The sequence below is a fragment of the Lissotriton helveticus genome, chromosome 6 (assembly GCF_964261635.1).
Source record: "Lissotriton helveticus chromosome 6, aLisHel1.1, whole genome shotgun sequence".
In the NCBI taxonomy this organism is placed as follows: Eukaryota; Metazoa; Chordata; class Amphibia; order Caudata; family Salamandridae; genus Lissotriton; species Lissotriton helveticus.
In genome coordinates, this window is record NC_136067.1 from 2,111,630,646 (window position 1) to 2,111,774,824 (window position 144,179).

General features: G+C 46.8%; 1 long non-coding RNA gene across 1 annotated transcript; it reads left to right on the plus strand.

Moving 5' to 3' along the window:
* The first annotated feature begins 14,878 nt into the window (after positions 1–14,878).
* LOC144764080 (uncharacterized) lies at positions 14,879–81,343 on the plus strand. The gene is made up of 2 exons (XR_013596308.1): positions 14,879–14,971; positions 76,372–81,343. It is a non-coding gene; the product is annotated as an uncharacterized LOC144764080 (long non-coding RNA).
* Positions 81,344–144,179: the final 62,836 nt, after the last annotated feature.

The window sequence follows — 144,179 nt, forward strand, 5'->3', positions numbered from 1 at the left end:
ACTTTGTCCACATCCAGAATCAGTCAGGGCCATCACTTGGTGTCCGTCTATTCTCACCGGACACCTGTACGGGGGAGGAGCAGCTTCGTTGGTGAGACATACATAGTTCCGAACATATCCAATGTCCATGGGTTCCTCCTTCTGCGGGCATGGGCGGGCTATATGTCCGTACCCACCACAATGGTAGCACTGAGGCCCTGGATGGAACGGTCGATGGAGTACTGGATAATGTACCAATGGAACGGGATCGGGCTTCTTGGGTAAGGAAGGTCTTTGGGGCCGGAGGTGACTACCAGGTGGTGCCCGGGAAGGGTGTTCCTCCTTACTTCTGTTGAAGTCTTGTGCCCTGCTGTAGGCGCTGGCTATCTTGACGGCACTCTCTAGCGTTAGACGGGCGTGCTGTCGTGCCCATTTTTGAGTAGCCGGGTGAATAGAGGCTAAGAACTGCTCTAGGTAGATCTTCGAGAGGATATCCTCCTTCGTGGCCGTTGTAGGCTTCAGCCACCGATTTGTTAAGTCCTGAATACGTAACGACAAAGCCCGGGATGTCTCCTGGGGTCCTTCCCGTACTTGTCTTAGACGAACCCTGTATGCTTCGTCGTCTATCCCCAGACGCTCCAGGATGCATGTTTTCTTGTCCTGATAAGGGGTTTGCCCCTGTACGTTTGCCTGTTGATAGGCTGCTTGTAGTTCCCCGGTTAACAGCGGACCCAGATAATGGCCCCAACGATTTGCAGGCCAGGCGGCAGCTTGGGCTAGGCGTTCAAAGTTCGTAAAAAAGAAATCAGGGTCTTCGCCCGGCACGTACTTCTGCAAAACGACGGAGGGCAGCGAGGTGACCGGTCTCTGTTGTCCCATGACATCGGTGAGACGTCCGATGGCTTGATCCTGAGCTGTGCCCTGACCCTTTAGGACGTTGTGTAGCTGTCCGCGATCATCCTCAGCTGTCTTCAGGAACTGCTCCATCATTTTTCCTAGGACCTCTTGGCTTTCCGCCAGTTTCTTAACAGCCTCCTCCATGCCTCCGGATAATCCCACTTCTGACACCAAGTGTGGGGAGGGGGTTCAGGCGGACCGGAATAACAGGCGAGGAGGCCGGATGAAGTGTGCAATGATTCACAGTATTTATTGTCTTGGACACAAAAGGTACGAAATATAAGGAGCAAAGGTCGTTAGGGTGGTTTGAAGTCTTCCCCCCGGAGTGACGTCATCGGAAGGAGTTCCCGGCAGGATGAGGGTGCTCTGGTCCTGTGTTGTCCCCTGGTGTCTTTCGGAGGTATGAAAGAGAGAGAAAGTACAGGGCAGTTAGTCCTTGAGCTTCGGACGGTTGAAGCTCCGCCACCGACACCGGGGATGTGTATGACCGGAAAAGGACTGTGAGGGTAGGCGGAGGGGAGGTCTGTGAGGGAGAGAATCAGAAAAGGGGGAGGGAAGAGGGTGATACTGTGAGGACGGGCACAGGGGTCTTTCTACAGCGAACGGTGCAATTATATACAGTGAGGCGGTGATAACTCAGGTGCTTTAATATTTACACTATCTACAACTACATACAGAGGGGACACGGAGACGCTGTACTCACGTGCCCCGCCGTAACTCTCCTGTGAGTTACGGCCGCTCTCCAGCCACCTCCTGAGGACTCCACCAGTCTTCAGACCAGACGTCGTCTTCCTCGTCCTCGCCACGAATCTTCTCCTTGCCTTCGCTCTCGGTCTCAGGTTCTTCACTTGCTTCCTCCTGCCACGGGTCTGCTGCTCGGAACGTCTTCTCTTCCTGTTTGCCGTCTTTTCTGTCTTCCAGGGATGAGCTTCCGGGGTCAAGGGGTACTGCTTCCGGTCCTGCGCACTCCGTCACTGGTTCCTGCAGAGGGAGAGAGAGGGGAGGAGTCCGGGATGACAGGGACGCGCCATGGCTAGGTTCGTGTCCTAAGGATGTTGGGCTGGCACGCCGCCCTGCCGAGGTAAGGGCCGCTTCCTTTCTACAGTTCCCAAATCACAGCTTCACCCATCCTCTCCTCTGCCGAAGACCTTCCTGACCTCTACAACAAAATGGAAAAACTTGTCAAGACAGTCGCCCCCTAAAACTCAAGAAACCAAGAAGCATCCCCTCCAGATCTTGGTTCAACACAGAACTTAACAAGGAGAGGCGACAACTCCAATTAGTCAAAAGCAATTGGAGACAGCACCCCTCGCTAACCAATCACTCGATCCTATGGGCTGAATTCCTAAAATACAAACAAAACATCTTCATTAGGGGTAAGGGAACTTTACGCAGTTATACTATGTGGAATTCAGCGCAGTTGCATAAAAACACCATGGAATTCTGCTCCACTGTAGGTCTCGCAGAGGCCCTGCTACATGGATTAAAGAAGGTTTTCATGCCTGTGTTCCCACCCTTACTTCGTCCCTCTTGCTGCTCCTGGGTGTGTGATCTCCTCCCGCTGTGGCAGCCCCTAGACGGCCCTTGCTGTTCTTTCCCTACCATAGCCTGAGCCTCGGAGGTCACATGTCTCTCGCAGCGCAACAATGAGTGAGGGAGGGACTGGCCTCGTGCAGCCACGAGTGAGGGACTAGCCTGGCGCAGCCACGAGGGAGGGACTGGCCTCGTGCAGCCGGTCCTCTGACCACCAGCCCTGTCCGGTCTCCCTGCAGCGGCAGCTCGTCTCGATGCCTCCCTCAGCAGGCCTGGGTGAAAAAAGTGCCATGCCCCATCAAAACAAACACAAACTGCAAGCATACTCTCTAAATAAAGATCATAACAAGCCCAGTCCTTCACAAAATGAATGTAGATTACAAAATTAAGCATGGTCATATGCAAATGACTCACTCTGACAAACCGTGTTTGTATTGTAATGCCTGGGAAACAGCCATAGTGTGATGTTTTGGGCTGGCGCAAGTAAACTCTGTTCCGCTACGCAGGAGGCGGAGTTTTTCTCTGAACTCCATGTTTCCAGTAGAGCGCAAAATAAAAAATCTTTGCGTGGTCTGTCAGTGGAGTGGAGTTCACCACCTATTCCTAACCTTCAGAGAAAAAGCTTTGTTTTTCTGAGACCAACTTGACCGGTCTAGAAACAGACTCAAAGACCTCTTCAACATCAACAAACAAAAAATCTCCTCTCTCCACTAACACTCAACTAATGACTGCTACAAGCTCCAAAGAATTCTTAAAATATTTCTCTAATAAAATCTCTAACATCAAGCCCTCCTTTGAGCCTCCCAACCCTTTACCCTGCACCAAGGCTGCCCCCTTCACACAAAGGCCTAACCAAAGCCCTACATTCAAAGCGCATCTGTCCCCCTCTCAGCAGCGCAGTCCACCAACGCCAACCCCTTCCAATTGGAAAATGACGCAACCTGGACCGAATTCAACCTTATCCCAGAAGAAGAAACCCCGGAGTTACTCGCTAGCATAAGGCCGTACTCGCACATCTCCGACCGCTTCCCTGCGACACTGGTTTAAAACACTCAGCAACATCATCCCTCCTATTTGGACTAAAATCAGAAACTCCCCCCTATCGAGCAGCTCCATGCCGCCCCCCCTCAAACTCCGCCAAGTCACCCTCCTCATCAATAAAACAGACGGGGACCAGAGCGACCTTAATAACTACAGCACTATAACTAACCTCCTTCTCCTTGCTAATGTCATTGAAAAATGTGGACTTGCACAACTCAACAGCCACATAGAAAAATACAATCTGCACGACAGCTTCCAATCGGGAGTCAGGAAAGGCTGCAGTACAGAGACTGTGATATTGAACATCATAGACAACCTACAACAATACCCAAATGATGGCCAGGCCTGCCTTCTAGTCCTCCCGGACCTATCGGCTGCCTTTGACACTGTCAGCCATGACACCCTCAAACATCCTCGCACAGTGTGCAGGCATCAATGGAACGATCCTTAAAGGGTTCACATCTTTTCTTGCGCCAGCGCTTACAGATAATCAAACTTAACAACTCGACTTCAAAAGAAACACCAGTCCCACAGGAGTCCTCCAAGGGTCAATCCAGCCCTATGCAACCTCTATACAGAACAATGATCCTGAAACAAGCCAAAATTGCATATCATCTCTATGCCGATGACACCCAACTCTACCTAAAAATCTTGTCATTTAAAGACATCCAGCACGTAATTAGCGCCCTTACCACAGTTCAGTCCTAGCTGACAACCAACCACCTTAAACTCATCCACAACAAAACTGAACTCCTTTTCATCAAACCCAAAGAAAACTCCTTCCCCGTAGATCTCTGGCCCGACAATTTCGCTGCATTTAACTGAAAACTATCAAACTCCAATTATGTGAAATCCCTGGGGATTACACTTGACCGTCATCTGAGCATGAAGGAGCTTATAAATGCCTCAGCCACAAAGTACCTCTTGGATGCTAAAATCCCTATAAAAACTCAAACACGTCATCCCCTCAGTAGACCTAAAGACTGTGGTGCAATCCTTCATCCTCCCCAAGTTAGACTACGGCAGCGCAACGACCATGGGTACCCCCAAAACAGTATAAAAAAAAGAGAGGGGTGGGGGCCTAGGAGCTAATTAAGATCCAGTGTCCATGCTCCTAATATCCACGTTTAAACCAACAAAAAGACACTGTTCTTATGGCGGGGTGCAAAAAGTCACCACGCGCCTTAAAAAATAGGGGAGTAAAGAAAGAGAAAAAAAAAATGAAAAATCCTAGGTCAGACAAGGGCCCACTAATGAGATGGAAGAACACTCTTTGTTCTCTGATGCCCTCACACACTCCAAAGAGTGTGATGCTTTATCATCGGGCGTTTGCTCCTCATCGGGCCGGCGCTGAAATGCCTTACAGGTCCCCCGAAGGGTCACTTTATCGGAGATCTTTTCGAGGACTGCCAGATAGTGCATGCGGGTGTGCGGGGTGTGGGTCTTAAATAGAGGGTGAAAAAAGTGTGTGCAATATTAGTGAAAGGTAATACAAGGGTCATCATGCAGCAGATGTTTATGAGATGTACCCTTGATATACTAAAACGGGTAAATATAGTATTAGCTCAAAGGCACATTATGCCCAAGTGTCGTGCAGCATAGGGCAACATGTTTCGTGCCTTCGTCGCCAAAAACGGTCATTGGCGCTTCTTCAGGACCAAGATAGTTAAAAATAGTGAAGTGCACGTGGAAAAACAATACAAATCCCCTCAAAATTAATCAGGGCGGAACAGTAAACTGTAAAACCTTAATGTGGCTACAGCTGAATGGCGGGAGCCGCTCCTGATCAGGACCTAGGAGGAGATTAGACAAGATAGACCACAAATATGTGCATTAGTACAACTTAATGCAACATTGTGTGCCCCTAATGTGTGCACATCAATTACACAAAAAAGAGAGAAAGACAGGTTCACGAAACATATAACTGAATCAATCAATCACACTAAGAAAAGCGGGAGAGATGGCCCTGTGTGGTGTACCTTGGTATCTACTGGGGGCCACAGACATGTGAACGCCATCACAAAAGGTCATTGCATGTCCAGTCTCTAACCGGGAGCTATCCACATGTGGCGTAGAAGCCAAAGGTCGTGAGACCAGAAAGGTGGTTCTCGTAGGCAGCTACTCAGCTGTGTGGTGGAACTAGTAGGTACTCCTAGGTCATAGGGTCCCGGGAATAAGAAACCCGGTATCTCCAAAGCCCACACTCCCCCGTCACATAATAAATGCTGTATGCTGATATCAAAACCCCCAGGTGTCTCATGATACAACCCTGCACTCACGGTACCTGATATTCAGGGTATCCAAACCTCGCACTGCAACTGGGAACACTCCACTGACTAGGAGAGATGGACGCCCACATACTACAGGGCTGAAAAAACAATAAAATACAGCCAAGAAGAAACAGGCAAACACAGGAAGCAAGCTTGAGCATGAGCGATTTATGCTCAATTTTCTAGTTCCTTCCCTCACATTCTACTTGCAATTTTGTCCGGGTGCTCGCTCTTATACACCTACCCCGTCCATGCACCTGTCAGTAGTAAACTCGATTGGGCAGGGCAGGGTTCAAAATATAGTGGCGGAGTGGGAGAATGGGCGGTAACCCTTTCCGGGAAGTTATCTGGAGCTGACACTCTGTGCGCATGCGCTGGTAACGTTCTATGATGTGCGTGCATTAACAGGGAAAACTGCTCTCCAGAGCCTGCGTGAAGGCACACTGATTATACGACGGCTCATGACAGCAATTCCTGGATTAATGCCGATTATGCATACATCGGCACTTGTTAAACATGCCGGCATAAGAGCCTCTAATAATCAGGTGCACAGTTTCAGTACTCTGCATAAACATGGACGTACCGCTCAATGCGATACCACTGGTATTATGTAAAGAGGAATCATGTTTTTTTTTAAAAGACAGCTACAAGTCAAAGGTCCATATATGACAAAGGTAGAAGGTGTGTGGCTGGTGTCAAATTGCACTATGCCTGTTCAGAAATTCAATCCTGTCCAAGGGACAACAGGGGAGGAATCAGGGGGATGCCATGATTGATTGATTGATTGATTGGGGAGGGAGGGAGCGTACAGAATCCAATCGCCCACAAGTCCTGTCCCATTTACCTCACTATCCAACACCAAACGGGTCCTATTAGAACTAGGTCCTCTTAACATAACACTAGTGCCAATGTATGCATACTCTGCATTAATCTAGGAATTGCCATCACAAGTCGTTGTATAATCAGTGTGCCTTCATGCAGGCTCTGGAGACCAGGCCAGCAAAGTGAAGCGAGGCGATGCAGGGTGCGGTGTGAGCAGCGGCTCGGTGACGATCATGCAGACGGCGTCTGTGAGACCAAGGCTTGCGAAGCAGGGTGAGACGGTGCTCGATGCGGTGCCTTCAGGACACAAGGCCAGCGACGGAGTCGGTTGACAGTCGGTCACGGTTCCCTCTTCTCTGTGGCAACTAAAACAACGGTTCCAGGAGCGGTACCCAGAGGTTGTTGAAGTCTTTGCAGTCTCTGAGACTTCTTAACAGGAGGCCAGCTCGGTTTCAGGTCCATGGGGATACTCAGCCCAAGTAGAGAAAGTTCAGTCCAGTCCTTTCACTGCCCAAGGCAGAAGCAAAAGCTTCAGGTCAACCCAACAAAGCAACAACACAGCAAAGGGGCAGTACACCTCCTGGCAGCTCTTCCAGCTCTTCTTCTTGGCAGGTTCCTTGATTCCAGCATGTTCTAAAATCTTGGGGTCTGGTCCCCAATATTTATACCAGCAATTCTTTTGTCCTCTGAAGGCCGAGGGGCCTGGACCTAGTTCAAACCAGTTTGGGGTGCATTCTGCCAGGGTGCACCTTCTTCCTTTGTCAGTGTGGGCCAGGGTCCTCAGACTCACCACAGGAGGTGGAGCCAGCATTGTAGGAGGCAAGCCCAGCCCTATTCAGACCCAGGTGCTACTCCTCCCACCCATCTATGTGTAGATGTGCCTATTCAGCCCTGTGCTGACTAACCCGGTCTCCTGAAGTTTCCCCCAGCCCCGGTCATTCACAAACCAGACAGACAATACACAAGCTAGCAGAGGCAGGCTGGATGGTTAGGTCACAAAATACCTACTTTCTAAAAGTGGTATTTTCAAACACAGAATGTTAAAACTAACTTCACTAAAAGATGTATTTTATCATTCTGAGTTAAGGCATACTAAACTCTAATTTCTACCATGTTCCCTGGGTCAGTTAGGATCATAGGATGTAACTATCAAACTGACCACTTTGGCCTATGGAGAACAGGTAGCCTTGCAATAGTGAAAAACGAAGTAGGCTGTAATTCACTATCAGGAAATGCCACACATACCTGGGCATGTCCTAACATTCAAATACAATGCACCCTGCCAATGAGGGTACGTTAGGGACGACTCACATGTAGAAAAGGGAAGGTTTAGGTAGCTGCAAGTGTGTGCACTTGCCAAGTCGACATGGCAGCCTCAGGCTGCGCGAAGGCTCTGCAGTGGCAGGCCAGAGTTATACTTTTCGGCTGTTTGCGTGGGTGGCACAATCCAGTGCTGCAGCCCACCAACAGCATTTGATTTATAGGCCATGGCACTCGCAGTGCACTTTGCTAGGGACTGACACATAAATCAAATAGGCCAATCAGGGAAACACCAATCCATAACACAGTTTACAAAGAGAGCATATGCACTTTAGCATTGATTAGCAGTGGTAAAGTGCCCAGAGTCCTAAAACCAACACAAACAGGTCAAGAAAAAATAGGAGGAAAAAGCAAAAAGTTTAGGGATCACCCTGCAAAAAGGGCCATTTCCAACAACACCTGATATCTTCGGGTCGAGTTCGAGCTATATTTTTAAAAAAGCATAAAAAAACTCCACAGGACCAAGGCGTCGACGCGTCCCACCCCCGGGGAAGTCAGAGTCCGCCATGAGCCGTGCATCTCAATCCCACTCCACCAAGCGCTCAGTGCCGCAGCCTACAACCTCTGAGCGCTACAAAACCCCACCTTCTATCACTACATTGAGTCTGTATCCACTAGGGTGACCAACCGTCCGTAAATTTCACGGACAGTCCGTAATTTCGGCCGTCTGTCCGTTGTCCGTGAAGGATTCTTTAACGGACGCCATTTGTCCGTAATTTTGACCGGGCACCGGTCCTACCTCCATAAAGCCGGCGCAGCTAATTCCCTTCTTGGTTTGACATGACGCATTCAGGGCTCTTTGCATCTGAATAGATACACCTGCTCTTGAAGCTGCAGCCCCCACCCCTCACACCTCCAGCCCTTGATGAGCTGTTAAGAGGTGCTTGAAGGTGACTGAGAGGAGGCGCTGCAGGTTCAGGAGCAGGGGGCATCTATTAAGATGCAAACAGCCCTGAATGCGCCATGTCTCTGCAATTTAGAGGGGACTCACACATCCCCTTTCTGCCCAGGGCCCCAAACATCCTAGAACTGGCCCGATTAGGCAGCACGTGGTTCAAACAAACCTCGGTTCTGCAAACATGCAGTCTAAAATGTAATAAAATAAACAATGGCCCAATCATACCCACACTGATTAACAAAGTATGGATGACAATCTGTTAAATCAGTTCTCTCGGAGTATCTCCTTTAAGTACTTAACATCACAGTGGGGGATGGCAAAACAAAAATTTTGGAAAGAGTCTGTCTTCTCGTCTTGTCCTGGAGGGGATGAGGAGCCCTACCGGGAAACAACCAGCTCAGCGCATGCATTACAGCGCATGCGTTTACATCGCGTACACCTACAAGACAAGCGACGGTACGTCGCGTGCGTTGTCTGTGCATGCCATTACGTCGCATGTGCATTTAGAACGCATGCATTCACAACGGAACACAGACGAGAGGGAGACAAAGCGGGAAGAACGGCGAAACAGGTAAGGAGGTGCTGTTTTGGGGTTAGGGCGACTAGGGCTGCTTAGGAAATGGGTGCTGTTTTGGGGTGGCGTTAGGGATACTAGGGCTATTTAGAAAATGGGTGTTGTTTTGGGGTGGCATTAGGGCTACTAGGGCTACTTAGAGAATGGGTGTTGTTTTTGGGGTTGCATTAGGGCTTAGGGCTACTTTCAGTATAGGGGCTGTTTTAGGCTTTAGGGTTGAGGCCGGAGTGTAGGCTAATATTACTGTTTAGGGCTTAGGGGTTAGGGAAGGGTTAGCGTGCCGTATTGTAGGGTACAAGGCTTAAGGATTAGGGTTTAGGGTCGGGTACGTCGCGTGCATTAGGGCTTAGGGCTACTTTCAGTATAGGGGCTGTTTTAGGCTTTAGGGCTGAGGTCGGGGCGTAAATTGCTATGTAATACCATGCGGGGTGTCTGTATGCGATGTTACGGTAATTCACATGCATGCCTATACCAATGCGACATAAAGGCATGCGATGTGATTAGTCACGATGTAAGGACACATGCGGTGTGATAATTCCGATGTAAGGGCATGCGATGCAAGTGTTTCCGATGGATCGTCATACAACCGCCCTAGCCCACCCTGGAAGAGACCAAGATGATATTAGAATACTGCATGCCCACCCCTGTGCCCACCCCGGTGGATCCTGTTCCCCCTCCTGTGATAGCTACCGCCCCCCTCCCCCCCGGTGATGGCTCCTGTCCCCCCCCCCCCGCCTGTGATGGCTCCTATCCCCCTGTGGTGGATCCTGTCTCCGCCCTGGGTGGCTTCTGTCCCAGTCCTGGAATGTATCCTGCAGCGAGGGTGAAGTTCTTGATGAGCCTCGTCTCAAAAAGGCTCAGCTCAAAATTAATATTAATATGAAAAGGTGGGCGAGTGAGTAAGTGAAGGGATGGCTGGATGAATTAGTGAAAGGGTGAATGGATGAATGAAAGATTGAATACATGGATAATGAGAGGATGGATGGATAGATGAGTGAGTGGAAGGATGGAAGAGAGAAAAGGTAAATAGCTGGATGTATGGGTGGAAGGGTAGCTGGATGAGTAAAAAGGTGGATGATGAGTGAGTGGGTGGATGGATGAGTGAAATGATGGATGGATGGATTGATGAATTGATAAGTGCAAGGGTGGATGCAAAGATGGATGAGGGAGTGAAAGGTAGGGTAGATAGACAAAGGGATGAATAGATGAGTGAAGGAGTGAAAGGATAAATGGATGAGAGAAAGGATGGATGAGTGATAGGGTCAATGGATGGATTCCTGAGTGGATGAGTAGATGGATGGATGGGTTGGTGGATGGATGGAAGGAAGGGTTGTTAAGTGAAAGGGTCGATGGAGAGACAAAAGGGAGGATGGATGGATGACTGAAAGGGTGGAAGGTTGAGTGACTGGGTGGATAGATGAGTAAGTGAAAGGATGGCTGGATGGGTGAAAGGGTAAATGGATGGACGGGTAGAAGAGTGGATGGATAAGTGTACAGATGGATAGGGTGAAAGGGTGGATGGATGGATAATGGATGGATGAGTGAAAGGATGAATGAAGGGATGGATGAGTGAAATGATAGATGGAAGGATACATGACAGGGGCGGTTGGTGACATTTGAAAGTGGTGAGGCGTAAACTAATTTGCATATTGCACCGCAGCGAGCGAGCCCGAACCACCTTGCATCCATCCATACATCATTCATGCACCCATCCATCCATCCACCCTGCATCCATCCTGCATCCCTCATTCATTCATCTACCCATCCACCCATCCTGCATCCATCCTGCATCCATCATTCATTCATGCATCCACCCATCCATCCACCCACCAATTCTGCATCCATCCTGCATCCATCATTCATTCATGCATCCACCCATCCATCCTGCATCCATCATTCATTCATGCATCCACACATCCATCCATCCACCCTGCATCCATCCTGCATCCATCATTCATTCATCTACCCATCCTGCATCCATCATACATTCATGCATCCACCCATCCACCCATCTATCCATCCATCCACCAATTCTGCATCCATCATTCATTCATCCACCCATCCATCCATCCTGCATCAATCCTGCATTCATCATTCATTCATGCATCCACCCATCCATCCATCCACCAATTCTGCATCCATCCTGCATCCATCATTCATTCATGCATCCACCCAGCCATCCTGCATCCATCATTCATTCATCCACCCATCCATCCTGCATCCATCCTGCATCCATCATTCATTCATGCATCCACCCATCCATCCATCCACCAATTCTGCATCCATCCTGCATCCATCATTCATTCATGCATCCACCCATCCTGCATCCATCATTCATTCATGCATCCACACATCCATCCATCCATCCACCCATCCATCCTGCATCCATCATTCATTCATGCATCCACCCATCCACCCATCCATCATCCATCCTCATCCATTCCTGCATCCATTCATGCATCCACCCATCCATCCTGCATCATTCATTCATACATCCACCCATCCATCCATCCATCAATTCTGCATCCATCCTGCATCCATAATTCATTCATGCATCCACACATCCATCCATCATTCATTCATGCATCCACCCATCCACCCTGCATCCATCCTGCATCCCTCATTCATTCATCTACCCATCCTGCATCCATCCTGCATCCATCATTCATTCATGCATCCACCCATCCATCCACCCACCAATTCTGCATCCATCCTGCATCCATCATTCATTCATGCATCCACCCATCCATCCTGCATCCATCATTCATTCATGCATCCACACATCCATCCATCCACCCTGCATCCATCCTGCATCCATCATTCATTCATCTACCCATCCTGCATCCATCATACATTCATGCATCCACCCATCCATCCATCTATCCATCCATCCATCCACCAATTCTGCATCCATCCTGCATCCATCATTCATTCATCCACCCATCCTGCATCCATCCTGCATTCATCATTCATTCATGCATCCACCCATCCATCCATCCACCAATTCTGCATCCATCCTGCATCCATCATTCATTCATGCATCCACCCATCCTGCATCCATCATTCATTCATGCATCCACACATCCATCCATCCACCCATCCATCCTGCATCCATCATTCATTCATGCATCCACCCATCCACCCATCCATCATCCATCCTCATCCATTCCTGCATCCATTCATGCATCCACCCATCCGTCCATCCTGCATCATTCATTCATGCATCCACCCATCCATCCATCCATCCATCAATTCTGCATCCATCCTGCATCCATCATTCATTCATGCATCCACACATCCATCCATCCACCCATCCATCATTCATTCATGCATCCACCCATGTATTTATTCGACACCAATTTCACACCTTAGTCGGAACATCATTTTTATTTGTTTTTTAAAATATCTATTTATTTAACACCAAAGTAAGTCATGTATACATTTTTATGGTTCATAAGAGGCTCGAACCTGGTTTCCCAGCACCAAAGTCGGCCGCGCTAACCGTCAGGGGTTATGTACCCGGGCTATGTATTGACCAGCCAATCCTGGCGCTATATGCAGCGCCAGGATTGGCTGGGGGGGCACCATGACTCCTCGCCCAGTCGCCCTGTGTAACCCCGGGGGCTGCGGCCCGCCCCCTGGACCTCTCTCTAAGGGGGAATTCACAAGAAAACGATCTGCGCATGCGCGGGCATGTTTGTGCCCAAAAATACACTTGCGCAGCTGCAGCAGGCCCATCCTCTCCCCCCCCCCTCCCCCTGCGCACTTCGGGAAAGTCGGGTGTCTCCCGGTTTCCCGGCCGGCAGATAGCACGATTTGTTTAAATATGTGTATTGGGCTTCTAGTGACGACGCGGTAGGTCCATGGGGCTTAGTGGGGCTACGCCCCTACGCCCCAATGGACGCACCGTGCCTGATACATGATGGATAGGTTTGTAAATGGTTGAATATGTTTGCAAATGGCTGGGCTTACTTATAAACTATTGCGCGACCTCTGATGTGTCTTTAAAACGTACCTATTGTCCTGAAGTATTGTCCTGAATTTTGACCCTTTGTCCTGAATTTGTGTCCTGAATTTTGACCCTTTGTCCTGAATTTTTACACTCACCATCCTGAATTTGCGCCAAGGCCAGTTGGTCACCCTGGTATCCACACACACACTAAGAAAGGCGACAGAAGAAGGGATGCGGGGGCTGGGAGGGGGCCTTCCCACGGGGCCCACGGATGCAGGGGCTGGGAGGGGCCCTTCCCGTGGGGCCCACGGATGGCGAGCCAGCCTCACAGGTGGGGTGACCAGGCGTCCCGGATTTGCCGGGACAGTCCCGGGTTTTCACCAGCTGTCCTGGCAGATTTTTGCGATTTTGGCTCCTGCCTGTTTTAAAGGGGGTCGACTGAAACCAGTGAGACGTGAGATTGGGTGTCCTAAAGCTGTGCTAGTTAGCAGCTGTTAAAAGGAAGCAATTTAATTAACAGGTATTCTGCCTATTGGTTTTAGAAATTACATTTTATTTTTTTCTTCGTGCTTCTGTGTTCCAATGCTGTTGATAAGAGTTGTCTTTCTGGCAGCATTGTTGATGTAAAATTGAAGTCCTATTTTTGCAAAATGTCCCGGTTTTTGGTTCTCAAGATCTGGTCACCCACCCACAGGCCTTCTCTGGTGGGGGGCACCAGTCCTCGAGCTGGCACCGCCCAGGCACTGATGCATCGCTGCCCCTGTGGGGGGGGGGAGGGTATCACCCACCCACGGGCCTTCTCTGGTGGGGGGCACCAGTCCTCGAGCTGGCACCGCCCAGCGCTGATGCATCGCTGCCCCTGTGGGGGGGGAGGGGGGTATCACCCACCCACGGGCCTTCTCTGGTGGGGGGCACCAGTCCTCGAGCTGGCACCGCCCAGCGCTGATGCATCGCTGCCCCTGTGGGGGGAGGGGGGGTATCACCCACCCACGGGCCTTCTCTGGTGGGGGGCACCAGCCCTCGAGCTGGCACCGCCCAGGCACTGATGCATCTCTTCCCCTGTGGGGGGAGGGGGGTATCACCCACCCACGGGCCTTCTCTGGTGGGGGGCACCAGCCCTCGAGCTGGCACCGCACAGGCACTGATGCATCGCTGCCCCTGTGGGGGGAGGGGATGGGATCTTCTTTCATACCCCCCACCTCGCATGGCACCTCCCCCATCCCGAGCCCTCCATCTCCCTCCCCTCTGTATGAGAGGGGGCCCCCTCCTCCCCACCAGCCACAGTCCTGTGCTTAACTCTATGGCGGGGCTGACCCCAGTGTCCTGCTGGCCGTCCTTCCCCGCCTTCACGCCCCCTGCCCCCCGCCCGCTCCAGGCCGGTTCTGCTCTGGGGGGGGGGGGGTCCAGTAAGGCGCCCGGTCCAGCCACACCCCCCTCCCTTGGGGGAGGGGCGCGAACCAAGGGGCATAACAGACAGTCATTAACATCAATTATCCGTCGGGTGGGGGGGACCAGAGGGTGTTTTGGGACTGCCCCCCTCTGACCACTCCCCCTGGATGACGTACTTCTGACGTCACTGATAATGGCGGGCGATCACATACCCCCTGGATGCCAGACTCCGGCAGGCGAGTCATTTTCAGCCCGGAGTGCGGTGTGAAGTGAGCGCGCCGTGTGATCTGCGGCAGGTGAGTTGTGTGAGGTGAGCGCGCCGTGTGATCTGCGGCAGGTGAGCGGCCGTGTGATCTGCGGCAGGTGAGCGCGCCGTGTGATCTGCGGCAGGTGAGTTGTAGTGCTGTGTGAGGTGAGCGCCGTGTGATCTGCGGCAGGTGAGCTCGCCGTGTGATCTGCTGAAGGTGAGTTGTGTGAGGTGAACCGTGTGATCTGCTGCAGGTGAGTTGTGGTGCTGTGTGAGCTGAGCGCGCCGTGTGATCTGCGGCAGGTGAGCGCGCCGTGTGATCTGCGGCAGGTGAGCGCGCCGTGTGATCTGCGGCAGGTGAGTTGTGGGGGGGGCAGACACAGACACTCAGATTCTTTTCAGGGGGGGGGGGGGCTGTGCTTGTACTTCATGCAGTTTTCAGCTGCTTGTTCCAGCCGGAGTGTGATGTTTTTAGTAATAGACGCGGGTCCATAAAGACTGTTATAATTGTAGTTGAACAGACAGTCTGTACTACGGCAAGGCTTGCTTTTTTAACCCTCCTCTCCAGGGCCTTGTCTCTGATCCGGTGCTAGTAGCGCCTAGAGCCCTGTGAGTTCAGTTCAAGAGTATTATTGGACAGTAACCTTCCCAATCTCCCTCGGGTGTCTAGAAACAATTTATGTTAAAAAATATCACTGCGCAGACGGCCACTCCTGTTGGGTACTAGGGTTGAAATGGAAAAGAGGCCCCCAGAGCCCCCAAAGAGTGTGGCCCCGGGTATACCACGTGATGAAGTTAGGGGCAGTGTCCCTGGATTAAAACACATTGGTGTGTTTACATAGACCTTAGCTTAGAAATGCACGGCACCTATAGAAATACAGCGCAGTGAAAGTACAGTCAAAATAAAGGTACATTGGATTGTTCGATGTTAAATGTTTGACACCACGGCTGTAATGTTGGGGTTGGTTCATTAAGCATCAGAGCAGCGTTCATTTGATAATCAAGCGACTCGTGTGACTTTCAGAGCGCTTAACACTGTAGGTTGAGAGAGACCTGAGGGTCATGGGCGACCCTACTCCCGCTCGGAGCAACTTACTCCCACTCAGTGTACCTTACTCCCACTCGGAGCACATATGGGTGTACCCTACTCCCACTCGGAGTACATATTGGGTGTACCCTACTCCCACTCGGAGCACATATTGGGTGAACCCTACTCCCACTCTGAGCACATATTGGGTGTACCCTACTCCCGCTCGGAGCACATATTGGCGAACCCTACTCCCACGCGGAGCACATATTGGATGCACCCTACTCCCACTCAGAGTACCTTACTCCCACTCGGAGCACATATCGGTGTACCCTACTCCCACTCGGAGCACATATTGGATGCACCCTACTCCCACTCAGAGTACCTTACTCCCACTCGGAGCACATATCGGTGTACCCTACTCCCACTCGGAGCACATATTGGGTGAACCCTACTCCCACTCGGAGCACATATTGGATGTACCCTACTCCCACTCGGAGCACATATTGGGTGAACCCTACTCCCACTCGGAGCACATATTGGGTGAACCCTACTCCCACTCAGAGTACCTTACTCCCACTCCGAGCACATATCGGTGTACCCTACTCCCACTCGGAGCACATATTGGGTGAACCCTACTCCCACTCGGAGCACATATTGGATGTACCCTACTCCCACTCGGAGCACATATTGGGTGAACCCTACTCCCACTCAGAGCACATATTGGTGTACCCTACTCCCACTCGGAGCACATATTGGTGTACCCTACTCCCACTCGGAGCACATATTGGTGTACCCTACTCCCACTCGGAGCACATATCGGTGTACCCTACTCCCACTCGGAGCACATATTGGATGTACCCTACTCCCACTCGGAGCACATATTGGGTGAACCCTACTCCCACTCGGAGCACATATTGGGTGAACCCTACTCCCACTCAGAGCACATATTGGTGTACCCTACTCCCACTCGGAGCACATATCGGTGTACCCTACTCCCACTCGGAGCACATATTGGTGTACCCTACTCCCACTCGGAGCACATATCGGTGTACCCTACTCCCACTCGGAGCACATATTGGCGTACCCTACTCCCACGCGGAGCACATATTGGATGTACCCTACTCCCACTCGGAGCACATATCGGTGTACCCTACTCCCACTCGGAGCACATATTGGGTGAACCCTACTCCCACTCAGAGTACCTTACTCCCACTCGAAGCACATATTGGTGTACCCTACTCCCACTCGGAGCACATATTGGGTGAACCCTACTCCCACTCGGAGCACATATTGGATGTACCCTACTCCCACTCGGAGCACATATTGGGTGAACCCTACTCCCACTCGGAGCACATATTGGGTGAACCCTACTCCCACTCAGAGTACCTTACTCCCACTCCGAGCACATATCGGTGTACCCTACTCCCACTCGGAGCACATATTGGGTGAACCCTACTCCCACTCGGAGCACATATTGGATGTACCCTACTCCCACTCGGAGCACATATTGGGTGAACCCTACTCCCACTCAGAGCACATATTGGTGTACCCTACTCCCACTCGGAGCACATATTGGTGTACCCTACTCCCACTCGGAGCACATATTGGTGTACCCTACTCCCACTCGGAGCACATATCGGTGTACCCTACTCCCACTCGGAGCACATATTGGATGTACCCTACTCCCACTCGGAGCACATATTGGGTGAACCCTACTCCCACTCGGAGCACATATTGGGTGAACCCTACTCCCACTCAGAGCACATATTGGTGTACCCTACTCCCACTCGGAGCACATATTGGGTGAACCCTACTCCCACTCTGAGCACATATTGGTGTACCCTACTCCCACTCGGAGCACATATTGGATGTACCCTACTCCCACTCAGAGCACATATTGGGTGAACCCTACTCCCACTCAGAGCACATATTGGTGTACCCTACTCCCACTCGGAGCACATATTGGTGTACCCTACTCCCACTCGGAGCACATATCGGTGTACCCTACTCCCACTCGGAGCACATATTGGATGTACCCTACTCCCACTCGGAGCACATATTGGGTGAACCCTACTCCCACTCGGAGCACATATTGGGTGAACCCTACTCCCACTCAGAGCACATATTGGTGTACCCTACTCCCACTCGGAGCACATATTGGGTGAACCCTACTCCCACTCTGAGCACATATCGGTGTACCCTATTCCCACTCTGAGCACATATTGGGTGAACCCTACTCCCACTCGGGGCACATATTGGGTGTACCCTACTCCCACTCGGAGCACATATTGGATGTACCCTACTCCCACTCGGAGCACATATTGGGTGAACCCTACTCCCACTCTGAGCACATATCGGTGTACCCTACTCCCACTCGGAGCACATATCGGTGTACCCTACTCCCACTCGGAGCACATATTGGGTGAACCCTACTCCCACTCGGAGCACATATCGGTGTACCCTACTCCCACTCGGAGCACATATTGGATGTACCCTATTCCCACTCGGAGCACATATTGGTGTACCCTTTTCCCACTCTGAGCACATATTGGTGTACCCTACTCCCACTCGGAGCACATATCGGTGTACCCTACTCCCACTCGGAGCACATATTGGGTGAACCCTACTCCCACTCGGAGCACATATCGGTGTACCCTACTCCCACTCGGAGCACATATTGGATGTACCCTACTCCCACTCGGAGCACATATTGGGTGAACCCTACTCCCACTCGGAGCACATATTGGGTGAACCCTACTCCCACTCAGAGCACATATTGGTGTACCCTACTCCCACTCGGAGCACATATTGGTGTACCCTACTCCCACTCGGAGCACATATTGGTGTACCCTACTCCCACTCGGAGCACATATTGGTGTACCCTACTCCCACTCAGTGCGCACATTGGGGTACCCTTCTCCCACTCGGAGCACATATCTGTGTACCTTACTCCCACTCGGAGCACATATTGGTGTACCCTGCTCCCACTCGGAGCACATATTGGTGTACCCTACTCCCACTCGGAGCACATATCGGTGTACCCTACTCCCACTCGGAGCACATATTGGGTGTACCCTACTCCCACTCGGAGCACATATTGGGTGTACCCTACTCCCACTCGGAGCACATATTGGATGTACCCTACTCCCACTCGGAGCACATATTGGGTGAACCCTACTCCCACTCAGAGCACATATCGGTGTACCCTACTCCCACTCGGAGCACATATCGGTGTACCCTACTCCCACTCGGAGCACATATTGGGTGTACCCTACTCCCACTCGGAGCACATATTGGGTGTACCCTACTCCCACTCGGAGCACATATTGGATGTACCCTACTCCCACTCGGAGCACATATTGGGTGAACCCTACTCCCACTCAGAGCACATATCGGTGTACCCTACTCCCACTCGGAGCACATATTGGGTGTACCCTACTCCCACTCGGAGCACATATTGGGTGTACCCTACTCCCACTCGGAGCACATATTGGATGTACCCTACTCCCACTCGGAGCACATATTGGGTGAACCCTACTCCCACTCAGAGCACATATTGGTGTACCCTACTCCCACTCGGAGCACATATTGGTGTACCCTACTCCCACTCGGAGCACATATTGGGTGAACCCTACTCCCACTCGGAGCACATATTGGTGTACCCTACTCCCACTCGGAGCACATATTGGATGAACCCTACTCCCACTCGGAGCACATATTGGATGAACCCTACTCCCACTCGGAGCACATATCCGTGTACCCTACTCCCAATCGGAGCACATATTGGATGTACCCTACTCCCACTTGCAGCACATATTGGGTGTACCCTACTCCCAATCAAAGTACATATTGGATGTACCCTACTCCCACTCGGAGTACATATTGGATGTACCCTACTCGCACATGGACCACACATTGGTGTACCCTACTCCCACATGGACCACACATCGGTGTACCCTACTCCCACTCGGAGCACATATTGGTGCACCCTACACCCACTCGGAGCACATATTTGTGTACCCTACTCCCATTCGGAGTACATATTGGATGTACCCTACTCCCACTCGGAGCACATATTGGTGTACCCTACTCCCACGCGGAGCACATATTGGTGTACCCTACTCCCACGTGGAGCACATATTGGCGTACCTTACTCCCACTCGGAGCACATATCTGTGTACCTTACTCCAACTCGGAGCACATATTGGGTGTACCCTACTCCCACTCGGAGCACATATTGGTGTACCCTACTCCCACTCAGTGCGCACATTGGGGTACCCTTCTCCCACTCGGAGCACATATCTGTGTACCTTACTCCCACTCGGAGCACATATTGGTGTACCCTGCTCCCACTCGGAGCACATATTGGTGTACCCTACTCCCACTCGGTGCGCACATTGGGGTACCCTGCTCCCACTCGGAGCACATATTGGTGTACCCTACTCCCACTCGGTGCGCACATTGGGGTACCCTGCTCCCACTCGGAGCACATATTGGTGTACCCTACTCCCACTCGGAGCACATATTGGTGTACCCTACTCCCACTCGGAGCACATATTGGTGTACCGTACTCCCACTCGAAGCACATATTGGTGTACCCTACTCCCACTCGGAGCACATATTGGGTGTACCCTACTCCCACTCGGAGCACATATTGGGTGTACCCTACTCCCACTCGGAACACATATTGGATGTACCCTACTCCCACATGGACCACACATCGGTGTACCCTACTCCCACATGGACCACACATCGGTGTACCCTACTCCCACTCGGAGCACATATTGGTGCACCCTACACCCACTCGGAACACATATTTGTGTACCCTACTCCCATTCGGAGTACATATTGGATGTACCCTACTCCCACTCGGAGCACATATTGGATGTACCCTACTCCCACTCGGAGCACATATTGGTGTATCCTACTCCCACGCGGAGCACATATTGGTGTACCCTACTCCCACGTGGAGCACATATTGGCGTACCTTACTCCCACTCGGAGCACATATCTGTGTACCTTACTCCCACTCGGAGCACATATTGGGTGTAGCCTACTCCCGCTCGGAGCACATATTGGTGTACCCTACTCCCACTCAGTGCGCACATTGGGGTACCCTGCTCCCACTCGGAGCACATATCTGTGTACCTTACTCCCACTCGGAGCACATATTGGTGTACCCTACTCCCACTCGGTGTGCACATTGGGGTACCCTGCTCCCACTCGGAGCACATATTGGTGTACCCTACTCCCACTCGGTGCGCACATTGGGGTACCCTGCTCCCACTCGGAGCACATATTGGTGTACCCTACTCCCACTCGGTGCGCACATTGGGGTACCCTGCTCCCATTCGGAGCACATATTGGTGTACCCTACTCCCACTCGGAGCACATATTGGTGTACCCTACTCCCACTCGGAGCACATATTGGTGTACCGTACTCCCACTCGAAGCACATATTGGTGTACCCTACTCCCACGTGGAGCACATATTGGCGTACCTTACTCCCACTCGGAGCACATATCTGTGTACCTTACTCCCACTCGGAGCACATATTGGGTGTACCCTACTCCCATTCGGAGCACATATTGGGTGTACCCTACTCCCACATGGACCACACATCGGTGTACCCTACTCCCACTCGGAGCACATATTGGTGCACCCTACACCCACTCGGAGCACATATTTGTGTACCCTACTCCCACTCGGAGTACATATTGGTGTACCCTACTCCCACGTGGAGCACATATTGGCGTACCTTACTCCCACTCGGAGCACATATCTGTGTACCTTACTCCCACTCGGAGCACATATTGGGTGTACCCTACTCCCATTCGGAGCACATATTGGGTGTACCCTACTCCCACTCGGAGCACATATTGGGTGTACCCTACTCTCACTCGGAGAACATATTGGTGTACCCATATTGGGTGTACCCTACTCCCACTCGGAGCACATATTGGTGTACCCTACTCCCACTTCGAGCACATATTGGTGTACCCTACTCCCACTCGGAGCACATATTGATGTACCCTACTCCCACTCGGAGCACATATTGGGTGTACCCTACTCCCACTCGGAGCACACATTGGATGTACCCTACTCCCACGTGGAGCACACATCGGTATACCCTACTCCCACTTGAAGCACACATCGGTGTACCCTACTCCCACTTGGAGCACACATCGGTGTACCTTACTCCCACTCGGAGCACATATTGGTGTACTCTACTCCCACTCGGAGCAAATATCGGTTTACCCTATTCCCACTCGGAGCACATATTGGGTGTACCCTACTCCCACTCGGAGCACATATTGGTGTACCCTACTCCCACTTGGAGCACATATTGGGTGTACCCTACTCCCACTAAGAGCACATATTGCGTGTACCCTACTCCCACTCGGAGCACATATTGGTGTACCCTACTCCCACTCGGAGCACATATTGGTGTACCCTACTCCCACTCGGAGCACATATTGGGTGTACCCTACTCCCACTAAGAGCACATTTGGGTGTACCCTACTCCCACTCGGAGCACATATTGGTGTACCCTACTCCCACTCGGAGCACATATTGGTGTACCCTACTCCCACTCGGAGCACATATTGGGTGTACCCTGCTCCCACTAAGAGCACATTTGGGATGTACCCTACTCCCACTCGGAGCACATATTGGTGTACCATACTCCCACTTGCAGCACATATTGGGTGTACCCTACCCCCCACTAAGAGCAGAGCACATATTGGATGTACCCTACTCCCACTCGGAGCACATATCGGTGTACCTAATCCCACTCAAAGTACATATTGGATGTACCCTACTCCCACTAAGAGCACATATTGGGTGTACCCTACTCCCACTAAGAGCACATATTGGATGTACCCTACTCCCACTCGGAGCACATATTGATGTACCTTACTCCCACTCAAAGTACATATTGGTGTACCCTACTCCCACTCGGAGTACATATTGGATGTACCCTATTTTCACTCAAAGTACATATTGGTGTACCCTACTCCCACTCGGAGCACACATTGGATGTACCCTACTCCCACGTGGAGCACACATCGGTATACCCTACTCCCACTTGGAGCACACATCGGTGTACCCTACTCCCACTTGGAGCACACATCGGTGTACCTTACTCCCACTCGGAGCACATATTGGTGTACCCTACTCCCACTCAGAGCAAATATCGGTTTACCCTATTCCCACTCGGAGCACATATTGGGTGTACCCTACTCCCACTCGGAGCACATATTGGTGTACCCTACTCCCACTTGGAGCACATATTGGGTGTACCCTACTCCCACTAAGAGCACATATTGCGTGTACCCTACTCCCACTCGGAGCACATATTGGTGTACCCTACTCCCACGCGGAGCACATATTGGTGTACCCTACTCCCACTCGGAGCACATATTGGGTGTACCCTACTCCCACTAAGAGCACATTTGGGTGTACCCTACTCCCACTCGGAGCACATATTGGTGTACCCTACTCCCACTCGGAGCACATATTGGTGTACCCTACTCCCACTCGGAGCACATATTGGGTGTACCCTGCTCCCACTAAGAGCACATTTGGGATGTACCCTACTCCCACTCGGAGCACATATTGGTGTACCATACTCCCACTTGCAGCACATATTGGGTGTACCCTACCCCCCACTAAGAGCAGAGCACATATTGGATGTACCCTACTCCCACTCGGAGCACATATCGGTGTACCTAATCCCACTCAAAGTACATATTGGATGTACCCTACTCCCACTAAGAGCACATATTGGGTGTACCCTACTCCCACTAAGAGCACATATTGGATGTACCCTACTCCCACTCGGAGCACATATCGATGTACCTTACTCCCACTCAAAGTACATATTGGTGTACCCTACTCCCACTCGGAGTACATATTGGATGTACCCTATTTTCACTCAAAGTACATATTGGTGTACCCTACTCCCACTCAAAGTACATATTGGATGTACCATATTCCCACTCGGAGCACATATTGGTGTACCCTACTCCCACTCAAAGTGCATATTGGATGTACCCTACTCCCACTCGGAGCACATATTCGATGTACCCTACTCCCACTCGGAGTACATATTGGATGTACCCTACTCCCACTCGGAGCACATATTGGTGTACCCTATTCCCACTCAAAGTACATATTGGTGTACCCTACACCCACTCAAAGTACATATTGGTTGTACCCTACTCCCACTCGGAGCACATATTGGATGTACCCTACTCCCACTCGGAGTACATATTGGATGTACCCTACTCCCACTTGGAGCACATATTGGATGTATCTATTCCCACTCGGAGCACATATTGGATGTACCCTACTCCTACTCAAAGTAAATATTGGTGTACCCTACTCCCACTCAAAGTACATATTGGATGTACCCTACTCCCACTCGGAGCACATATTGGATGTACCCTATTCCCACTCGGAGTACATATTGGATGTACCCTACTCCCACTCGGAGCACATATTGGTGTACCCTATTCCCACTCGGAGCACATATTGGTGTACCCTATTCCCACTCGGAGCACATATTGGTGTACCCTATTCCCACTCGGAGCACATATTGGATGTACCCTACTCCCACTCGGAGTACATATTGGATGTACCCTACTCCCACTCGGAGCACATATTGGTGTACCCTCTTCCCACTCGGAGCACATATTGGATGTACCCTACTCCCACTCGGAGCGCATATTGGATGTACCCTACTCCCACTCGGAGCACATATTGGTGTACCCTATTCCCACTCAAAGTACATATTGGTGTACCCTACTCCCACTCAAAGTACATATTGGATGTACCCTACTCCCACTCGGAGCACATATTGGATGTACCCTACTCCCACTCGGAGTACATATTGGATGTACCCTACTCGAGCGATTCACACGCCGACCGCAGGCTTCCTGACCCCTGGCTGGTACGCCGACCCGTATTCATTACTTGACCAGCTCCTGTATTGTTCCAGGTCCCTGGCCTTCAATATAACTAAAAATTACCGCGATCACGAAGTGACGCTTCATCCATCCGTCTAGAAGACTCAGTTTCTAGATGAAAAGACGACTCCCACCGGATCCTTCGGATCAGGGCTGATTATTCACCCGCCCACAGCACCTCAAACGAGACAACCTAGTCCTGAAGATGCTCCACATTGGTTAAGGACCGAAACGCCATCAACTCCACAGCGCAATCTATAGGCGCACCCCGTTGTGACTCCAATTAAATTGCGAATTGTTCAACATAAAGTCACTGATTCCTTGTCACATGTTGAGCTAGTCACTGTACATGTTTCACCTTGCTCACCCTGCGCCGTTTATCGCTGTTCACTTTTTCACTTGTGTAGCCACACATCACTTGTAAATACTGACCACCAAGTCTTATTGGTTGTCACTTGAATTTTTGAACTTTGTGCTGTATATAACTCCTGTTATATGAATTTGTCCTTTCATGACTTAAATATCAAGATACTAAAAATTAATTTTTTGACTTTACATTTTTGTGAATAAGTGTCTCCTTTTTCTGACCTATGTAATGCTTTGTGCATGCAATACAAATTGCCTTTCCATTCATACCTTTTGGGATATTGTTTTACCCTTATACTACTCTCACTCGGAGCACATATTGGATGTACCCTATTCCCACTCGGAGCACATATTGGATGTACCCTACTCCCACTCGGAGCACATATTGGATGTACCCTACTCCCACTCGGAGCACATATTGGTGTACCCCACCCCCACTAAGAGCACATATTGGGTGTACCCTACTCCCACTAAGAGCACATATTGGGTGTAGCCTACTCCCACTAAGAGCACATATTGGATGTACCCTAATCCCACTCGGAGCACATATCGGTGTACCTTACTCCCACTCAAAGTACATATTGGATGTACCCTACTCCCACTCGGAGCACATATTGGGTGTACCCTACTCCCATTAAGAGCACATATTGGGTGTACCCTACTCCCATTAAGAGCACATATTGGGTGTACCCTACTCCCACTAAGAGCACATATTGGATGTACCCTACTCCCACTCAGAGCACATATCGGTGTACCTTACTCCCACTCAAAGTACATATTGGATGTACCCTACTCCCACTTGGAGTACATATTGGGTGTACCCTACTCCCACTAAGAGCACATATTGGGTGTACCCTACTCCCACTAAGAGCGCATATTGGGTGTACCCTACTCCCACTAAGAGCACATCTTGGATGTACCCTATTCCCACTCAAAGTACATATTGGTGTACCCTACTCTCACTCAAAGTACATATTGGATGTACCCTACTCCCACTCGGAGCACATATTGGATGTACCCTACTCCCACTCGGAGCACATATTGGATGTACCCTACTCCCACTCGGAGTACATATTGGATGTACCCTACTCCCACTCTGAGCACATATTGGTGTACCCTATTCCCACTCGGAGCACATATTGGATGTACCCTACTCCCACTCGGAGCACATATTGGTGTACCCTATTCCCACTCGGAGCACATATTGGTGTACCCTATTCCCACTCGGAGCACATATTGGATGTACCCTACTCCCACTCGGAGTACATATTGGATGTAACCTACTCCCACTCGGAGCACATATTGGATGTACCCTACTCCCACTCGGAGTAAATATTGGATGTACCCTAGTCCCACTCGGAGCACATATTGGTGTACCCTATTCCCACTCGGAGCACATATTGGATGTACCCTACTCGGAGTACATATTGAATGTACCCTACTCCCACTCGGAGCACATATTGGTGTACCCCACTCCCACTCGGAGTACATATTGGTGTATCCTACTCCCACTTGCAGCACATATTGGGTGTACCCTACTCCCACTCGGAGCACATATTGGTGTACCCTACTCCCACTCAGTGCGCACATTGGGGTACCCTTCTCCCACTCGGAGCACATATCTGTGTACCTTACTCCCACTCGGAGCACATATTGGTGTACCCTGCTCCCACTCGGAGCACATATTGGTGTACCCTACTCCCACTCGGTGCGCACATTGGGGTACCCTGCTCCCACTCGGAGCACATATTGGTGTACCCTACTCCCACTCGGTGCGCACATTGGGGTACCCTGCTCCCACTCGGAGCACATATTGGTGTACCCTACTCCCACTCGGAGCACATATTGGTGTACCCTACTCCCACTCGGAGCACATATTGGTGTACCGTACTCCCACTCGAAGCACATATTGGTGTACCCTACTCCCACTCGGAGCACATATTGGGTGTACCCTACTCCCACTCGGAGCACATATTGGGTGTACCCTACTCCCACTCGGAACACATATTGGATGTACCCTACTCCCACATGGACCACACATCGGTGTACCCTACTCCCACATGGACCACACATCGGTGTACCCTACTCCCACTCGGAGCACATATTGGTGCACCCTACACCCACTCGGAACACATATTTGTGTACCCTACTCCCATTCGGAGTACATATTGGATGTACCCTACTCCCACTCGGAGCACATATTGGATGTACCCTACTCCCACTCGGAGCACATATTGGTGTATCCTACTCCCACGCGGAGCACATATTGGTGTACCCTACTCCCACGTGGAGCACATATTGGCGTACCTTACTCCCACTCGGAGCACATATCTGTGTACCTTACTCCCACTCGGAGCACATATTGGGTGTAGCCTACTCCCGCTCGGAGCACATATTGGTGTACCCTACTCCCACTCAGTGCGCACATTGGGGTACCCTGCTCCCACTCGGAGCACATATCTGTGTACCTTACTCCCACTCGGAGCACATATTGGTGTACCCTACTCCCACTCGGTGTGCACATTGGGGTACCCTGCTCCCACTCGGAGCACATATTGGTGTACCCTACTCCCACTCGGTGCGCACATTGGGGTACCCTGCTCCCACTCGGAGCACATATTGGTGTACCCTACTCCCACTCGGTGCGCACATTGGGGTACCCTGCTCCCATTCGGAGCACATATTGGTGTACCCTACTCCCACTCGGAGCACATATTGGTGTACCCTACTCCCACTCGGAGCACATATTGGTGTACCGTACTCCCACTCGAAGCACATATTGGTGTACCCTACTCCCACGTGGAGCACATATTGGCGTACCTTACTCCCACTCGGAGCACATATCTGTGTACCTTACTCCCACTCGGAGCACATATTGGGTGTACCCTACTCCCATTCGGAGCACATATTGGGTGTACCCTACTCCCACATGGACCACACATCGGTGTACCCTACTCCCACTCGGAGCACATATTGGTGCACCCTACACCCACTCGGAGCACATATTTGTGTACCCTACTCCCACTCGGAGTACATATTGGTGTACCCTACTCCCACGTGGAGCACATATTGGCGTACCTTACTCCCACTCGGAGCACATATCTGTGTACCTTACTCCCACTCGGAGCACATATTGGGTGTACCCTACTCCCATTCGGAGCACATATTGGGTGTACCCTACTCCCACTCGGAGCACATATTGGGTGTACCCTACTCTCACTCGGAGAACATATTGGTGTACCCATATTGGGTGTACCCTACTCCCACTCGGAGCACATATTGGTGTACCCTACTCCCACTTCGAGCACATATTGGTGTACCCTACTCCCACTCGGAGCACATATTGATGTACCCTACTCCCACTCGGAGCACATATTGGGTGTACCCTACTCCCACTCGGAGCACACATTGGATGTACCCTACTCCCACGTGGAGCACACATCGGTATACCCTACTCCCACTTGAAGCACACATCGGTGTACCCTACTCCCACTTGGAGCACACATCGGTGTACCTTACTCCCACTCGGAGCACATATTGGTGTACTCTACTCCCACTCGGAGCAAATATCGGTTTACCCTATTCCCACTCGGAGCACATATTGGGTGTACCCTACTCCCACTCGGAGCACATATTGGTGTACCCTACTCCCACTTGGAGCACATATTGGGTGTACCCTACTCCCACTAAGAGCACATATTGCGTGTACCCTACTCCCACTCGGAGCACATATTGGTGTACCCTACTCCCACTCGGAGCACATATTGGTGTACCCTACTCCCACTCGGAGCACATATTGGGTGTACCCTACTCCCACTAAGAGCACATTTGGGTGTACCCTACTCCCACTCGGAGCACATATTGGTGTACCCTACTCCCACTCGGAGCACATATTGGTGTACCCTACTCCCACTCGGAGCACATATTGGGTGTACCCTGCTCCCACTAAGAGCACATTTGGGATGTACCCTACTCCCACTCGGAGCACATATTGGTGTACCATACTCCCACTTGCAGCACATATTGGGTGTACCCTACCCCCCACTAAGAGCAGAGCACATATTGGATGTACCCTACTCCCACTCGGAGCACATATCGGTGTACCTAATCCCACTCAAAGTACATATTGGATGTACCCTACTCCCACTAAGAGCACATATTGGGTGTACCCTACTCCCACTAAGAGCACATATTGGATGTACCCTACTCCCACTCGGAGCACATATTGATGTACCTTACTCCCACTCAAAGTACATATTGGTGTACCCTACTCCCACTCGGAGTACATATTGGATGTACCCTATTTTCACTCAAAGTACATATTGGTGTACCCTACTCCCACTCGGAGCACACATTGGATGTACCCTACTCCCACGTGGAGCACACATCGGTATACCCTACTCCCACTTGGAGCACACATCGGTGTACCCTACTCCCACTTGGAGCACACATCGGTGTACCTTACTCCCACTCGGAGCACATATTGGTGTACCCTACTCCCACTCAGAGCAAATATCGGTTTACCCTATTCCCACTCGGAGCACATATTGGGTGTACCCTACTCCCACTCGGAGCACATATTGGTGTACCCTACTCCCACTTGGAGCACATATTGGGTGTACCCTACTCCCACTAAGAGCACATATTGCGTGTACCCTACTCCCACTCGGAGCACATATTGGTGTACCCTACTCCCACGCGGAGCACATATTGGTGTACCCTACTCCCACTCGGAGCACATATTGGGTGTACCCTACTCCCACTAAGAGCACATTTGGGTGTACCCTACTCCCACTCGGAGCACATATTGGTGTACCCTACTCCCACTCGGAGCACATATTGGTGTACCCTACTCCCACTCGGAGCACATATTGGGTGTACCCTGCTCCCACTAAGAGCACATTTGGGATGTACCCTACTCCCACTCGGAGCACATATTGGTGTACCATACTCCCACTTGCAGCACATATTGGGTGTACCCTACCCCCCACTAAGAGCAGAGCACATATTGGATGTACCCTACTCCCACTCGGAGCACATATCGGTGTACCTAATCCCACTCAAAGTACATATTGGATGTACCCTACTCCCACTAAGAGCACATATTGGGTGTACCCTACTCCCACTAAGAGCACATATTGGATGTACCCTACTCCCACTCGGAGCACATATCGATGTACCTTACTCCCACTCAAAGTACATATTGGTGTACCCTACTCCCACTCGGAGTACATATTGGATGTACCCTATTTTCACTCAAAGTACATATTGGTGTACCCTACTCCCACTCAAAGTACATATTGGATGTACCATATTCCCACTCGGAGCACATATTGGTGTACCCTACTCCCACTCAAAGTGCATATTGGATGTACCCTACTCCCACTCGGAGCACATATTCGATGTACCCTACTCCCACTCGGAGTACATATTGGATGTACCCTACTCCCACTCGGAGCACATATTGGTGTACCCTATTCCCACTCAAAGTACATATTGGTGTACCCTACACCCACTCAAAGTACATATTGGTTGTACCCTACTCCCACTCGGAGCACATATTGGATGTACCCTACTCCCACTCGGAGTACATATTGGATGTACCCTACTCCCACTTGGAGCACATATTGGATGTATCTATTCCCACTCGGAGCACATATTGGATGTACCCTACTCCTACTCAAAGTAAATATTGGTGTACCCTACTCCCACTCAAAGTACATATTGGATGTACCCTACTCCCACTCGGAGCACATATTGGATGTACCCTATTCCCACTCGGAGTACATATTGGATGTACCCTACTCCCACTCGGAGCACATATTGGTGTACCCTATTCCCACTCGGAGCACATATTGGTGTACCCTATTCCCACTCGGAGCACATATTGGTGTACCCTATTCCCACTCGGAGCACATATTGGATGTACCCTACTCCCACTCGGAGTACATATTGGATGTACCCTACTCCCACTCGGAGCACATATTGGTGTACCCTCTTCCCACTCGGAGCACATATTGGATGTACCCTACTCCCACTCGGAGCGCATATTGGATGTACCCTACTCCCACTCGGAGCACATATTGGTGTACCCTATTCCCACTCAAAGTACATATTGGTGTACCCTACTCCCACTCAAAGTACATATTGGATGTACCCTACTCCCACTCGGAGCACATATTGGATGTACCCTACTCCCACTCGGAGTACATATTGGATGTACCCTACTCGAGCGATTCACACGCCGACCGCAGGCTTCCTGACCCCTGGCTGGTACGCCGACCCGTATTCATTACTTGACCAGCTCCTGTATTGTTCCAGGTCCCTGGCCTTCAATATAACTAAAAATTACCGCGATCACGAAGTGACGCTTCATCCATCCGTCTAGAAGACTCAGTTTCTAGATGAAAAGACGACTCCCACCGGATCCTTCGGATCAGGGCTGATTATTCACCCGCCCACAGCACCTCAAACGAGACAACCTAGTCCTGAAGATGCTCCACATTGGTTAAGGACCGAAACGCCATCAACTCCACAGCGCAATCTATAGGCGCACCCCGTTGTGACTCCAATTAAATTGCGAATTGTTCAACATAAAGTCACTGATTCCTTGTCACATGTTGAGCTAGTCACTGTACATGTTTCACCTTGCTCACCCTGCGCCGTTTATCGCTGTTCACTTTTTCACTTGTGTAGCCACACATCACTTGTAAATACTGACCACCAAGTCTTATTGGTTGTCACTTGAATTTTTGAACTTTGTGCTGTATATAACTCCTGTTATATGAATTTGTCCTTTCATGACTTAAATATCAAGATACTAAAAATTAATTTTTTGACTTTACATTTTTGTGAATAAGTGTCTCCTTTTTCTGACCTATGTAATGCTTTGTGCATGCAATACAAATTGCCTTTCCATTCATACCTTTTGGGATATTGTTTTACCCTTATACTACTCTCACTCGGAGCACATATTGGATGTACCCTATTCCCACTCGGAGCACATATTGGATGTACCCTACTCCCACTCGGAGCACATATTGGATGTACCCTACTCCCACTCGGAGCACATATTGGTGTACCCCACCCCCACTAAGAGCACATATTGGGTGTACCCTACTCCCACTAAGAGCACATATTGGGTGTAGCCTACTCCCACTAAGAGCACATATTGGATGTACCCTAATCCCACTCGGAGCACATATCGGTGTACCTTACTCCCACTCAAAGTACATATTGGATGTACCCTACTCCCACTCGGAGCACATATTGGGTGTACCCTACTCCCATTAAGAGCACATATTGGGTGTACCCTACTCCCATTAAGAGCACATATTGGGTGTACCCTACTCCCACTAAGAGCACATATTGGATGTACCCTACTCCCACTCAGAGCACATATCGGTGTACCTTACTCCCACTCAAAGTACATATTGGATGTACCCTACTCCCACTTGGAGTACATATTGGGTGTACCCTACTCCCACTAAGAGCACATATTGGGTGTACCCTACTCCCACTAAGAGCGCATATTGGGTGTACCCTACTCCCACTAAGAGCACATCTTGGATGTACCCTATTCCCACTCAAAGTACATATTGGTGTACCCTACTCTCACTCAAAGTACATATTGGATGTACCCTACTCCCACTCGGAGCACATATTGGATGTACCCTACTCCCACTCGGAGCACATATTGGATGTACCCTACTCCCACTCGGAGTACATATTGGATGTACCCTACTCCCACTCTGAGCACATATTGGTGTACCCTATTCCCACTCGGAGCACATATTGGATGTACCCTACTCCCACTCGGAGCACATATTGGTGTACCCTATTCCCACTCGGAGCACATATTGGTGTACCCTATTCCCACTCGGAGCACATATTGGATGTACCCTACTCCCACTCGGAGTACATATTGGATGTAACCTACTCCCACTCGGAGCACATATTGGATGTACCCTACTCCCACTCGGAGTAAATATTGGATGTACCCTAGTCCCACTCGGAGCACATATTGGTGTACCCTATTCCCACTCGGAGCACATATTGGATGTACCCTACTCGGAGTACATATTGAATGTACCCTACTCCCACTCGGAGCACATATTGGTGTACCCCACTCCCACTCGGAGTACATATTGGTGTATCCTACTCCCACTTGCAGCACATATTGGGTGTACCCTACTCCCACTCGGAGCACATATTGGATGTACCCTACTCCCACTCGGAGCACATATTGGTGTACCCCACTCCCACTCGGAGTAAATATTGGTGTATCCTACTCCCACTTGCAGCACATATTGGGTGTACCCTACTCCCACTCGGAGCACATGTTGGATGTACCCTATTCCCACTCGGAGCACATATTGGATGTACCCTACTCCCACTCGGAGCACATATTGGATGTACCCTACTCCCACTCGGAGCACATATTGGATGTACCCTACTCCCACTCGGAGCACATATTGGTGTACCCCACCCCCACTAAGAGCACATATTGGGTGTACCCTACTCCCACTAAGAGCACATATTGGGTGTAGCCTACTCCCACTAAGAGCACGTATTGGATGTACCCTAATCCCACTCGGAGCACATATCGGTGTACCTTACTCCCACTCAAAGTACATATTGGATGTACCCTACTCCCACTCGGAGCACATATTGGGTGTACCCTACTCCCATTAAGAGCACATATTGGGTGTACCCTACTCCCATTAAGAGCACATATTGGGTGTACCCTACTCCCACTAAGAGCACATATTGGATGTACCCTACTCCCACTCAGAGCACATATCGGTGTACCTTACTCCCACTCAAAGTACATATTGGATGTACCCTACTCCCACTTGGAGTACATATTGGGTGTACCCTACTCCCACTAAGAACACATATTGGGTGTACCCTACTCCCACTAAGAGCGCATATTGGGTGTACCCTACTCCCACTAAGAGCACATCTTGGATGTACCCTATTCCCACTCAAAGTACATATTGGTGTACCCTACTCTCACTCAAAGTACATATTGGATGTACCCTACTCCCACTCGGAGCACATATTGGATGTACCCTACTCCCACTCGGAGCACATATTGGATGTACCCTACTCCCACTCGGAGTACATATTGGATGTACCCTACTCCCACTAAGAGCACATATTGGGTGTAGCCTACTCCCACTAAGAGCACATATTGGATGTACCCTACTCCCACTCGGAGCACATATTGGGTGTACCCTACTCCCATTAAGAGCACATATTGGGTGTACCCTACTCCCACTCGGAGCACATATTGGGTGTACCCTACTCCCACTCGGAACACATATTGGATGTACCCTACTCCCACATGGACCACACATTGGTGTACCCTACTCCCACATGGACCACACATCGGTGTACCCTACTCCCACTCGGAGCACATATTGGTGCACCCTACACCCACTCGGAGCACATATTTGTGTACCCTACTCCCATTCGGAGTACATATTGGATGTACCCTACTCCCACTCGGAGCACATATTGGTGTACCCTACTCCCACGCGGAGCACATATTGGTGTACCCTACTCCCACGTGGAGCACATATTGGCGTACCTTACTCCCACTCGGAGCACATATCTGTGTACCTTACTCCCACTCGGAGCACATATTGGGTGTACCCTACTCCCGCTCGGAGCACATATTGGTGTACCCTACTCCCACTCAGTGCGCACATTGGGGTACCCTGCTCCCACTCGGAGCACATATCTGTGTACCTTACTCCCACTCGGAGCACATATTGGTGTACCCTACTCCCACTCGGTGCGCACATTGGGGTACCCTGCTCCCACTCGGAGCACATATTGGTGTACCCTACTCCCACTCGGTGCGCACATTGGGGTACCCTGCTCCCACTCGGAGCACATATTGGTGTACCCTACTCCCACTCGGTGCGCACATTGGGGTACCCTGCTCCCACTCGGAGCACATATTGGTGTACCCTACTCCCACTCGGAGCACATATTGGTGTACCCTACTCCCACTCGGAGCACATAGTGGTGTACCGTACTCCCACTCGAAGCACATATTGGTGTACCCTACTCCCACTCGGAGCACATATTGGGTGTACCCTACTCCCACTCGGAACACATATTGGATGTACCCTACTCCCACATGGACCACACATCGGTGTACCCTACTCCCACATGGACCACACATCGGTGTACCCTACTCCCACTCGGAGCACATATTGGTGCACCCTACACCCACTCGGAGCACATATTTGTGTACCCTACTCCCACTCGGAGTACATATTGGTGTACCCTACTCCCACGTGGAGCACATATTGGCGTACCTTACTCCCACTCGGAGCACATATCTGTGTACCTTACTCCCACTCGGAGCACATATTGGGTGTACCCTACTCCCATTCGGAGCACATATTGGGTGTACCCTACTCCCACTCGGAGCACATATTGGGTGTGCCCTACTCTCACTCGGAGAACATATTGGAGTACCCATATTGGGTGTACCCTACTCCCACTCGGAGCACATATTGGTGTACCCTACTCCCACTTCGAGCACATATTGGTGTACCCTACTCCCACTCGGAGCACATATTGATGTACCCTACTCCCACTCGGAGCACATATTGGGTGTACCCTACTCCCACTCGGAGCACACATTGGATGTACCCTACTCCCACGTGGAGCACACATCGGTATACCCTACTCCCACTTGGAGCACACATCGGTGTACCCTACTCCCACTTGGAGCACACATCGGTGTACCTTACTCCCACTCGGAGCACATATTGGTGTACCCTACTCCCACTCGGAGCAAATATCGGTTTACCCTATTCCCACTCGGAGCACATATTGGGTGTACCCTACTCCCACTCGGAGCACATATTGGTGTACCCTACTCCCACTTGGAGCACATATTGGGTGTACCCTACTCCCACTAAGAGCACATATTGCGTGTACCCTACTCCCACTCGGAGCACATATTGGTGTACCCTACTCCCACTCGGAGCACATATTGGTGTACCCTACTCCCACTCGGAGCACATATTGGGTGTACCCTACTCCCACTAAGAGCACATTTGGGTGTACCCTACTCCCACTCGGAGCACATATTGGTGTACCCTACTCCCACTCGGAGCACATATTGGTGTACCCTACTCCCACTCGGAGCACATATCGGGTGTACCCTGCTCCCACTAAGAGCACATTTGGGATGTACCCTACTCCCACTCGGAGCACATATTGGTGTACCATACTCCCACTTGCAGCACATATTGGGTGTACCCTACCCCCCACTAAGAGCAGAGCACATATTGGATGTACCCTACTCCCACTCGGAGCACATATCGGTGTACCTAATCCCACTCAAAGTACATATTGGATGTACCCTACTCCCACTAAGAGCACATATTGGGTGTACCCTACTCCCACTAAGAGCACATATTGGATGTACCCTACTCCCACTCGGAGCACATATCGATGTACCTTACTCCCACTCAAAGTACATATTGGTGTACCCTACTCCCACTCGGAGTACATATTGGATGTACCCTATTTTCACTCAAAGTACATATTGGTGTACCCTACTCCCACTCAAAGTGCATATTGGATGTACCCTACTCCCACTCGGAGCACATATTCGATGTACCCTACTCCCACTCGGAGTACATATTGGATGTACCCTACTCCCACTCGGAGCACATATTGGTGTACCCTATTCCCACTCAAAGTACATATTGGTGTACCCTACACCCACTCAAAGTACATATTGGTTGTACCCTACTCCCACTCGGAGCACATATTGGATGTACCCTACTCCCACTCGGAGTACATATTGGATGTACCCTACTCCCACTTGGAGCACATATTGGATGTATCTATTCCCACTCGGAGCACATATTGGATGTACCCTACTCCTACTCAAAGTACATATTGGTGTACCCTACTCCCACTCAAAGTACATATTGGTGTACCCTACTCCCACTCGGAGCACATATTGGATGTACCCTATTCCCACTCGGAGCACATATTGATGTACCTTACTCCCACTCAAAGTACATATTGGTGTACCCTACTCCCACTCGGAGTACATATTGGATGTACCCTATTTTCACTCAAAGTACATATTGGTGTACCCTACTCCCACTCGGAGCACACATTGGATGTACCCTACTCCCACGTGGAGCACACATCGGTATACCCTACTCCCACTTGGAGCACACATCGGTGTACCCTACTCCCACTTGGAGCACACATCGGTGTACCTTACTCCCACTCGGAGCACATATTGGTGTACCCTACTCCCACTCAGAGCAAATATCGGTTTACCCTATTCCCACTCGGAGCACATATTGGGTGTACCCTACTCCCACTCGGAGCACATATTGGTGTACCCTACTCCCACTTGGAGCACATATTGGGTGTACCCTACTCCCACTAAGAGCACATATTGCGTGTACCCTACTCCCACTCGGAGCACATATTGGTGTACCCTACTCCCACGCGGAGCACATATTGGTGTACCCTACTCCCACTCGGAGCACATATTGGGTGTACCCTACTCCCACTAAGAGCACATTTGGGTGTACCCTACTCCCACTCGGAGCACATATTGGTGTACCCTACTCCCACTCGGAGCACATATTGGTGTACCCTACTCCCACTCGGAGCACATATTGGGTGTACCCTGCTCCCACTAAGAGCACATTTGGGATGTACCCTACTCCCACTCGGAGCACATATTGGTGTACCATACTCCCACTTGCAGCACATATTGGGTGTACCCTACCCCCCACTAAGAGCAGAGCACATATTGGATGTACCCTACTCCCACTCGGAGCACATATCGGTGTACCTAATCCCACTCAAAGTACATATTGGATGTACCCTACTCCCACTAAGAGCACATATTGGGTGTACCCTACTCCCACTAAGAGCACATATTGGATGTACCCTACTCCCACTCGGAGCACATATCGATGTACCTTACTCCCACTCAAAGTACATATTGGTGTACCCTACTCCCACTCGGAGTACATATTGGATGTACCCTATTTTCACTCAAAGTACATATTGGTGTACCCTACTCCCACTCAAAGTACATATTGGATGTACCATACTCCCACTCGGAGCACATATTGGTGTACCCTACTCCCACTCAAAGTGCATATTGGATGTACCCTACTCCCACTCGGAGCACATATTCGATGTACCCTACTCCCACTCGGAGTACATATTGGATGTACCCTACTCCCACTCGGAGCACATATTGGTGTACCCTATTCCCACTCAAAGTACATATTGGTGTACCCTACACCCACTCAAAGTACATATTGGTTGTACCCTACTCCCACTCGGAGCACATATTGGATGTACCCTACTCCCACTCGGAGTACATATTGGATGTACCCTACTCCCACTTGGAGCACATATTGGATGTATCTATTCCCACTCGGAGCACATATTGGATGTACCCTACTCCTACTCAAAGTAAATATTGGTGTACCCTACTCCCACTCAAAGTACATATTGGATGTACCCTACTCCCACTCGGAGCACATATTGGATGTACCCTATTCCCACTCGGAGTACATATTGGATGTACCCTACTCCCACTCGGAGCACATATTGGTGTACCCTATTCCCACTCGGAGCACATATTGGTGTACCCTATTCCCACTCGGAGCACATATTGGTGTACCCTATTCCCACTCGGAGCACATATTGGTGTACCCTATTCCCACTCGGAGCACATATTGGATGTACCCTACTCCCACTCGGAGTACATATTGGATGTACCCTACTCCCACTCGGAGCACATATTGGTGTACCCTCTTCCCACTCGGAGCACATATTGGATGTACCCTACTCCCACTCGGAGCGCATATTGGATGTACCCTACTCCCACTCGGAGCACATATTGGTGTACCCTATTCCCACTCAAAGTACATATTGGTGTACCCTACTCCCACTCAAAGTACATATTGGATGTACCCTACTCCCACTCGGAGCACATATTGGATGTACCCTACTCCCACTCGGAGTACATATTGGATGTACCCTACTCGAGCGATTCACACGCCGACCGCAGGCTTCCTGACCCCTGGCTGGTACGCCGACCCGTATTCATTACTTGACCAGCTCCTGTATTGTTCCAGGTCCCTGGCCTTCAATATAACTAAAAATTACCGCGATCACGAAGTGACGCTTCATCCATCCGTCTAGAAGACTCAGTTTCTAGATGAAAAGACGACTCCCACCGGATCCTTCGGATCAGGGCTGATTATTCACCCGCCCACAGCACCTCAAACGAGACAACCTAGTCCTGAAGATGCTCCACATTGGTTAAGGACCGAAACGCCATCAACTCCACAGCGCAATCTATAGGCGCACCCCGTTGTGACTCCAATTAAATTGCGAATTGTTCAACATAAAGTCACTGATTCCTTGTCACATGTTGAGCTAGTCACTGTACATGTTTCACCTTGCTCACCCTGCGCCGTTTATCGCTGTTCACTTTTTCACTTGTGTAGCCACACATCACTTGTAAATACTGACCACCAAGTCTTATTGGTTGTCACTTGAATTTTTGAACTTTGTGCTGTATATAACTCCTGTTATATGAATTTGTCCTTTCATGACTTAAATATCAAGATACTAAAAATTAATTTTTTGACTTTACATTTTTGTGAATAAGTGTCTCCTTTTTCTGACCTATGTAATGCTTTGTGCATGCAATACAAATTGCCTTTCCATTCATACCTTTTGGGATATTGTTTTACCCTTATACTACTCTCACTCGGAGCACATATTGGATGTACCCTATTCCCACTCGGAGCACATATTGGATGTACCCTACTCCCACTCGGAGCACATATTGGATGTACCCTACTCCCACTCGGAGCACATATTGGTGTACCCCACCCCCACTAAGAGCACATATTGGGTGTACCCTACTCCCACTAAGAGCACATATTGGGTGTAGCCTACTCCCACTAAGAGCACATATTGGATGTACCCTAATCCCACTCGGAGCACATATCGGTGTACCTTACTCCCACTCAAAGTACATATTGGATGTACCCTACTCCCACTCGGAGCACATATTGGGTGTACCCTACTCCCATTAAGAGCACATATTGGGTGTACCCTACTCCCATTAAGAGCACATATTGGGTGTACCCTACTCCCACTAAGAGCACATATTGGATGTACCCTACTCCCACTCAGAGCACATATCGGTGTACCTTACTCCCACTCAAAGTACATATTGGATGTACCCTACTCCCACTTGGAGTACATATTGGGTGTACCCTACTCCCACTAAGAGCACATATTGGGTGTACCCTACTCCCACTAAGAGCGCATATTGGGTGTACCCTACTCCCACTAAGAGCACATCTTGGATGTACCCTATTCCCACTCAAAGTACATATTGGTGTACCCTACTCTCACTCAAAGTACATATTGGATGTACCCTACTCCCACTCGGAGCACATATTGGATGTACCCTACTCCCACTCGGAGCACATATTGGATGTACCCTACTCCCACTCGGAGTACATATTGGATGTACCCTACTCCCACTCTGAGCACATATTGGTGTACCCTATTCCCACTCGGAGCACATATTGGATGTACCCTACTCCCACTCGGAGCACATATTGGTGTACCCTATTCCCACTCGGAGCACATATTGGTGTACCCTATTCCCACTCGGAGCACATATTGGATGTACCCTACTCCCACTCGGAGTACATATTGGATGTAACCTACTCCCACTCGGAGCACATATTGGATGTACCCTACTCCCACTCGGAGTAAATATTGGATGTACCCTAGTCCCACTCGGAGCACATATTGGTGTACCCTATTCCCACTCGGAGCACATATTGGATGTACCCTACTCGGAGTACATATTGAATGTACCCTACTCCCACTCGGAGCACATATTGGTGTACCCCACTCCCACTCGGAGTACATATTGGTGTATCCTACTCCCACTTGCAGCACATATTGGGTGTACCCTACTCCCACTCGGAGCACATATTGGATGTACCCTACTCCCACTCGGAGCACATATTGGTGTACCCCACTCCCACTCGGAGTAAATATTGGTGTATCCTACTCCCACTTGCAGCACATATTGGGTGTACCCTACTCCCACTCGGAGCACATGTTGGATGTACCCTATTCCCACTCGGAGCACATATTGGATGTACCCTACTCCCACTCGGAGCACATATTGGATGTACCCTACTCCCACTCGGAGCACATATTGGATGTACCCTACTCCCACTCGGAGCACATATTGGTGTACCCCACCCCCACTAAGAGCACATATTGGGTGTACCCTACTCCCACTAAGAGCACATATTGGGTGTAGCCTACTCCCACTAAGAGCACGTATTGGATGTACCCTAATCCCACTCGGAGCACATATCGGTGTACCTTACTCCCACTCAAAGTACATATTGGATGTACCCTACTCCCACTCGGAGCACATATTGGGTGTACCCTACTCCCATTAAGAGCACATATTGGGTGTACCCTACTCCCATTAAGAGCACATATTGGGTGTACCCTACTCCCACTAAGAGCACATATTGGATGTACCCTACTCCCACTCAGAGCACATATCGGTGTACCTTACTCCCACTCAAAGTACATATTGGATGTACCCTACTCCCACTTGGAGTACATATTGGGTGTACCCTACTCCCACTAAGAACACATATTGGGTGTACCCTACTCCCACTAAGAGCGCATATTGGGTGTACCCTACTCCCACTAAGAGCACATCTTGGATGTACCCTATTCCCACTCAAAGTACATATTGGTGTACCCTACTCTCACTCAAAGTACATATTGGATGTACCCTACTCCCACTCGGAGCACATATTGGATGTACCCTACTCCCACTCGGAGCACATATTGGATGTACCCTACTCCCACTCGGAGTACATATTGGATGTACCCTACTCCCACTAAGAGCACATATTGGGTGTAGCCTACTCCCACTAAGAGCACATATTGGATGTACCCTACTCCCACTCGGAGCACATATTGGGTGTACCCTACTCCCATTAAGAGCACATATTGGGTGTACCCTACTCCCACTCGGAGCACATATTGGGTGTACCCTACTCCCACTCGGAACACATATTGGATGTACCCTACTCCCACATGGACCACACATTGGTGTACCCTACTCCCACATGGACCACACATCGGTGTACCCTACTCCCACTCGGAGCACATATTGGTGCACCCTACACCCACTCGGAGCACATATTTGTGTACCCTACTCCCATTCGGAGTACATATTGGATGTACCCTACTCCCACTCGGAGCACATATTGGTGTACCCTACTCCCACGCGGAGCACATATTGGTGTACCCTACTCCCACGTGGAGCACATATTGGCGTACCTTACTCCCACTCGGAGCACATATCTGTGTACCTTACTCCCACTCGGAGCACATATTGGGTGTACCCTACTCCCGCTCGGAGCACATATTGGTGTACCCTACTCCCACTCAGTGCGCACATTGGGGTACCCTGCTCCCACTCGGAGCACATATCTGTGTACCTTACTCCCACTCGGAGCACATATTGGTGTACCCTACTCCCACTCGGTGCGCACATTGGGGTACCCTGCTCCCACTCGGAGCACATATTGGTGTACCCTACTCCCACTCGGTGCGCACATTGGGGTACCCTGCTCCCACTCGGAGCACATATTGGTGTACCCTACTCCCACTCGGTGCGCACATTGGGGTACCCTGCTCCCACTCGGAGCACATATTGGTGTACCCTACTCCCACTCGGAGCACATATTGGTGTACCCTACTCCCACTCGGAGCACATAGTGGTGTACCGTACTCCCACTCGAAGCACATATTGGTGTACCCTACTCCCACTCGGAGCACATATTGGGTGTACCCTACTCCCACTCGGAACACATATTGGATGTACCCTACTCCCACATGGACCACACATCGGTGTACCCTACTCCCACATGGACCACACATCGGTGTACCCTACTCTCACTCGGAGCACATATTGGTGCACCCTACACCCACTCGGAGCACATATTTGTGTACCCTACTCCCACTCGGAGTACATATTGGTGTACCCTACTCCCACGTGGAGCACATATTGGCGTACCTTACTCCCACTCGGAGCACATATCTGTGTACCTTACTCCCACTCGGAGCACATATTGGGTGTACCCTACTCCCATTCGGAGCACATATTGGGTGTACCCTACTCCCACTCGGAGCACATATTGGGTGTGCCCTACTCTCACTCGGAGAACATATTGGAGTACCCATATTGGGTGTACCCTACTCCCACTCGGAGCACATATTGGTGTACCCTACTCCCACTTCGAGCACATATTGGTGTACCCTACTCCCACTCGGAGCACATATTGATGTACCCTACTCCCACTCGGAGCACATATTGGGTGTACCCTACTCCCACTCGGAGCACACATTGGATGTACCCTACTCCCACGTGGAGCACACATCGGTATACCCTACTCCCACTTGGAGCACACATCGGTGTACCCTACTCCCACTTGGAGCACACATCGGTGTACCTTACTCCCACTCGGAGCACATATTGGTGTACCCTACTCCCACTCGGAGCAAATATCGGTTTACCCTATTCCCACTCGGAGCACATATTGGGTGTACCCTACTCCCACTCGGAGCACATATTGGTGTACCCTACTCCCACTTGGAGCACATATTGGGTGTACCCTACTCCCACTAAGAGCACATATTGCGTGTACCCTACTCCCACTCGGAGCACATATTGGTGTACCCTACTCCCACTCGGAGCACATATTGGTGTACCCTACTCCCACTCGGAGCACATATTGGGTGTACCCTACTCCCACTAAGAGCACATTTGGGTGTACCCTACTCCCACTCGGAGCACATATTGGTGTACCCTACTCCCACTCGGAGCACATATTGGTGTACCCTACTCCCACTCGGAGCACATATCGGGTGTACCCTGCTCCCACTAAGAGCACATTTGGGATGTACCCTACTCCCACTCGGAGCACATATTGGTGTACCATACTCCCACTTGCAGCACATATTGGGTGTACCCTACCCCCCACTAAGAGCAGAGCACATATTGGATGTACCCTACTCCCACTCGGAGCACATATCGGTGTACCTAATCCCACTCAAAGTACATATTGGATGTACCCTACTCCCACTAAGAGCACATATTGGGTGTACCCTACTCCCACTAAGAGCACATATTGGATGTACCCTACTCCCACTCGGAGCACATATCGATGTACCTTACTCCCACTCAAAGTACATATTGGTGTACCCTACTCCCACTCGGAGTACATATTGGATGTACCCTATTTTCACTCAAAGTACATATTGGTGTACCCTACTCCCACTCGGAGCACATATTGGATGTACCCTACTCCCACTCGGAGTACATATTGGATGTACCCTACTCCCACTCTGAGCACATATTGGTGTACCCTATTCCCACTCGGAGCACATATTGGATGTACCCTACTCCCACTCGGAGCACATATTGGTGTACCCTATTCCCACTCGGAGCACATATTGGTGTACCCTATTCCCACTCGGAGCACATATTGGATGTACCCTACTCCCACTCGGAGTACATATTGGATGTAACCTACTCCCACTCGGAGCACATATTGGATGTACCCTACTCCCACTCGGAGTAAATATTGGATGTACCCTAGTCCCACTCGGAGCACATATTGGTGTACCCTATTCCCACTCGGAGCACATATTGGATGTACCCTACTCGGAGTACATATTGAATGTACCCTACTCCCACTCGGAGCACATATTGGTGTACCCCACTCCCACTCGGAGTACATATTGGTGTATCCTACTCCCACTTGCAGCACATATTGGGTGTACCCTACTCCCACTCGGAGCACATATTGGATGTACCCTACTCCCACTCGGAGCACATATTGGTGTACCCCACTCCCACTCGGAGTAAATATTGGTGTATCCTACTCCCACTTGCAGCACATATTGGGTGTACCCTACTCCCACTCGGAGCACATGTTGGATGTACCCTATTCCCACTCGGAGCACATATTGGATGTACCCTACTCCCACTCGGAGCACATATTGGATGTACCCTACTCCCACTCGGAGCACATATTGGATGTACCCTACTCCCACTCGGAGCACATATTGGTGTACCCCACCCCCACTAAGAGCACATATTGGGTGTACCCTACTCCCACTAAGAGCACATATTGGGTGTAGCCTACTCCCACTAAGAGCACATATTGGATGTACCCTAATCCCACTCGGAGCACATATCGGTGTACCTTACTCCCACTCAAAGTACATATTGGATGTACCCTACTCCCACTCGGAGCACATATTGGGTGTACCCTACTCCCATTAAGAGCACATATTGGGTGTACCCTACTCCCATTAAGAGCACATATTGGGTGTACCCTACTCCCACTAAGAGCACATATTGGATGTACCCTACTCCCACTCAGAGCACATATCGGTGTACCTTACTCCCACTCAAAGTACATATTGGATGTACCCTACTCCCACTTGGAGTACATATTGGGTGTACCCTACTCCCACTAAGAACACATATTGGGTGTACCCTACTCCCACTAAGAGCGCATATTGGGTGTACCCTACTCCCACTAAGAGCACATCTTGGATGTACCCTATTCCCACTCAAAGTACATATTGGTGTACCCTACTCTCACTCAAAGTACATATTGGATGTACCCTACTCCCACTCGGAGCACATATTGGATGTACCCTACTCCCACTCGGAGCACATATTGGATGTACCCTACTCCCACTCGGAGTACATATTGGATGTACCCTACTCCCACTAAGAGCACATATTGGGTGTAGCCTACTCCCACTAAGAGCACATATTGGATGTACCCTAATCCCACTCGGAGCACATATCGGTGTACCTTACTCCCACTCAAAGTACATATTGGATGTACCCTACTCCCACTCGGAGCACATATCGGGTGTACCCTACTCCCATTAAGAGCACATATTGGGTGTACCCTACTCCCATTAAGATAACATATTGGGTGTACCCTACTCCCACTAAGAGCACATATTGGATGTACCCTACTCCCACTCAGAGCACATATCGGTGTACCTTACTCCCACTCAAAGTACATATTGGATGTACCCTACTCCCACTTGGAGTACATATTGGGTGTACCCTACTCCCACTAAGAGCACATATTGGGTGTACCCTACTCCCACTAAGAGCGCATATTGGGTGTACCCTACTCCCACTAAGAGCACATCTTGGATGTACCCTATTCCCACTCAAAGTACATATTGGTGTACCCTACTCTCACTCAAAGTACATATTGGATGTACCCTACTCCCACTCGGAGCACATATTGGATGTACCCTACTCCCACTCGGAGCACATATTGGATGTACCCTACTCCCACTCGGAGTACATATTGGATGTACCCTACTCCCACTCTGAGCACATATTGGTGTACCCTATTCCCACTCGGAGCACATATTGGATGTACCCTACTCCCACTCGGAGCACATATTGGTGTACCCTATTCCCACTCGGAGCACATAGTGGTGTACCCTATTCCCACTCGGAGCACATATTGGATGTACCCTACTCCCACTCGGAGTACATATTGGATGTAACCTACTCCCACTCGGAGCACATATTGGATGTACCCTACTCCCACTCAGAGTAAATATTGGATGTACCCTAGTCCCACTCGGAGCACATATTGGTGTACCCTATTCCCACTCGGAGCACATATTGGATGTACCCTACTCGGAGTACATATTGAATGTACCCTACTCCCACTCGGAGCACATATTGGTGTACCCCACTCCCACTCGGAGTACATATTGGTGTATCCTACTCCCACTTGCAGCACATATTGGGTGTACCCTACTCCCACTCGGAGCACATATTGGATGTACCCTACTCCCACTCGGAGCACATATTGGTGTACCCCACTCCCACTCGGAGTAAATATTGGTGTATCCTACTCCCACTTGCAGCACATATTGGGTGTACCCTACTCCCACTCGGAGCACATGTTGGATGTACCCTATTCCCACTCGGAGCACATATTGGATGTACCCTACTCCCACTCGGAGCACATATTGGATGTACCCTACTCCCACTCGGAGCACATATTGGATGTACCCTACTCCCACTCGGAGCACATATTGGTGTACCCCACCCCCACTAAGAGCACATATTGGGTGTACCCTACTCCCACTAAGAGCACATATTGGGTGTAGCCTACTCCCACTAAGAGCACATATTGGATGTACCCTAATCCCACTCGGAGCACATATCGGTGTACCTTACTCCCACTCAAAGTACATATTGGATGTACCCTACTCCCACTCGGAGCACATATTGGGTGTACCCTACTCCCATTAAGAGCACATATTGGGTGTACCCTACTCCCATTAAGAGCACATATTGGGTGTACCCTACTCCCACTAAGAGCACATATTGGATGTACCCTACTCCCACTCAGAGCACATATCGGTGTACCTTACTCCCACTCAAAGTACATATTGGATGTACCCTACTCCCACTTGGAGTACATATTGGGTGTACCCTACTCCCACTAAGAACACATATTGGGTGTACCCTACTCCCACTAAGAGCGCATATTGGGTGTACCCTACTCCCACTAAGAGCACATCTTGGATGTACCCTATTCCCACTCAAAGTACATATTGGTGTACCCTACTCTAACTCAAAGTACATATTGGATGTACCCTACTCCCACTCGGAGCACATATTGGATGTACCCTACTCCCACTCGGAGCACATATTGGATGTACCCTACTCCCACTAGGAGTACATATTGGATGTACCCTACTCCCACTCTGAGCACATATTGGTGTACCCTATTCCCACTCGGAGCACATATTGGATGTACCCTACTCCCACTCGGAGCACATATTGGTGTACCCTATTCCCACTCGGAGCACATATTGGTGTACCCTATTCCCACTCGGAGCACATATTGGATGTACCCTACTCCCACTCGGAGTACATATTGGATGTAACCTACTCCCACTCGGAGCACATATTGGATGTACCCTACTCCCACTCGGAGTAAATATTGGATGTACCCTAGTCCCACTCGGAGCACATATTGGTGTACCCTATTCCCACTCGGAGCACATATTGGATGTACCCTACTTGGAGTACATATTGAATGTACCCTACTCCCACTCGGAGCACATATTGGTGTACCCCACTCCCACTCGGAGTACATATTGGTGTATCCTACTCCCACTTGCAGCACATATTGGGTGTACCCTACTCCCACTCGGAGCACATATTGGATGTACCCTACTCCCACTCGGAGCACATATTGGTGTACCCCACTCCCACTCGGAGTAAATATTGGTGTATCCTACTCCCACTTGCAGCACATATTGGGTGTACCCTACTCCCACTCGGAGCACATGTTGGATGTACCCTATTCCCACTCGGAGCACATATTGGATGTACCCTACTCCCACTCGGAGCACATATTGGATGTACCCTACTCCCACTCGGAGTACATATTGGATGTACCCTACTCCCACTCGGAGTACATATTGGTGTATCCTACTCCCACTTGCAGCACATATTGGGTGTACCCTACTCCCACTCGGAGCACATATTGGATGTACCCTACTCCCACTCGGAGCACATATTGGATGTACCCTACTCCCACTCAGAGCACATATTGAATGTACCCTACTCCCACTCGGAGCACATATTGGATGTACCCTACTCCCACTCGGAGCACATATTGGATGCACCCTACTCCCACTCGGAGCACATAATGGATGTACCCTACTCCCACTCAGAGCACATATTGGATGTACCCTACTCCCACTCTGAGTACATATTGGTGTATCCTACTCCCACTTGCAGCACATATTGAGTGTACCCTACTCCCACTCGGAGTACATATTGGATATACCCTACTCCCTCTCGGAGCACATATTGGTGTACCCTATTCCCACTCGGAGCACATATTGGATGTACCCTACTCCCAAAACGGAGCACATATTGGTGTACCCTATTCCCACTCGGAGCACATATTGGATGTACCCTACTCCCACTCGGAGTACATATTGGATGTACCCTACTCCCACTCGGAGCACATATTGGTGTACCCTATTCCCACTCGGAGCACATATTGGTGTACCCTATTCCCATTTGGAGCACATATTGGATGTACCCTACTCCCACTCGGAGCACATATTGGATGTACCCTACTCCCACTCAGAGTACATATTGGATGTACCTTACTCCCACTCGGAGTACATATTGAATGTACCCTACTCCCACTCGGAGCACATATTGGTGTACCCTACTCCCACTCGGAGTACATATTGGTGTTCCCACTTGCAGCACATATTGGGTGTACCCTACTCCCACTCGGAGCACATATTGAATGTACCCTACTCCCACTCGGAGCACATATTGGATGTACCCTACTCCCACTCAGAGCACATATTGAATGTACCCTACTCCCACTCGGAGCACATATTGGATGTACCCTACTCCCACTCGGAGCACATAATGGATGTACCCTACTCCCACTCAGAGCACATATTGGTGTACCCTACTCCCACTCAGAGCACATATTGGCGTACCCTATTCCCACTCGGAGTACATATTGGTGTATCCTACTCCCACTTGCAGCACATATTGGGTGTACCCTACTCCCACTCGGAGTACATATTGGATATACCCTGCTCCCGCTCGGAGTAACTTTTTTTTTAGTTTTATATAGCGCAAACTAGACCAGAGACATCGGTATCAGCGAACTTTACATGAGCACCAGTTTTGTTACAGAAGGACATATTCATTTTTTTTTGGTAGGCATGGGGAGATTTAAGTGATATCCCAGGATCACAGGATACGGAGTGTCGTTGCCGAGACTCAAACCCAGTTCCCCAACTTCGATGTCTTCCGCCCTAGCCGTAAGGCTACATGCTCTCCCCATATTGGGTGCACCCTACTCCCACTCGGAGCCCATATTGGGTGCAACTTACTCCCACTCGGAGCGCACTTTTTTTAGAGTTTTATATAGCGCGAACTAGATCAGAGTACCCTGCTCCCACTCGGAGTACATATTGGGTGTACCCTGCTCCCACTCTGAGCACATATTGGGTGTACCCTACTACCACTCAGAACACATATTTTGATGTCAGCCTTTTTTAATGGCGTTCCCTGCACCCCAGCTATTTATTGCCTGAGTAGTGTAAATTAATTGCAGCAGTAGGTTGGCTGTGAGGACCAAGAGTGTGCTCTTGTCGGGGCTTGCATGCGTTCTCTGCTGTTTGTGTCGTTGGACGGTTGTCCATCCCCTGGCTGGTTGTGTACACACTCCATCGTCCACCACCTGTCTCTATGCTTGGGTGTGAGATGGTCTGATTGCCATGTTCTGTCAACTGTCCATGGCACGGTGATGAGCCACTGTTTTAATATTGGAGGCATCAATCAATCAGGTGTTTGTTAAGTGCAACTACTCACCTGTAAGGGTCTCAAGGCGCTGGGGGTGGAGGGGGAGGGAGGGTGCCGGTTCCAGTCCATCAAGGAGGGGGTCTGTTGAAAAGTCTGGTTTTTAGGTTTCTTGCGAAGATGCGGAGGGATGTTTTCTGTCTGAGGTGCAGCGGAAGGGCGTTCCAGGCTCTGGCCACGAGGAAGGAGGAGCGGCCTCCCGATCTGGTCTTTCTGGCATTGGGGACCACAGCGTAGGAGAGCTGGGCTGATCGTAGGGTCCTTTGGGGTGCGTGGAATTTGAGTCGGCTGTTCAGGTATGCTGGTCCGGTGTCATGGAGGACCTTCTGTGCGTGGGTGAGCATCTTGAAGGTGACTCTATCCTCGACGGGGAGCCAGTGGAGTGTGCGCAGGTGCTGGGAGATGTGGCCGTGTCTTGGCAGATTGAGGACCAGTCTTGCGGCGGAGTTCTGGATGTTTTGAAGCTTGCGGGGGAGTTTTTTGTTTATTCCGGCGTAAATTGCGTTGCTGTAGTCGAGTCTGCTGGTTTGGCATCACTTTGTGACCTTTTTAGTGAAGTCAAGTTTATTTTGAGTTTGTTTTCTTTAAGTAGGCTGTTACATCCTGCTTTTACCTCCCTCTCTGTCCTTCCTTAGTGTTTGTTCTAAGCTGCTCTGCCTGTATCTATGATGTCACCTAGAGTTCTTTTTGTGTATGTTTGTTTCTAATGTCAGTTATATCTGAGGCTGAGAAGCAGGACAGCTGCTCCCGGTGGGGCTTAATATCCGGTACATACTTACTTGGATTAATATGCTGTTTATCCTACTTTTACTCCTGTAACTATTGCCTAAGAAGTACTTGGATTAATATGCTGTTTATCCTACTTCTACTCCTGTAACTATTGCCTAAGAAGTACTTGGATTAATATGCTGTTTATCCTACTTCTACACCTGTAACTATTGCCTAAGAAGTACTTGGATTAATATGCTGTTTATCCTACTTTTACTCCTGTAACTATTGCCTAAGAAGTACTTCGATTAATATGCTGTTTATCCTACTTCTACTCCTGTAACTATTGCCTAAGAAGTACTTGGATTAATATGCTGTTTATCCTACTTCTACTCCTGTAACTATTGCCTAAGAAGTACTTCGATTAATATGCTGTTTATCCTACTTCTATTCCTGTAACTATTGCCTAAGAAGTACTTGGATTAATATGCTGTTTATCCTACTTCTACTCCTGTAACTATTGCCTAAGAAGTACTTGGATTAATATGCTGTTTATCCTACTTCTATTCCTGTAACTATTGCCTAAGAAGTACTTCGATTAATATGCTGTTTATCCTACTTCTATTCCTGTAACTATTGCCTAAGAAGTACTTCGATTAATATGCTGTTTATCCTACTTCTACTCCTGTAACTATTGCCTAAGAAGAAACCTGGAACTTGGATACAGCTACAACAGATTTACATTATTATTTTTTGGATGTTACACTGGCGACGAGGATGGGATGTAACGTAGGCCCCTCTCCCCACCCCCAGTGACAACTAGTTTATTGAAAATTTTAAATGAAACCATAGACCGTTCTGTTTATCTATAATGAAGAATCAATACTAAATGTTATTGCTAGAACGAATCATTTTAGACCAAGTTTCCTTCATTAAATATCCACCCCTTATTTAGAAGGGAAAAATTCTTCCATCTGTTTCCCGCAAGTTGTGCTGATTGAGACTAGAGTTTTAAGGTTTTGATTAACGGAATGTTGATTAAACGGGAAATCTCACCCGAATTATGAGGAATGGTCATGGCGATGAAAGCCGTATTTCATGAGTCCCAGTGAAATGTTTAATGTTTTTAGGTTGAGCCTGGGTAGCGCAGGCGCTGCTCTAGGAAGCATGCTGTATTGGAGTATGTAATTGAAGCCCCGCCCATATTTGCCATTGGCTTGTCATTGTCCTTCTTAAATATGGCTTCTGATTGGTTAACAGGTTTGTTAGTCCCTCCTTTGTCCTGCCTTGTCTTCATTTGTAACCTTCCATGGCGACTGGCTCTTTTACTTCGGTTGTTACACGTATGCTTTAATTAGAGCCTGGGAGCACTATTTTCTTAATTGGTTTTCTTCTGCCTGATGTTGCAGGCAGGACACGCTCTCTCTGTCCAGGCTTTTGTTAGGTCGAGCTAGAAAGCGTAGCTGTCTCTTGGAGACCTGCTACAATCGTCTGCGGACATAAAGTCCAACCCCTTTCTTGACATTCCTTTTCATTTGTCTGTCAGCTTCCTTCAAAAATCCCTGCTTGCTAGTGGTCAGTCCTGCCTCTTTGTCCGTCCTTTCTCTTTTCTGTTCCTCTCACAGAGCTGGGACATTGTACGGTCTCATTCCACCATGGTTCTTTATCTGTTCTTGAGGGACTATTTTCTTGCCTGGATTCCTGCTCTGTTATTGTTTGTCTGTGTTGAACTTCAGCTTCCTACCTGCTTATATTTAAATATAACGGTGTTAGGCCTATCCCCTCTCAATGCCACAGTTACATTACTGCTGCCTCCCCTGCCATGCTTCCTGCTCCGTTGCTTGAATTTCATTTAGGTTTATTTAATTTGTGGCACTTTTAGAAGTTCGCAGTCAGTTGGGCTTTGTTTTGGTAGGATAGCTTGGTTTGGGCTTCCTTCTAAGGTGGGATTGGTTTAAAAAAAAAATCCTGCCTGCCTCTGCTCACTTCTCATACACCTGTGCACTTAATATTCCTGTGCTCTCCACCCCTAACCCCTCTCACAATAGTGCTTGTGTGGGCCCCCACCACACCCTCCAATACCGATCAATGCTTATTAGTTGGTTTTTAGTGCACTTTAGGGCGTAGAACGTTTCCAGGATCATTCATAGGATGTTGAACCGAGTGCTGAGGCTCAAACACGAATCCCCAGCTCCGAAGTCTGCAGCTCTGACTGCTGAGCCACGTCCTCTCGCTCTGGGGATCCCTGCTGGAGTCGCTCTTTGTTCGCCTCAAGCCACGCATTCGCAGCAGCTCGCTCTTGGGCTTGTTGTTTCATTCCGTAGTGCTTTGCAAAAGCACCAGCTACATTACACATTTCAGTTTCATATTTTTGGTACACAGGAGATTACTTGGCAGCTCAGGACATTCCTTGTCTTTAACAGAGCTGCCGATTAATCTCCTCATGTCTACAAAAAATATGAATATGTCATTGGGTAATGTTACTGGTGCTCGCTGCTAGAGGAAATGCTCAGATTCCTTGGTAGGCTCTGTTTTTATCAGATGCTGATGTCAGCAGCACAATCAACGACCGAGATCAGATGGCTGTTAAAATGTGTTAAATATCAAACTGGAGCCATAGTTTAAAGATCTTCAAAGGGACTGGGGTGCTTGTTTCAACATGTAGGGGCTTGATGGGGGAGGGGGCAAGGGAAAGTGGAGAACACTATTGGTAATAACCGATCGGAATTATTGGCGGCACTTATCGGTCTTCTATTTTTTGTTACATTTACTATTGCAAATCTGTTATGGAGCGCCTATCACCAAGGCTCAGCACTATATATATTAGAATACAAATACACTGATAGCGTTTTATTTACATTTTTATCAAAATAGGATTTACTGTCCCACTTTAATTAATTTTCTTTTTCTTGTGTGCGTTTGCTTGAAGGGAGGGTGGGTGTAGTTTCTCTTGCCTGTCAGTTGCGTGAAGTCAGAGGGGGCCGCATGCTGTCACTGCTGCCTGGGCCTGGCGTGTAAAGATGGACTTATCTCCGTGGTGCTTCCTTTTTGGTTCATAGCTATAATGGAGTCTAAGTAACTACGTATCTCTGGAATCACCAGGGTTCATCTCTGCAGTTATTTTTCGGCTTTTATTCTCTGCGCTATTTCTTGGCCAAAGGCAACAATTGTCTCATTTTTTATGAACCTAATTGTAGCAGGGAGACGTATAGTGTGCACTCTGTCAACATGTGGACAGGCTACTCTGTGTTGCTTCTGGTCTAAATGCTGTTTTGTTTGGCTTGGTGTACGTTGTGGGAAACATGGCACGCATCTGATGCCTTGGGCAATATTTTATTAAAAATCAGGTATTAAAAGACCTGGGGTGGGGATGTCTTGTTGGAGGTTGAACGTCTGCTGTGGCGCAGTCCTGCAGCGTTACTCGGATCTATGTTTACACAGAGCTTCCAGTGATGGGTTCCCTGTCTGTCTCATGTTGCTCTGCTGGTAGCCTCCCCTCACATTCATATGTGGGTCAGAGGGGCATCTGTTCGTTGTCATGAGACTCGGGCGTCCATGGCTGGAATTCCAAGGCACGTCACTCATTCTGCCAGACTGAGATGCCGCTTGTTGACGTCATTCTCCAGCGTTTCACTCCCTCGAGGGCCTTCACTCACCTTCCACGTGACACATTCCAAACATGCTCAGAAACACAAACCTGCCCCCACTGGGTCATTTTGGGATTCCTCTTCTTTGCATAAATCAGTACATTTCAAAATCTAAGTATTTTTAGTGTGTGTGTGTTTTATTTTTTCACATACACTGGTAGCTCCTCCCAGTGTTGGTAAACACTGACAAAACAAGACACAGACCACTGTGAGGACTAGCGTGCTCTGAGGACCGATCTCCCCATGGCATTTGCATGTGTGTGTGTGCTAATTACAGCACCCTCTTAACACGTTTGTGCAATCAGCCTCTCGCTAGCAGGAAAACAAGTCTTGCAAATAAGTAGGAGCAACTATAAAAACAAGCCTTATTCTTGGAGACCTGCAGATTTATTTATTTATTTATATACTTATGTGTGTAGACTACCTGTCACATCTTCAATCGCCCCTGCTTACATTAATAATTAACAAGGTTATCACCCACTTGCTTTAACTCAAGATCTGAAGCTTCCTCTCTGAGTCCATCAGCTGTCATTATAAGGAATTCCTATCTGTGTTTTTTTCAACATGTGATTCAAGCATTCGGTGGTATGGTTTTGTTAATATGAGGCATTCATCTCTTTGGGTGCCGTACACAATTGTACCATGTAGAAGGCAGAACTACTTATTGTGGTAAAGGAATTTGCAACAGATTATAATAGAACACATTTGCGGAAGTATTTAGAAATGTGTGAATAACTTATGAATAATTTATGCTATAAACTACCCCCTGGTTTACGTTAAAAGGATATTGCAAGATAAACTCATGGAGCTCCCAGTGACTTGCAATATTCTGTTTATATATGGTAGAGATATTTTATTTATGTTACAGTTCCTGGTCATGCACTCCATCTTCTTTCCCCCAGTGCTTTTTTAAACTTTTGTGGCACCTTTTTAATGAATACTGTGAGATCTTTAGTATTAACAATCAGTTGTTTTTCACTTGTAGCCAAAATGTTATGTAGTTTAAGGATCAAAACCGTGTATATGATGTCTGGTAACGCCAAGACATATTCATGTTGTCGTATAGCAACTCAAGCGGTGCAGTAAGTAAAGGTGTTTCAATAAGTGCATCCTTATCAGCTATTGAAGAGGAATTTCCATGGGACAAAGATCTGAAGAAAGAGAGAGGGCTATGACCAGTCTCACTTTATTTAGGTGACATTGACTTTTCTGTCAAGCGACCTGGCTTTCATATTCTCTACAGTATGCTGCTGGGGCCACTGTGACGTCTCAGCTGGAATCTAATACATTATTACATTACGGTAGATCTGTTGTTTTCTTATTGCGGTTGGCCACAATTAGACGTAATAACTTATTACAATTGAGTTGTGACATGATGACTGCTGCCAGAGCCAACAGCCTAGGTGAAAGGCAGGTGAAAGAGCCCCATTGCAGGTGCAGTTTAAACAAAGAAAAGGAGAACTGCCTTTTTAGGTCGAGCTTGGTGAGTGCATGCCCTGCTCTGCGAGGCAGGCTGTATTCGAGAATAGACGTGAAGCCCTGCCCACTGTCTGCCCATATTTGTCATCGGCTTGTGTCAATGTTCTTCGTAAATGCTGACTTCTGATTCGTTAACAGGCTTGTTTGTCCCTCCTTAGTACCACCTTCTCTTCGTTTGTAACCTCCCATGAGGACTTACCCTTTTACTTCTGTTGTTACATGGTATGTCTAATTTAGTCTGTAAACACTACTTTCTTTAATGAGTTTCTCATACTGCAGGCACGACATGCTTTCCTGCAACATTCAGCCCACCATGCGCTCTTTCACTTTCCAAGCAGCCCGGGATAATGGCAGCCACTTCTTTGAAATAAACTAGGTTTCCCATTTACAAGAGTTTGAGCTATTGGTTTTTTAAATGACAATGTATTTTATTTATGTGTTAATTATCAAAACAGATAAATAAAAAGCACTGTCATTTACAATTCTAATAGCTTAAACTCTCGCGAATGCGTTACCAATTGCATTGGGTTGTACGACGGTACAACGCTGGTAAATACATTGCATGCATTTTCCTCCCAATATTTTACCGCGATTATGCATTTTCCTCGCATTCCAATACCACTCATTGGTTTTATATTTAAAAACAATGTATTTGTGGGGGGAGACCCCCAACCACCCAACTTACCTTAAATTTGTGGTATTGGTATACGATGTAAATGTATAATCACAGTAAAAAATGTGTGCTAAAAATGCGAGGCAAATGCATGCGATGTATTTACCTCGTTGTAAATGCTGTTTCCCATTGCATTGTAAAAGTTTGTTTAATTTGAGCAGCACTGCCGCTTCAGCTGGGATAACGGCAGAGTTGTGCAAACCCGATGAGCGCTAGGTGTGCAGTTTCAAGACCGAGCGTGAGTAAACATTGAATGAGTCTCGGCAGAGAGCAAAAGCAAGGAAGGAACCTTGTGAGTAAACATTGAATGAGTCTCGGCCAGAGAGCAAAAGCAAGGAAGGACCCTTGTGAGTAAACATTGAATGAGTCTCGGCCAGAAAGCTACAGCAGGGAAGGAATCTTGTGAGTAAACATTGAATGAGTCTCGGCCAGAGAGCAACAGCAGGGAAGGAACCTTGTGAGTAAACATTGAATGAGTCTCAGCCAGAGAGCTACTGCAGGGAAGGAATCTTGAGAGTAAACATTGAATGAGTCTCGGCCAGAGAGCAACAGCAGGAAAGGAACCTTGTGAGTAAACATTGAATGAGTCTCACCCAGAGAGCAACAGCAGGAAAGGAACCTTGTGAGTAAACATTGAATGAGTCTCGGCCAGAGAGCAACAGCAAGGAAGGAACCTTGTGAGTAAACTTTGAATAAGTCTCGGCAAGAAAGCAACAGCAGGGAAGGAACCTTGTGAGTAAACATTGAATGAGTCGCGGCTAAAGAGCTACAGCAAAGAAGGAACCTTGTGAGTAAACATTGAATAAGTCTCGGCAGAGAGCTACAGCAAAGAATGAACCTTGTGAGTAAACATTGAATGCGTCTCGGCCAAAGAGCTACAGAAGGGAAGGAACCTTGTGAGTAAACATTGAATGAGCCTCGGCAGAGAGCTACAGCAAAGAAGGAACCTTGTGAGTAAACATTGAATGAGTCTCGGCAGAGAGCTACAGCAAGGAAGGAACCTAGTGAGTAAACATTGAATGAGTCTCGGTCAGAGAGCTACGGCTGGGAAGGAACCTTGTGAGCAAACATTGAATGAGTCTCGGCCAGAGAGCTACAGCAGGGAAGGAACCTTGTGAGTAAACATTGAATGAGTCTCGGTCAGAGAGCAACAGCAGGGAAGGAACCTTGTGAGCAAACATTGAATGAGTCTCGGCCAGAGAGCTACAGCAAGGAAGGAACCTTGTAAGCAAACATTGAATGAGTCTCGGCCAGAGAGCTATAGCAGGGAAGGAACCTTGTGAATAAACATTGAATGAGTCTCGGCCAGAGCTACAGCATGGATTAACCTAATTGTAATGTTGGGCCTCAGGCCCGCATGATGCTCAATCACTGACACGGACAAATGGATATGTGGTGTAGTAACTGCCCCGAGCACGTGCACCCGGGCCCTTTTATTAGCGGGGTCACGTCACTCGTGACACCCGTGATGGATGGGTGTGGGGGTGCAGTGTGCCCAGCCCTCGAGGGAGTGGCTGGCATGACAACTTCCTGCGGGACACTAGAACGTGTCTCGCAGGATACTACATTCCTCCCCAACTTTACTGAGGAACAAATGAAAATGCTAGTCCAACCTGTGGGGATAAAACAAACAGTTAACTAGTTACCACAGGGTTCATCAGTCTCTAGAGTCAGGTGGCAGGACGACAGCAGACCTGGATTGGTGACTTGGCTTGCAGCAGAATCTTCTCGGCGGGCACTCGTAGTTTAACCTGAGGGCCTCAGGACATCACCGCAGGCTGGGAGACGTCCTCTGCATGCCGACAGTTCGTTGACGGTGATATGTCTTGCTGCCTTGCCTGGTTTCCACTTCGCTGACGTCCATGATGGCCCATAGTGGGTTCTAACAGTTCATTGTAGTGGGCTGCGTCATAAAGATGGATGGAGTCCTACAGGAGAGTTCACAGAGGTGTGGCTGGGCCGACTCTCCTTGTTGAACGGCTGGGCTGTGACTGGAAACCTGTCGGTGGAGCAGAGTCTCAACTCGCTCTCCCGCCTAGGGAGGCCCGTTGTCGGGGTTGCTGCAGGACTGTAGGAGGGCTGCGCTGAGGACGGCTGAGCTGGAGTGTCTGTGGCGGCTTGACACGTTGAGTGTGGGGATCCTCTCTTGCCTAGCTTGGGGCCACTGCCGACTCCATCTTGAGGCGGCGTGAGGACGGACACTCTATGCTGATCTTCACCCTTGGCATCTGCGGACAGGAGCAGGGATGCGCTTAACTTAGACTGCCGCCACTCACTGTCGTGGGCGTTGTTGTCCAGTCGTTCTTTCAGTGATTTCTTCTTGGTGGTGCGGATGAGCTGGGGTTGCTTGCGGGTGGCGTCTTTGAGGGCGGTCATGTTGTCTGTGGTCTGGTCGAGGAGCCAGGCTTTCTCGAGGGTGCGGCAGTTCTTCTTGGATTCCTTGAGTTCTTCGGTGAACCAGGAGGCCTTCTTGCTCCTGGGTCTGCTAGGAGGGTTTTTCAGTGGTGCGAGGTCGTCGGCGCAGGCGGTCAGCTACTGCGTTAAGTTGCGGGCTGCTTTGTTGGGGTCCGTTGTGCTGGCGGGTGGGTTCTGGCTGAGGCAGGTGGTGAGCTGGCCGGCGGTGATCTTGCTCCAGGTCCTGTGAGGAACCTGTTGCGGGTGGCGGTGGGTCGTGGTCCTTCTGAAGCTGAAGTGGACGCAGCTGTGGTCGGTCCAGTGAAGTCCGGTGGAGTGGCTGAAGGTGATGTGCTTGCTGGATGAGAAGACGGGGTCAAGCGTGTGGCCGGCGTAGTGGGTGGGGGTGTTGACCAGTTGCTTGGGTCCGAGGTTGGCGAGGTTGTCCAGCAGGGCGGCGGTGTTGCGGTCCTTGTTGTTCTCCAGGTGGAAGTTGAGGTTACCTAGGAGGATGTAGTCAGTGGAGCGGAGGGCGTGCGGGCTGATGAAGTCCGTGATGTCGTCACTGAATTGTGTACGTGGTCCAGGGGGCTTGTAGACGAGGGTGCCTCTGAGGGTCGTCTTTGGGTCGGTGTGTATCTGGAAGTGGAGATACTCGGCGGCGGTGAAGGTGTCGTTGGAGTCGGTTGTGATGCGGATGGTGTTCTTGTGTACGATGGCGATGCCCCCTCCGGTCTGGTTGACGCGGTCTCTCCAGATGATCTTGTATCCGTCTGGGATGGCGATGGCGGGCGCTGAGGAGGCGTTCATCCAGGTTTCCGCGAGGAAGGCGACGTCTGGTGAGGTTGTGTCGAGCAGGTTCCAAAGTTCGATGGCGTGTCTGTGGATGGAGTGGGTGTTGAGCAGGATGCACTTGAGATGGCTGTTGTTGGTGCTCGGCTTGGTGGCTGCGGTGCAGGTCCGGAGGCAGGTGAACTTGCAGGCTTGACAGGTGAAGGGTCCTAGGGTGCGTCTCGGGGTCGCTCGGTGGCAGGCTCTAGGTCGGTCGGGTATGAGTGCGATGAGGGTGGCGGCGTCGTAGGTCCGTCGGGGGCCAGGGGTCCTGGCGCTGGGCACGGTCCAGGCGCGGACGGGCGCAGACGGGCTTGCCTTTGGCGCGCTATTGGTGCACAATCGGCGTGTCCGCTGTGCGTGAACGCTGCACGTGCGCGGGGGTGACATAAGAGGGCAGCCGGGAGGAGGGTCGGCGGCGGGTGGGCCAATGGGCTGTCGGGGGGCGGGGCCGCAGGGAGGCTTCGGCGGGAAACTCTGGTGCTCTGGCGCGGGCGGGCGGCTCAGCGGCGGCTGGGTCGCCCGGGCGAAGGCAGGCAGGCAGGCAGGCAGGCAGGTGAGGCAGCAGGAGGAGCGTGGGGGCGACCAGGCCACAGGAGTGGCACAGTGGACTAGTCAAAACACTACAGGAGGTGGCATAGGTCAGTGGTAAATGATAATAAGTAAGCCCTTCCTCTACTGATGAAGGGAGCCTAGCACACACATAACACTTACTCACTCTCATGGTATCAACATATTGTACTAAAAGCTTAGAAAAATATTGGCAGAAATATAATTTACTAATGTGGTGTGATGAAAATCTAACTCAACTGGTGCATCTACGGCTAACTTAATATTCCTACCACGAGGAATCTGTACAGGTAATTTCATAACATTGACATCCCTAAAAGGTATCATATAATGCATAACTATGGCCACTATTAATCCTATAAGCATTCCAACAAATATACTACAAGCAGCTATTCTGCACCATTTCTTTATACAATTTGCCATCTGGAATTCTCAACTAGAGATCTCAACTAGACTCCTTTTTCTGTAAAGTCAATCAAAGGTCACGCTGACCTAGGCTAGGTTAGCTTTCACGTATGCTCGTCTGTTACATCTATTATTTTTGGATCTGACCAGCTGCCTATATTGTCTTTGTTTTCATTGATATCAAGATTTTCAAAATCTTCATGGATGATATATGTCCACTCAGGGCCTTTCTACTTGTTATTCTGTGCTCTGACCCTTCTACTTCTGCGGATGTGTCGTGATTGTTCGTCTTCACTCTGATCTGCTAAATCTGGCTAATTCTGTTCAGTAATTCTCTTAAACGACACAGGATTCTTTTAACAGCACGTGGTCAATTATCACCCTTTCGGACCTTCTTTGCTACTACTGCACAGGCACCCTCATCAGGTGGTCTTTTATTTTCGTTCTGTTGTGGCACGATCTTCCTGTTCTCGTCTTCAATTTCCTGATCTAACTGTCCAGGACTTTCTGCTCCTTCTTCTGCCTGGACGTTTCCCTCCTCTCTTATTAATCCCTGTTCAGATTGGTTTGACAGTGTGCTATCTTCTTCCTGAACTTGAACTCCTAATTCTAACTGGTCTTGCTCAGGGCTTGTCGAATCTGGATTATCTTCTGCATGAGGCGATCTTCTAAGGTCTAACTGTCCCTTCCCAGACTCGTGAACTAACTCGTTCACTTCGGTTTGGGTTGCTTGCTCTTTCCCTAATGGTTTCTGCACTTGCTCAGATTCCTTACCAGTCGTTCCTACTCTATTCTGAGCAGCTTCTTCTAGACCTGACTGATCCTGACTCTGTTCCTCTCTGTTTTGTACTCTTTGACTCCTGGTTCTAACAACCTCTTCAGGAAGATCTTCAAAGGGTTCCCATATGTTCTGACCTGGACTCAGTTGCGATAGTCAGCTACTTCAGGATCTAGTGGTTGCGATCCCTCAGCTGCACAACCTTCAGCTGTCTCAACCCTTTCAGCTTGTTGAGAACTCTCATCAGGAGCTGGGACCCTTTTGGTATGACTGGCATGAATCCAATTCGGCGAACCAGCACACTTCACAGCCCTTGTCGTAACTAATATGACCTGCTGAGGTATACCCCACCTGGGTGCTAGGCACGATTCTCGAGTGTGTTCTTTCACAACCTCCCAATCACTGGGGTTCAGGTCATGCGCTGGATTCAGCTGTCTGGCAACTGCGTCTTCTCCAACCTGGTGAGAGATAGAACGCCCTTGGTCAGTCAGTTCTTTGCAATAATCCAGTACTAAGTCATCAGTCATGGTCAACAACTTATTTCCTGGAACACAGGCCTGCCTCATGGCTCTCCCCATCAGGATCTCATGGGGGCTCAATCCCGTATTCTTGTCTGGGATGCTTCGGAGTCCCATGAGAACCAGGGGCAGGGAATCGGGCCATTTCAGATCAGTGGCCCTACACACTTTCCCAAGCCTGCATTTAATGGTGCCATTCAGTTGTTCTACCACTCCAGTAGCCTCTGGACGGTATGCACAGTGCAGTTTTTGCTCGACATTGAAAGCTTCAGGGATGATTTGAATGATTTTGTTATTAAAATGTTTCCCTCTGTCTGACTCAATCTTTACTGGGAAACCGAACCTCGGGAGGATTTCTCTCAATAACAGTTTTGCTATAGTGATGCTGTCATTCCTACGTGTAGGGAAAGCCTCTACCCATTTGGAAAACAGGCACACAATGACCAATACATATTTCAACCCTCTGCAGACTGGGAGCTGAATGAAATCAATCTGAAAAAGGGACTACAAGCTTTCCCTATTCTTCTTAGGGCTACTATCGTTTTCTTCCGGGATTCATTTGCTGGCATATCAAACATCTTTGACAGAGGCTCTCTGCTACAGCTCTGAAGCTTGGGTTGAACCAAACCTGTCTAAATAATCTTAACATGGCATCTCGTCCCACATGAGTGTCCCCATGATACATTCTGGCCATTTGGGACAACATGGAATCAGGCATAATTGGTCTTCCATCCACATACACCCATACATCATCATTTCCCCTCTGGTGACATCCGGTCCTTTCCCAACCTGCCCTTTCTTCTTCATCGGCTTCATCCTGTAGTTGCAGTACTTCCTCCCAGGTACCTACGCCTGCAGGTAGCATGATCTGGCAATTGCTTCCGTAATCTCCACCATCTGTATTTATGCCAAATTTATAGTGTGCACAATGCTGTGCCACTTGATCAGCATATCTGTTCCCAGCAGTCACCTTATTTCCTGACCTGTGAGCAGTGCATTTTACCACTGCCACTCGTTTCGGTAACTGTATTGGTTCTAGCAAGTCTTTTACAAATTTTCCATTTTTGATAGGGGTTCCTGAAGAAGTCACGAAATCTCTTTGCATCCAGAGCTAGCCAAAATCATGCACAACCCCGTAGCCGTACGGCTGTCAGTGTAAATTGTAATTACTTCATTTTTGGCAAGCCTGCAGGCTTTTGTAAGAGCCACCAATTCAGCTATTTGTGCAGATTTTACGCATGGTAAATAGGATGCTACGACTATCCCTTCCAATGTACAAATTGCATATGCAGCGAGTGTCCCTCCCGCTGCATCGCTCTTGCATGACCCGTCAACAAATAGGTCATTGGGTGAGTCTTCAAGAGGCTCGTCTTGAATATCAGTACGCGGTTTGGTGCACAACTCTGTATAGTCGATACAGTCATGCCCGATCTCACTGTCCTCCTTTACTTCTTCTCCCTTAACATCTGGTAATAATATCTCAGGATTGAGGATGGCGCACCTCACAATAGTCACGCTCTCAGCACCCAAGATCACTCGCTCATATTTAGTTAACCGGCTGGGTGTCAAATGCTGAGTTTTGGTACGAGTCAACAAAATTTCCACAGTATGGGGAACATGTACTTTCACAGGATGTCCCATAACAATGCCTTTACTTTGCTCAATACTTATGCAGGTGGCTGCTACCGCTTTCAGACATCCTGGCAAGGCAGCCAACACTGGATCTAAGGTGGCAGAAAAGTAGGCCACTAGCCTCCACAGGAGCCCGTGCCTTTGGGCTAACACTGAGAGTGCACACCCATTTCTTTCACAGCAAAACAACCCAAAATTCTTTGCATAATCCGGCAACCCTAGTGCAGGGGCCTCACAAAGACTCTGCCGCAGGGCCACAAATGCGTCTTTGCTTTTTTCGTCCCACTCTACAGGGTCTTTTTCTCGCTTCTTGGTCAATTGAATCAGAGGTTTTGCTACCATAGACAACCCTAAAATCCACTGCCTACAATAACCCACGACACCCAGGAACATTCTTACCTCTTTCTGGGTTCTCTGGAGTTTCATTTCTTTGATGATTTTTACTCTATCCACTGTGACCTGCCTTTTTCCTGGTCGAATTAAATGACCTATGTACTTCACCTCATCCAAACAGAACTGCAATTTTTCTGGAGATACTTTATGTCCTTTATCTGTTAGGTGATTTAACAGTGCAATTGAATCAACCACACAGTCATCTCTGTTCAACAATGCTAACAATAGGTCATCGATGTATTGCACCAACACTGAGCGTCGGGGCAACATTAATGACTCAAAACATTTCTTAAGGATCTGACTGAATATAGAAGGACTTTCAAGGTAGCCTTGTGGAATCCGATTCCACATGAACACACGATCCTCGAACTTAAATGAAAACAAATATTTGCTGTCAGGGTGCAATGGTATGGAAAAGAAAGCATGACACAAATCTATTACTGTGAACCATTTGGCTCGTGATGGTATCTGATACAGAATAACTGCTGGATTTGGAACTACTGGACAACAATGAACCACAATTTTATTAATTTTTCGCAAATCCTGTACAATTCTATATTTCCCATTTGGCTTTTTAATTACCATAATCGGTGAATTACATGGGCTGCCCATCACTTCAGCTAATATACCTTGTTCAAGCATTCTCTCAATTTCTTCCATCACTCCTGCCTTTACCTCCGGACTCATTTTGTACTGGCGTGTATTGGGGAATACCGCTCCTTCCTTTACAGTTACCTATATTGGGTCAACATCTGCTATCAATCCTACTTATTTCCCTGTAAAATCCCATACTTTAGGATTTACTGCAGTCTGTATTTCCTTAGGCAAATCACTTTGGGACATTAACGTGAACGCTCGAGCGTCTTGTTCGGCCATCAGGAATTTGTATACTCCATCTTCGTCAGGTGTCTGTATTGCAACACCATCCGGTGTGCAAAAAATGGTACAAATTATTTTACACTAAAGATCCCTACCTTGCAAATTAACGGGGCTGGAATCACAAACTACAAATGTATGCATCTGCTTAAACTTCCCTATTCTCACTTCCATTGGATCTGTGAGCGGTGTCTCAATGTATTGTTGGCTACGCCTACTACCTGGATAGTTTCACCCGAGAGGGAAAGATTTGGAATATCTGCCGATCTCACAGTGGACCTACTTGCGCCAGTATCCAAGAGGAAGGTGAGATCATTCCCCTCCACTTGATCCTCAATAAAAGGACCTGACTGATCCACTGCTAAGGAGGCACCCAGCACGCACCCCCTTTCTTTCCCTCTCAGGCCCCGTCAATCATCGAGGTCTGAGAGGAAAGTTTCCTGCAAAAGATATTGAGTCGTTAAATAATTCCTCTTACCCCCTTCTCCTTGGCGTCCGTCGTCTGCACTATGTCTGGACTGGGATGAGTGATTTTGCATAGGAGCAACTGGTAACTGATTCTGCGGTCCCCCTCCCTGCTGATTGGGGTTCCTTAACTCCTCATTCTCCGCCTGTAAATTAGAGTTCGGACCTTTATTAGTTTGCACATTCTTACACTCGTTTTGCCAATGCCCCAATTTTCCACACACATGACACTGGAACTTCTTCTTTGATTCCTCTATATTCATTTTTCCCTTAAACTTTCCTCCTCTGCCTTCCCCTGCCCTTTCCCTGTTCTTTCCTCCTATTGCTTGAGCAACAGTTGCTCTTGCTGTTCCACCAGTTTCACCTGTGCCCACATAACCTTTTTTCTCTAACTGTTTTCTCTTATTGTCGATTTCGTCTCCACAATATTTTGCATATTTGAGTATATCATCTATGGCTTTTATTTGTCAACACAACATATGCTGTTTGATCATATCTCCGATTTCAGGTTTCTATCCCGTCACAAATCAATACACAAACTGTCCCATGACTTTGCTAGTGATATTATCTATTCCACTATACTGTTTGAATACTTGCAGTAATCGTTCATAATATGCATTTACAGATTCATTTTTCTCTTGTGTAGTACGGTCAATTCTTACCCAATCAGTTTCTTTAGGGGGGGGTTTCCCCTTCAAATAGGTAACTACCTGATCGTATTTTCTCATCATGTTTGGCGATGGGGCTCCTGTTTTGGGGTCTCAGGGATACTCGTCATTTGGCCAATCTACAGTGATTTTACATTCTGTCCACAAATCCGGGGGCACTACTATTTCAAACAGTCCATCAAAGTCTTTTAATAATACCTTTGACACTTTTACAAATCGGTCTACCTGCCGGTACCATTCAACAGGATTATCTCTGAGTTTGGTGAAGTCCTTGGTAAAGGATAGTATATCCTGTCTTGTCCATGGAACATGCACATACCCACCTCTGGGTACTTCTCTCATTGGAAAAACCCCTTCTACTTTGTCTTTTTCTTGTAACACATATCTGGAAGCAGTCTTGCTTAATAATAATAATAATAATAATAAAGGGGTTTATAAAGCGCCTGGTGACGCCTCCCGGCGTATCCCCACGCTGTGGAGAAGGGTCAGAGTACAGGAAAAGGGGGAGGGGCTAAAGGGCAAATAGGTAAGTCTTTAACAGCTTTCTGAAAGTGGACTCCCTGGGCTTCCCTGGGCTTCATCCCTTTTCTTTGTCCACCTGTTCCTCTATTTTTCCAAGTCACCCCATTTCTGAAGAGTCGTCAACAATTCTTTAATCTGTAATTTCCTTCCTGATACATTCATGTGTTCCAGATCCTTTTCACTAAATTCTGCTCTGTAGGGTCGTTGCAACGCTTTAGACTTCCCAATGTCAATGTCTAATGCCAATGTCAAATCACTTAATTTTTCATGATATATTTTAACATTTCGAGTGATGCTTTTACACATAAACAACAATTTACAGACCCCCCAGGATATAGCGGCATGGATTAGCAAATTTAGCGGCACAAAAATGGAAATTTAGCGGCACAAATATGGAAATTTAGCGGCAATTTTGCGGCATTTTATTTAGCCATTTTTCCTACAACAAACAGAGATATCTTCGTTTTTTTAGTTATTTAACAACATGAAGCTATGTATGTATACTAATGTAAGCATTCCTCCATAGAAACACTCTTGATTGTGGGTTTAAGTAATTCCCTTTTCCTACAGCTTGAGGCTCGCATAAGGCTCGAGTGCCCCCTTCTACATGGGCATGTCATCAATATTTAAATATAGGTACCCACCCTCACGTGCCCGCGCTCGTCAAACCTGGCGCCTTGGAGTACAGTACTCGAGGTGCTACAAAGCAAAAATACTTTATAGCCGCGACACGTCGCACATCTTATTAAAGAATTGGAAACCTAAAATGTTGTGCATTTACTTTGGAACTGCCATTGCAGGTTGTGTGTTAATCAATGGATATTTTGCCTGTAGTTTATGTAATGTGTGGCTTAATAATAATGATTCGAACATAGAATATCTTTCTGATAGAAACAGGTTGAAAATCTGTCTGTACATCTTGTGAAGGGCAACAATTTAGTGAGTGAACAGCCAACAGAAATGGGCTCCTATCCCAATGTCCAGTAAGCTTTTGCAAATTCGGAGAGAAATGCCTCAAACTATAATTTACAATGAAAGGTCTAACTCCTTATAGGAAATACAGAAACAAAAATACGTTTGCACTCTATTTTTGAAGCACGTTTTCTTAAGATATCTACGGATGGGCTCGGGTGTCATAACTTTCCTTCTGGTCCGTTTCCGATGAAATTCGGAGTTTTCCGTGTTTTGGCTTGCCTGGAAACATGGAGCCACGTTTGCCCTCGCAGTTTCTCGTGAGCAGTGCACCCGAGCATCACGCGGGCTCTGGCCTCTCTAGGGCAGAGGCCAAGACTCGCCTCCAGGGTGGGCACACTCTCTGCCCATTCTCACACAGCGCACGGCCCAGGATATGCTCCCAGGCTCCGCGCAAAGCAAAGCCCCAGACCAGATGTGCCGAGAGCGTGGGGCCAGCCTTTATGGAATGGATTAATAAGAGTTCACAATACGTAATCTTCTTTTTTTGTACCAAGATGCTCATTTCGCACTCCTGCTGTTCCCAGGCACTGAAAATAACCACCCCTATTACGGAATGTTTACTAACATTGCACGGGTGAAAGGCCGAGTCTGTGAGTTACTCCTCCCCCCCTTTCAGAGTATAAATAACACCCATCTCAAGAGATGTGCTGAGCAGAGGGACATTAACTAAATTGGAAATCGCCCTTTCTTTCGACCCTCGGCTCCAGGGGAGAGGGCGGGGCCTCACCCCAGTCACCAGGAGGGTCTCCAGCGGGGAGCCAGATGCGGGATGGGCACTTCAAAGCCCGTCGCAGTGAGCTGCTAATGCCCCATTAAGCCCTGAAAGTTATTCTTTCGTGCTTCTGTGTCCTTCCCGCCCGCCCCAATAAACAACGTAAGTCAGGCCCCCTCAGGATATAGGCGGCTTTTGTAAAAATACCGCGATTCCTACAAAAGTGCCGATTTCGCGGGCACTTCTGTAAAAATCGCGGCATTTTTACTAAAGTGCCGATTTCGCGGCAAATCGCGAAATCGCGAAATCGCGATATCCTGGAGGGTCTGAATTTAGCATCACTATAGGTGTTTAATCGGTCTAAACCCACATTTCCTGCTATCGATTCCTCTAAATCTACTCTTAATTTATATACGTCTAGGACTTCCGGAAACTGATTTGGTCTTTCTCTTTCTGGAGACCATCTCTCTATTTCTTCAGGAGTAACGATTGATCCACTCTGAGTGCTCGAGCCAGGATCTAGCCTTACCTCTTTTCGAGTTCGAGGAATGGTTCTTCTCGGGGTTTCATCTAATTTACCCCCTATGGGCAAATCCATTAAGGATAGTATTGATTCACATTCACTCATTTGATCATCATTGACTATTGTTTCCTGTCGTATTTCAGGTACAGACGTGTTTGTTAAAACTTGTACTACAGGATTCAAAGTGGTAGGTGTGCTTAATGCTACAGGATTCGGACCAACGGATTGGTTCCCGTATAGTGGTACCACTGTCCCAATAGTTACTGGAATCGTTAAAGCTTCCGGATGAGCACCTAATTGAGTTATTTTCTGGATTAATTCTTCCTTGTTTTTACTAATGGCAGCTCTTTCCTTATCATGCAATCCTCTTTCTTCTGTTGGTTTATGCACTACTTGCGGAACTAGCGGTATAGGTAAGCTTGGTGTGGGGGCACTTGGAGAGGGATGCCGCTCCTGGTAAGGAGGCGGTCTTTTCATCAATATATCATCTAAATAATCATCCTCATGTCATACTACTCATAGGATTCAAATGATTTTTCTTTTCAGTACATTTTCCGCCAGTAAACTCCTCCCCTTCTCTCATGGGGAACATTCCTTCAACCATGGTTGCTCCTATCCAACCCTTCATTACAGTTTCTCGGTTATCCTTTGGTAAACTTGGATAAAGTTCCTTCAGACCCTTCGAGCCCTTCTTATGTATTTGATCGAGAGCCTCTAGTTCCCATTCTTCTAACGCCTAATATTGCGTCATCCTAGGTCGGGGCACAAGCTCATTCATTCTTCTTCTCAAATTATGTAATTCTTCTCTATTAAAGCAACCATGTTCTGGGAATGCTAATACTCCATCATCTTTCGTATACTCTGCCCAATTTTCTACCCATATACAAGTATGGTAACCCCTCTCAAATGCCATGTGAGATACGGGTGTTCCAGGGGGAGCGATAAGAATGCCCTCCCTCGTTCCTATCCGTTTGTCGGGTTTGAACACGTTTTTCAATTTTCCCATAAGTGTCAATTTCTTGTTCGGGCTGTACATATTTGCTACTCTCTCGCTTAAAAATCGTCTTCCTGCATATCCTAAAGGTTGTCGACTAGGATGCAAAACCTTCCTTGGAGTGTAGTAGAACGGCATATGGGTTTGGTCTATATTTGTCTAACACTCCTTCAAACACAATGCTTGATACAATCCCTGCGGTGAACCACCCTGGATTTTTCCTTTATTTATTTGCCAACCCATACTGTTGCTGTGTTTGAGCTACGTCAGTTCTACTTCCCACGGGTTTGACCCTTCCTTCACAATTTCCCTTACACGGCCGCTGGTTACTCCAATCCCAGCGCGGTCTGTCGTGATGTCAGCACTTTCCCACGACTGATTCTTTCCCTCGCGTTTCTTGCGCTTTTATTCAGAACAACATAAAAACATTTGCTACTATGTTTGATCTTCTAAACTAAAATCCGCACATACTTACGAATAGAATCTTCTTCTATTTTACTCTCCACATACTACAAATAAAACAAATTCCGTCTTATCCTTCATGCACTGCGAGCAGAACCTACGTATCGGCACTCCTACTATTCTCCTGATGCTACCCTTACTAGGTAATATAGGACCAAGATTTCGCTAGCGAGCCCTTTACTGTCATACACTCTTGATTCCCTAACTTTGTGCCTCGAGTCCTGCGTAACTCTTCAGCACTGATCAAACAAGTAACCTCAACTGCAGTGTAACTACCAGTTGCTACCTGCTTCCCATATTCCTAGGAATTTCCGGACAACATGTAACAGGTACCACATTTACATGTAACAGTTAACACATATGACACATATTTTTGGATCCTCTCCATCTCTTTTACTCACCTCAGTACGTCGCCTAAGTTTTGTTCATTTACTTACCTTACCTAGCCACTTATACCCTAACCATCCCTCGGCTACCACGCTTTACTGATGGCGCGCAAGCTTCCCCGAGCCGGACCTGACAAGCTTCACAAACACACACTCAACACACTGGGCCCCATTCACCCATCCGCACCAGTCCGGTTCGACGATCCAAATACTTACCCTTACGTTCCGGTCATATATTTCCCTTGAGGTCTTACCATACCGCAAGCCCTGGATCCTGGCGTTGAAGTGGCTGGTAGATAAGGATTTACTCACTTTTTAGTCGGTCTAATTAGCTGTCTTGAATAACCACACCTGTAGGAGGTTTGAACAATCTTTACATAAGAATTTTGCATAAGGTAAATACAAAGAGAAATATTCTCTATAAACCCTACAAAGTCACAGATTGCAATAGAAAACAGGTGCTTAAATCATTGCAGAAAATAACGCCTGAAATGAAAAGCATACCATAGCAAAGGTATAGAAGTGTGCAACATCTAATAAACCCCAGGTACCTGTGTGCTCATAATTACCTAAAAGTTTGGATAGTGACATGCAATGTCACACCGGACAGAACTCCCCTCTCTGGACCAGGAATGGAGCGGGACTCAGGATAACAACTCCGGACAGCCCACGGGACCTCGGGTGGACTCCCCACTCTGGATGGACTTCGGGACCTCGGACTCTGCTCTGCAGGCTTCTCTAACTTCGGTATCAGCTTCCTCCCCTCGACTCCTCTGGTCACTCGATCGACCCACTGGACCTCCCAACAGCAATTCTGATGGATGTGGTATCACCTGACATAGATTCAGGCTGACAGCTCTCTATCTGCTTCTCTTCCCACTGCAATTCTGACCGAAAGCATCGATGGCTACTGATGGACCAACTGAACTCTTATGACAGGACTCCGCCCTATTATATACTTTCTACACCTTGGAAACAATTCTAAATGTTTCAATACCTTGGGTTTTCAGTCTCTGATTGGATGGGGAAATGGGATGAGCACAACTCGTTAAGTCACACGAGTACCTTTCTGAACAGTTATTGTTTTACCATTCCCATTCCCTCGATGTTTCAAAGCTTTATTCCCACCCATTGTACACAAATGCAAATAACAATTTGATACAACAACATTTTGAGAAAAGCTTTTTCGTGGCAGCTTCTTCCCACAGTTCACAGTGTGGTGACCTTGGCCTCCGGAGGACTCTTAGGATGTAACATGGCGGTTTTCTCCCCCATGGGCACATGCGTGCCAACGATAGCAGCTCCAACTCATCAACCCCAACCAGTGACAAAAGCGAAACTAATAAATCAGAAAGAAACATTTGTTAACATCCAGAAATAAAGAATTATACAAATCGAAATGTTTCAACATTCCCACCAACTACTGTTGCTATCCCTATTGCGTTTGGCAATAATAACATTAAATGACACTTTAAAATCACAATTTAAGCTTGACCCGGTCCCACACTATATTAGCGGCCAAGTTAAAACACTACTGCGCAGCTGCAAAAGATTCCCACCAAGAATGTGACATCATGCATTACGCGCCTGCGCAAAAAAGGAAACCCATTAAAACAGCCATATTTAATTCACAACATAAACGACAATGTTAATCAGTGCAAGCTTCGTGGGGATAACCATAAATTCTGAATTCTTCCCACAAATTTCACTCAAATTCACACGGTTAGTGCTGTTAACTGTTACTCTGGGGGGGGGGGCTTTCTTGACCAGGGTTCCTTTCGAAACTCTGCACCATCACATATCAATAACACATGCCTTCCTAGCTAGAGCATTGTTTTTTTTTTTATAAAAATGAGTTTAATTTTGGGTATGATTATTAGCATAAAAAAGATGCCTGCTCTTCTTGTGGAAGCATCGTGATAATGCGTTCTAATTGTTTATAAATTAGGGTCACCCAACGCAGGTTGACGAGGGCCAGACTACACACCCATTCTGGTTCCCATTTTCATTACAGCAGTAAATAGGATTCAGGTGGATATTGTGAAAACCTGATATGGCTCCACCCTCAAAGGCTTTACTGACCAGGTAGGTTTACATGATGACTCCATGTCATTGAGAATGTGATTCACCAGCACTGGGTTTTTCTTTTACAATCTCCTTCCTTTGAAGCAATCCCCGCTGCCCCTTCTCCCCGGAGCACTTTCTTTGTCTCCTTCACCTAAAGCACTCTGCTTGCCTACCATTTACCTCCTCTCAGGCACCAGACTTTGCCCCCTCTCCTAGGCCCACCAGGCGCTCTATGCACCCCTACCACCTAGGGTGACCAATTATCATAGGTGTAAATTTAGGACGATGAGAGTAAAAATTCAGGACACTTCTTTGCTACCTCCTATTGGGTTCACGCAGAGATACATCACTTCGGTTTTTCCGCGGCTGTATGTGCTCACTGTATCCCTGCCTCCCTGCAATATGCTAGCTCTCACCAGTCATCTTCGCTCCCACTGTGTATCCATTGCTTGCACCCCCAGTCTCTGTGCCTTGACAGGTGTTCATCCTCCTCTTTTTACCTTATGCCTGGTTGATAACCTGTGCTTAATTGTGTGTCCCCCCCCAAATGCACCCCCTTTGGTTTATGTTTGTATCGCTGCCTTCATAACCTGTAATTCCTGTGTCTGCTTCAGCTCACATTGTCTCACTGTAGCCCTGCTCATCGTGTCTCTGCCCCCCATGCCTATGCATCCAGTGCTTCCCCAGTCTGTCTCCATTCTCATCCTACCATTACAACCTCCGGCTAGGTTTAATTAGTCTGTGCACAAACCTACTAGTTACAACCTGGAATTTTCTCTTTATTCTGCCCGTTGTGGGCCCCTAGGGATAATCGCCCAGATTTATAGCAGCCACCCAACGGGGTGTTAAAAACCAGGTAAAATTAGCACCATCATACTGCTTAACGTCATTAAATACCCACAAATAAAATAATCAGGTGACCCTTATTCTCTTGGGTTCAATATTTCCATACCCGGCATTTTCCTTTATGTAATAAAGCATTCTCGTTGTGTCTTTAATAACTGCATAGTATTCATTTGCTAAAACAAATCCAGGATTGCTTTAAACCATACGCTTGATTATAAATTGATTGTAAAACACACAATTGCCATCACATCCATCCACTACTAAACGCATAAGTAAAAAATATTTATATTTACACTAATAGCTCCAACTCTAAAAAATGCGAGACCCATTGCATTGCAAATGCTTGTTCTTTGTTGATGTTGTGCAGCATTTACAAAGCCTATATGTCTAAAAGGTGAGACTTCTGGACTTTGCCAATGTGTGTTTATTATGGTTGTAAACCTCCTGTTCCTTGTGTAGATCTGGTCAGAGCCTCATCTGTGGAGTTACACTATGTGAAGGATGCTCAGATTATTGTCCGGGTCCCATCACAGGCTCTCTGATAGTATACAGGACTCCCTTGCAACAATTAATTACATTTTCTGCAGTTATTGTGATGCTCTTTGTTGTGTGGTCCATTCACTGGAAAAGGCTCTGTTAGACCTGACAGCCATAGGGTGGTCTTTCCCTAATTATTTACCTGCCTCCCTCCATTTTCTGTGCTCGTTTTTGCTGACTTTAGGACTCTGCACCCGCTACCACTGCCAATCAGTGATAAAGTGTTGATCTCTCCCCTAAACATGGTAACATGAGCTCACACTCACTTGGCATATTTAATTTGCTTATAAGCCCCTAGTAAAGTGCACTACATGTGCCCAGAGCCTGCTAATTATTTGCTACTAGTGGGCTGCAGCACTGACCGTGCCACCCACATATGCAGCCTGAAACCATGTCTCAGGCCTGGCACTGCAGTGCTTGTGTGTGAAGTTTACTGCCACTTCGACTTGGCATTTAAAGCTACTTGCCAAGCATAAATCCCCTTTTGTTACATATAAGTCACTCCTAAGGAAGGCCCTTGGTAACCCAAAGTGCGAGACGCTATGTGAGTAAAAGGCAGAACATATACTTCTATGTTTTTTCATGTCCTGGTAGTGACAAACAGCTAAATTACTTGTTCACTGCTGTAGGGCCTACTCCCCTCATTGGCTAGAACTGGGAATTTCTTAGAATACCTTTAAGCTGTAATTCCTGATTGGAAAGGAGTAGCCGTTTCATGTTTTATATCTTTGCCATGGTAATGATAAATCCTCTTTACTGGTAAAGTCGGATTTAACATTACTATTTTAGAAAAGCTACTTTTAGAAAGTAGACTTTTCTCTGCTTGTACTTCTCTATGTTCCTTACACCCTGTCTCTAATACACGTCTGACCTAGGTGACCGACCCCTTTGTGTATTCCTTCTAGAGAGCTACAGACACTGCAAGGGTTGGGTGTGATTGTGCACTTATCTGCATCCCAATGGATTTTTCTGGGCAGATGGGAGGAAGGGGCCCACTCTTACCTTTCACAGGGTAGTAGACAGACCCCATACAAAGGAATGATAACTCCCTTTGGTAGTCTGGAGTGAGTGCTGGGATTGGAAGAGATACTGGTGCACTTCAGAACCACTCTTTGAAGTTTCCCTCACATCAAAGGCACATTTGGATGTATATGCGGAGTCTCTGGCCCCACCAAATCCGACACTTATGGATCTACACAGAACCGCTGACAAAAGACTCAACTGGATTCTTGGTTTCTCCTTGAGTCTACAGTCCGCGATAGGAGGGCGTCAAGGAAGGATCGTATTCCCTTGCTCTGCGTATTGCATCTTTACATTTGAAAGTGTAATCTAGAATTTCTTCAGTGCACTTGTCTCTGTGGTCAATTAAATGTCTCATTAAATGCCAATAGATTTTCGTGATGGACCCACCATTTAAGCTTATCCAGTGTTTTTTTTCCCCCAACAGGTGAAATAAATGCAGTAAAGAACAAAAAAGGTGAAGGCATTAAATGTGTTTGTTTGTACTTGTATAGCGCACTGCTACCCAGGGGTCTCGTAGCGCTGTATTCATACCGCTGTGGAACCCTTCCTGGTTTTCATGTGGATTGTCCACTCCTGGGCACCCCCAAGGTGAAGCCAGGCATCCCAGCGCTGTTGGGGCCGTTGTGGAGATTAAGCAAGCTATTGCCCAGAGTTGCAGAGTTGGACCTATGATTAGAAGAGGCACCGAGGCGAGAATGATCAGGTCCGGGGAAATTGAGTCCAAGAGCCGCCAAAGCAGGAATTGAACCCTGGTCCCGGGCCAGACCTCTGCATCAGGGTCTGCCGCTCTAACCATTGAGCCACACTTCTCCATTAAACATCACTTGTGTAGGAAGTGATGTAAAAACAGTGCATCTCGAAAATTCTGTTTCTACAGCAGAAAACCCAAACTGCCCAATGTGGTCTGTACTTGACTCTTAGGGATCACTTGGTTTACATTGACGAAATAACACACTGACATACTGAAGCAAGTCTGATAAGGTTCTCATTACGACTGAAGAGCTATCCTGGATCAGAAAGAACACACAGAAGAGAAACCGTATGAATATCTAGAAAGTGGCAACACATTTATTAGGGAGAGAAAGAGCAAGTGCAACATCAGAAAATCATACTGGAGAAGAACCATATTGATTGACTGATTGTGGAAACATTTTCTTTGCAATGAAAAACCTAATGTAGCATCAGAGTGTCCACCAGAAAACATGTATATGTACAGAATGTAATAGTGTTCCATAGGAAGAAGAATCTAAGGCAGCATTACAAAATCCACACCGGATAGAAACCATATGAATGTATTGACTGTAATAAAGTGTTCATAAAGAATAAAAACCTAAAGCAGCATCCACAAATGCATACCGGGGAGAGACTGTATAAATGTATAGAATGTGACAAAGCATTTGTAATAAGTGGACAACTAAAACGACATCACAAAATCCACACTGGGGAGAAACCATATAAAAGTACAGAATGTGATAAGGCATTTATAACACTTAGAGAGCTAAACCAACACCTGAAAATCCACACTGGGGAGAAACCATATAAATGTACAGAATGTGACAAAGTGTTTATATCAAATGGAATGCTAAAGCAACACCAGAAAATCCACACTGGCGAGAAACCATATAAATGTACAGAATGTGACAAAGCATTTATAGCAAATGCAAACCTAAAGCGACATCAGAAAGTCCACTTTGGGGAGAAACCACATCAATATACAGAAGGTGACAAAGCATTTATAACAAAGAGAGAGCTAACGCTCTGGAGAGCTAATGCTCAGACTCTGGATTTCATAGCCCCCAAACGCCAAATAAACTGCCCGAAAATGAAATCGCCCTGGTTCACTGATGAATTGAAAACCATTAAACAACATACTAGGAAAGCTGAACGACAATGGCGCAAATCAAAAAATACCGACGACAAATTACAATACAAAATTGCACATAAAGAATACATGAGCAAAATAGCCACTGCTAAGAAAACCTATCTTGGGGAAAAAATTAAAGCAGCCGGAAATTCATAGAAAGAACTCTATTCTATTGTAAAAGATTTTTCAAACCTCCTTGCCTGCCAAAAGGTTGCTCAGGAATCTCAGGACTGGGCTGATAAATTAGCTATCTATTTCAAAGGCAAAATAAATATAATCCATGAATCATTCCCCACAGAAACAGGCACAATAAGTGAAGTATGCCATGCAGACCTCCCTACCACAAACCCCATAAAGCAAAACCTAGCTGACTTTGGAACAATCACTGAGGACGAGGTAGCTGACATACTAAAAAAGGCCTAATCGGGATCTCCCAAAGACCCAGCGTCCGCCCAGATTTTAGCAAAACTAGCACCCGCCCTGGCTCCCACACTGACATCTATTTTTAACGAGTCCCTAACACGTGCCACCTTCCCTACTCCCTGGAAAGAAGCCATTGTGAGGCCAATCCTGAAGAAAAATAACGCAGACCCTAAGCAACCGATGAATTACCGACCCATATCTCTATTACCACTTTTTGGTAAATCAATGGAATCCATTATCAACGCGAAACTGGTCAAATACCTTGAAAGACACACGCTCTTGGATTCCTCGCAGTCAGGATTCAGAGCTTCCCATAGCACAGAGACTGCACTGATAGAGTTGGTTGACAACGTTTGGCTGGCACTGGACTCCAAACAGTCGGCTATCCTCATCCTGCTAGACCTCTTGGCGGCCTTCGACACCATATCCCACAGAGTCCTATTAAAGCGACTGGCGGGGATAGGTGTCGAAGGCCAAGCCCTAGGTTGGATCCAGAGCTATCTTGCAGGGCGTAGCTCTAGGGTCAAATCAGGACCTTTCTCATCAGAGGCGATTGACAACGACAAGGGAGTGCCCCAGGGCTCAATTCTAAGCCCAACCTTATTCAACGTTTACGTATAACCATTGGCCAAAATAATTAGGGACTTCGGCTTCGACACATTGTCGTATGCCGACGACACTCAAATTCTCATAACCCTCGGCCCTGAGCCACCAGAGACAAGTTTGAGATTCAGGAATTGCATGTTAGAGATAAAGGGCTGGATGACCAATAATTTCCTGATGCTCAATGCAGGCAAATCCGAAATAATGCTTTTCGGCGCGGCCCAATCCATCTGGTCTCAAGAGTGGTGGCCACTGGAACTCGGACCCTGCCCATCTCTGAAAAGTACTGTTCGGAATCTGGGCTTCACCCTAGACGACAAGCTGACCATGGCTCCCCACATAGACAAAGTAGTGCACACCTGCATAGGTCTTATGAGAAGCCTAAGGAAAATATTCAAATGGCTACCCCTGCTTTACCGTAAACCACTGATACAAGGCCTAATCACCAGCCGCCTTGATTATGGTAACGCACTTCTGGCTGATGCGAATGAAGGCACACTAAACTGCAGACACTCCAAAATGCAGCAGCCAGACTGACTCTCGACCTGCCCCCACGCACTCCCTCCGCCCCGTGCCTGAAGAAACTGCACTGGCTCCCAGTCAGAAAATGCATAAGGTTCAAGATCTGTTGCCTAGTGCATAAATCATTAAATGGACAAGGCCCCAAATATCTAAAAAACAAACTTCAGGGATACTGCCCGGAAAGAACACTGCGCTCCTCAAACAAAAATCTCCTAAAAATACCAAGAGTTCAAACTGTCAGAAATGGAGATAGGAGTTTCTCGAAGGTTGGCCCTATGGCATGGAACTCCCTTCCTATGGCTTTAAGATCAAACCAGAATCATAAAATCTTCCGGAGAGAACTCAAAACATTACTATTCAAGGCAACGGCATAATACCCTTTCTTTTTCGCATCCCCCATACCCTCTGTCAGCGCTATGAGACCGAATGGTGATATGTGCGCTTTATAAAAACAAATAAACAAACGCTACTTCAGAAAATCTCCACGGAGGAGAAACTATATGAATGCACTGAATGTGACAAAGCATTTATAACCAATGGAGAGCTGAAGCAACATTAGAAAATCCCCACCAGAAATAGACTATTCAACTGCACTGAATGTGAGAAGGCATTTATTAGAAAGTTGCATCTTATGCAGCATCAGATAGTCCACGTAGGAGAGAAACCCTATAAATGTACATAATGCAAAAATACAGTTAGTACTAGGCAAAGATAAATACGACATCAGAAATTCCACACTGGTGAGAAACGATATGGCTGTACTAAATGTGACTTAGCAGTTATTACAAAGCAAAGTTTAAAAATCTATCAGAATATTCACACATGAAAGAAACCACATAATTGAACAAAATGTGACAAAACATTTATTCCAAATGGAGGGTGACCATTCATTTGCACTGCATGTGACAAGGTATTTATTATAAAGGGAGAGTTAAAGTAATATCAGTGTCCACACTGGGGAGAAACCACATGAATTTACAGAATGTGACAAGAGATTAATTACAAAGCAAAATGTAATACAAGATCAGGAAGTTCACATATGGGAGAAAATATATGTATGTCCTGAACACCACAAAGCATTCATAATAAATGGAAAACTGAAGCAAAATCTGAACATCTACATGGCAAGAAATCCAATGTATGTACAGAGTTTATAAAGTCTCCCACAGGAAGAATAAGCTAATGCAGCATAAACAAATACACACTAGGGAGAACCCTTATTAATGAATAGAATGTGACAAGGTATCGATTACAAACAAAATTAATATATCAGCCCTATTTAACATACAACTCCACGGGCTACGAGAGATTACTATTAACCAGGTTCAGACTAGACAGCTTTCACCACCTGGTTACCTCTCCTCAAAATAACACCTGGAAAAAACCTCTTCAAGCTTGTCCTTGTGATGACAGCTCCCCCCAATCGACAATCCACATCACACTTTTCTGTAAATTCTATCAAGAGCTGAGGCACCATTGGCTTCTGCCAATACTCAAGATTATGGGCCTCCGCAGGTGCCGCCCGGCTTATCTTGCTCTCCAATTCCTAGACGCCGAACCCTTTGCTCGAAGGGTTGCGACCTTCTTAAAGTTAGTTACCATACACAGGCAGAACCTGGGATGATCTAGGATTGTACCCCATCCCCAACTAGCCACTGTTCACGACTGTTAGTACTGTAACCCCTTCATATGGAGTCAATTTCTGGACATTTTTTAACTTGTTTTTAGCTTTTTCTCAAACACGCAAAAATTTCTTATCCTAATCATCCATCGAATAGCTTGTTTTCGGGTGAAACTGTACTTTATACGTAAATGAAATTATTTGATGCACAGCACGAAATTTTAACTTGTAGTGTGTCTACCCTTGCTTTTACTAGCTGTCTTAATGAAAAACAATTTTATTGAAAAATGTTTTTGTAAATGAATTTTGTTGTTCTTTTATGGCTGTTCTTCTTACACCCGAATAAAGCTTGATTTGATTTGATTTAATATATCAGAATGTTCACACAGGAGAGAAACTCTATAAATGTATTGAATGTGACCACGCATTCATAAATGGAGAGCTAACTCGACATCAAAAGTCAACCGTGAAGACCGCACTGAATTTAGCAAGGCATGTATTGGCAAGGGAGAATTAAAACCGCATCAGAAAATCCCCACTGAGAAAAATCTATATGAATGTACAGACTCAATCAATAAATGGGTATTAAGCGCAGCAAATCATCAGTGAGGTTTTCAAGGTGCTGGGTAAGGAATTGTTGTCCGGAAGGGCCTATCGGTTGAACAGCCAGGTCTTGAGTCCTTTCCAGATTCAGTGATGAGGCAGATCTCAGGTGCAGGGGGTGGAGTTCATTCCAGGTCTTTGCTGCCAGGTGGGAGTAACCGCGGCCTCCGTGCCAGGTGCTTTAGACTCTCGGAGTTTAAGCTAGGAATAGGGAGGCGGACTGCAGGTGTCTGGTGGAGAGCCATCTAAAGATCATGTTGATATGCTTCTTCAAAGAGAGCTTGTTGTCCAGGACAATGCTGGAGTCACCGGGCATGGTCGGTAGGGGAGGGGAAGAAGCCAGATTCTACTTACCCCTTTGCATTGCTTCAAGGAGATACGTGGTTACTGAAGATGAGGACTTCTGTCTTGTCCGTGTTCAGTTTTAGGCAGTTGTGCTTCATCCAGTTGGTGATGTTGGCCGGTCACCTATGTAAGTTGTCTCTGGAGATAGTGAGGTGGGTCTAGTCGGTGTAGAAGATGGCCTTCAGCCCGTGCAAACTAACAATGTTGGCTAGGGGTGTCATGTAAGTGTAGAAGAAGGGGGGGCTAACTGAGGATCCTTGTGAGGTGCTGCAGATGATGTCCTTGGGTTCAGAAGTTGGGCGGGAGTCTGATTGTCAGTTTTTTTCTGGTGAAGTAGAATTCAATCCATTTGAGGGCATTTCCTTGGATTCTGATCTGGTGTGCTTGTCGATCAGGATCTGGTGGAAGACCATGTTGAAGGCAGCTGACCGGTCAAGGAAGATGAGGGCTGCAGTCTCATGGAGGGCTCTGATGTCATCAATGGCTGCTGTCTGTGCTTTGCAGCCGAACTGGGAGGAGTCAAGGAGGTTGTGCTCCTGGTGTCTGGTCACCTGCCTTTTGATCGACCTCTCGAAGACTTTGGCCGGGAACGAGAGCAGGAGTATCAGTCGCGAGTTCTTCAGCTTTTCTAGGTCTGGAGGGGTTTCACTTCTGCGTGTTACCACTCTTCCGGGAAGGAGTCCATGGCTATGGATCTGTTCAGTGGTTTTGTGAGCTGTAAGCTGATAACCTTGCTCATGAGATTAAAGATAAGGTGGGGGCATGGATCAGTGGGTACCCCAGAGTACTTCATTATAGAGGGTGTCTTGTGCAATGCACAAGCCACCAGTCTTGGTGGGTGAGAGGAAGTCGAGGCTGTCACTTTCGGAGAGCTGAGATTCAAAGTCCCTGTAGATGACTGCAATCTTCTAATGGAAGTAGTCAGCAAGCATGTCCCACAGATCCCAGAAGGGAGTAATGATATTCTCAGTGGACGCAGGGTTGCTGAATTCCCTAACGATGGCGAAGAGCTCATTGTTGTGGTTTGAGCTGATCTCTATGCAACATGTGAGAGCACTCTTTTTCGCTTCTTTAAGGAAGAGGTGGTAGTGGTTGATCGCTGTCCTGAAGGTGGTGTAGTATACTGGATCCTTACTGGTACTCCATATTCTTTCTAGCCAACAATAGTCTCATTGAGAGGTCTGAAGTTCTGGGGTAAACAAGTTGGCACACTTTGCAGATTCTCTGATCTTGCTCGGCGGGGGTGACCTAGTCGGTGATCCAGTCTGTGAAGTTCTTGATGGCCTGTTTAAGGTCTGGATCTGTGTGGTCAGTTGGCAAGGAGAGTGTTGTTCCAGTTCGCATCTGAGACAGTTTTCAAGTTGCGCTGAGGTGTGCTGGGTGGTTTGGTTTTGGTTTCTGTAGCGTTGTGCCCTGTGATGGTGAAGTGGACAATGGAGTTGGTCGGTTCAGGTGAGTTCTGTGACAAGGTGGTACTTGATTGTTTCGCTGGAGTTGAAGATGGAGTCAAGCATGTGCCCTACGATGTGTGTTGGGTTGATGATGAGGTGGATGAGGCTGATGTTGCTCATGCTTTCTATTAGGTTGTCAGTGCTGGCATCGCTAAGGTCTTCCATGTGGAAGTTGAGATCTGCTATGAATATATACTGTTCGGAGGAAATGGCGAGTTGGTTGATGAAGCAAGGGATGGCTTTGCAAGTCTCGGGGCGAGTTCCTGGAAAATGTGACAAAGTGTTCTTAATGAAGTAACCATATGAATGTACAGAAAGTGACAAGGCATTTTTTAGAGGGGCACCGCACAGCCACTGTACCATAGGAAAGCCCACCCTGGGGAGGAACCATATAAAGGGCCAAGGGTTGTTGTAGACGAATCTAGGACACTATTGTAATTTTCCCAATTCATGCCCAAATATAGATATCTTATCATATCCTTATATAGGCATAAGAATCATGTCCATATTTAGACATAGCCAATGCAGTCCAAAAACGGCATGGCTACTAAAAGCTAACCTCCAGCAGCCCAGGACTTCCCCCTGCTTCAGTATTGATTTGTCCTAGAACTCCTGGAGTTTGTAAAGAACTGCGAGTTCTTAGTGACGTTATATTGTCCAACCTTGCGTCAAACTCAGCACCTTTTATGTATAAGTATGCCCACGTTTGCCCTGAAAACCACACGGTGGTTTGCAGCAGATCGACGAACTACTTGCCCAGCGCCCTGCTGTAGCAAGCGCCTGAGGAAGCCGATCCTCCAGCTGACGCACTGAGAGAGACACTGTCTTTTCTCCTGCAGAGAAATCCAGCTCCAGTGTTTCCCTGCTACCCTTGCGGGTTACTAGGAGATCGAGTCCTGAGAGAGAGATGCAAGACCTCCTTCATTCTAAAACCAAGGTACGGAGCTGATTAGACCCTTAGAGAATTCTTGGATAGATTCTTGGCAGAAAAATACTAAACTTAAGCTACACCTCAGTTACTTCTTCCCTTGGACTAGACTCAGGTTAGGTACACCGGGGTAGGCGTATTTTAGATGCACCAGTTGAGTACTTTTTTATCATTATCATTGTATGTATTTTATCCATTTTATGCATCTTATGGCTTAGAAACGATATCATGCTTTTACAGTATTATTACATAATACTCTTTTTACTGTACATACTTTACTTCATAGCAAGTATTGCGATTGTAGCAATTCATTTCTCTTGCATGAGAAAGAAGACTGCTCATTAAATAACCTCTATTATTGAAAACGCCCGTCTCTCTATTTCTCTGCAAACTCTGGTGAAACGAAGCATGCACGATTGACTGAGTAAAATAGCCATCTATTGTTTCTGCGACTCTGAAGATATATTTCTTATTTTTCGGGAACAAAGTTGTCACGTTTATGCAGGTGTCAGAAACTAATCCCTTCTTGTTCATTCAAGAAAGGTTCTAGTGACCTCTGAGCTAGCTGCCATTCACAATTAAGTCTAACATATTCAATAGAGACCTAGCCGACCTCAGTCCTACGTCTAAACTATCGTTTATGTTATTCCAATGCACAGAGCCTATTGGGAATATAGGAACTACACTACATGGCGCCCAACGTTTGGTAAGGCGATAATTTAACGCTTGATACTAGAGTAACTCAGTTGTGCTTTTCACACAGACCCCTTTTCCCGTAAAATCTCCAAAAGACATCTGGAGTGGGTAAAAGGGTAGTATCCGCTAAAACTAAATAGGACGAGAATCCTATGTAGTAGTTTTGGTTTATTCAACGCTGAAGGATACAGTGTTCCAAAATATTGTGGACCTAATCTTTGTTTCCTTGAAACTTGTTCTGCAAACTTTTGGTCAACAAAATGACACATAGTGACGACGAAGAAGAAAAGGAGAGAGGCTTTGGCAGCTCAACTGTTGTTAGACGACACAAATCTCCAACAAAATGACCCGGAGTCTATAATCATCCCGGTCAATGTACGAGAGAGTGTAACTCTCAAACTTATAAATAGCGGCGTATCATCGAGAGGTAGTACAGTTATATTTGTGATAGAGGCACATGAATATCGGCAGACAGAGGTATTCTATTTATGGATAACTTTTCCAGCAGCGAATGCTGTAACACACGAGTTCCACTACTTCAAAGCAGAGGAACCACCAGAGGAATACGTTCCTTTCGAAGACGTTGAAATTCCAATAACTTACCTGGAGCATCAGCTCTGGTTTAATGGCACCCTACAACATCAAAATCAACACACCAGGCTCGGTCCACTAGGTAGACCAGGAGCTACATGGCCGGTATTAGCTGGCTATACACCACATCCTGACATTGAAAAATGACAGGACATGACCTCTTAGTCCAGCTTAAACAATTAATTAAAATACATAGACAATTGGTTCAATATGTCATGCGTACTTTAACAGTTGAATGTAGCCAGGTTCTGAGCTGGGATGGTGCAGTGAGCTAAAAAACGGTGATGGATCAAGCCCTGATCTGTTGACTGGGTAGGAGTATTCTGCTTAATTCAGAAACTCTGTCCATCACCACCCCCTTTTCTGAATCGTTTTGTCCACCATAAGCGTGGAAGGGTATGCTCAGATGTGAGTCCCTTGCTCATTGCACCATCAGGATTCAAGCAAGCTGGGCCGATGACGGCTGTAATGCCAGAAACCAGTCCCCGGAAGCTTGTTTCCTTCCCAGTGAAAGAATTGGCTTGGTAGTTTGGTTTTCCCTGTTCCCATGATGCACTGGGACAGGGACAGACTAATTTGCATGTAGCCAGGTTCTGAGCTGGGATGGTGCAGTGAGCTAAAAAACGGTGATGGATCAAGCCCTGATATGTTGACTGGGTAGGAGTATTCTGCTTAATTCAGAAACTCTGTCCATCACCACCCCCTTTTCTGAATCGTTTTCTCCACCATAAGCGTGGAAAGGTATGATCAGATGTGAGTCCCTTGCTCATTGCACCATCAGGATTCAAGCAAGCCGGGCCGATGACGGCTGTAATGCCAGAAACAGGTCCCCGGAAGCTTGTTTCCTTCCAAGTGAAAGAATTGGCTTGGTAGTTTGGTTTGCCCTGTTCCCATGATGCACTGGGACAGGGACAGACTAATTTGCATGTAGCCAGGTTCTGAGCTGGGATGGTGCAGTGAGCTAAAGAAACGGTGATGGATCAAGCCCTGATCTGTTGACTGGGTAGGAGTATTCTGCTTAATTCAGAAACTCTCCATCACCACCCCCTTTTCTGAATCGTTTTGTCCACCATAATCGTGGAAGGGTATGCTCAGATGTGAGTCCCTTGCTCATTGCACCATCAGGATTCAAGCAAGCCGGGCCGATGACGGCTGTAATGCCAGAAACCGGTCCCCGGAAGCTTGTTTCCTTCCCAGTGAAAGAATTGGCTTGGTAGTTTGGTTTGCCCTGTTCCCATGATGCACTGGGACAGGGACAGACTAATTTGCATGTAGCCAGGTTCTGAGCTGGGATGGTGCAGTGAGCTAAAAAACGGTGATGGATCAAGCCCTGATCTGTTGACTGGGTAGGAGTATTCTGCTTAATTCAGAAACTCTGTCCATCACCACCCCCTTTTCTGAATCGTTTTGTCCACCATAAGCGTGGAAGGGTATGCTCAGATGTGAGTCCCTTGCTCATTGCACCATCAGGATTCAAGCAAGCCGGGCCGATGATGGCTGTAATGCCAGAAACCGGTCCCCGGAAGCTTGTTTCCTTCCCAGTGAAAGAATTGGCTTGGTAGTTTGGTTTGCCCTGTTCCCATGATGCACTGGGACAGGGACAGACTAATTTGCATGTAGCCAGGTTCTGAGCTGGGATGGTGCAGTGAGCTAAAAAACGGTGATGGATCAAGCCCTGATATGTTGACTGGGTAGGAGTATTCTGCTTAATTCAGAAACTCTGTCCATCACCACCCCTTTTTCTGAATCGTTTTGTCCACCATAAGCGTGGAAGGGTATGCTCAGATGTGAGTCCCTTGCTCATTGCACCATCAGGATTCAAGCAAGCCGGGCCGATGACGGCTGTAATGCCAGAAACAGGTCCCCGGAAGCTTGTTTCCTTCCAAGTGAAAGAATTGGCTTGGTAGTTTGGTTTGCCCTGTTCCCATGATGCACTGGGACAGGGACAGACTAATTTGCATGTAGCCAGGTTCTGAGCTGGGATGGTGCAGTGAGCTAAAAAACGGTGATGGATCAAGCCCTGATCTGTTGACTGGGTAGGAGTATTCTGCTTAATTCAGAAACTCTCCATCACCACCCCCTTTTCTGAATCGTTTTGTCCACCATAAGCGTGGAAGGTTATGCTCAGATGTGAGTCCCTTGCTCATTGCACCATGAGGATTCAAGCAAGCCACGGCTGTAATGCCAGAAACCGGTCCCCGGAAGCTTGTTTCCTTCCCAGTGAAACAATTGGCTTGGTAGTTTGGTTTACCCTGTTCCCATGATGCACTGGGACAGGGACAGACTAATTTGCATGTAGCCAGGTTCTGAGCTGGGATGGTGCAGTGAGCTAAAAAACGGTGATGGATCAAGCCCTGATCTGTTGACTGGGTAGGAGTATTCTGCTTAATTCAGAAACTCTGTCCATCACCACCCCCTTTTCTGAATCGTTTTGTCCACCATAAGCGTGGAAGGGTATGCTCAGATGTGAGTCCCTTGCTCATTGCACTATCAGGATTCAAGCAAGCCGGGCTGATGATGGCTGTAATGCCAGAAACCGGTCCCCGGAAGCTTGTTTCCTTCCCAGTGAAAGAATTGGCTTGGTAGTTTGGTTTGCCCTGTTCCCATGATGCACTGGGACAGGGACAGACTAATTTGCATGTAGCCAGGTTCTGAGCTGGGATGGTGCAGTGAGCTAAAAAACGGTGATGGATCAAGCCCTGATCTGTTGACTGGGTAGGAGTATTCTGCTTAATTCAGAAACTCTGTCCATCACCACCCCCTTTTCTGAATCGACTTTAACAGTCCAACCTGCTATAACAATTCCACAGCACACCCCTCACCAGGGGAACACAAACAAAATTACACCACAGACTATACAATCAGTCATTGGTAAATTACCCGCAAAACAGGAACAAAATCTGTTCTGGTTAGCTCAAAAGATTACTCAAATAGAGGCAGTATTTCCTGATAGTAGACCTCATGAAAAACACAGAATTCTGACAATCTGTTTACCAATGGGGATCGCACCACATGTGGAAGACTGTGACACTTGGGGAACAGTCTTTGCTTCCATCTGCACAAAAACACATGGTGTCCCGTCTATGGCGGTTATACGAGACGTATTAAGACAGATTCAAAATGAATACGGTCCAGAGCCTGCTTTAAATCTAGGTATGAAATTACTGAAAGATTTTAAGCAAGACTCGGCTATACTACTAGCCAACATAAGAGGGGAAGCAGCATCTGTGGCGATCCGCCAAAAATTAAAAGAAACAGAAATAGCAGACAAACCTTTTGAACTTGCCAGAATAATTGAAAAGTGCTATGAAGAATTAGGCAGAGATAGTTTGGGTGGGAAACCACTAAAACACCAACTAACAGAAAATCCTGAAAAAACTTTTATTAAAAATAATTTAACTACTCCTAAAAAGAAATGGGAGACTACCAGACAGACTCTTCCTAAAGAAAAACAGTTTCAAAGAAGAGGTAGATCTCCAGAACGGAGAGATAGAGCTCCAGAACGGAGAGGTAGATGTCCAGAACAGAGAGTTAGGTCTCCCCAACGGGAACCCTCTGAGAAAAGATATAATCTAAGGAATAGGGATAATTTGAAAAAACCTGATAGATAATGATACACGTCCCTCTCGATCATTTCAGACTTCCTCACAGAAATCGGAAAGAAGAGGACGGTCAGAACATAAAGAAGAACGTGTCAAGTCCAATGACAAGGAACCCGTTCACCAAAGTAAAAAACCTCAATTTTCCAGAAATAAGGTAGCCAGCATAAGAATAAAACATGCCGAGAATCCTGAGGACACAACTCAAGAACGGAGAGTGGGCCCAGACAATGCTAGACAGTGCAGCAGAAGTGACCATAGCTCGCAAGATCCTGATGAATCTTCTGGAGACAGTGGACACGAATGAATACATTCAGGTGGAAACTGCAGACACCAGAGTTAGTGTACCCCATAAATTATTTGAAATAACACTCCGTATAGAAGGGGACATAACTAGGAAGATCAAAACTCTCTTTTGGGAGAACCTATCAAAGTGCTATGACATTCTTCTAGCTGAGAAAGACTGGCCACCAGAATTTGTTAGGGAGTGCCCACATGGCAAAGAAATGATTATGCCTGCCTTCTCAAAACACATTCCAATTCATAAAAAATACACTTATGCTAGGAAATGGGCTGTAGTTTAGGCTCCAGCCTTATATAAAAATCACGTAGGATGGGATAAGGAGTCTTCTCATCATAAAATCCAGTAAAAAAATAACCCCACTGCACAAAGGCAGAATCCAGTTAAGCAAGAAGCTAAAAGACAAGTCATGGAGATCTTAGATCAACTTGAATACCGGGGGTTGATTGAAACATGCACCTCACAAATGAACAATCCTTTGTTTCCTGTCTCCAAACCAGACAATTCATATCGTCTAGTATTGGACTCCAGACACTTAAACTCTTGTTGCAAAACGTTTGCAGTACAAAATTCACACAGTGCAGCACTGATGAATAACATTGTGCGCACAAAATATAAAACAACATTAGACATTTCAAATGGTTTCTTTTGTCAAAACATTGTACCAGAAAGCAGATATTTGACCGCTTTCTCAAGTATGGGGGCTCAAAGACAATTTTGCCGTCTCCCCCAGGGATTATTTTCAGCCAGAGTTACTACAAACGTATGATGATGAGGCATTATCTTATGTCGATTACATCTATCTTACAGATGATTATTTGGACAGGCACTTGAAAAGAGTGAACACTATTATACTTGGGTTCGCCTCTGAAGGGTACAAATTCAACTTTAAAAAATCATGAATTGCGCACCTCACTGTCCTATTTTTAGGATATGAGTTATCAAGTGAAGGCAAAAGCCTGGCAGCCAACTTCTTTGAGAAATGTGCGCCTCTCCAAGCTCCAAAAACGCTGAAAAACTTACAATCAATTCTAGGTTTCCTGAATTTTGGAAGAACTTATGTTCTGAATTACGTAGAGAGGGTTAAACCTCTCTACAAATTAATAAAACCTGATTTCAGACCAAATAATTGGACTCAGAAACACACTGAAATTTTACGTTCAATACAAACAGACATGTTGGCAAAAACAAAGCTACAGACACGCTTTAAAGAACGAAGGCTTGTGATCCGAGACATCCCAGGAAGATGCAGATTCTTGTACCTGACCTCTAATGAAGGGGAAACGGTACCAATAGCATACAAATCACACTTGTACACACAAGCTGAAATGGAGCTCACTTCAACAGAAAAGATTGTGACAGCTGTTGAAACTGCTGTAGCAGAGGCGAGAGCATTAGCCCAAGGGAATCGCAATACAATGTTTTCACCTGTGCCTGCCCTAGAGGCGGTAACACGACCAGGCACTGAAAATATAATAGCCTTAGATCCAGAATGGATACAATGGGTTATCTCTCTTGCTGCAACAGACGTTGACCAACATCTTGATCCAATCTGAAAAAACTAGAATTTCTAGACTACGAACAAGAATATTCTCTGCCCGTTGAAATTCTGGCTCTACAACAGTACGAATGTATAATATATACAGACGTATCAGCACAACCCGCAGTTGGGGGCAAGCATGCCCGTAGTGCTGCGTGCGCGATTGTTAAAGGTCGCTGGCACGAAGGTAAATTCAGACACATGGTCGGTCACTAAAACTCAATCAGTCGGAGGCTGTACAGCTCAGCGAGCTGAACTACAGGCTTTCAAGATGGCGCTTGAAAATACCGATCGTGATTTCCCCACACTAATAGTGTGCGATTCGTATTACTGCGTCCAGTCTTATAATGAATACTGGCAGACCTGGGTTCAAAACGGTTTCAAAAATGCGAAAGGTGGCACAATAAAGCATAAAAGGCTCTGGGAAAGAGTAGCTCTTTTACAGAAAGACCTACAAAAGACTCACGTGATCCATACACTGAGCCATCAACGTGATGGCGTTCACGTTGCAGGGAATTAATTGGCTGATGAAGCCGTAAAGGCAGCTGTACAACCGGCTTCCGTAGCTACAATAAAGCGTTCTAGAAAAAGAATAGACGGCGAACCGCTACTAGCAGTAAAAGCCTCAATGGAAGGCAACTATGCAGCATTACCTCTAAATATCCACAGGGAAATACATACTTAATTGATGCAAACTCCGTTCCTTTTGCCCTGGAGTGGGAGACAGAGTAATTCCAAACAGGAAACGGAGGGCTTACTGGATTCAAGAAGCACATATGGGAATGGGTCTGTGGCATCAAGGGATCTTGAAATCCCTGTCAGAATTACAAATGATGTACTGGTGGCCGGGAATAAGAGTGCAAGTTTATAACTTTGTAATGGACTGTCAAAACTGCAGCAGAGATCGCAGTTATGAACTGGACCAGATAGCTGAATCTGCCACAAGTTTGTTTGCATCCTGTCCGTTACTACAGCTTGGCCCAAAGGAAGCACAGTGTCTGGGGTCACTGCCTGCCCGCCTCCCGCCGCCTAACTCCATCTGACATCGCGGAGTCGGGCCGCCGAGAGGAGCGTGGGCGGGGCACAAAAAACTACAACCCCCAGCAGCCCTAGCGGCACCTAGCAACAGCGTTTCGCGCCAGGAGGCGCTTAAATCCAACGTCACCCCGGTCGAGTGGGGGAATCTAATCTGCCACAAGTTTGTTTGCATCCTGTCCGTTACTACAGCTTAGCCCAAAGGAAGCACATGATCTGGGGTCACTGCCTGCCTGCCTGCCTCCCGCCGCCTAACTCCATCTGACATCGCGGAGTCGGGCCGCCGAGAGGAGCGTGGGCGGGGCACAAAAAACTACAACCCCCAGCAGCCCTAGCGGCACCTAGCGACAGCGTTTCGTGCCAGGAGGCGCTTAAATCCAACATCACCCTGGTCGAGTGGGGGAATCTAATCTGCCACAAGTTTGTTTGCATCCTGTCCGTTACTACAGCTTGGCCCAAAGGAAGCACAGTGTCTGGGGTCACTGCCTGCCCGCCTCCCGCCGCCTAACTCCATCTGACATCGCGGAGTCGGGCCGCCGTGAGGAGCGTGGGCGGGGCACAAAAAACTACAACCCCCAACAGCCCTAGCGGCACCTAGCGACAGCGTTTCGCAACAGGAGGCGGTTAAATCCAATGTCACCCCCGTCTCTCGGGACGCCGGGCAAAGCCCGGGCCAAGGGCAGGCCCATTTAAGCCCGTTAAAGACCGGATAAGACTGGACTGGGCCACCCTATTAACATTTTACCAACGAATCACCGCATGTTATATATAACTTGCAAACGCTTACTTGCTTAAACGTTTTCCCTATATACTGCTGGTTTGAGGGCTCGTACCAATATTAAGGCATTAGCCATCATCATCTTTTTAACTGTATTATTGTACATACTGACCCTAATTGTTATCTAGCCTGTGTACAAGGGGAAGTAGGAGCAAAACTGCTCAGGGTGTAGGTCAGATCACAGGCCCGATCGACCAATTCAACACAAGGGCTAATGAGGCGATTGATCAGGGCATTATCTTGCTTGAAAGAAGGGTATCACAAGACTTACTCATAGCAAGAAGGTCCTCTATGGGCCCCTTGGCGTCTGCTAGAACCCCAATTCAGTCAGGAGCGTCTGCCCCATTATTGCTGGAAATATCTGCAGACATGCATAGTATTCCTAATAATGTAGACCTATCCGCATCCCAACTCTCTTTGGACTCAGAAATAAGTGAAGATCTAGTGAAAAGCCCAGTTTTGGCTATGAGTCCATCCCAAATAGAACTTCCAACTCAAATAGAACTCCCAATTCAAATAGCATCCCCAAATAAGTTGGAAATAGGGAAGAGGGAGGGAGCCATTCCAAAACAAAGAAACAACAAGAAGAAGAAAGATCCCAAACACTTATCTACTAAAGCCCCTCCAAAGAACCAAAGACACAGTAACTCCCATACTAAACAAAATGATCTAAATTCCACAAATACATCAATAGTCAACCTCTCTCCTATGCCGGTTAATGTAGACGCCACAGGTGGGGGACGGGGGGCGTGTAATTCCTGCCAACCAAATAAACAGTTATTTGCTAGCTTTGGGAGCTGATTAAGTCCCACTTGCTACCTATTGAGCGAACCCTAATGAACATCGAAAAACAACTAGCTAAGCTGAAAACTCATTCTAACAACCCGACAAATGTAAAAGCCCAAGGAGTCACTAATGTGGGGGGGACTAAAGGTAATGCTACACAGAAACACCCGGGGCCTCCAACAAAACCAAAAAAACCTGTAGACATGCCCATTGTACAAGAAAAATCAAAAATAGCACAAGTTACTACTCAGGTAGCACCTGATAAACCCAATGCACCCACCCAGGTAGAAAAGCAGAAGCCAATACTACCTAAAACACCATAACCTCAAACTGAGAGAGACAAAAAAAAGGAAGGGAGGTTTAGACGTCCCATTGACTTACCACCAGAGGCAAGCCCATTTACAGTGGTCCTCACAGGGGCCCCAGAGCTCCCCGAAAAAGTGAGAGCATCAACCTGGTCGCTAAAAAACAAAGTACAACAATGGTTGAGTATAAATAGACCGCTTCCCCCTACCGAAGTAGTAGAATGTCAATGGTGCGTAGGGTCCCCTGGATCGGAGAGACAAAGAAAAGAATCCAGGGGGATTGCATTATTATAAACTTTGACGACCCAGGCACTGTTGAATATATCTGCTCTTGGCCAGCACTGGCAAAAAAAGAGGGAATTGACGCTTACCGTCTATCCTTCTTCTACTCACCAGTATATGACTATGAGCAAGACCCTTTGTGTAATTGGAACCAATCCTCTGAATGGAATTGGAGTCAAGTTGATCATCGGAATAGAAGGAGGGATTGGGAGGCTTGGCCATGGAACCCAAGAAGAGAACAATCCTATTTGGAGGGCTGGAGGGGTTTACAAACTAGCAATCGGTTTACTTGCTTGGAAATGGTAGAATGACCATCACCATTACCAAGCGCAATAACTATTGAAACTGAAGCTATAACCCCAAGGGTACCCATAACCGAAATGGGATTCTATACTCAACCAAATGAGAGGAGTCAACACTCATTGACATATAAACAGGGGAAAAATAACACCGATCTTCCCACCGAACAAATGTCTTCTAGCTCTCACCCACTTGTACTAAGCAGCGTCGCGGAGGGGACTAACAATCGAACAAAGAATAGGGTCGATGTGCAAGTTCCACAGGATGAAAATAGAAACAACCTCACAACTCAAAAAGCTAGCGTGGTAAAAAAAGGGACCTTGTCTGAGATAAAAGAGGGGCTAAATCAAACAGGGCCAAGTAATAAAGACACCCAGGACAATTTGTCCATCGTTACATGGAATATTGCGGGACTTTCTAAAAAGGCTACAGACCCTACCTTCTTGAACTTTGTCAATAATTTTGACTTGATATGCTTACAAGAATGCTGGGACTTGGAGCCTACCAATATAGAAGGTTTTAGTACTAATTTCACCCCGGCCATACAGACTGACAAAGGGAGGAATTCAGGCGGCCTCTGCATGTATGCCTCAAATATGGCCAACATGACAGTAGAAAGTCTGACTTATGAGCAGGACAGAAGTAAGAACAAAAATAAAAAAATCGGTCATTCACTCCAGGCTTTTATAATGAATGGGAAAGGGGCCCATAGTTTCCTGCTAATTAATATGTACAATAATATAGCAAGGGATGACCAAATAGATTTTATGGATGAACTATATAATGCTCTGAACTGGGGAACGGGAGGGGAAAAAATGGAAAGATGCGCCATAGTGATGGGCGATTTTAATTGCCATTTATGCCCCAACAGTGGTACGAACGCCTGTGATATAAGGAGTTTAAACAGCGAACTAAGTACCCATTTTGAACACACCTATTTTGGAAATTTAATGAATAAATCAATGCATGACTGGGATTTAGGTTTTGTAAATGAGCTCACCGAGCCAATGGTCAATTTTTAACCAACTTTTTCGGGAGGGGGACATACTCCGTAATCGATTTTATCCTGATGTCCAATAGTCATGATAGTAGTGCAATGGCCTTTAAAAATGAGGACATTGCCATAAGTGATCATTATCCGATTAGCGCAATACTAGATCTAGGCCCTAGAACTAGCGGGACATCAGATTTGACGGAAATTTTATATAGTCACTCGATCTCCTTGGCACGCACAAATGGCTACTCAATAAAATGGTCTAAGGTTAATCCAAAAATCTTCTTGGCAGATCTGATCACAGAGGAACTTGATCAATTTATGATCTGCCTCGAAGAAACCCTAAACCCACATACCGTGAAAGAGGCCTTTGGAAAAATAGCACCTACAATTAAAAAAAACCTGACTAGGAAGCAAAAAATAGCTGACAAAAATAAGCTCGTGGGCTGGTTTAATTCCGAATGCTCTAAACCACACAAAACACTTAAAGACTCATTAAAAAGAGCACCTAAAGACCTGTTAGAAATTAGAACAGCCCGATTGGCATATAAACAGTCTATAAAGAAGCGAAAAAGGGAACTGAAAGATGCTGCCTGGGAGGCTCTATTAAAAGCTAACACCCTGAAGGACAGCAAGGCATTCTGGAGGGAAGTAAACGCACCTTTTTTCAGGGAGAGGAGGACAGACCTCCTAGAAATTTCAATAATAGAGGACGTCTGGATCAACCACTTCACAGACTTATGTAAAATTGACGACCTGGTTGAACCACACAACCTCGATCACGAGATGAGAAATAATAGTGACTCCCAGAGATTCAAAACAGACACATTCCCTCTTCAGATACATTTCTCAATGTTAGAAATAGAACAGGCCATTCAGGAAAGCGCAAATTCTAAAGCCCCCGGGCCGGATGGCATTCCCGTCGATATATTTAAAGATAATTTGCCTCTTTGGGCCCCCCTTGTTACCAACGTTCTCAACTGTTATAGTCAGGAGGGTTTTCCAACAACATGGCAGGAAGCCATAGTAATACCCATTTTCAAAAAAGGAGACAGAATGGATCCAAAGTGCTACAGGCCGATCTCCTTGCTTGACTCTATGATGAAGGTAGCCGGTAGAGTTCTTTTAAACAAATTACAAACCTGGGCTACAGAAAAGGGAGCCCGCTCAAAATTTCAATATGGATTTGTATCGGGGCTAGGCACCATAGAGCAATGTCTTAACCTAGCCTTGATTACAAATAAATATACGGCGGCAAAAAAGAGCAATCTGTACATGACTTTTGTTGACTTAAGCTCAGCATTTGATTGCTTAAATCATAGTTTACTTTGGAGTACCCTCATAGACTTGGGAATTGATTTGAACATATTAGATTTTATAAAGGAATTATACCGAGGGGCGGGGGCAATGGTCCAATTTGGTAAAAACGGAAAATGCACCAAGAAATTTCCAATAAAAAAAGGTGTTCGACAGGGATGCATCCTTGCCCCGTTTCTTTTCAACCTATACATAAACGGAAATGCAGATCATCTAATAAAGCTGAAAGTAGATTCCCCTAAAATTAATGGCATGGCAGTCCCAATATTACTTTATGCAGACGACGCTGTCATAATGTCAAGAACACAATTAGGTCTGCAAAAAGCTTTGACTGGTTTTTCCACATATATGGGCTCTAGAGGCCTTAGGATTAATGTGGGCAAAACTTTTACTATGTGTTGCACGTCAAAAAACAAAGTAGACTGCAATACTTTTTTAAACAATACAAAGATAAGCTTGACAAAGACTTTTACCTATCTGGGTATAGTTTTTAATAACAAGGGATCATGGAATGCAGCCATCAACACCCGCAATCTGGCCTTTTGCCGAGAAATAGGTGCCTTGAAGAAATTTGCTAGAAAACTGGGCGGAAAGCCGGTCCAGATCCTGCTCAATATTTACGCAGCGAAATGTGTTTCTACTGCGACTTATGGTGCAGGGATCTGGGGCACCGCAGACTGCCGTGAGATTCAAATCAGCGAAAATGTTTTCTTGAGATATTTACTGGCAGTACTGTGGAAAAGTAAATTCTGCCATGTTCTGTGTCCCTACGCGTCCTCCATCACATGTTATGTGTGCATGATTAATATGCATATGTATTCCCCATGTACGATTAAAGACGCAATTATAGTTGTGTCCATCTCTAGTATGTCAGTCTCCAGTTCTCGTGAATACTACGAATATCAGGCCTATGTAAAGCTACGTTGCCACGTTTCTCAGTGTGCACGTTATTTCATTATAAAGTCCCCGTTTCTAGGCCTCAAAAGGGCCCGGACACCAGATTCAGCTTCTGTCTCCTGAGCCCTCGCTGAGGAGCGATACAGCCCCCACCTGTGTTCCTGACCCTTCACTTACTTCCTGCCTAGCAGTGCCCGGTTCAGCCTGGCTCTGCCTCTGAGTCTGCCAAGAGTATGTTATGATTCCAGTTATCAGTTCGGTCCTCCTTCTCTGCATTCCTGAGCTACTGAACTGCATCAATAGTTTCCGTCATTGTCTAGCCTTTCCGTCTCCATGTAAGAGAAATACTGTATTAATGGTCATTTAATATTCTTCATCACGCACTACATGTAGAATAATGCATGCTCTAGTCTTAGAGTCTGTTAGCCTTTACCCCGATAACTTTTGGATTCTATCAACATGTTCTCTAAACATCAGATCCTAGATACTGTTTAGGTACATGTCGCCCTGACTCTCCAGACTTCAGTCTCTGCTCCTAGCACAGAGTTCATAGCCCCCAGCTTCTCCTAGTAACACGTCATTGCCAGTTTGCGCGCACCATTAGGTTAGAGGTCCCGGCTCCTTAGGTAGCCCCCTCCATGTTTCTGCCCCATTCATGACATATTCTGTTACGTTTGCATCACATGTCTATGTATACGCCCTGTTACACCTACTTTCACCCTTATCTTTCGCGACTGCTATTGACCACACCCACTGCTCCGCCTATCCTATGTACTGTAATGCAACTGTTTTAGTATATATGATCGTGTATTGTTATTACAAATCAGCGCGCTCATCCTAGATCCAGCCCCGGCAGCTGCCGGGCTCTGTCATCCTATCCTTGTGCAGGTTGTCCTGTTCCTGTCCTTATGCTGTATTAAACCTGCAAACTCCTACTACCTCGAATCTTGACTCTTATTTATTGAGCTATCTGTTATTCATTTATGCATTCAAAAATAGAGGTATTATTTATTTATTTACCACATAATGGCGCCCGAACAGGGACTTGCCCTTTCCCCACGCGCCGGTGAAGCCACGCCGGCCCCCTGACCCTCTGCAGCCGTGACGGAACCATACCGTGCACGTGCAGATATTTCTGCTTCAAGTATCCCTCAGGCCCACGGAGGAGACGGAGGTGGCGGTCCAGCATCCAGACGAGGCGGTGGAGGAACGCGGCAAGTCCCGACCAGAGCCCAAGCCGAGAGTCCAAGGTCCGAGGTATCCGGAGGCCCACCTGTAACAGAAGTCCGAAGTTCGTCCGTCCGGCGTCGAAGCAGTCCAGTCCAGTCCGAGGCCTTCCGTTCTTGCTGCCCGGTGAGTACCATTGCTGGGGTAGTATCTAGACAGGGTCAATCTAATTGACTCTGGTCCGTGGGTTGGTGGTACCCAGACTCACAAACGAAGTGTCCACTTCGGTGGATGCGGGTCCTGACGTGTCTCTTTATGGGACCGGTATGTTCCGTACTGTTTCAGCAGTGCATCCAGTAACTCTAGTCTGTTCCGTTCTCGAGAAATTCATGTATTTCTGTTCTCAGTATTCCAGGTAATATTCTGTCCGAACTGTTATTCATAATGTTCTTCATGTATTTTAATGTCGTGGTATGAGTGCGAAGTGTTTCTCGTGTTTATTGTGTATTGTATTGTGTCCAGATTATAAGTCCAGTCATGCCACTCTTTTCAAAACTGCGTCAGTTAAAAACTAGAAAAGGTCTGCTGGAAGCAGCAGTTCCTGTCCCGCCTAGGGACAGTCCAGGTCATTTTATGTATCAGAAGCATGGCATAAGCGCCATATTATATCTAGATTTATGGGTAGAGTATACCAAGGAGTTAGAAGAAAAGTATAGATGGCCCGTATCAGGTACGTGGGATGCCGAGTGCATCATGCGAGTAGAAGAGGCATTATGGAAAAAGAAAGCCAGACAGTCACAGAAAGATGCCATCGAGTTATGGCGCAAAGAATCTCATAAAAGAACCGAAAAAGAAATCAGAAAGTCTGAGTTAAGTAGAGAATCCTTAGAACGAGCACAAAAAAAAGAATTAATCGAGATAGGTGAACGAATTAGAACTGAACAGTCAGACAGACAGAGGCATGCTCTTATTAAAGGCATGTACCCTCTTCTTGCCGAGGGCTTGCCAAAAGCGACCCCGGAGGCATCCAGTAATTTTCCGCCACCCTTAGTTCCGATCAAGCTACGTCACAAACCGACCGCAGCTGATATTTTCATTTCGTCCTATTTGGACGACACAGTCCCGGAATATGCAAATCCCGCTCCGCCAGTCCCTGTAAATCAGGCACTTCCCGTTCCTCCAGACACCGCAGTACCTGCTACGGCACCCCCGGTCCAGCCCGCCATACAAGTCCAGCCTGCATTTCCATTTCCCACTCTGCCAGGACGAAGAGTATCAGTCGATGATTCTAGTATAGGGGCCGCAGGAGGAGGTCCTCCAGAAACCCCACCGCCACACAAGCGTTTAACGTTAGCCGAAATGCATGCACAAGCGTCACAGCGCACGCCCAGATATCAGTCTGTTGCAGAAATAAGAAAAGCCCTTGCCGAATGTGGCTATGATCCAGTCCCAGGCGAGGATAATATGGTTTTATATTCATTACGCGTAAGAAAGGTGGCCGAGTATCTAGCCACCCTACCAGATATGAAAGAAGATCTAGATAGAATATACCGTTTTATCCGTACAGGGGATGATCCAGAAAGTATTGGTGACGTCATGTCTCAAAGGAAAGTTGATATCCAGCTCATGCTATTAAAGTTTTTGATTAATTGTCTAATAAGGGAACAAGATTATCCGACCAAAGATCCAGTCGAAATGAGAACCCTGACAAAGTGGAGTGATAATATAGCCGAGGGTAAGCATAAGACCCTCAGTAGTATAGAGAGTATGTACAAGAAGATTCGTAAAGAAATAATAAGGATACATGAACAACGCAAAGAAGCACGAGTAAGCGAGAAAGAAAGTAACTCTGATACTGAAGAGGTAGACGACGAGAATCCCGCCAGAATAGCGTATGTAGGAAAATCTAGATTTCCAGATCGTCATTTACGCCTAGAACACAAGTCACCTTTCCACCATCCCGCACCAGAACAAGGTTCTCTAGAACAAGTATTCCAAGCTACCGATCACATTCTGAAATCACGAATCGGTTATAGCGAGTTAAGTACTATGCATGAACAAGAACTAGTCCGATCAGCAGTCCGATGGATTACTGATTCTACCACTTTTCCAGACAAAATAGTGGCACAAATGTTTCTGAAAATGCCCCCAGCCGACCAACGACTGGGGGGTATGTATATGATCCAACACCTCATTACATTGTATGAGGGTCAACATTCTGACCCAGGTCCGTTACATGATATCCTGAACGAGTTACTCCAGTATAGATGGAAAGGTCTAGGTACCGATTTAATTAGTGTCATTCTAGAACAGCGGCACAAATACAGAACGTTCTTGAACCCGCATTTTGTTCATGTCTCACCCCCAGAAAGTAAACCTTTTTACATAGATAGACAGAATCCGTTACGAGAAGTACATCCAGTTAGGACAGCGGGGGGTGAAATGCAACGAGTGTTTGTTTACACCCCGATCACAAAGATGGAACTCCTAGAGATGAAAAAATTAATTCCCTGTCATGATAAAGATCCAGCAGGGTTCCACCGAGAATTAAAAGACATGCTCCGTATGGGAGAATACACGTATCCAGACGTTATTAAAATGTTAAAAGTCCTGTTGCCCGCAGGGGTATATGAGAAACTCAAAGAAAAAGAATGGGAGGTGGGAGAGAAAAAGATCGATTGGGCAGTTCTAGAAGCCGAAGATAAGTCACGAGTACCAGGTACCGGTCTTGGAGATAAATGTAAAGAATTACCAGAATTATTAATACAAGTTTTGCCCAGATTATTAACAACTAAAAAGGAAGACTGGGATGCAATCTCAGCCTGTAAACAGAAACAAGATGAAGACACTAGTGATTTTTATTCTAGATTTGAGAAATGTTTTAGCATCAACAGTGGCCTCAAGACAAGTAGCGAGTCATACCCTCACCTTTTTGTTACTAAATTAGTCGAGAATTCAAGTCCACCAATTAAAAACCGAGTTTTGAAAGTCGAAAGTACCTGGCAAGCTAATACCCCGTCCCAGATGTTACAGATGCTTCAATATCACCAGAATAGAATCAGAGAAGAGCAAGAACACGAGAGAAAGCGTATGAAAGACACGAAAATGAAAGTACTAGTTGCACAATCTGTTCCTCAAGACAGTCAGAAGAGGGGTCCGAATCAAGCCAGTCATCCTGCAGCTCCCGTTAAAGGGAACTGCAATTATTGTAAACAGCCAGGTCATTTTATAAACGAGTGTGCAGTTCTGAAACACAACATAGCTACCGGTAAGACTAAAGAAAGACCACGTCCGCCTAGACAAGAGCAAGTTTCACAGACTCCTCAGCCACAGAATGCACCACAGACAGTTACAGCACCGCAGCCTATTGCTGCAACACAGCATGTTACACAGCAGATGTACCAGTATGCACAGTCTGAGTATCCAGAGTATCAGTCATATTCATGAAACAGCCTAGAGAGGGAGGTAGGCTTGCCTCTCATCGAGATACCTGTAGATCAAGAAGGCCCCTATGTTCACAGTCAAGTACTAGGGAAAGACAGAAAGTTTCTGATTGATACAGGGGCAAGTAGGACCACAATTAGTCACGCCGAAGTTCCAGGGGCTCCGCTCTCAGGCTCTAGAAATGTTTCCCTTGGATTTTCAGGAAAACCTATCGTAAATGAAATTTCAAAGCCAGTTACTCTAGAAGTAGGTCCATTGTCCCGCACTACTGATCTGTTACTTACTAAGTCATGTCCAGAAAATCTATTAGGCATTAAAACATTGAAAGAGTTAGGTGCAGTTATATGCTGTTCCCCAGAGGGAATACGATTGTTCCTACGTGACTTTAAGGGTCACTATGTATTACGAGATTTTGATCCGAGATTGTCTAATGTTCCGCAGCATCTATGGGCGCAAGGTCCAACTGATGTTGGCTTTATGCAAATCACACCCCATCGTGTGACTCTCAAGCCAGGTGTAGTCCTGCCACGTATCAGACAGTACAGATTGCCACCTGAGGCTGTAGCAGCCTTATCCAAAATTATTGACGAGCTCATGGCTCAAGGAGTAGTGGTAGAAACTGACTCCAATGTATGTAATTCTCCGATCATTCCAGTCATGAAACGTACTGATCCAAATGCACCTCCAGTATATCGATTAGTGATTGACCTTCGAGAGCTTAATAAATGTATTATTCCCCAGTACCCGGTTGTCCCATATATTTCTTCCCTATTGACAGCCATTGATTCCGAAGCTTCATTCTTTACTGTCATAGACCTCAAGAATGCGTTTTTCAGTGTCCCCATTCATCCAGACAGCCAGTTTCTTTTCGGATTTTGTTTAAATGGAAGGAGCTATATGTTCACACGAGCTCCTCAAGGTTTCACAGAAAGTCCTAGTATTTACAGTCAAGCACTCAAGAGACAACTAGACAACATTCACATGCCAACTGACACTGCCCTGCTCCAGTATGTCGATGATCTACTGATCACAGCCCGTTCTGAACGTGCTTGCGAGCGAGCCTCACTTACAGTCTTGTATTTCCTGGCCGAGATGGGGCACAAGGTGTCCCCTTCGAAGCTTCAATTCTGTGTCCAGCAAGTGGTCTACTTAGGACACTTACTGTCCAAGAGGGGTAGGCAGTTGACACCAGACCGTATCCAGTTAATAGCGAGTTTTCCTCAACCCAAGACCCAGAAGGAGGTACGTGCTTTTATCGGCCTTACTTCTTATTGCAGACAATGGATTCCTCAGTATGCATTTCTAGCTAAACCACTGATACAGTTAACGACACAGGAGGCAGCCCTGTCGACTGTCCTCCCTTGGACATCTGAACATACACTTAGCTTCAATGAGTTAAAGAAAGCCCTATGCCAAGCTCCAGTTCTAGCTACACCGAACTACAGTAAGCCTTTTACACTTTTCGTCACTGAACGTGAAGGTACAGCATTATCTGTTCTCACACAAGATCAAGCAGGACAATACAAGCCCTGTGCTTATTTTTCGAGCACATTAGATCCTGTAGCCCAGGCTCTGCCTGCGTGCCTCAAGTCAGTTGCAGCCACAGCACTAGCTATCAGACAAAGTGATTCCATAGTATTAGGACACTCCCTGACAGTACAAGTTCCACACTCCGTGGAAGTTCTTCTGAACCGAACACAGACTCAGCACTTGACAATTGCACGTTTAACAGGTTATGAATTGACACTGTTCCAGGCACACATAGAAATCAGACGCTGCAATGTCCTGAACCCCGCTACACTGTTACCATCAGCTAATCCGAATTCTGCCGCACACGATTGTGTGGAAGTAGTCAACATTACGACAAAGCCAAGACAAGATCTGACCGATATTCCATTACCAGACCCTGACCTGACACTTTATGTGGATGGATCATGCATGAGAACAAGTACAGGAGAACTAGTCGCCGCATATGCAGTGACTACTGACACTGAAGTTATAGAGACACACCGTATTGACACTCTGTCCGCTCAAGCAGCAGAGCTAGTTGCTCTGACACAAGCCTGTATACACGCCAGGAACCTGAAAGTTAATGTTTACACAGATTCACCCTACGCATTTGGAGTTGTACACGACTTTGGAGTGCTCTGGCAGGAGAGAGGTTTCATGACTTCTCATGGAACCAAGATTCAGCATGGTCTCCTTATTCAAGCTCTGTTAGATGCAATACATTTACCGACATCCATTGCTATCATGAAATGCAAAGCACATACGAAAGTTACTGACATTATTTCCCAGGGTAATGATCTAGCAGATCGCACAGCCAAGCTTACAGCACAGACTCCAGACATTTCAGTTAATCCGACACAGACACACACTCCAGATCCGACTACATGTATGACAGTTAAGGACCCTACACAAGATGTCATAGACATACAGTTACATGCTACTCCTGAAGAAATCAAGAAATGGTCCGAACAAGGAGGGGTCCAGACAGATCAGGGATGGTTAACAAAGGGTAGAGCCACATGGTTTCTCCCCGACTCTATGGTTCAAGTCATTATTAATACCGCACATAGTCCAGCACATTTAGGGGAAAAAGCAATGTTAGACAGTATCCAGAACATTTGGTCCAACAAGCATTTACGAGCTGCAGCCAAGCAGAAAGTCCGTACCTGTATGATATGTTGTCAGTTTAATCCAGGTAAAAGTGTCCCGGTGGAACAAGGTGGATTCCAGCCTCCTGACCACCCTTTTGAAGTCCTCCAAATGGATTACATTCAGATGGAGCGATGTCGAGGTTTCAAGTATGTCCTTGTAGTTGTATGCGCTTTGTCCAGGTGGACAGAGGCATATCCAGTTCCAGATTACACAGCCGCGACCACTGCCAAGCAGTTGGTTCGTGAGTTCTTCCCCCGTTATGGACTCCCTAGAGTCGTATATTCTGACAACGGCCAGCCATTCTCATCTGAACTCATGAAGCATGTTTCCCTTCTGTTAGGGTACCAGTGGAAGTTCCATTGCGTACGCCATCCTGAAGCAGCTGGTCTCGTAGAGAGACATAATCAGACCCTGAAAATCCGCATTGCAAAAGTTTGTCAAGAGAAAGGTGTAGACTGGCTAGTAGCTCTGCCAGTTGCTTTGTTTTACATGCGTATGGTCGCACATTCCAGATCAGGTCTGTCCCCGTATGAGGTCGTATTCGGCCGCCCCCCTAACATGTGGGGTACACCTAGACCCCGAAGTATTACCGATGTCTCAAGTAATATGCTGACAGATTACCTAGCTTCCTTGATGTCTGCCCTCAACTCTTGTCGTTCACAGGTTGCCGCCGCATTTCCAGACAATACAGAGGTGGCACCGCATGAAATCGTTCCCGGATCCATGGTTCTTGTCCGGAATTTCGATCGCTCAAGTCCGCTGGAGCCTCGCTGGAAGGAGCCCCGACAGGTCCTCCTTGCCACCCGTACAGCCGTGAAGTTGGAGGGACGCAAAGGCTGGGTGCATCTTTCGCATATTAAACAGTTTTATGGATCGAAACCAGTTTTAAAGAACATTTCCCAGGATCCTAAAGACTGCCAAAGTACTATTCTTAAGGACTGTCCCGCAAAAGACATTGCTACGAACCCTCCCCTGTTAGAGAAAACTCCGCAACAGGAGTATAAATTAAAACTCAGGTCTAGTAAAATAAGTCAGCCAGTTTGATTGTCTAAGTCCTCCCCTAGGTGAAACGGTTAGACTGTTTCTGACATGTATAAAATAGACCCCCATAGTGAGAGAGTTAGTCAAAACTCAATCCGATGTATCGTTTTTCTAAGTTTCATATTATTTCTCAGCCTTATGATTTCCTGCACCAGTTATGCATTTTACCTGTATTTCCCAGTTGCTCATGTGTATAAGTCTTCTAATGTTACAGTAGAGCACACGTTTAGTGATCTGCCTCCTCATGAACTCTCTTACCGCCTCGCTATGCGCAACAATTCTTTCATCCGCATGTTACATTATTCACACCAGACCAGCAATGCCACTAATTGTTGGGTGTGTGGTCGACTCCCCCCTTTCCAGACACCGAAGGGAGTTCTGCCACTCTTTCCTTATCCGTTTTCACATAATGGTTCGTGTGGAGCATGGTCCACGTTAACGTCATCCTCAACAGATATGTCTTTTCTTAACAGTACATGTTTCCCAGACAAGCAAGGTCTCCCCCACAGAACAGGTTTAGATCTAGAAAATGAAGTTTACAACTTAGGTAATTATTCTTCGAATTTCATGGTCCTGAATGTCCAGTCTGATTCCACTCCAGACTTACCTGCTATTTCCGTATTACCAGTCAAAGGCGAATTATGTGTCCGAAATAATGGTTCCGTACATGTAGGACATAGCGACTGTACTACTATTGTCAAGTATAGTGACAGTGGGAAATCTATTTTCAAAGCTTCACGTCATTCTTATTTTATTTGTGGTCAAACCGCATATGTTCGTCTGCCCCTCGATTGGGAGGGAACCTGTTACATTGCCTTCCTACTGCCACCAGTTTTCCTAGCCCCACCTGACTATCATAGGAATTCCCACCTAATACATACTAGACACAAGAGAAATCTCCCGATTGTCGATTATACTGAAACTGCTCTAGAACAATACATAGATATTAATAAAGGTGTCTTCCCCTACTTAGGTACTGTCGTAAATAGTAAACTGATACGTAGATTAACCAGAACCCTTGAAGCAGTAGTGATCGAGACTACTTCTGCTCTAGGTAACTTAACCGAAGAACAATCCTTTATGAGAATTGTCGTGCTCCAGAATCGTCTCGTCCTTGACGTCATATTGGCCGATAGGGGCGGGGCATGTAAAGTCATCGGATCTAGTTGCTGCATTTTCATTCCTAATAACGCACCGTCTGTTTATTCAGCTATTACCAGACTCCATAAAATTGCCCATATGTTACACCAAGATCCAGGCACCTGGACATGGTCCGGTTGGTTCTGGAATATAATTTCCGCCTGGGGATGGAAGTTCTTGTCCTTTCTAGGTATTGCAGTAGCGATCATATTCAGCTGCTGCCTCTGTATACAATGTGGCCCTGCGATTTGCGGCATTTGTGCTACCTCTTGTATTCCTAGTCCCAAGCCCCGTTCTAAATCCCGTTCCAAGAAAATTCGAGACGAGCAAATGATACTGTATGAAATGATAGATGGTATCATGAATATTGATGTTTCCTGATGGGAAACGTAGTGACAAGGAGGGAATGTGGAAAAGTAAATTCTGCCATGTTCTGTGTCCCTACGCGTCCTCCATCACATGTTATGTGTGCATGATTAATATGCATATGTATTCCCCATGTACGATTAAAGACGCAATTATAGTTGTGTCCATCTCTAGTATGTCAGTCTCCAGTTCTCGTGAATACTACGAATATCAGGCCTATGTAAAGCTACGTTGCCACGTTTCTCAGTGTGCACGTTATTTCATTATAAAGTCCCCGTTTCTAGGCCTCAAAAGGGCCCGGACACCAGATTCAGCTTCTGTCTCCTGAGCCCTCGCTGAGGAGCGATACAGCCCCCACCTGTGTTCCTGACCCTTCACTTACTTCCTGCCTAGCAGTGCCCGGTTCAGCCTGGCTCTGCCTCTGAGTCTGCCAAGAGTATGTTATGATTCCAGTTATCAGTTCGGTCCTCCTTCTCTGCATTCCTGAGCTACTGAACTGCATCAATAGTTTCCGTCATTGTCTAGCCTTTCCGTCTCCATGTAAGAGAAATACTGTATTAATGGTCATTTAATATTCTTCATCACGCACTACATGTAGAATAATGCATGCTCTAGTCTTAGAGTCTGTTAGCCTTTACCCCGATAACTTTTGGATTCTATCAACATGTTCTCTAAACATCAGATCCTAGATACTGTTTAGGTACATGTCGCCCTGACTCTCCAGACTTCAGTCTCTGCTCCTAGCACAGAGTTCATAGCCCCCAGCTTCTCCTAGTAACACGTCATTGCCAGTTTGCGCGCACCATTAGGTTAGAGGTCCCGGCTCCTTAGGTAGCCCCCTCCATGTTTCCGCCCCATTCATGACATATTCTGTTACGTTTGCATCACATGTCTATGTATACGCCCTGTTACACCTACTTTCACCCTTATCTTTCGCGACTGCTATTGACCACACCCACTGCTCCGCCTATCCTATGTACTGTAATGCAACTGTTTTAGTATATATGATCGTGTATTGTTATTACAAATCAGCGCGCTCATCCTAGATCCAGCCCCGGCAGCTGCCGGGCTCTGTCATCCTATCCTTGTGCAGGTTGTCCTGTTCCTGTCCTTATGCTGTATTAAACCTGCAAACTCCTACTACCTCGAATCTTGACTCTTATTTATTGAGCTATCTGTTATTCATTTATGCATTCAAAAATAGAGGTATTATTTATTTATTTACCACAGTACCTAGATCTATCTCGACCACAATCTGTCACAAAGAACTTGCTCGGGTCCATATCACTGACATAATTAAGATAAGTCCTATAATGCTTTGGCACAAGATATGGACCTCTAGTGAAACAGAATTTAGTAAGGATGTAATCAGAGACTGTATGGGTCTAGCTGCCTCAAAAAACATACTGTGGCTTTCCTATGTAAGCAAATTTCTAAACTCAATAGGCCACTCAGAAATGTTTAAAAATCCAACCTCATGCTCTTTAATTACGAAAAAGGCGTTAAAAGAATGTTGTCTCGGTTTACTGGATGATAGGCGCTTTTACACAGAGGGAAATAAGTCAAGTATTTCCCACCATCACCTCCTGTTGTCCGAAGCAGGTTTACAATTATACTTATCACTAGCATATTCCACCTACACGAGAATGCTACTAACCAGGATGAGGACCGAACGTTTTTTTAGGTTGACAACTTTCCCCACTGTAAATGATTGGCCTGCCACACTGATAAACTGCCCGTGTGGCGATGTTTCAAACCAATCAAACATCCATTGCATTTTATTTTGCAAATATTACGAATGGGGAAGAAAGAGACATCTGGTCCCGCTATTAAAAGCATGGGGCCTCAGGCAATGTAGACCTGCCTTGATGAAACTATATATGCTACAGGATGAAGTCACTGTGGCAGTAGTAGCCAGATTTCTGAAGTATGTTGTAAAGTGTAGAGCCTCGATGGACTGAACCCCTTTTTTTCATATAACTACATTTTAACTGTATTGCTTTTTTGATAATACCTCCTAGTAGGTCTTTTTTTATCAAATGCATACATTTTTTAATTATTTGTATAATGTATTTAATGTGTTGTAATGCCTTTTTTTAAATTGTATTTGAATGTGCTTTTATGATTTTTTTTATCCTCAAAAATCGAATAAAGCTATCTTTGAATTGAATTGAATTGACTCTAGCACAGTCAGACCAGCCCAGACACCTCTATTAGATAGTATTAGACTATCTACACGCAGGCGTCCCCACGGACAGATGCGGTCCCACAAATATTAAGACAAGATACATTTGGATGTGGCCCCAGTGCTCGGCTGACGCCAGAACTGTTATTAAAGATCTGCAAGTCTTTATCGGCACATACGCAATCGGCACGCTACATTCTGACCAGGGTCCTGTGTTTAGCTCTCGAGCTTACAAGGCGGCCATGGCCAGCCTGGGCGTTGCATTGCGGTACTCTAGTCCCTTCCATCCTGAGGGTAATGTGGTGCTGGAGAGAAAAAAACATGACATAAAGCAATCTATAACAGCGAGGGTATTAGGATCGGGTGATGGGTGGGTCAAACATCTAATAAGTGTCCAACGTAGTCTTAATAATCTGCCAAAACATTCTCTGGGTGGAATCACTCCACATGAGGTACTATTTGGTACTAGAATGATTATCGAGGCCCTCGATAGGCAAACTTCAGTGGTAGAACAAAAAGCTTTTAATATCAAAGATCGTTTGGCTGTTTTACAGGACTTAAATGAAACAAGAAGAAGTCTGAGTAACATAAAGCAAAAGCCAACGACCACCGAAGAGAAACCACCTGTCCCAGCAAGACCTGTCTGGATTCCAAAGATTGGGAATCTATTCAGAGAAAAGATCGCGGTGAAGAAGGAATTTGGGCCTTCTTACAGAAAAGCAGTACCTGTCTTAGCAATCCACGGAACAAGATCAGTAGTACTACCGCCCCTTGCTGGTAAAAGGGAGAACAGAGTTGTATCCATCGACCTGGTAAAACCCCAACCATGTGGCCAATAATAAGTAGTAGGCCCAGTGGACTCCCAAGATGTAGCAGAAGACCAAACCTTGCTACAATACAAGAGGTTCAAACTGAGAGACTAATCACATTTGATAAACCTGCAGTGAAAAATGAAGGACTATGCAAATAAGCCATGGAATTTATGCCTCTTGAAACCCAAATAACAGTTTGTCAAGAATCCCCAGTCTACAATGAGGTAGCCTCTGACTATACTAATATGAACAAGGAAGAAGCAGCTCCAGTGATTACAAAGAATCCCGATGCAATTCCAACAATTGACCGAACTGCCTCTGGCTATTTCATTAACTTTGATACATTCTCTGAGGATCCAAGTGAACCTGAAGATAAGCCAGCAAAAATGAATTTCAAAGACAAAATTACAGAACTCTTTCATCAACTTGAAAAAACATCTAGTTTCACCATGGGTTGAACTTTGGATTGTGTTAGGTGTACTTTTCCTCCTGCTATGGCTCATTTTGCTTCTAAGCTTGGGAAGAATGATTGATGGAAAGTACAGTACAATGGACACAGCAAATCAGAAAATCAACTTGGTCCTAAAACCCCACAAATCATCTCATGTTGAAAAGAGACCTGTCATCAGTAAACATCACAGCCATTCCTATACCTGGTGGTGTAGCATGGGACACAACTGACTATGACATTTATGGCCCTGTTGAACTTCTGAAGTATCCACATCAATTTAAAGTTTCATTAAGGGACTTTGTCTCACCAAGTACTTTCTCTGATGATTGGGACTTTGAAAGTATTAATAATATGATGACAGATTTGGAAATGTCAGCAAAATTTACTGAACATGATTATTTAGAAGGTTCATCAGACTATGAACAAATGTATTGTTTTAATCATTATGGTCACTATTTGCATAAATCTGCTAATCCTAGAAATGTTTTTACTTATAATCAATGGAACATTGTCCAACACCGCCAAAAGGCAGCTCAAAAACATTTTATGAGACATTCCCATACTTCTCAGGGTTTTATATCACAAATCCAGAAACGTTTTATTTCAAGAATGTGAATAAGACAGGAGTAAAAAGCATGTTGACAAATACTAAACAAATTTACTCTGCAAAATTGTATGCTCAGTTGTCTATATTAGGTTTTGAATTTTGGAAAGACAACATTGAGACCAAAACTGTCTGGGGTACGAAAGACTGGCAGGTACAAGGGCTGGAATCCTTATTTAGAGCCTGCATGATCCCGGAACAAATAATGTTTTTGAATGACACCATTCAACAAACAACCTGTCTTGGCCTAGCCAAGATAAAGGATTTAAACAAACCGTCTATGCCAAAGCCCATACCTGTTAGTAACAGCACTACAGAAGAGGAGATAGACGTATCCTATATTTTACACCAAAACTGAACTAATCCTGATTGGAAAAAATGGTTGATCTGGCCCACAGACACTAATAACTGTCAAGATAGATTCCTGGACAAAACACAGGGGTTCACACAGAACAGGCCAGACCCAAGATATTCCCAGAGACAACATCCAGGGATAATAACAACATACAGTGTAGGAAAACTATGCCTCGATTGGCTACAGAAATCCACACTACCTGAAATTAAGCAACACTTGACCTTACTTAAAGGAGGCGTTGACTTGCGAGATTTCTTATTGGGACCTCGCAAACAGCGCCAAAAACGTTTCATGTACGCCGGTATATATGCTATCTACAACAAAGCTTGGAAAGTGGCGCAAATGGAAACTGCTGAAAAAATACTAGAACTTGATTGTATACATTTGGAAAAAACACTGTCTGTAGTAGACAATGGGTTAACGACTCTGTCCTCCAGAATGTATTTTTTAGACAGCATTGTATCATCTGCTATTGATATAATAGAACAGGATTTGCTAATGTTACAACATGGCTAGTCCCAATTACGTTCTGTAGTATAGTTAGGCTGGACGTTACAAAATCTCCGTTCAGGCTATGTGCCTTGGCGTCTAATCAACACAACGTCACTGTTTTCTGTGTTTAACCTTACAGATAAACAAATCTCTTTGGCACAAAGAGGAGCAGACTATACGGTGCTGAGCATAGAAAAACTTGAAATATTACCATTGACAGTTTCCGAGAGGCCTGTCATTGAATGGATAATACATGGCACCATAACAATACCAGTAACAACATTCCAGTTTCAATATTGCTTAAAGCATATACCAGCGGGCCTGTATGAAAGGTTGGGTAAAGGATACATTAAGTCAACCTGGAATTTACCGTACACACACAGTTGTTGGAGTGGGGGTAGAAAAGTGTTTCTTAGTGGAAATAATTGTAAGAACTCATTGAGTGGTACACTTCTGTGTCAAGGAATCAATTTACATGGAGCCTGCGAGGGTTCTTCGAATGACCTTTCTTGCCACCTGCACAGCACTCCAGCCACACAGATAGAACCTGTTTTCAGGCAGCTTTCCAATGGCAGTTACGTTATGCTAAGTGACCCCAGCTGTTGTGGCATGTTGCCAGGAAGGGCCTATCTCGTTAGCGTTTCATCCAGGGTCACTTGTTGAATGCAAGTATTGTATCCAAATAGCAAGTCAGACATGGAGGCGGCAATCTGGCCTTCTCTGAATATCTCTTCTATACGAATTGATACTTTAAGCAGAATGAAAGCCAATCTGTTGCAAAAAACTGTGCCTTTGACCTCGGCTAAAGAAACGTATGATCTGCAATTTGCAAGGACTTCGGCAGAGATACCTGCATTATTATCAACAAACTGCCTCGTACCTTTTGTAGAAATGTTAAGTCAAATCTTAAACATGTCTGATACCAGTGGCATCGCACATATATTTAAGACAATTTTTTGGGGACTGTTAGCACCCTTTGAAGCAGTCCTGAGCATTTTTCCAAATTTCGTACACTATGTGTTTGGCGGTCTGCCTCTCATTTTGGGACTCGTTGCAGAAATTCTATTTTTGTTCCTTCTACTCCGGTATGGCAAGTCCAGTCACCAGCGAGACCCAGATTACCATGGACCCAGCGCAAACGCTCCAGGCAATGCAGTACCGAAATAGGATTACACAGGTCCTTGGCTTGGATCGTCTAAGAGATCTGAATACCACATGGTTTTTATCATTCAGACCAATCTGGCAAGATTGCATCTTGCCTGTTCTACGATGCCTGCTCTGCGGAGAAGAATGAGTGTTAGACTTATGTCTCACACTCCCATCAGCAGTACCAATGGATATCGATACTTTGCTTGGTTCGGTAACGGTTCATGCAACGTGTTGTCCCCAGCGGCTACAAATTCTGATGACGGCATTCATTGAGACCTCACCAATACGGCCAGGTGGCGGTGAGGTACGAGATGAAAGCGCCACACACAACTTTCTGTGAACATTACTGATCCAGATAACGCTGACGGTAATGCATCTCACATATGAACTATTTCTACTTTTTCGGAAATGGCCTAACTTTCACCTACTGTGTAGATGAATTCTTTGCCAGCCTATCTGAGTTAATGTTTTCTCCTAACAACGAGAATAACTTTTGATAAACAAGCACACAGCATTCCCTGAACTTTGAATTCGGCCTTCAGTTTTTGATAAACAGAGCTTCTAAAAACTTTGGAACTATTTTTTACTACAACAAAATTATTTTTCTCATTTCCCAAAATATTTAATTTTTTGTCACAGAGTAATCTGCTTAAAGTAGAACTATTCTTAGAGGACAAGATTTCTTTTGAAAAAAACTATTCCTAGAGACAATATTTGACCACAGCCTCTAGCACATGTACAGTATTAAATAATTCTGTAAAGAAATGGTCTCGACCTTCTCTTCTGTATTAAGAGCCATTTCATTAATGTAATTTCGTGATTCATTCAGACAGCATTTCAAAATGTCATACTTTATGCTTCGAATGATACCACTGCTTTGAAGACGTACAGTACAATACTCGTTTTCGTGTACAAGCTATTTCAAATGCATTTCATGTATTTTGGGGTGGGATTGTAAACTCATGCTTAGATGTTAGAATGCTTAGTATTTAGTAAAGCTGAACATTTAACGTAAAGTGGGTGTTGTTGACGAATCTAGGACACTTTTGTAATTTTCCCGATTCATGCCCAAATATAGATATAACTTATCATATCCTTATATAGGCATAAGAATCATGTCCATATTTAGACATACAAGAATGAGCAAGTTTGAGGTCTGAGCGCACAGCTGTCGTTCATACGATTGTATTTTCAAAAGTCACTTTCATCACTTTCAAGCGTGCAATCAAAGCGGCGCCTCTTGTCATAGGCGTCTGATTAGAAACTCTTAAAGTCGTTCCTCCCACAAGACCGTGAAAGCATCCTCTGATGCACAGCTTTTAAATCCTACAGGGTATCCCAGAGTTCCTTCAAATTCAATCAGTCACAGAGTGATATTCCATATGTTTATTTCAATTCAAAGTTTCTCTAATAGTTCATTTTTCCATTCAATATCCTCTTGTAAATATATTCAAATCAATTCCATAGTCCAATGCATTTCGGTCAATCCAGACCTTCTTCTGGGACCATTAGCTGAAACAAGGTACAGTGACACATGCGTCAATTACATGACGTACTAGCAAAGAAAAACATTAAATGACACTTTTTTCATGCACATATATGTGTCCATGCGTGATTTCCCAGTGACTCAGTGCTCGTGTGCAATACTGTAACATAAACCGCCTTTCAGGCACTCACTTGAAATTCAGTTTGTGCGTGCTTCCGTAACTAAAAGGCTGCAAAAACGATAATAGAAACAACTCAATATAGCATGGTACTCTATATCTACAATGTAACCTTATCTGACTACTAAATGTTATGCATCATTCTTCCAACTCACATTTCAGACGCTCCGCGTCTTCTCCATTCTTTCTTTCGTGTATCAAAGTTTCCGGCATTCGCGCGATGGGCAGCCTATAGCGCGCGTTTTAACAACATGTAAAAGCACTGTCATGTTGAGACCCATTCCGATTGGTCCGTACTCCGATCATGTGATCAGCATTCCAGCCAATGGGAGCGTGTCAACGTTCAGACTGTTATCTAAGTTCTGTTCGTCAGACTTTCAATAAAGCATTCCGAATATAGTGGTTAAAAAGCTTACAATAGAACAGTGAATATGAGATTGAAAAAATGTATTAAATTAAATAATGAATAATTAAATAGTGAAACCAATTAGTTCTTGGACAGATGTCTCCACATCCGTAAATGTAGGCAAGGCTAAGCACACAGGTGCTTTGATGGTAGTACATATAAAAAATCAGATAGTCTTTATAGGTAACATCAGTACGATCGTTCAGCCCGAAGGGCTTGTGTGAGTTTAACAAATACATCCAGTTGTTCTCCCTTTGAAGGAGGAACCGATTATTGTCACGTCCTTCAATTTTTTCCACTATTTCTAGAACTAGGAATTGTAGTTGAGACACATTATGTTTTTCATCCTTGAAGTGCGTGGCCACTGTCGACTTCACGTTTCCAGTTCTAATATTGGACTTATCTTCATTAAGTCGTGTCTTCATCTTCCATGTGGTCTTCCCCACATAGACTTTCCCACAGGGACATTTTAACATGTATACGGCGTTCGCCGTATCACAGGTAGCATTCACATGGAGTTTGATTGTGTGTCCTTTCATAGGATGTTTTACAGTGTTGCCCCTCATTATATTATTACAATGTCCGCATTGAAGACATGGTCTTGTACCTCGAAAACTTTGTTCAATTGGTTTTCTTTGTTTCAAAAGTTCCCCAAGATTTTTGCCTCTGGTAAAGGCGAAGATGGGTTGTTGGTCAAAAGTACATGCAAAATCAGATTCAGCTCTTAGGATATTCCAGTGTGAACGAATAATTTTCTTGAATTTATAACTCATCGTAGAGTATTTCGACACAATTGTCATCCTTTCTTCCTTCCTTTTTGATTGTGTCTTCAATAGCTCTGATCTTGGTATTTGTTTAACTTTAGCCTTGGCCTGTTCAATTAGAGTTATGGGATAACCTCTATCACAAAACCTTTGTCCCATAGATTCCAATGTGCTTTCAATCTTGTTGGTATCGGAGGTGATTCTTTTTGCTCTCATCATCTGAGAAGTGGGTAAATGTGACTTCAGTGGGTCCTGATGGAAACTCTGATAATAAATAGTATTATTTCTGTCAGTCTTTTTTCTATGCATCTCTGTTTCTATCTTCCCTTGGTGTAGGTTTACTCGAACGTCCAAGAAAGTTATGGAAGTTTTGGATATCTCCCAAGTTAACTGTATTCTCTAATTTCTGGAGTTTAATTCGCATAATGCCTTCTGAAGTGCGTCTTCGGTGCTCCTCCATAAAATGAAAATGTCATCAATATAACGAACTAGCATCTTCAGGTTGTCTGTCCATGTGGAGTTTGTCTCAATATGACAGTGCTTTTATATGTTGTTAAAACGCGCGCTATAGGCTGCCCATCGCGCGAATGCCGGAAACTTTGATTCACGAAAGAAAGAATGGAGAAGACGCGGAGCATCTGAAATGTGAGTTGGAAGAATGATGCATAACATTTAGTAGTCAGATAAGGTTACATCGTAGATATAGAGTACCATGCTATATTGAGTTGTTTCTATTATCGTTTTTGCAGCCTTTAAGTTACTGAAGCACGCACGAACTGAATTTCAAGTGAGTGCCTGAAAGGCGGTTTATGTTACAGTATTTCACACGAGCACTGAGTCACTGGGAAATCACGCATGGACACATATTTGTGCATGAAAAAAGTGTCATTTAATGTTTTTCTTTGCTAGTACTTCATGTAATTGACGCATGTATCACTGTACCTTGTTGCAGCTAATGGTCCCAGAAGAAGGTCTGGATAGACCGAAATGCATTGGACTATGGAATTGATTTGAATATATTTACAAGAGGATATTGAATGGAAAAATGAACTATTAGAGAAACTTTGAATTGAAATAAACATATAGAATATCACTCTGTGAGTGATTGAATTTTTTTTTTTTTTTTTTTGAAAACCTTTATTAGTGTCAGAAGGATATACAAGTCTAGGCCTACAACCAAATCGGCCGGCCTCAATATGGAAAGCAGTCAAAGTTCCAAAGCAAACATCACATATTCAATCCTCAAGGAGCAGAAGCAATACAATCGTAAAGAAGGGAGAAACACATGAGAACCAGACGGCCAAGAAACAGGAGCAAGGAAGGTTAATTTTATAATATGGGGATGAGGAGTACGATAGGTTCAACTTCAATATAGAGGAGTCCGAAGTCCCGAAACAACGCTCAGCAACAATATGGGGGTATGGGGCCGTAGCATAGGAGAGGCAACACAATATACACAGGGAGAAAGGGATATTTTAGACATAATCGACACATGATAACTGTCATCTTTACATGCCCACCACCCGATCACACAGCTGAGCCAGAACAAAGGGATCGGGTAAACATCACATCAAAACTAACCCATCGTAGCGACCTCAAGGAAAAAGGGGGGGAGGAGAAAGGGGGGGAAGGGGGGAAAGGAGGGGGAGGGGAGGAAAACGAAATGGAAAAATATAATAAAAAGGAAATGAAATACAAAAACGAAAGAAAGAAGACCACGCCGAAACAGGCGCCCCGTGGCGAGAATACAGGAGAAAACAGGAGCCTTAACAACAAGGAGGGTACAGCAATCGATATGGAAAGCAACCGATCCATAAGAGGAGGAACAGCGACGCCACAAACCCACCTCAATCATACCACGGGAGGCGAGGACAGGCGCGTCATTACGATAAAGAGATACAAAAGGGCCATAGAACTATAAAACAAACAACAAATAGAACCCTACCCACCCGTCCCACCCTGCACCCCTGTAGAAGGCTATGGCCTACCCTTCAGACAGCGTGCCTGTCGCCCTAAACCAGAACCCGAAATATAGCAAGAGAGAGAAAGAAAGAAGAACAAGACAAAAAGAGACATAAACATAAAAAAGGGGAAATAGGAGGGAGAAGCATGAGAACAGAAACCGATACGGTCGGCCGCCGCCCTCCGCCCAACCAGACAATCGCAGCAAAAACAGACCAGAACGACACAGTCTCAAGCGCCATAAAACTTACAGAGGAGGGAACCTCCCACCACGCTATGGGTAAAAACAACTGCACCACGAAGTCATACACAAATGATCCACCAGGAGTCGTACACATCACCCCCATCCCTTACGAACCACAAAACTCACCCACCACATGACAATGCAAAATAGGCTACTCAACACAAGACAAGCACACAATTGAAAGAAATCGCAACTACAATGTAGACAAGGGGGGTCAATCGGTCCAAAAGTGCGCAAAAGTCCAAGTAGAGAGTCCAAATGTAGCAACAATAGCAGCACGGGTGGTGAAAAACAGGAGTTCAGTTTCGCCGTTTGGAAACGCAAGGGGTTCTCTGCAGTAGGAAAATGCGAAGCCATCGATGCAGAAGTAGGCGGCAGTCCACCAGTATTCCTAGGCGTCCTAGCCGGACAAGGCCGCGGCACAGTGTCCAAGTCCCCGGAGTAAAAACCTCGAAAAGCAGGAAGTTCCAAAGTCACTGGCACACAAGATGATCGTCGATCAGCGGCAGCAACACTTGCAACAGTCGAGGGGGGCGAGGCAATGGAGTCTCTGAAACAAGAGGGGGGCAAGAAGAAACGGCTGCTCAAAATGGCGGCAGATCGTGGCGAGCTCTCATGGGCGTCGGGGGCCAGGGAAGCGTGCAGGGATCTCAGAGCATCCAGGATATCACTGACTGTAAGCTCACGCACATCAGTCCGGACCCCCGCGCAATCAGGCAACCCAAGCCCGCCGCCACGAGGCGATCCACGTTTCAGAGGGTCGGCAGCCATTTCGCGAGGTCAGCCCAGTTGCCACCCTCCGCGACTCTCAAAAACAGTTCAAAAATGTAGGACTTTACAGAACTCCGGGGGGTTCCCAGCAATGGCGGCCCCGGTGCAGAAAGGATGTCCGCCCAACGCAGGTCTCCGCCTATATCGACACCGGCGCCCACAACAAGCCGAGTCCGGGCGCAAGGGTCCAGGGTTGTCGGACACAGCAGCGGCGGGGGGATCCCTTCACAGAATCAGTCCCCGGCGCATCACACCCCACATCAGCCTCATGGCCACCAGGGCAGGCCCGGATCAGGATCGCCGGGATATTCGCACAACGGCTCTCACCAGTGGTTCACTCTCTCGACCGGGGCCGACAGTCGTCGGATCCCACCGGCTAGGTCTTGGTCCAGGTTTCACAGAGGCCCCGGTCTTGCGGGAGGCACAACTTCGGCACCGCTGCACGTCGAGGCTTCCGGGTCAAACGGTGAGTACAAACGTGGTGTTATGTTCCCAATTCTTCGATAAAGTGTCGTCTCCGGACAGGATACAAAACAGGATATACGATCAGGCCGGAGGGCTGACGGAGCCGAGCTAAAAGGCGACCATTACGCTCGCGAGCTTGGCTCCTCCCCGATTGATTGAATTTAAAGGAACTCTGGGATACCCAGTAGGATTTAAAAGCTGTGCATCAGAGGATGCTTTCACGGTCTTGTGGGAGGCACGACTTTAAGAGCATATTTAGACATAGCCAATGCAGTCCAAATACGGCATGGCTACTTCCACTAGTTCTTAGAATCCACAACGAGTTTTTGGAAAAACTAACCTTCAGCAGCCCGGGACTTCCCCCTGCTTCAGTATTGATTTGTCCAAGAACTCCTGGAGTTTGTAAAGAACTGCGAGTTCTTAGTGACGTTATTATGTCCAACCTTACGTCAAACTCGGCACCTTTTAGGTATAAGTATGCCCACCTTTGCCCTGAAAAACACACAGTGGTTTGGAGCAGATCGACTTACTACTTGCCCGACGCCCTGCTGTAGCAAGCGCCTCAGGAAGCTGACCCTCCAGCTGACGCACTGAGAGAGACGCTGTCTTTTCTCCTGCCGAGAAATCCAGCCCCAGTGTTTCCCTGCTACCCTTGCGGGTTACTGGGAGATCGAGTCCTGAGAGAGAGAGATACAAGACTTCCTTCATTCTAAAACCAAGGTACGGAGCTGATTAGACCCTTAGAGAATTCTTGGATAGATTCTTGGCAGAAAAATACTAAACTTAAGCTACACCTCACTTACTTTTTCCCTTGTACTAGACTCAGGTTAGGTACACCGGGGTAGGCGTATTTTAGATACACCAGTTGAGTACTTTTTAGTCATTATTTATCATTGTATGTATTCTATCCATGTTATGCATCTTATGGCTTAGAAACTATATCATGGTTTTACAGTATTATTTCATAATACTCTTTTTACTGTACGTACTTTACTTCATATCAAGTATTGCGATTGTAGCAATTCACTTCTCTTGCATGAGAAAGAAGACTGCTCAATAAATAACCTCTTTTATTGAAAACGCCGGTCTCTCTATTTCTCTGCAAACTCTAGTGAAACGAAGCATGCACGATTGACTGAGTAAAATAGCCATCTATTGTTTCCGCGACTCTAAAGATATATTTCTTATTCTTGGGGAACAAAGTTGTCGTGTTTATGCGGTTGTCAGAATCTAATCCCTTCTTGTTCATTCGAGAAAGTTTCTAGTGACCTGTGAGCTAGCTGGCATTCACAATTAAGTCTAACATATTCAATAGAGACCTAGCCGACCTCAGTCCTACGTCTAAACTATCGTTTATGTTATTTCAATGCGCAGAGCCTATTGGGAATATAGGAACTACACTACAGGGTATGCCCAGACGTGGGTCCCGGGCTCACTGTGCACTGGATTCAAGCTGACTGATGAGGGTTGATATCCCGAAACCGGTGCCAGGATGCTTATTTCTGGTCCAGGGAGGACCTGGCTTTGCAGTTCGAGCTGGACTATTCCCATGAGGAGCAGGGTCAATGATTTGCATATGGCAGGTTCTAAACTGGCGTGGCAGGGTTAGTAAATAACAATGGATTTAAACCAGATCTCTTGACTGGGGGTGAATGTTTGATTTATTCCAAATTCCGTCTATCATTTGTGCTTCTTTTGGTTACGTATGTAAGCACAATACAAATTTTAAACCAGCAACAAAACGCAAGAGACATTGTATCAATTTTCTCATCTCTATGCCCGTATACTTAGAATGAGGTGGTCTGCGATGTCACTGCTGGTTGTGGTGACGGGATGATACATCCGGTGATGTGTCTTATTTACAAAGCTGACTCATAGTCACTAAGCCCTTTTCCTGTTACAGAGTCTACTATAATAAACTGTCATGACAAATTCAACAGCGCTGTACCACGCATTTTTCCGACTGGGCTCCCACCAAGTAACAATGATAAAAAAACATAATATTAATAAACTGTATGGGCCCATTTGGTGACCGAAGAGCCACAGTGGGAAGTATACGAAAATAAATCCTCAGTCATTGAATGGACAGAAGGGGCAATTGATAGGTCAGTGTTTCACCATCCTGAAGACATTGATACGTGGATAGAGGCTATAAAAAACTGTTTGCTTCACTTTACTTCTTTATGAAAGGCTAACTGTTAATTCCACAGTGATCAAGGCTTCAATCGAGCAGGATTTATAAAGCACGGCTAATCGGCCAATAGGTTAGCCAGGTGCTTGCAGGTCCTGAAGGCTTATTCAAACACCCAGTTATTGAGGACTGTTGGACGTGGCCCTTTTTGCAGGGTTATCCCCAAACCTTTTGCTTCTTCCTCCTATTTTTTCCTGACCTGTTGTTGTTGGTTTTAGGACTCTGAGCACTTTACCACCGCTAATCAGTGCTAAAGTGTATGTGTTTTCTGTATAAATTGTTATTATGATTGGTTCTATCTGATTGGCATATTTTGATTTACTGGCCAGTCCCTAGTAAAGTGCACTGCTAAATCAAACACTACTAGTGGGCCAGCAGCACTGATTGTGCCTCCCACATGAGTAGCCCTAAAAGATGTCTTGGGCCTGCCACTGCAGTGCCTGTACGCAGTTTGCTAACTGCCATGTCAACTTGGTAAGTGCACCCACTTGCCAGGCCCTAACTTTCCCTTTTCTTGCATTTAGAACACTCTTATGGTGGGCCCAAGGTACCCCCCTGGGCAGGGTGCAGTGTATGTGAAAGGTAGGACATGTTCTGATGTGTGCAACATGTCCTGATAGTGAAATACTGCCAATTTCATTTTTCACTATTGAAAGGCTATCTTGCCCCATAGGGCAGAATGGGGAATGCTTCCTCAGTCACTATGGAAGTGGCTATATTGGTTAAACAAGGCTTATGGTTTAGGCCTGTGGACACGTTCTGCGATGAAGAGGGCTGGGGTGTTTGTAACATTTTACAAGCATATCTTCCCATAGGGATACGATTGAAAAATAAAGTTTAGGCTCTCTGAACTCAGAATTTAATAACACATCTTTTACTAGTGATGGTTTTAAAATTTTGTGTTTGGAAATGCCTCTTTTAGAAAGTATTGGTCAAAAAGGTGTTACGTCCTAGTGTGGCGAGATAGGACGTGAACATTTTTAGAAAAAAAGGAATCCGGCTAACTTGTTTTGTAGTGATCTGCTGTTTATTCAAGCAGGCATTGGAACCAATATACACAAATAATCTTAGTTCTGGCTTAATTACTTTGCAAAAATTTAAACATTTGAAATCTCTACATCATTATTATCATGCACGCCTGTACATAGAGTGATGCATTTTGCTTTTTACATAGTTCTTGAACAATAACAATACACGCATTAAGAATATAAACATTCAAAACAGTGCAAATAAAGTCACCTAAGCTAATGAACGAATAACTGAACAATCAATAAAATTATAAGCATTCAAAACAATGCAAGTAAAGTCGCCTACGTTAATGAACGTATTACCGCAGTCTTAGAATTTACTGAGGAATAATCTCACAGAACTCTCTTAACAAGATTCTTAAAAAAAAATCTTTTTCTAGGGAGAGGTGCTCGCCAAGGGGATAAAGCTTAAAGTCAACGGGGGTGAAAACTTTCTTGAGTGTCCCTTTCGTGACTTATGGGCAATGTTTAATAAAATTCCCTCATGGATTGTTTGTGGAACGGTGCCAACGCGTTTCAAATCTCTGTCTGAGTCAAGGGATTATCATCAGGGCAATGACGCAGTGTAATCTGAAAAAACATCACATTTAAAAAAAATGAGATCAGTACTTTTAAGGACCTTCTCTAATTATTGTAACCCTCATTATCTCAAGGAATTGTGGGTGGTACCTGACATTTTTGGATTCTACTTGTACGTAAATTTCTGAGGCAGCCGAGGAAAAGAAATGGAGGCACGAGCTCCAGATTTTGGAGAAATGATTAACCCCCATATAACAAGCATGCATCTCCGGAACTAAAGGATGACACACACCTTATGCCCAATGAGGCATGCAGTCACCAGTCGGGCCTTGTGGTGTTCATTCACCCCTCTTACATTACAGGGGAGCAGCCTAGCCCTACATCCAGCGCTTTCCCCAGTCATATGTGGAGTGTCTGCAATTTTGGAACCCCGCTCTTCCTACTAAGCTTTTCTGTCAAATCAAAACTATTTGATCAGAAGTATTTCTACCATTAAAACCCTGTGTCACCGGTGTTCTAGTAATAGTCTTTCGCACAGCCCTCCCAACAAACACCTACCCACATTGTATGAGTAACCTTAGCAGAGCTTTACAGTCTAGTCTCAGGGTGGCTAAACTGGCATCTATCACATTGATGCCCAGACTCGAGTGATGCTCCGTAGTGTTAGCTATAACAGCAGTATTAGAATACTGTCCTTCTTGCATATCAAAGAGAGATATAACTTGTCTTGACACTGTGAGTGGTTATTCGAGGATTAGTAGCTGGTAAATTGTGGGCAGGGGAGACCTTTTCTAACTCTCACATTGGTTGAGTGCCTGCCTCTTTTACACTTTTTAAAACACAAGAGCAAGCCTCAAACATCCCTCTGCCGACCCAAGAGAACTCAAAAATTACTGGCCAATCTCCCTGCTCCCATTCCCAGGGAAGGTACTGGGAAAGATAATCAACAATCAACTCATGAGTCACCTGGAGCAGAACCAGCTACTCGACACATCCTTATCCGGCTTACACAGCAATCACAGCTACGAAACCGTCCTGATAGCAGCGACTGATGTCATCCAAACCCTCCTCAAGCAAGGAGAAGCGGCAGCTTTGATCCTCCTTGACTGCGCAGCAGCCTTTGACACCATATCCCACCACACACTTATCGAAAGATTCCACCACATCGATGTCCAAGGAGACGTGCTCAGAAGGAACACCTCCTTCCTCACTGGAAGAACCCATAGAACCCACCTTTCACCTCTGAACCCAAGGAGATCACCTGCGGTATCCCCCAGGGCTCATCCTTCAGCCCCACACTCTTCAACGCATATTTGACCCCGCTGGTCAACATCGTCAGATCCCGCAGTCTCAAAATAATTTCCTAAGCAGGCGACACCCAACTCATCCTCTCACTCACCGATGTCCCACCACCACCAGAGCCAACTTCCACAGATGTATGACAAACATCGCTGACTGGGTGACGAAAAATTGCCTGCAGCTAAACACAGACAAGACAGAAGTACCGATCTTTGGCAACAGCAGCAACACATGAAATGACTACTGGTAGCCATCAGACCTAGGACCCGCACCCACTCCTCCCAACCACGCCAGAAACCTTGGAATCATCATCAAAAAAAAAAAAGGGAATATAAATATATAATCTTTTCAAGAAATAGGATTTAGTTTAGAGGGGTTAATAGAGGATTACCACTCAGTATATGATAAATGCTTAATAAGCTCCATTCATATTTAACACCTGCCTAGTATGCACAATGATTTTTGACAAGGGGGGGGGGGGCAGGAGCCCTCAGGGCGATCTACCACACGAGCTGCCTCTACAACGGCAGCTTTAGCTGGAGGGTGGTTCTTCCCCGGCTGGGGAGAGAGCCAGGGGGGTCGGAGGGGGGTGGGACCCATCTCCGCAGTTTGGGGGTTAGGGGAGCTGGGGGGTGGGGGAAAATCACTTAAAATTTGTTGGCGGGCTGACAGGGGAGACTATGATGAAGATTCTTATAAAGACATCAAAACACTGCTTATTGAATGGCTTACTGGCTATGTTAGAGGTTTGAGGGACCAGGACCAAGACCAATTATTTGATTACTTGAAGTTGGGTTTGATTTTCCTGCTACTTTACAAATGCATGTAATAAAATGTCTAGCTTGGAACGTAGCGGGGCTGAATAGTAAAAACAAAAGATCTTTGGTGTCAGAGGAGCTAAAACTACACAATCCTCACTTCTGTCTACTGTCAGAAACTCACATTATATGGAAGGACAGAAAAATATGAAGCCAATTGGGGTATGACATTACGGTCTGCTCTACTTTTGGGAGCCCCACAAGAGGGGTAGCCATCCTCAAGGATAGGCGTTTCAGGGTGGAAGTAATGCAGACTGCCCACGATAAGGACGGCAGATGGGCTATTGCACAAATTAACTATGAAAATAACAAATATGTTTTATGCGTGGTTTATGGTTCAAATTTAGATGAACCAATGATTTTTGACCAGCTAAATATGAAACTTTTGGATTGGGAGGGGGAAATTATTATAATGGGGGATTTGAATTGCATCATGGACTATAAAATTCATATAACTAAGGCGAGTACTCATCAGAGGATGCATAAGACCAGGTCATCTATATTAGATTTATGCCAGACTCATAATATCAAAGATGCTTGGCGCCATTTACACCCAAAAACACCAGGGTATACATATTTCTCAGCGCCTCATAAATAGTGCACTAGATTGGACATGGCATTAGTTAGTGATAATCTATTGCGAACTAGTTCCATGGTTCTATGCCCCCGAATTACCTCAGACCATAACGCACTAATATTGACATTTGACACACCAAGCATTAGGACACCCCCCAGACCATTCTCTTTTCCTAGATACTTAATCTCAGACTCAATCTATATGACGCAGCTTAAAGCCCACCTTACTGAGTTTATAAATATCAATAGGAACTCAGCAGGATGCTGTATGGTATGGGATGCCTGCAAAGCTAGTATCAGGGGTTTTTCGCAGGCCTATGTGATCAGGCAAAATGCAGAACGAAGGAAACACAAGGTCATGCTAATATCAAGCATAACTAAACAAGAAGAACTGCTGGCTTCAGCGCTCCAGCTAAATCTTCCAACAATTACAGAAATCAGCCTTAAACTTAGTGCGCTTAAAAACGATATAAAATCTAATTTTATCCAAAAAAGTAGCGCCAAGATTCACAAATTTAAAATTGCACAATATGAGGGTGGGGATAAAATCGGCAAATTCCTGGCCTACAAAGTCGCTGAAGACAGAGCAGACACCCTAATCTCTAATATCCGGGGGCATGGCAACAAATTATTCAACCAGCCACAAGATATACTCGAGCAATTTGCCGATTACTATAGAAATCTATACACCCCAGACAACTCTGTAAACCATGATTTAATTCGGGATTATGTTGAGGAGTATTCGCTGAACACAGAGAACATCTTAGGCATGGGCTCACTGTCTGATGATATAACGATGGCAGAATTATATCAGGCCATCAACCTCCTGCCTACTGGGAAAGCTGCAGGAGAGGATACAATACCCCTGGAATTATATAAAGCCTGTAAAATGGAATTGGAATAACTAATGCTGGAAGTTATGCAATCAGTTGGGCTAAATGGAAAGGCTCCCAAATCTTGGAACAGGGCAAAAATAATCTTTTTGTTAAAGAAAGATAAGCCCAAGGAGGAGAGAGGGTCATACCGACCAATCTCCTTGATAAATACTGATGCGAAAATATTCGCAAAAATCATGGCACTCAGACTACCCCCTATCATGCCCCAAATTGTTAACCCACAACAACACGGGTTTATCTCCGGGAGAGACACTACGACACATGTAAACATGGCCATTACGGCGTTTGAGGTTGTGGAGATAGAGTCCACTCCACTCGGCATGATCTTATTAGACGCTGAAAAAGCTTTTGACCGAGTGGGGTGGGACTTTCTCTGGAGCGCACTGTCTAAGATGGGTTTCGGGGGGAACTTCCTGAAAGGCATACAGGCACTATACGATAATCCCACCGCTTGCATTAGCTACGGGGGCCTGACCTCTTCAGAATTTTCAATTATGCGTGGTACCCGTCAGGGTTGTCCCCTCTCACCTCTTTTATTTGCCCTTTCGTTAGAACCTTTTTTGCTTGCCCTTCACTCTCAAACCTTGATTGTACCTTTTAGCTCCGGCTCACAGGAGCTAAAAATGACAGCTTACGCGGACGACATTGCCATTTATACTTCTGACATTGTCGAAGCACTGAAAGGGATCTCTATAGAGGCCGACAAATTCGGGAAGGTGTCTGGCTATAAACTTAATCCACAGAAGACACAAATCATAGCCAACTACTCCCCTACTGTGGTTGTCCCCGAGATATGCAAAGACGCTACCTATTTAGGGGTCAAAATAACAGCCAAAATACAAGATATTAACAATATAAACTATAATGAATTGATCAAACGAACCACTCTATTATTAAAAAAGTGGAACAGATTGCCCCTGAATCTGATTGGAAGGATTAATCTCATAAAGATGAAGGTATTGCCAAAGTTTGTCTATTTATTTCGATCCATCCCATTGGCATTAAATAATCAGTTCTTTCAACACCTAGATGGAGTTCGAAGCAGCTTTATATGGGGCTACAAAAAGCCGAGAAGGTCATTAAAATTACTAAAAAATGATACAAATAAGGGAGGGCTCAACTTTCCAGATTTTAAATTGTATTACTGGTCAGCATTCTTTACACGTTTGCGTTCTTTACTTCACGGAGAGAGAGATTTATTTTTTCACTTTTTTATGTTGAAACAAGACTCACTTTTGTTTTTGCTTAGAGCAAATGACCCGAATTACTATAAGAGGGTGAGATTCAAGACTACTAGAGACATTGTTAGGATCTGGGGCACTGTATTAACATACTGCAAAACATCTTTCTTTCATCCAAAGCTTCCGTTATGGGGTAACCCAGGTCTCCCGGCTATCTTTACGGATAATATCACTTACAATTGGGCGGCACTTGGGATTAGGGTTCTGGTGGATTTGTATGGCACGCAAGGGTTTTTGGAATTTAATACGCTCAAACGAATGTATGATTTACCGGAAGCCACAAGATACAAACATCTACAGATACACGACTATTTGATTAATAAAAAAAAGATTCAAAATGTTGCTGAATGCGATGTATGGACCTGCTTATACTCAAATAAGAACAAATCAGTGATAAGCGAGGCATACAAATCACTCAGTAACTTTAAAGGGAATGATGGTGTTAAACTAGCCGCGAAGTGGGGCACTCAATTGGGTTTAAATATTACTCCGAAACAAATTGAGCATTGTCTGCCTAATATCAATAAACTTGTACGGTCATCCAGCCTTAGGCTCCAACAATTCAGAACAACTTGCATGCTTTATTATACCCCTGAAAGAATATCTAGATGGTCCCCTAACGCCGTTTATGGTCACCGCACTAACAGCCTGATTCATGAAACGAAAATCGGCTCGCAAAGGGCCAGATTCTGAGAATCTGGCCCTTTGCGAGCGCAAATATTGCATTTGGGATTCATCATCCCAAATGCAATAATCGCTATTACAGAATTCGCTATTGTGCGAGGAATTGCATTTAAGGAATCTCTATTAGAGATTCCTTAAATGCAATTCATCAACCAATTTTAAATTGCTAATTCGCAATTTCGGGCCGCTCTTTACCGAGAGGTCAGACCTCTCGGTAAATAGCAAAAACTTAGAAAAATGCTTTTAAAAGCATTTTTCTAAGTTGCATGTTGCACACACACATGTCCTTTGGACATGTGTGTGCGCAACACCTGTTCAAATGTGCATTTAAGGGGTGCTACAGGGTGTCCTTTGGACACCCCTGGCACCCTTAAAATCGCTATCTTATTTGCGAGTAGCAAATTGCTACTCGCAAATAAGGGATACCCCCCATTCATTCCTATGGGCCTTTTGGCCCATAGGAATGAATGGGGAGTTATTCCTTATTTGCGAGTAGCAAATTGTTACTCGCAAATAAGGAATGTGTAGGAATCGCTATTTATTTAGCAATTCCTACATGAATACCGTTTTGCGAGTCCTCAATAGCGATTCGCTATGAATCGCTATTAGGGGCTCGCAAAACGGCCCGTTGATGAATCAGGCTGTAAATGCCCTAAATGTTCAGCCGATGCAGCCAATTTAGTACATATGCTGTTCTCATGTCCTAAACTTAAGACCTTTTGGGGGGACATACAGAATGTTTTGAGAATAAAGAATATTATGTTACCTACCCTTACGGCTGCTTCAGTTTTACTAGACTCTTATCCCTTATCATCTCCACAATCTGCTTTAGTAACTATACTCATGTCCTGCGCTAAACTAACCCTGGCTAGAGCCTGGATCTGCACGGAACCACCGACGGTTTGGGACTTGTGGGCACTAGCAACAGAGATACATGCCATGGAGCTAGCCTTAGCAAACCTTAGGGGAACGCGATCACTGATTAAATTTAATAGAAACTGGGGAACCCTCCTAGAGTAAAAATTTGCCTAATGTTTTCCTTTACGAATGTGTAAAGAAATCTACTTATATTGATTGATCATGAATGTGGAATTGTTTTTTTGTCTTTATATATTAACTCATTCGTTATATAACATACCTATCTTGATGTTCTTTAATACATGTATGAATATATTTATGTCTTTCTTGTGTCAGCTTGCTAACAATAAAAAAAAAAAAAGGAATCATCATCAACAACAACCTCACCATGAGATCACAGATCAATGCCGCCTCCTCTGCCTGCTTCCACACTGTGTGAATACTCAGAAGATGTTCAAGAGGCTACTTTGTCATGTGAGATGTACCGTGATACAGGCCCTCATCACCTGCCGACTGGACTACAGCAACACCCTCCACGTAGGAATTGTCACACACCTCCTACAGAGACTTCAAACCATTCCGAATGCCACAGCCAGACTCATCCTCTGCCTTTCCCGACAAACCCACATCACAGACCATCTCAGGCAACTCTGCTGGTTCCCTATACAGAAGAGATGACAATTCAAGCTACAGACCCACACACACAAGGCTCTGCACAACCAAGGACCCATATACATTAACCACTGCCTGAACTTCGACCAACCGTCGAGAAGACTACGCTCAGCCTCCCTTTCACTTACCCATACTCCCTGCATCTACCGAAGCAGAAGTAGAGGACCCGCCTTCTCCAACATTGCAGCAAAGACCTGGAACAGCCTCCCCACACTCCTTCGGACCATCACCTCACTTCCCTCATCCCTGTGGGGACATTGTTGGGTGCCATTTTGAGGGTCACGGTCTGGTTGTTGACCGGCCGACCCGACCCCCTATTGGGAGCCGCAACACGGACGTGATGCAGATGCGCCAAAAGCAAACCTGTCTGCGCCCGTCCATGGCCAGCGCCAGCCATGTTTCCCGATTTTCAACCTTGACCCATATTGCCTGGCCTAGAGATCAGCTTCTAAACATGGACAAAGCGGCTTGTCCAGGTAAGGCCAAGATAGACCTGAGGACAGGAGCCTCCGAGTATTGCTGCAGCACATGCCTCTTTAAGCTGGTGGTTAGTGGAGGAGAGAGCGGAGGAAGGGTTAGTGGCAGTATGTTATGTTATGTTATGTTATGTTAATTTTGTCCTTTATAGCGCACGGTTACTCAGAAAGAGTGTCCAGGCGCTTTATTGACAACCTGAGAGAGACAAACACAACACACAGATAAAGAAGACGATGTCAGCAAAATAAAAGAGGGGATTCTAAAGGGCGAAAAGCCAGGTTTTAAGGCCCTTCCTGAAGGCCAGCAGATTCGAAGTGCTGCGCAGTGCCAAAGGCAAAGTGTTCCAAAGCTGTGGAGCCCGCAGCCTAAAAGAACGGCCTCCGATGCGGGCCTTCTTCACACGAGGGACCATGGCAAGGAACATCGATTCTGATCTCAGATATCGTGCCAGATGGTAAAAAGCAAGCCTCCTTTGAAGATATTTAGCCCCCGAGGCGTGGAGAGCCTTGTGTGCCAGGGTCAGGGACTTGAAAACTATCCGCTTCCGGATAGGCAGCCAATGTAGAGACTGCAAAAGGCCGGAGACTCTGGCTCGCCTATGAAGGCCGAAAATGGCTCGCGCGGCCGTGTTCTGGACCACCTGCAGCCGTTGTAAGAGATACTCCGGCAGGCCAAGGTATAGGACGTTGGAATAGTCCAATCTTGAGCCAATTAAGGCCTGTACCGTAGTCCTCCTATGGTCCTCAGAGAGCAGAGGAAGAAACTTCCGAAGCACCCTGAGGAGGCCACAGCAGGTGCCCGTAAGGGCAAGGATCTGAGATCTTAAAGTCAGACCATTGTCCATCTTGATCCCCAGGTCCTTGGCCAACTGAGACGATCGAACTGGAGGAGACATATCAGCGGGCCACAATTCCTGCCAATCTGGGTCGGATTGGCACCCGAAGAAGAGTACCTCAGATTTATCTGAGTTGCACCTAAGGCTGTTCAGCTGGAACCATTTAAAAACAGCCCCAAGGCACTCACGGATACTCTCTCCATCAAAGTCCTCTCCTTTCCCGCAGGTAAAGAGGAGCTGGGTATCGTCAGCATAAGATACGATCTGGGCCCCAAAAGACTCAGCCAATGCCGCCAGAGGGGTCATAAAGATGTTAAATAGAGTTGGGCTCAGCACAGAGCCCTGCGGGACTCCGACTCCCAAAGGCGGCATCTCGGCAGAACTGGATGAGGCCCAGACCGTTTGTCGACGGCCAGCCAGAAACGATCTAAATCAGCTGAGCACCGTCCCCCTCAGACCGATCTCAAAGAGTCTGACGAGCAGACCCTCGTGGGGGACGGTGTCGAAGGCCGCCGACAAGTCAAGCATTACCAGCATGGCTTTGCCACCCGAGTCCAGTGCCTCCTTAATGGCTTCAGACACCTCTAGAAGCGCCGTCTCAGTACTGAGGTTAGGGCGGAAGCCCGATTGAGTGGAATGAAGCAGATCGTAAGATTCTAAGAAGTTAGAAAGCACACTATGCACATGCTTCTCCAAGATTTTGGCCAGCGCAGGGAGGAGAGAGATTGGCCTATAATTGGCCAGAACCTCGGGATCAAGACCCGGCTTCTTAAGGAGGGGAATGACCATTGCCTGCTTCCAGGCCTGTGGGACCACCCCCCGGCTCAGAGAGAGATTCAGGATGGGATTCGCCAATGGATTTACAACTGCCGCCATCTTTGCCAGAAATTTGGCCGGGCATGGGTCAAGCGGCGAACCCGATTTAAGATTGGCCATAAGTGTCAATGACGAAGGAGCTAAAATAGGCGGAAAGTCTGACAGGACTGACCCTAGAGGGACCGATGGAACTGGTCCGTCCTCAGAACTAGGGGAGACTACAACCGGCCTCAATGGAAAAGAGTCCTGAATCAGCTTTATCTTAGTCTTAGTAGTAAAGAAGTTGGCGAGATCAGAAACCCACGCCTCAGTAGGGGCAGTCTGGATCGAATTCGACCGTGGGGCCGTAAACTCCCTAACGATCGTGAAGATCTCCTTACAGGAATTAGAAGCAGCCTCAATCCTCCTAGCAAAATAGCCTCTCTTCTCTAGGAGGATATCCCGATAATAGGCTTTAATCATGGTCCTATAGGCGAGCCTGCCGGCAGAATCGTAAGTTCAAGTTCAGGCATTTATAAAGCGCACTACTCACCCAGAGGGTCTCAAGGCGCTAGAGGGAGGGGTTCACTGTTTATCGAATAGCCAAGTTTTCAGTTCTTTTCTGAAGGAGATGTGATTCTGAGTAAGGCGGAGGTGGGTGGGGAGTGAGTTCCAGGTCTTGGCAGCCAGGAAGGAGAAGGATCTGCCACCCATGGTGGTTTTTCGGATGCGCGGGACTGCGGCGAGGGCTTGATTGGATGATCTTAGTTGGCGGGTGGGATAGTAGAAGGACAGTCGGGTGTTGAGGCATTCGGGTCCTAGATTATAAAGGGCCTTGTGTGGCTGGGTAAGAAGGAGGAAAGTAATTCTTTTGTTGACGGGAAGCCAGTGGAGGTTTTTTAAGTGACCGGTGATGTGCTCTTGGCGCGGGATGTCTAATATGAGTCTTGCTGATGCGTTTTGGATGCGCTGGAGCTTTTTCTGCAATTTTGTTGTAATTCCGGCGTAGAGTGTGTTGCCATAGTCCAGTCGACTCGTGACCAGTGCATGGGTGACAGTCTTTCTTGTTTCGAGGGGATCCAGCGAAAGATCTTTTTGAGAATGCGAAGGACGTTGAAGCAGGAGGACGATACGGCGTTGACTTGTCTGGACATTGAGAGAGAGGAGTCTAGAATGAAGCCGAGGTTACGTGCATGGTCTGTGGGTGTGGGCGCTGATCCCAAAGCGGAAGGCCACCAGGAGTCGTCCCAAGCTGAGGGGGAGGATCCAAGGATGAGCACCTCCGTTTTGTCTGAGTTGAGTTTTAAGCGGCTCTGTTTCATCCATTCGGCTACTTCTTTCATACCTTCGTGAAGGTTGTTTTTGGCGGTGTTGGGGTCTTTGGTGAGGGAAAGGATTAGCTGGGTGTCGTCGGCGTAGGAGATGATGTTGAGGTTGTGTTGACGTGCGATGGAGGCGAGGGGACTCATGTAGACGTGGAAGAGGGTGGGACTGAGTGAGGAGCCTTGAGGTACGCCGCAGATGACTTCGGTGGGCTCTGAGTAGAAAGGGGGGAGTCGGACTCTCTGGGTTCTCCCGGCTAGGAACGAGATGATCCAGTCCAAGGCTTTTCCTTGTATGCCGATGTTGTTGAGGCGTTGTATGAGGGTGTTGTGACAGACAGTGTCGAAGGCGGCGGAGAGGTCGAGTAGAATGAGGGCCACTGTTTCACCGTTGTCCAGGAGTGCTCGGATGTCGTCGGTCGCCGCAATGAGGGCGGTTTCGGTGCTGTGTTTGGCTCGAAAGCCGTTCTGTGAGGGATCCAGGGAGTTGTTGGATTCAAGGAAGGCTGCGAGTTGGCTGTTGACGGCTTTCTCGATGATTTTGGCCAGGAAAGGGAGGAGGGAAATGGGTCGGTAGTTTTTCAGTTCTGATGGGTCTGCAGTTGTTTTTTTCAGAAGGGCGCTGAGTTCGGCGTGTTTCCATATTTTTGGAAAGGTGGCGGAGTTGAAGGAGCAGTTGATGACATCGCAGAGTTGGGGAGCGATGATGGAGTCAGCTTTGTTGAAGATGTAGTGGGGACAGGGGTCAGAAGGTGAGCCAGAGTGGATTGAGTTCATGAGGCGAATGGTATCTTCAATGGTGATTGGGTTCCAGGAGTTGAGGTAGTTAGTTGGAGGGGTGGGATCAGAAGGGGGTGGGGTGAGTTGGTCATTGGGAATATTCTTGAAGCTGTTGTGGATGTCGGCAATTTTGTTGTAGAAGAAGGAGGATAGCGCATCACAGAGGTCTTGGGAGTTAGTGATGTTGTTGGATGCTGCGGGAGGGTTGGTGAATTCTTTGACGATATTGAAGAGTTCCTTGCTGTTATGAGAATTGTTGTCGAGACGCTCCTTGAATGCTGATTTCTTGGCGGATCGAATCAGTTGGTGGTGTTTGCGGGTGGCTGTCTTGAGGGAGGCCATGTTGTCTGAGGTTGGTTCTTTTCTCCAAATCTTCTCCAGGGTGCGGCATGTCTTCTTGGATTTTTTAAGGTCATCATTGAACCAGGGAGCCCTTTTGCTGAATGATTTCAACTGGTTTTTTTTCAGGGGTGCTAGTTCGTCCGCACTGTGGGTAATCCATTGCATGAGGTTTGTGGCCGCTTGGTTTGGGTCCGTTGTTAGGGTGGGAGTGTTTTGGCTGAGTGATGCGAGGAGTTGGTCGGTGGTGATTTTGTTCCATTTTCTTCGGGGAATGGGTTGTGGATGGTTGTGGGTCAGGGTTGTTTTGTAGCTGAAGTGAACACAGCTGTGATCCGTCCAGTGGAGAGCTGTAGTGTGATCGAAGGAGATGTGCTTGCTGGAGGTGAAGATAGGGTCGAGCGTGTGTCCGGCTGTGTGAGTGGGGGTGTCAACAAGTTGTTTGAGTCCGAGATTGGACAGGTTGTCCAGGAGGGTGGTGGTGTTGTTTTCGAGAATGTTGTCAAGGTGGTAGTTGAGGTCTCCTAGAAGAATGTAGTTCTCGGAGGCGAGGGCGTGCGGGCTGATGAAGTCAGTGATGTCGTCGCTGAATTGAGATCGGGTGCCTGGGGGCCTGTAGATGAGGGTTCCTCTGAGGGTGGTCCTGGGGTCGGTGTGGATCTGAAAGTGGAGGTGTTCGGCGGTTGCGAGATTGTCGTCAGAGCTGGTTGTAATTTTGATGGTGTTTCTATGGACGATGCCTCCTCCAGTTTGATCGGAGCGGTCTTTTCGAATGATCTTGTAAGTGTCCAGTATGGCTATGGCGATGTCGGGGGCAGAAGATGTATTCATCCATGTTTCAGTGAGGAAGGCGATGTCAGGTGACGCAGTGTCGATTAGGTCCCAGAGTTCGGTTGCGTGTTTGTGGACCGAGCGGGTGTTCAGTAGGATGCATTTCAAGTCGTTGGGTTCGGAGCTGAGTGTGGAGGAGGTGTGTTTGGTGAGGGTTCTGAAGCAGTTGAACTTACAGGAGAGGCAGGAGAATGGGCCGTGGGTACGTCCTGGGGTAGCTTCGCAGCAAAGTGGGGTGCGTCCGGCGTTGAGGGCGAGGAGAGTAGCGGCATCATAAGTGACTCTGGGGGGTTGGGAGCGGCATAGGGCAGGGGGACGGGCGCTGGGCGCGGACGGGCGTAGACGGGCTTACCTTTGGCGCACCTTCGGCGCGACTCGGGCGCGATCGCTGCGCGTGAACGCTGCGCGCAAATACTCCTGTCATATATGGTGGTGAGGGGCGAGGGCGGGTCAGCTGGGAAGGCGGGAGCGGGGTGGAGACTAGGGCAGGGCGACCAACAACAACAACAACAAAATGGCCGGCGGCCTTACAGGATCGATCAGCTGCACTGTAACTGCAGAAATCGAAGGTATCCTCAGTGACACACAGCGCAAAGCGGCAAAGATAATGTGATGCCAGGCAGGCAGCAGTGCGATTGGATAAATATGGTCAGGGCAAGCAGCGGAGCGGCGCTGAATAATTAAATGAAAGCAAAGCAATGATACACAGTACAGCGCGATGCAGTCAAGTCAATGCAGTGTCAAGCAGCAATGCAGTAGCAGCCAGAGCAAGCAGCGGAGCTGCGTAACGATACCCAACAGAGAGGCGAGGCGGGTCAGGGAGCAGCGTGGGGAGCGGCCGTGTCTTCAGGGAGCAGGACGGTCACAATCGTACTGAGCACGCCAAGCCCTTTCAGCCACCTTGCACTGCCTACGAGAAGCCGACAGTGCTTCGGTGAACCAAGGGGCAGAGATCCGTTTAGGTAACGAGCGAGGGGCCATCGCAGGGGCTAGATCATTCAGCCTGTCCACAAGCCACGTCTGCAAAGACTCCAGATCCCTATCCAAATCCCCCGTGAGAGGGCAAGGATGATCGTAAGATGCCTGCGCCAGCATTTCTGGGGTCACCCGATTATACGCCCTCGACGCTAGTCCCTGTTGTCTGAGAGCAACACTCGAAAGCTTCTTTGTACCCAGTACATGAAAATTGACCAACCTATGGTCTGTCCAGAGGACCGGCAAAAGTGCCGTCACCTCTATGGGGGACGTGGAAAAGACCTGATCCAAAGTGTGGCCTTTATCATGCGTTGGTTCAAAGAGATAGGGGACCAGGCCCAGGGGGGACGTAATATTGGTCAATTTGATCACATCTGGGTCCGATTCCACATCCATGTGGAAATTGAAGTCCCCAGCCAGGATGCAGTGATCAGCTCTCAGGACCAGCGCTGACATTACAGACTAAAGCTCATCGAAAAAAGAACCGGCCGGGCTGGGAGGCCTGTAAACTAACAGCCCTTTAGCCGATTGATGCGGCGCCAATGATATGGAGAAGGCAAGGGATTCCGACCCTGTGATAGCCTCCGTCGGAATAATCGAGCAAACGACGGATTTATTCACTACGAGTGCCACGCCTCCGCCTCTCCCTTCCCCTCTATCTTGCCTATAGATATTATATTCTGGGGGAATCGCTGTGGCGATATCGGGATTCGATGAGACTCCTAACCAGGTCTCTGTCAGCAACAGACACAACGGCTTTTCAGTGGTCAGGAGATCGAAAAGCTCCTGAGCATGACTGCGCACTGATCTGGTGTTTAGAAGCAGGCAAAGATGCTTCACACTGCCTGTCTCCGAGTTAGATAGCGTGGACGGAGTATTGCCTGGAGACCGGCCACAACCTGGGCTTCTCCTCTTAGCCCTACAGCGCCCAGGAAACACTTTGTAGCAAGCACACGATACCTTTTGTAAGGACCGCAGCTCCAACGATGAATACCAAACCATAATGACACTAGATGATGTTAGTCCAAGTGAGCCAGCCCCCCCAGCCACTCCAGTCGCCTCCGGGACGCTGATGGGCGCAGACAGGCACAGACGGGCGCAGACGGGCGCAGACGGGCTGGACTCTGGCGTGACTCCGGCGTCACTACGGCGAAACACTGCGCGCAAATGCTGCGCATAGTATGGCTGCTTTATATGCAGGTCAGCGTGTCCTTGCGACAGCTGGTCTGCTACCCCCAAATGGCCAGGCGTGCAAAAAGACTCACCCAAGATGGCGGCCAAACCTAAGGTGAAACAGGGACCCGCAAAGCGCGGTGATAGTACAATTATAGTGCAGGCGAGGGAGCGAAGCACCAGCTAAAAACAAGGTAAATGAAAATAAAATGAACACAAATAGAAAAACGGGGATTTTAAAAAACGCTACCGTGTTAATGAATAGCTCTCCCTGCAGCACGCTATGGTGTTGTAAGGGCAAATGGAAACCACTTGGGAGAGGGGCTGCTGTATTGTCTGGATAGACAAGCTTGCACCAGGGACAGAAAATTGGGAACCAGTTGCCAAACCAGTGTTTCAGGGGAATGTAGCTCCCTTGATAACTACACCTCTGAGTTGTTGTAAGGTGTTCTGGGTGCCAAGAAAAGTGTTCTACCTTATTGTGAGTAGATCGAATGGTGCACCCTAAGGCAGCCTGTTGTGTCCTGCTAGTGGAGAAGTTGTTTTCTGAACCGAGACGAGGCAAGAGTCTCGAAGTAGCAACTGGCAGACCTCCTGTTCACACCATAGTGACACAACAGTTAAAGAAGTCTGCTAAAGGCGAGTGAAAGCCCTGATCGCAGCTCCTCATCGCTGTGCAGGACCAAGGATCAGAACCTGGCTGTCAGAAGATGCATCTGAGTCTGCTGGACCTGGGAAGGTTGCCGGAGAAGCTACAGACCAGGGAAGGATTTGGCTGTGGCAGTGACACAGAACAGCTGACAGTTCATGGCACTGGACTTCTTCCAGGCCCAAGAAGACCTCAATGGACATTGACTCGTGTAGCCAGGGTCACCTCACCAAACCTGCAGACCAGGGAGCAGCTGCAAGAAGACCTCCTTCTACCGCATCGTATCCACACCACCCTTGAGCATTTTCAGCATGCTGTATCCTTGGCATCAGAACCACTGCCTCAGGAATCCATTGCAACGCGGATAAAGTGCCTGGCACTGTCAGAAGACTGCTTCTTCTGTGGAGGGAACGGTTTCTGAGGGCCTTGTGGGTCCCCCTGTCTGGCTCCCTGCTGAAGTTGGACGCACTAAAAAATCTAAAAAACCATCATTCAATAATCCTAAAACCAGCAGATAAAGGGGGTGGGATTGTTATCCAAGATCGTGCAGAGTATGACACTGATATTAACAAACAGAATGCAGACCCCAAACTTTTCAGGAAATTTACATTAAATCCCCTCTCAACTATTAAAAATTAAATTTTAAAAGTGACCACTGAGGGCAAAGAACAGGGATTCTTAACAAAGAAAGAATTTGAATACCTCAACTTTGAGACACCACAGACCCCAGTCTTATACACCTATCCCAAAATACATAAAAGTGTCACAAATCCACCAGGTTGCCCAATACTATCAGGCTGTGGGTCAGCTCTCAAACCAATTGTCCAATACATATATTTCTTTCTCAAAGACTTTGTACATATATAAGAACCCTATGTGAGAGACAGCACATTTATGAGAAACCTGGTTGAAGGTATGCCCTTCAGCATCAACACAGTTGGGCTTGCTACATTGGCTACCAATACATTGTACACAAACATCCCACAGGAGGAGAGCATCATGCTAATAAAGAATTTCCTAGACACATGCACACAACCCACACAAGTGCCAACAAACTTTATCATATCGTTATTAAGGATAGCACTCCAACACAACTATTTTCTTTCCGAAGGCCATTTTTATCAACAATGTCCTGGCACTTCGATGGGGGCAGTTTTTGCTCCAAACTTTGTGAATATTCACATGGATCATGTTGAACGCAGATATGTCTGGTCTCATCAGAATAGATATTGTTCCAACATCTGTGTGGAAGCTGTTTATTGATAACATTTTCATTATTTGGTCTGGGAGTGAAGCCGATTTTCACGACTTTGTGCTGTACCTCAACAACGTCCAAAAACTCCTCACCTTTACTGCCACCATAAAAAAATCTGAGATTTCTTTCCTTGGCTTATCCATCAGACATGAGGAGGGTAGACTATATCATCAGGGAACAAGATGAGAACTATGGAAAGTATATGGGGCCTCCCACAAATAAAGGGTCACTTCAAATGTGGAAATTGTACAGCTTGTATTTTTTCATTTGATGCAAAGGTCTATGAGTACACTAACAAGGAACAGGAACTTGATTTTTTCTCTGATTGTAACTCTCGAAATGTAATTTATTGCATTTGGTGTCCTTGTGATTTGATGTCTATTGGTCAGACTTCGCATCCAATCAAGATGCGGATCAGTTAACGTGGCAGCAGAATAAGATGCGGAGTACTGAACGCACCCGTGGTCACACACTTTCAGACAATGGGCCACACTGCTGATGACATCAAATGGCAGGTGACTTACGTGGCCACCATATCAGAAAGAGGTGGGAATATTACAGAGATTCTCCGAAGACTAGAATGCCGTGGATTCTATCACCCGTGGACTCAATACTGTTGAAGAAAGGTGTGGTTTTATGACCACTCTGAACAATTCCAGGTCATCATGTACCTCTCCTTCTCGCTCTCTCTTTTCCCCCTTTTTTATCCCCTCTTCCCTGATAGGGATCCAACAATGTGGCAGAAGATTTACTATCTGGTAAGTACAGCTCATACTTAGTGCGCACATCCCGCCAAAAAATTGCTGTACTCTGATATTAAGCATGGGCGGATTTAGCGAATCTGGCGTACGCGAACTTGCGTATTTACGGATTCGCAATCCGCAAGATCCGCAAACTCTCGAGAATTTGCGGATTTTTGTGTTTTTTGTGTTCGCAAGGGTTCGCGAGGATTTGTGTACCAGTTCGCAATTGCGAACTTACTTGTCGGCTCGCAACGGCCGCGACTATGTTGTTTCTACATCTGGTTCATCATCACAGGTTCACAGCACCCTCTGTTTCACCACTGCCACCCTCTGGTACACCCATGCCACCCTCTGGTACACCCATGCCACCCTCTGGTACACCCTCACTGCCACCCTCTGGTTGGTTTATCACTGTAAATTATGGGGGTGAAAAAAAGCAAGCACACCTGCCCTGCTTCAACTGCCATGAATTAATTTGGGGTTGATTAATGTGTCAGTGATTTTGAAACTTCCAGTCTGGCTGGCACCTGCTTCCTTCCTTATCTGTAATTTGCTTTCTGTTGCAGTGCAATTTTTTTTTCACAGGACCTTTATGGCCTACTTGTAGCTATTCTATGAGCCTGGTGTTTGGGTCAGAGCAGGGTCATAGAATAGTTGCAAATAGGCAACTGAACTCTGGAGGGGCCCCTCAGGAAGCACTAGAGTGAATGGTTACTAATGTTAAGATTGAACTTTTGCACCTGCTGATTGCTTTCAGTTCTGCAAAAATCGTTTTTCTGCAATTTCGCGCGATTTGCGGGGCGCGAATCCGTGCGAGATCGATTTCGGAAGTCGCAAATTCATGCGAATACACGATTTTGGTTTTTTGCGGCGTGTATGTTCGCGTGATTTTGTGCGTGTTCGCAAGGCGCTTGTAGCGCTACGTTTGCGAAGTTACCCTAGCGGTCGTACATGGGCGCGGCCATCTTGTTTGCATGACGTAATTCCGTTTCCGGCCACTATGTGTAATCTCGCAAAGTGTGCGGCTCGCTAGTACAATTTCGCGCGTGATCGCGAGGAAAATCTCGCGCGAACTTACCCACGCGGTCGTGAACGGGCGCGGCCATCTTGTCTCTCATTCATTGCTATGGTTCTGGGCATGCTCTCTGTATCCTTTCTTAATCTCTGCCATCCTTTGCTTTTTTGAAGTTTTTTTTAACCTATTTTACTTATTATCTATCCCTCTATTTTTCTAGCTCTATATTTTTGTGTTTTCTGCTACTTTTTGTTAATTTTGAACTACTTTTTTGAACGCTTTTATTTTCTTCTTCCCTGTTCTATTTCTTCTTTCTTATTTTGCTTCCTTTCTGCCCAGACCATGGTAAAGGGAGCCGGGAAGAAGCCCGCAAAGGGGAAGGGTCCCGCACCCCATGCCCGGCTCCCATGCGGGCGTTTGAGGGGGGAGACAGTGACAGCTCAGGAGATTTTTAGTGCGGAGGAGGTGGCCGCACTAATGTTTCACGTCCAGCGCCGCCTCCCCAAGACCATCATGGGAGGCGGCAAAATCGCAACCGGCTACGGCATCCGGGAGCGCAAGCGGTGGGAGAAGGTGTGCCGGGCCATGTTTAAACTCTCTGGGGTCCGGCGCACTTATAACCAGGCCACCCACCGCTGGACGGATGTCATGGACCGGGAACGCGACTTGCTGGACGTGCTCGGCATCGAGATCCCCGGGCTTGGTGAGTAGTAGTAATTATTTCTGGCTATTTCATCACTACTCTGTTTTATCTGGCTCTGTTATTTGCAAATGTTTGTTCTTCACCAAGAGCAATAATGCTGCCGATTACATTGTAGGTAAATTATATTTCAAAATCTTCTATGCATTTCAGGTGCACTGCTCTCCTTCTCAGTAGCCTTGCTACTATGCTTATTTGTTTTGTATTTTGTGTTCATTTCATTGGCCTGAGAAATTATGTATGAGTGTAGTGTAAAGAACTGCGTAATGCTAGACACTAAGGGTCATATTTTCAATTAACGGCGCATCCCTGCAAAGTAGAAGGGATGTGCCAGTAATTGTGCGCCATGCCACCACCACCCATGGGCCCAAAACGTCATAGAAGCCTTACGCATCTGTGCCGTAAAGGCGGCGCATTGCTGGAGTTGCGTGCCAACGATGGCGCAGCTCCAGCAATGCTCTGGGGTGCCCTATCTCCCCAATGCTGCATCAAGCCGTACGTCGGCTTCAAGCAGGCGCAGGGTTTGAGTCACGCATCATTGTCCTAAAAGTGACTGATTGACATCTTGTAGATTTCCCTCAGCCACTTTTAGGATTTGTTCCTGCGCAGGAACGCCCTCCCTTGCGCCGGAACTTCCCCTGATGGCGCAGGGCTTTACAACGTGATGCATCTCCCATATGCGTCACTTTGTTAATATACGCCGCACCATGGCGCCTCTTTTGTTCTGCCGCTGCGTCACAAAAGTCACGCAACAATGGAGCAAAAGAGCCGCAAGCGGCTTCAAAATCAGCCCCTACAGACTCAAGTCCAGTCCTTCCTTTAGACACATGGCTATAAGAAGAAATAGTGGTGGTGGTCGGTGGATTTATAGTTTGAGTATTCACTGATCTGCAAGCACGATGGACTTTGTCTGTCACTTCGCGTGCTGCGGACTGCTGCCTGCCAGGCCAAGGTAAACCTTTTTAGTAGTCTGTTTAGTGAGTTACATAGGAACTTTCAAAGTCAACGGTCCGCAAATCAAGCAATACTAATAACGTAGTATACCACATGAGATCGGTCAATATATCCCTTGGAATAGTTGTCTATCTATTTGCTATTTCGCCAAAATATTTTGTATTGTTATTTTGAAATGTTTGATTTGATTGACAAATATCATCCATGTTTTCTGGTCTTTCTTTCTTTCATGTTGTACATCAGCTTCCCCCAGGGGCAAGAGGAGGACACAGGAGGAGGAGGAGGGTGCTGTTCAGGATGCGGGCCAGGATCGCGCAGGCGAGGGCTCCTTTGCTGGCCCCAGTAAGTTTTAATTTTAATATAGAGTACCTATTTTTTCCTAGCGTTCCTCATTCGATTTTTTCTAAATCGTCTTTGATCTTCTTGTAGACTGGATCAAAATTCTTATCCTGCCTCGACTATGACTCCCTGTGGTATTACTAGATTATTCTTATTAGTCTGTCTGTGTAGCTAACTAAGATTGCACATTTGGCAATTCCATTGGACTCCCATTCTAGTCAGCAATAGCTCTATGCACTGATTGCAGTCCTCTGGGATTGTCCATAATGTCTTTTCAAGTCTTCGAAATGTTTATGCTTTGACAATTGCCAACAATAAAAAGGTGAATGACCACCAAGAAAGAA